The following is a 121,969-nucleotide window of genomic DNA, read 5'->3' on the forward strand; positions in this document are numbered from 1 at the left end:
CTCCCACTTTAACATAGCAACTGAACCACCGCTGGCACAACAAACAAGCTGGGACTTCTTGGTCTTATCTGCATGTCCTTTTACTCTGGACAGGTTCCAATCTAAACTTTTCTGTTCTCTAACCATACTCCACCATTCTTCAACTGGGTCTGAAAGCACGAGCTTGCAAACTTGTAGCTAATATAGTACTGGGGCAGAACAGAGTAAAAGTATCATGGGTAATTAATCTTTTCAATCCAACATTAAGTGGCCTGTTTGTTCCAGACTCGCTGCCTGTCCCCTCTCTATCACGCCATTCCTGTCTACCGCCACCCTCCATCAATCAGCATGGCAGAGTGCTTTGTTACTCAAGAAGGACATTTTCTTATGGTGGCCTAATTGCCACTAATAAAGCAGCAGTGCTCTTTGGATGTTCATTCCATTGTTCTCTGTGGCGGTGTGGAAAATATCTATTTACTTTGATGGAGCACTCTCAGTTGCTCCATCAAAGTCCCTGCTCTTTTTATGTTAGCAGTAGTACATTTATTGTGTATCTTCTTTGTGCTTAGCAACTTCTAGGTTGGAGTAAGTTGGAAAATTCATTAACACTGACATGGAAAAAGGTCAAATACAACTCAGGCTGAGTAATGGATTAGCTTAACTCAACATCCAAAAACTTAAAATGAGCCAAGAAAGTACACAGTGAAACAGCTACATCAGTGTTAAAACAGATTACTCCTCAGGTGTTCACTACACTTAGCATTTCAATGGAAAGTTGTTTCTCTCTATCTGGCTGCTACGATTTTTAAGAAGTATAAAAAGAAACTTTTAAGCAGAAGTCCAATTTCACTATGACATTTTGGAAAAGCAAGTAAAAGATGTTAGCTTAAAAAGGAAACAAAACACATTGTATTTTTTGTAATTTTGTTGCAAAAATCATTCCTGGATTAAGGAGGGCTGCAGAAATGACTCTTTCCTGGAGTTTTCTTGTTTTCTCAACACTGAGGTCAAATTTAGTTGCATAGCACATTTAGAAACAACCAAAACTGACCGAAATGCTTACACGTCTGTGTTTATATTTCCTCCTTGTAGTTAACCTTCCAATCTTAAAAAAACACTGGGTGTTTAATGGTTAATCTTTATTACATATTAACAGTTTACTGTCACTTTTACATGGTGACGGTAGTGATGTAAAAACAGAACAGAAACAACGTTGTGAAATGAGTTCCTGCAATTCACTTTGGCTTGGCCTACAGACGGTTAGAAACTTTGAATCAAAGGGAGGTTGGAACATATGAGGCTATGTATAAGCAATACTTTTTATGGAAAATATCTCTCTTGAGCAACCAACAACAACGTCTCCATCGAGTAGCTTCAACCCCCCTGAGCCACCCTCGGCTGTATTGAAAGGGGCGGTCTGGAAAGATTAAGCGGCTCCTGCGGTGTTGTGTGTGTGTGTGTGTGTGCGTGGGTGTGTGTGTGTGCGTAAGTGTACGAGAGAGGAAGAGAGAGAGAGAGCGCGCGCTTCTAAGTGCTTTCTGTTAGACCGTTAGCTTGTGAGTTTGTTCATCAGTGTGAGCATTTGACACGGACAAATACCAACATCCAGCCGACATGGGGAAGGTAGAAGGAGGAATGAAATGTGTGAAGTACCTTTTGTTCGTCTTCAACTTTATATTCTGGGTGAGTGCCTATCGCACATTTGCTGTACTGCGGGATGAAAGAGATGCGAGTTGAGCAAGTGCAACAGTGCAGAATAGTAGGTACTCCCCATAAGCATCCGACAGTCAAGAGTTTTGGCTTCGCCTAGCTTATGCGTTGTGAAATTGCCCTGCGCGGCGCAGAAAGGGTGACAGTCTAGAGTTTTTTTTTTTGGTTTTGGCTCACCGGGCACAAATCAGATTTTCCACAGAGGAAAAGAAAAAAAAAAAAAAACCGCCCTCCTTTTCCCCGGGAAGCGTGTTTTTGAAAGGAAGGCTGAATGAAAAGCCAGAGAGAGGGAGAGAGAGACTGACAGTGCATGGAAAACAAACTGCTGGGCTTCCGCGCCACGTTGCTTCATTAACAAACTCCGCGAAGCTCTGATGAAGTGACGGTGTAAACCGCAACACTTGCTCTTTTAAATGTTTTGGAAACAACAGTTCTGGGGCTCTCAGGTGGAGGGCGCACTTAATTACGTTATCAGAAACAGGTGTGTTTCTTAAATAAAGAGATATTACAATTTTCAGTCTGTCGTTAATAATGTCCTGCATTGAAGTGCATTCATATCACATTTCAGCATTAAAAAAAGTCAGTGTTTTAAATGTTGAAAACGTATAATAGACAAAATTTTACAAGTAAAAGACACAAAATTGGGAGCTGCAATACAGACTAGAATTAGTCTGTTTCTCTTTACATGAATCTAAGGCAACTCTGAACAAATAAATTGTGGCATTAATTTAAAGGTTTCAGCATTTTTCCGGAGGATGTTGGTAAGTTTGTTCCAGATTAGAGGAGCTTATAAACTGCTGCTTCTATACTTCACCTGTTTTGTTTTGACTCTGGGGATGCAGAGAAGACTCGAATCAGAAGAAATGAGTGGTGCTTCTACTTTACCTGAATCTACCAAAAGTAGATTCAGGTAAAGTAGTAATGTAAATAAAACATAATGTTTTATTTACATCAATGTGTTTCTTCTTAGTGGACTCAATATTATCTTTCAGAATTTGCTCGTCTAGAGTCCTGACTTGAATCTGAACTCATCACCAAACATAAATCGTCAAAACACCAGTGGAAAAATGCACGAAGGGTGTTGCTGCAAACACTTCCTTTTTTATGTTTAGTGATGTTTGTGTATACTGCTGTTTGCACATTTCTTCCTGATGAAGATATGTCTTTTTGTGTATGTTTGTGTGGAGAGGTCTTCTCGTGTGCATCTGCTGAGTGGTTGAAGGGCTGAATGCACTCTGAATGAATCCATTGTGACAAAAGGACAATAGCATAATTTCAATGGGATGATTCAGCGCTGCTAAGCTGCAGCAGCACCTGTCAGATTCATGAATTCAGCAGTCTTTAGGGTCCACTGACTTCTCTTATCGCCACGCAGAGCTATCTTTGGTTTATCATGTCCGAGTGTGGACGTAGGCATCAGTCTGGGAGAAATAGAAAATGAACTGCAGTCAGATGTAAAAAGTAGGATTCATAGCAATACAAATTCAAGGGGATAAGAACAGTGAAGGAGAGAGGGGGAAAAAGAAGGTCAATAGGAGATTGAGAGGGATATTCATGTGGGTGTTTGTGCGCTCACAGAGAAAACATGGACAGTTGGCCGGAATTTGACCCAGATACAAATAAAACAGATCAGTTTGATGAGAACAGTTACATTCCATAGCGGCGTGTTGTGTTTTATTTAATATTACTAGTGATTGACCATTGACATTAACTTTTTCAATATTGTTGGCAGAATATTCTTAAAAAAATAAAAAGACTGTTTTTCAACAAGATAATTTGTACTGTTGCCCAAAAATGGGCAAATTGTAATTTATAGCTTAATCCATGTTATCAGGACGTAAAAATTACTATGACATTAGCACCTCAATTAACACTTTTGAAGTTAGCTTCCTCAAAAAAATATAAAGAATTGTTTTTCTTTGCAGTGAATTTGACTACAAAGAGACAAAATAAAGCATAACTCTATTCTTAGATTAATTCAAACATGGATCTGGCGCATACTAAACATAGGTTTTATAGTATAAACAAGAATGCGGTCCGTGCACATGTTTCCAGCTTCAGCTCTGCACAACTTCTTTAATTGTAATTCTGCACAATATTCTGTTCTTTAGCTTATGTCGCCTGGAAAGTTCATTATTTTATACGGGAGCTCTGCAGACATTTTTATGTTGTTTTCAAACATCAATGTCCTACAGTTGTTACAGCTAGCATGTGGTATCGAATGGCATTTTAATTTTTTCATTCTGTACGCCTTGTAAGGAAAGTACCTCCAGACAACGGTTTTGTGTTTGCCTTGGAGGCTAACAAGGGTGGCAAATGTGTTTTTATTTGTTTGTTTTGTTTTGTTTTTCTGGCTGATGGTGTGATGGTGGTAAGTTAGCCACAACTGCCCGGGGGCAGTCTGGCAGAGGCGAGGCTGCCATGCACTGGTGCCATCAGGCCCTCTGACCATCACCAGCTGGCAAGGCAAGTGAAGTATCTTGCTCAAAACTGAGACAGACGGAGTTTGGAGTTTGAATGGATGGATAGGTTATTGATTTTTAGGGGGAAAAATAATTTACGTGTTCCACGAATATTTTGTGTTTCACACAAGATGACCCCTGGTGGAACATCATATCCTTCCTCCAATTTCTGTGTTAATCATCATCACCAAGGCAACAAAGTCAAATTTGGTATTGAGTCATCTCCTGTTAGCTTCAGCCTAGGAGGCCTAATAATCCCGGATTTGTGAAATCAAGAACAGTATCTGCTGCAAATAATATATGAACCTTTTGTAAAACTTTGTAAAAGAAACTCACATTAAAAATTTGCAACTACACCTTTAAAATCTTTATTGTGCAGAAAAGTCGCAGTTGGCATAATTTTTATGTTTATCATAAGGAGCTTGGATGACTGAAGAAAACTGGGAATACAATAAATATCTGCATTTATCTAAATCATCTAAAATAACCTTTTCTGTTTTCACTTACGGTAGTTTACATTTTCCCACCCACACATGATCGAAGCATGTACTGTGCCCCCATTTAGCTACAGCTATACTGTTTCTGTTTGTGGAGGTGATAAGATGTTTGTGATGGGAGTTGAAGGGAAATTATGTTTTTTTTCTCAAACTTCATTGCGAGAGCTCGTGTAAAGTGAAAGTCAGACAAGTTGTTATTCAGAAAGCTGTCAAACATTCAAAACAAGGGCAAATCCGAGGTGAAGGTCGACAGTGTATGGTTAATGATTACCTTCACAGAACCTCTAACATTGCTATTGTGACCTTTTAAAAATCACACTACTGTGTTGCTGTAAGATTTCTCTTAAGAGTGGCGATAAAAATTGCAAAACAAACCAGATCTGTTTTCTAGTTGGACTTCTTTGGTTTTACCCCCTTGCTATGAGTGCTAACCTTTTTATTGATTCCTTTAGTCAAACATTAAACCTGTGTGGTTAACAAGTCAAGGACAACATCTCATCTGTTCATTATGCTCAAAAGCTGTAGAAAAAGCTTTCTCTGAATTAACCCACAGTGAATCTTCCGTATGTTTTCTAATGTGAATGTCAACTGTTTTTTTATTATATATATATATATATATATATATATATATATATATAGTACAGACCAAAAGTTTGGACATACCTTTTAATTCAATGAGTTTCCTTTATTTTCATGACTATTGACATTGTAGATTCACACTGAAGGCATCAAAACTATGAATAACACATGTGGAAATATGCACTAAACAAAAAATGTAAAACAACTGAAAATACCCCTTGTATTCTAGTTTCTTCAAAGTAGCAACCTTTTGTTGTGATTACTGCTTTGCAAACACTCTGCATTTTCTTGATGAGCTTCAAGAGGTAGTCACTTGAAATGGTTTTCACTTCATAGGTGTGCCCTGTCAGGTTAATAAGTGGGATTTATTGCCTTATAAATAGTCAGGAAAATAAAGAAAACCCATTGAATTAGAAGGTGTGTCCAAACTTTTGGTCTGTACTATATTTATAAGCATATCTTCACAACAATGCTCCATTATGCCATTTACAACCATTCTTAGGAGACTTGAGCTTCCATGGTGTTTGCTAATTAGTGCTGCCACTAGTCTGATGGAGCTGAGTGGTGAATGGATTGAACTTATATAGTTTTTCCAGTCATTTTGACCACAAACGCTTTACACTAGAGTCACATTCACCCATTCGCTCTCACAAACGTGCATGAAAACAATCAAAGCAACACTCCTTGTTTGTTTTTGATGAGGGGATAACTTTATAGTATGATGTAAAGCTCAAAAAAGTTGATTTTACATCATTCTGGCCAGAATACCTTAAGGTCAAAGGAAGCATTGTACCTTTTGATTAAAATTCATTCCACCAAGGAAATCTGAGTAAAGGTTTACTCGAGGGGGATAAACATAAAATGACAGCAGGCTCAGATCTCCTGCTGTGGGGATGTTTCTCATTCTGTGGTCTCAGCATTTATGCTATACCAGCAATCACAACTCTGATATTGTTCTAATGTATAAATACATCTCAAGAGGATAAGTTGCCTAATGCTGAAGATGAAATGCAGTTGAAATGAGTATTTAAACAAGATAGCGACCCCAAATACACCAGGAAGTGTCTTGGTTCTTGACTAATAAAATTAACATTATGGAGAGGCCTGTCTGAACCCTGTATTCTATTTTAACAGAGGAATTGTGCTGCATAGTTACTGAGTAGGAATACCTGTTTACAGGTGTCGGAAGCAGTTTCTTCATTTGCTGTTAAATGATAGCAAAATAGATTTTTTTTTTATGTTTGCTTTTGGATAAATGTACACAGTGCGTTTGCATGTGTGGAAATAAAAGCTGCCTATTGTTTTTTTTAGTGTCACTTGCTTTTTTTTCAACACACTTATTTCGAACACAACTGAAGTCTCAATCATTGAAAAAAGTGAAATAGGACATTTTGAACTTATCCACTTCCCGTTTGATTCAGAACGGTACAAAGTTAAACCTGGCACCAAGTTAATAAACAGCTAAAATCTTTATGCTAGAACATTTGACTCTCCTGCTGTTTTTCATTCTGAAATTATGTTCTGTTTGCTGATTGCAGTTCATGCTGTCACAATAGTGACAGTGTGCTGTGCACTCACTGACGTTATAATTATTGCTGAAGACCAACGCAGGCCTCCAAACAGGCACGGCTACATGATGGAAACCAGTGTGAGCCTTTGCCCTGTGTCTGTCATCAGGTACAATTGGATTTACTCCCACCCCCATAATTATCTCCTCTATTTACATTCTCCATCTGCCCATCATTTTTTAATATGCCGCTGTGTTGGTTTCCCCAGACATGCGTGAGACATAGGACTATTTTTGACAAGCTTAAATTGCTCACTAATTACTGCTAGATTTCGAAAAGATGTTTACAGTCATGTTGCTTTAATATACAGTAAAGCTTGTTTCTTTTTTTTTTCCAGACTTTGTGCCACAGATTGTTTCTGACCAAGACCACAGTCCTGTCTCAACCCCCACCCATGTTCTCATGGAAATTCCCCTCACAACAAAACAATCTCTAGCTGCCACATTATAACCAGTTCTTTAAATCGTGAAGAAAACTTCAATAAAGCTTCGACAGAGACATTTCTATCTCCACCTTGTAATATTCCGACATACAATGGCGTTTTGGTACAGAAAGATGCTTGTGTCTGCAAGCAAAGAAAAAAAAAACAAAAAGGATGATGGGCTCTGTAATGATTCTGTTTTTTTTTATCTTCTCTTCCATTTTCATATATTCTCTTTCATTGTGTCTTTCTCTTTCACTCCCATTGTGCACTAAAGCGTGCAGTCAGAGAGCGAGACAGTGGGTCTTTGTCCTCTGGGGAGATAGGGAGGGAAGGGCTGAAGTGAGGTGGGGTAGACGAAGAGGGATCCGTGGTGTTGTCAGGGGTTGGAGGGAGGGGTACGCGAGGTCAAAGTGGGGTGGAGCAGGGAGGCCTGATGGCAGATCGGGTGTTAATGGGACCTCTGGGATCCTCGGGCTCCTGAGTGCCAGAGTTGGGGATGCTTTTAGTAAATCACTTCTCCGGCTGTTGGAAAAAGCTTTTAACAGTAATTGCAATTACATCAGCTTGTGTTCAGTGTTTTCACCAAGCATACACCAACCACTTCCCCTAAATTAAAACACAACAATCTACAATATCTTTGGAACACTTCATCAATATCAGGTATTATTGTGCAAACCAGAGTCTATCTGTAGACTAATCCAACATGCTCAGTAAATCTACAGATCCTCAGTCTTTGCTTCACTGTGCTTTATCACTTTGGACCTGATAATCCTGAAGCCCCAGGAGCTCAGCCTACTCATACATCACCCTGCATGACACTAAATCCTCAGTTTGGGAGGACCGGCTTCCCAACACCTGTCCTATTCTGATGCTTTACAACTAAGCTACTGGCTTTACTTCAGAAAAATGCTGTGATATATAACCTGTGGGTTTGGACTAGCAGCAGGGAAAGAATTGTAGACAGCAAAAGATGAAAGACAGGAGACAAAACAAAGACAACTTAAATTGCAGGACCCAACCAAGATAGATTACACTGAGTAAACAAGAGATTTCAAAGTAAAATAAATTTGGTAGAGTTTTTCTTGTCTTTGTTTATCCTAAATATATTAACAGAGCTGGAAGACTGCCAAGCAAGCCATCACACAAACAGTGGTTTACCTAAATTCTGTATCTGGGACACAGACTTATCATGTGAGGGCCACTTCTGAATACTCTCCATTTATACTAGTAATTTTCTAAGCAAGTTATCTCTCTGTGCACAAAAAAGGCAGCGTGTTGTTAGGACATTTCGCTTGAAGGCTTTTTTTAGACTGAATTATCCTCTGGGTACATTGGTTAAGTCGTTACTAAGACCTCACAATTTTGATCTGTCAGAAATGCTGCTGAAAAATTCCCAGATTGATGAAAACATTCTTTGACAATTGGATAATGTACTGCAAGTACATTTCCGATCAGTCACACTGTGGAGTGAACAGTATCCGATGGAGAATTTGATGAAAGAAAATATAAGATACATTTCTAGGTAAACTGGATGGTCTGCTCTTGGCTTCTGGTGAGACACCAAAGAGATCATCTTCTCTATACAGGAAACTGGAGATTACTGTTTTTGGAGTTTGGTGTCTCAGGATTCCACTTGGGCTGGTCCCTGTTTATTTAAAGGATCTTTCACTAAACACACTTCTTCAAAAAGGAATCAGGTCTATGATTCAGATGCTCTTGAACTCAACACAAAATAAGCATAACAAAATCAGGGCTGGAGTTTTGTAGTGTCTGAAGCCATTCTGTGATGCACATAAAAAATGCTTTAAAAAAGTATTTTTAAAAACTCTTACTAACTTGATTGTTAGTAAGAGTTTTTAAAAATACTTTTTAATTTTTAAAAGTTTGACAACCTGATTTAAATTTGTCTTTTTCCATGTTTAAAATATTCTTTTAATTTAGTAGTTCTATTTTTTTCATAATGCAATCTATGTAGTTGATTGTTTCATTGATATGACATGTTCTCGGTGTTCAAAGAATTGGTACATATCTTAAACATAAAAATGGTTGAGTGTTTTTGTTGCTGGATGTTTGTGGTCTTATTTATTATCAAATGCAAATAGCATGGCTAACAAAAGTTGAACAGTTTGTGCTTTACAGATTATGAACATCTTAATTTCGCTGTATTTTTATGAAGAACCTGGGGTCAGTGAAAAAAATACCCTTCTTATTTATTTATTTATTTACTTACTTTCTTTATGTATCTACATAAACCAGATTTACCCCATTCTCAATTATATTTCTACAAATTACAACTCTCACTTGGACATGAGCTCATAGAGTCTCACAGCAAGAATAAAATACCATAGTTTCAGAATAGCATAGAATTTACATAAATATGTATGCTAATATGAATAATGTAAGCTAATTGCTCTTTAAAACATGAAAACATGAATTATTGATGTGTGTATTCCTATTAGCACTTTAATAATAGAATTGAGACAAAATACAGAATAAAACAAAGCCTCCGTTTGGGCCAGCTGACGAGCAGTGTGCGGCAACAAGCAGTCAAGAGTGCACTGTTACTCTATGATTCTTTCGGTATAAACTCTGGTCACCTCGGGACTTTCCCTGGCATCTTAATTTAGAGTTTAAAATCTGGGAAAGGTGTGGTGGAAAATGTTGGAGGTTTTAAAACTGGCTTTTGGTATACCTTATTACCTGTAACCTGTGCTCGCCTACTCTCCATGCAGTCATAACTCTGTTCCTATAAAATATAATGACTAGACCAAGTGGACTAGTGAAAAAACAATTTTAAGAGAAGTAGGAAAAAAGGACTTTTCAGGTCTAATGATACAAAAATAACATGTATACTCATGGATGTGCTTTACATGAATACAAACCCGTTTATTTATGAATGGCAATTAGTTTTTAACATTAATTTCAAGTGTGCTACCAAAACACAATGTGTTAATATACAGGAAATGATTAAAGAACACTTGGAAAGCCAGTGTTTTTTTTAATGAGGATATATTTAAAATTGAATACAACACATTTAGATATTATCTTTAGCATGATTCTGTGTCAGTCTTTTTGTGCAGCTGCAATAGATGTCTTTGTGTCTCCTTTTGTCTTTCAGTTAATGGGATCATTTGTTCTGGCAGTGGGACTTTGGCTGCGTTTTGACCCAGAGACTGTTTCTCTTCTTAGTGGCAGTAGGGCTCCAGATACCTTTTTCCTTGGTGAGTGCTAGACTAAACCTTAGCTTATAGACACCTTGTATTATAGGGTAATGTATTAAAAAATATACAACAATTTTTTTTTTTTAGTGTCCCCCTAATGTTATAAATCACCTCTGGTACACTTTGACTCGTTCTCACTCGGTTTGCTGTGTTTATATTTTGTTTTTACCAAAAATTTAAAAATATTTTGGTATCTGCTAAATTAAAATATATTCAGTCTCCTGGAAAAATGTGCTGATACCCTTTCATTTTTGAGGCATATTTTCTTTCATTTCTTTTTTTTTTTTTTATCTGAAAATATCCCTCCCTGTATTCTGATCCCAGTAAATAAAGTCAAGTTCAATTAACACTAAAGAACATACCAGAGTTAGGTTATAATAGAATACCTCAAAGTGTGAGCATCTCACAGGGCACTGATAAATTAATCATCTAAAAAAAGAAAAAGTATCTCACAACTGAAACGTCCAAAATATGGTCCCTACATAAACTGAGACGCCAGACAACCAGAGCGTTAGTCAGAGAAATGGCCAGATGGCACTACAGAGATCAGTTGCTGAGGTGGGAGAATGTGTTTGCAGGACAACTATGTATTCTCATAGTTTCTACAGTTATCACTTTTGTTATAGATGGAGGTAAAGATAGGCTCTCTTGAAAGCAAGTCAGAAAAAGTTTTCTTCAAAATTTGCCACTTGCCATGTATGAAATACAGTAAAGTGTGGTCAGATGAGTCCAAAATGTAAACTTTTTGGCCTTTATGCAAACTTCAGCGTGACAGAAAGCTAAGATCACCCATGGCCCTTAACACACCATGTCCAAGATGAAACTTGGTAGTGGCAGTGTCATGCTGTGGGGAAGCTTATCAGAGGTGATGGGTAAAAAACTGCATTTAAATACAGGACAATTCTGGAAGAAAACTTGGTAGGGACTGCAAAAGAATTGAGAATGTGGTGGAAGTTACCCTTTCATCAAGACAATGTTCCTAAAGATATAGCCAGATAAAAAAATGGAATGGTTATGAAGCATATTCGTATGCTAAAACATCCCAGATCCAGAGTTCAGATGTAAGTCTTGTTGAAAATCTGGGATAACCGAACAGTTTAGATTTGATACTAAAAAAATCTGTAAAAATGTCACACTTTTGCAGCTATAACACTTTTGTTATAGCTGAAAAAGTACATTTAAACTTTTGCAGCTATAAGAAATTCTTCATATTTTTATTTGTAAATAAAAGAAAACCTAAGACAAAGGGGCAATAACTTTCCTCCGGCCTTGAATTTATTCATGTTCTTTTATCCACTGTTATGTGTTTCTGCCACATAAAATTCTTAAGGATTGACATTTGTGGTTGCAACATGTCAAAGTGTGGAGAGGCTAATTGGATAAATTCTTTCGCCAGGCTTTCTATTGCATCATTCCACACTCAACTCATCAAATCACACCTACAACTTTCCAAATAAGTTTTCTTTTTTTTGTTGGTCATCACTGTCTGTTTTTTCCATGCACCAACATGCTTTCCAAGATTTTAGAATATTAAACTTTTATGCAAAAGAAGAGTGTATAACCAAGGAGAGAGAGAGTGCTACACACACTGACTGAGAATCCATGAGGGAAACCACAGGCCTGCACACCACCTTTCAAGTTGTCTCTGCCCAGACGGAAAGAAGGAGACAGACGGCAGAACAGCCACTGTAAAATACCCATGGAAAAAAATCTTTGAAGCATAGCAAAGCTGGAGGAAGTAAGAAATGAAGACAGAAATGTAATAAAAGAAGTACAAAAAGTAATAGAGACGTATATGGCTTGTTTAGAGTAGTGCTAGATTAGAAAAAAGAACTCAACTGTAATTTACATTTTGCATAATCTCTCAGTAATTTCAGCAGTCTAAAAAAATAGGTTCTTCTTTTCCTGACTCATACTTTACATTTGTTAGTTGTAGACCACTCCAGCTTATTGAGAAATATGTTTGTACAAAACCCTATGATAATGTAAAGGTGCGCCCTAGAGAAAAGTCTAAGCAATTCAGTGTAAGATGCATGGCTGTGATTATGTTTTCCTAGATTGTAGTGCTTAACCCAGTTTGGACAGGGAGAGGGCTGTTCTCATCGGTACAGATGAGAGTGTGTAACTGTTGCCATTCCTCGTTGCATCACCGTTAACCTCCCCATGGACTCTTCTTTTTTTTCATGCCATAAAGTTACAATGAAAATTGATTTTTAAAAATGTGAAAATGCTAAATTACTTTTGTGTTTTTTTCTGTATGTGGAGAAAAAGGCTGAATCATTTCTGATTAGACAGAGGAAGTCCAAAAAGGACTCAGCCTATTTTCTGTTTGCCTCACAACAGACTCTAACTATAAACTAATCTTGTTAGGTTTCTCCATGCAGACATATCTATGATGTTTATACATATACTGTATATATACGTACACATATATTTTAAATAGTAGATCCTTCAAAATCATGGCATGAAAGGGAAACCTCCCAGGTTAAACTGTCAACAAATTATAATATATGTAAAGACACGGAAAGAGTGCTCCAATTGAACAAATCCTAAAAAGGCAACTTGGAGAGCAGCAACATTAATATTAAATGACAGCTTCAAAGTCTGGTTCGGATCTTGGAAATAGAAGTACTGACAGCATTTGCTCAGATCCTTAGCTGTATACTGCCATCTGCTGTTGATACTGGTAAATGCAGATTCTACATGAATGAGTGGAAGATTGTAGATAAAGTTTGTAGGTGATAAAAACCATTCTCTCAGAGAAATCCAAATATGAACGTTTTCAACGGGTTTTCATAAGACATTTACAAAAGTATACCTACAGCCATTTTTTTTAGTAGTGGTAGTGCCAGGTTGACTCCACTTTTGCCTTTAGATGCCTTTTATTTCTTAATGACATAGATTTAAAAAGGGGTTCAAATGGATTACAGTGAATTATTCACTATATTCTACTATAGCCCATTTGTATCAAAGTACAATATTTTTTGTGTTTGGATGGTGGCCACATACTTTGATTGTAACCAGATATTTAAGCTGCTCTTGCCTTTCTATGATCCTGAATCAGTTTCGCCACTCACACATGACCTTTGACATCAACAAGGCCCTTTTTACCACTGCACACTTGATATTTTCTCTTTTTCAAAACATTTTATGTAAACCTGGGAGGTGGGTGTGTATAGAAAACCCAGAAGATCACCAGTTTCTGAAATCCTCAGATTAATCATGCCACATTCAAAGTCACTGGAAGGCCTTAACTCAACACTTAGCACTTTTTTGTGTATTTCTGGCCTAAAAACAAGATGCTGGTTAACACAAATAGTTCACTGATGCATACTTATAAAAAAAGTAGCTGTAGCTGTGGTATTTACCCTATGCTCTTAATGTTGTCATTTAAGACTGAAAGTCTATTGACGATGAGCTGAAAATTATTTTTGATCTTAGTCATTTATTTTTTGGAGACTGAGTTAAATAAATGTAAACAATCCTACTGGATAACATAACCAGTAGGTTATGCAATTGGGGTTTTTTGCATTTAGCAAAAAAAACATTTTTTTTCCATATATTGTCAGATTATTTGTTCATATATATTTATGTTTAGTAAAAGAAAAAGCTTGAACACTTTAAATCTATTTTTTTCTTCCTCATTCTGATGCTTGGTTTGAGCTTCAGCAAGTCTTCTTCACCACATGTCTACAGGCATTGAGTTGATGCTATGTCATTGCTTGTTTGTGCCTAACTAAAATAGCCAGTGAGTGTATATTGATATATACCATTCATATAATAAAGTGGTGTTGAAATGGTTTTATTCGTCAAAACTAAGAGTCTTGTTTATGTGTTTCTAGCATTACTATTCCTTATTTTCCTCTCTTTGCAGGTGTCTACATCCTAATTGGTGCTGGCAGTCTGATAATGCTTGTTGGATTCTTTGGTTGTTGTGGGGCTGTTAGAGAGTCTCAGTGCCTGCTGGGTTCAGTGAGTGCAAATTCATAATTATTACTGTTTATCACAAGTTTGTGTTAGAAAAACTACATTTATTTAAGGATTTTTCTTTTCTTTCAGTTTTTTGCTTGCTTGCTGATCATTTTTGGAGCTGAGGTGGCAGCAGGGGTGTTTGGATTCTTGAATAAAGATAAGGTACAATTTTCTACAGCCTTGGTCATTTCTGTGAGGTTTTTAAACCTGCCAGATGTGTAACTCTTCTCTTCTCTCATATAGATAATTAAAGATGTGCAGAACTTCTACTCAGAAGCTTATCTTGAAAACAGCAACAGCACAATGATCTTGTCCTACCAGAAAGTGGTAAGTTTTCAAATAACCATGTGTCTAAGTTAAGTTGTCATTACTTGATTAGAAGTTTGAAAGCGTCTCTCTTGTGTTTTACGTCTTGTTTTTTTAGTTGAACTGTTGTGGAACCAAATCGACCCCCTGTGATGCTGAACCCGAGTCTGAAAACAAGGTGTGTCATCAGCTTCACAGTCACTAATGAATGATTGCTGATTAAGTGCATAGCATCCTAATAATGTCAAAACATAACACTACTTTAATGCCATTATCTGTACTCTGCAGGATTGTGAGACAAAAATCAAAGACTTTTTCGACAGTAAACTCTTCATCATTGGTTATGTGGGCATTGGCATCGCTGGTGTAATGGTGAGTCACAACACAACATATGTCAAAAATAGTTTTACAAGCTTCAGAAATGACCAGATTTTTGCTCTCTGCTCCACAGATCATTGGGATGATTTTCAGCATGGTGCTGTGCTGTGCCATTCGCAACAGCAGGGAGGTTATCTGAGATCCATGTTTAATCTACACTCGCCATTTCCATAAGTTTCAGAAATTTGTTTTCACCCTGGTGCTCTGCTTCCATCTTTTGATCTGTTTATATTTTATTGCTATTATTATTATTATTATCATTATTCGTAGTCACAGCCAAATAGAATAATAGCTTTTGTAACCATCTGTTAGGACAGTTTATTTTGACCTGACAATCTCTTAAACAGTTTTTTCTCTCAACCATTTGGGAATTTTAACCCACATACTGTCACAGCCGTGTCAGTGCTTTTTCACACAATCTTGACACTGACCCCTCGGCTGTGGGAAACTGGAGCCTTAGAGTGCAGTCTGAGGTTAAAACAGCTGAGTTTGCTTATGTGTGACACAGAAGCACACACATACTAACACACTAATGCCATGCTATGTGAGACCATAACCTTAGGAAAAAAAAAACAAAACAACTCTTAATATAATAATTGTAGAAATTGTAAATTTAATTCATTTGGTTTTTCAAAAAATCTTTATTGAAACCATTGATGCTCAAGCCAACCCTTTCCTCTGAATTTGAAACTTATAAACGGATCCAAACAAAGAAAACAAAAGTGGCGCTAGACATTTTCTGAAGAGATTTTAATGTCTTGCAAAATCAACACCAATTATTGCTAGTGCACTGATCTCTGTGAGAAAATAGTTGATCACATATTGTTAATTTATGCTAATTTCGGCAGGCTGACCTTGTGTTTAAGGTTGTTTGCACACCTGAAATGTTTAATTCATTTGAAACAACCTCCAGTTCTTTTCCCTCTTGTTGCAGTTCATTTCTATGGATATGAACACAACTATTGCACTAGGTTGCAGACCAAGGCAACCATACCGAGACCGGAGGAGGTGGTCTTGGTGTGGTGGCAAATAAACTCTAGGCTGAGTTATTTATGGTGTGAACGTCATCAGACCTCAATCCAACACAAGCACCAGGTTTACACCCCAAGATTGAGTCATACGCCCTCCTCTTGCCAGATCTGTACACAACCTAACACACAAAGACCGTGCATCTTTTTTATGAAAGCAAAAAAAAACTTGATATAACTTTCAAGATCTTGTCAATCAGTAATCTTCTCAGATATCTTTTTTATCCAGAAACAAAGTAATATAATTCAATTCTCAGTGTTTTCTATTAGCTCAGAAGACTAAATGGCCAAAATATTCTGGAGCTGCAGATACCCCTTATAACCATATGCATAGAGAAAATCCATAGACTGCGAAGACACAGTCTTGTTGTTTGTGTTGGAATAATCAGGAGGTTCAGTTTTGTCTTGATCCAGCCACAGTCTTGGTCCATTGTGAAGGAAACCTAACACTCAGAAAGACACTCAAGTTATTTTACCTTACGTCCAAAAATACAGGTAAAATACTCATGTGATCGTCCTCCCTAAATATACAGCAGAATAAAACTACTTTTTCTGAAATATATTTAGAACATAGAGCTTATGAATAGAGATGCTTAAAATGAATGAAAATGCTTTTTTTGTCTAAATGTTTTACGCAGAAAGTTGAACAAAGTGTCCCAGCTGATTAACTGAGAACTTTCATTGTCAGTTTAAAATCTATATCTCATTTCAATATAATCTCTTTTGTGCCTTAAAAACACCTCTCCCAAAACATCAAAAAAAATGTTTAGAAAGTCAATGTGTCCCTTCTAATTCATTAAACCAAGTACTGGATGGAATCATGACCAATGTGAAATTGTTTACATTTATGTGGGTTGAACTAAGTCGCTGAAACTGCTGTCGCAGTTATTTGAGTGTCAGGATTCCAACTTGTAAATATGTTTTTTTTTTGTTTTGTTTTTTTTATCAGTTGTAAATTATTTGTGGCAGATGTGGTAGTTATTATTTAACATGTTCTATGTCAAATTGTGTTTGGTGTAGATGTACAGTGACAAAGTAATGTCAGTTTTAACAATTCGGAAAGAGAATTAACTCATACAGAACTTATTAATGTGCCTTTGTTTGATGGCAAGCATCATGTGTTTAAAGAGCAAATAAATGTAGCAATGTGTGCATACGTTTGTAGAGATGGACTACTAATACAGTAGTACTAGGTTCTATTTGAGAAGTGGTTCATATGTTGTGCTCCTGAATCTTTCCTCATTTAAATTGGTTAAGGTTTCAAAATTAAGACCTTTCCATATAGCCATAATAAAACCTTTTTTATACCCACAAATAAGTCTTCTCACCCAGAATAATCTGCTTATAGTTGGTTGATTAAGGTCAAACACACCTGTTGTTGTTGGTCAATAGCACTGACCTACTGCGGGTTTTGCTTTTGTTATTTCAGTGAAGAATGAGTCAAATATAAGAACTAAAAGGCTTACGCACTACTGCAGGCTGCCAGTTGGCAGTGTTTACTCTTACGATTCAGGCAACACATAAGAGAGCCCCTAAAGTGCCATTTGGTTCAGCAGACTTTCAGTGTTTACTGCTATTCACTCCAAAAGCTGTCGCTGTGTAAATTTGGAGTTGTGACAAAATGTGAACCTTTAAAAATAAAACTATGCACAAGCTCATAGATGATTGTCTGGTAATCCATTTTAGTCAAATGTCAGGCTTCTCAGGAATGCAGTTGTCTGAGGTTTAATAAAAGTTTTACACAATCTCTTGTGTCTTCTCACTGTTAGTTTGTCTAATTTGTTTCACAATCTTTAAAACCTGGTTTTGTGTGACCCATACATCATTAAAGGTATCTACCTATTTTTCTGTAAAGGTCTGTTAAAAAATATTTATAATATAGTATATTTATTGTTTTTATCATTATACCCATCAAACCCGGGTATTAAGAAATCCAAATTATGCAGGAAACTCTTTAGTTGTTTTATTTGATAGAAAATGCATTGATAAAAATTTGACAAAAGTTAAATCTTCATTTAGTTAAACATAACTACTCCTTAAGTAGGCATATTTTCATGTATGTTTGCATTATGTTCATGTTTCTTTCCTTAAGTTAATCATTGAAATTTATTTACATGATTACTGTTTGTTAAATAATTGACTCTTAATATAAAAGAATTAGTCCAAATATAATACACTGAAATGTTACATTGTGATTACATTTTTATTAGATTCTGCCAATTTTTGTAAGTAAATACAATGAATTGCTAAAGACCAAACCAGAACCGTCTCCTGTAATAACATAGCTTGCCTCTTCATTTCGATGGCTCACCTCTCTGCACTTGAGTTTCGAGAACAGCTGAAAACTTGGTTGAAGGGATAGTTATGTGTGCAATGCATCCGTGGCTGTAGGATTACCCAAGATAGAATTTCCCGTCACTGCAACATGGGCACTTTCACTGCCAAAAACTAAACTACGCTTGTGCTGCATGCTTAGAGGGTTAGTGTAACACCTATCAGGCTTGCATCCGAAAAAAGGGAGTCTACATTTAGCCTCTTGTATATTATGCAATGCTTTACTGTAGAAAACAAACACTGGATTCATAACAATTTGTTGGCATGTAGACATTTTATTTATCTCCTGATTGACCTTGAAAAATGTGATTGACTTTCAGTTGCACAGATTTTGAATAGTAAAAATACAGGACACATGAGTCACTGCTCTTATCTTTGACATTTAATGATAAAACATTATATCTGCACATGAAATAAACATAACTTTTCAGGCGGAGGTCCTCAGTGCACAGTGAAAGTACTCTTCTTGAACTTAAGACAACAAAAAATGTTCCTGTGTGATTTAGTAAAGGAAAACATTTTGGAAAAACTTCTATTCGAAAGCCCCTTAGAGCCATTAAAAGTAATCTGGTGAACAGACAGCCCAAATGTTTATTTCTTTGCACGCCTTGACCCCTTAAACAGCCTGTTTTCCTCATCCTTCCTTGTCAGGTTACTGAAAGGACACTATCACAGACTTATCTTGTGGCACTTGTATGAAAAAGTTACTCATCTTTAAAAACAAATATACAATATATACAAAGACCGGTATCAAGCATCAGACCTTAGCTGCACATGTAATCATGTTTCAGTTTTATGCCTGCAGTCTTTCGAAGCACTGCTCCAAGACATCAAACTATGATTCCCAAGAGACTGAAGCTGATATAATATCCAGGTTAGGCTTACAGTAAGGGTCAAGTGGTGTGGAGGTATATTTAGGGGACAGGCTAAAATCTAAAACAGGGGGGAAGAGGTCTGTGCAAAATATTCATCAGACAACATAGTCCCTCAGTGAGGGAAACAGTAAGCTCCACTGAAGCACATAGACAAGGAAGTACCAACTTTAGACTTTTTAAGACTTAAGCTATAATAGTTAATCAAGCTAAAGGCATGTTGAATAGAATATTTGTGGTCCCTTTAGCATTGACCTCTAGAACTCTACGAATAAAGAGTCTAGACAGCTGTAGAGAGCTGGGTCTATTGCCCAGAGCATAGCACTGGCAGTTTAATAAACGTCCGTAAACATCCAGTGACAGATTGTTTATGCAGAGTAGATATTGTAGGGAGTGTACCCCAGCAGAAACTCTCCCACTCCGACACAGTACACCACCTGGACAATGCCAAAGAGTGGGGCAATGACCAACACCCGGCAACTGGCTCCTTTAAGGAAAGCTCTGGGACCCTCTTTTCTCAGGATCTTTCTGCAATCGGAAGAAAAAGCCAGGATTAAAATGTAACTCATCCCAATTTGGATGTGATATAGAATGCCCACTAATAAAGAAATAAGTGCCTGATGCAGTCCACAACTCCATTGTAGGTCTCCTCATTGGATCCTTTTTTGAGCGATTGCAACCTCGTCTTCACCACTGTGAAGCATCATCCAAAAATGTCTGTAAATCTAATCGTTGCTTGCTACTTTCCCAAAATATGTAGCCATTTTTTGCATGCATCTCACCGTCACAAGGGTTGACAGCTACAGCGGCAACAGATCCAGCCAAACATCCGGACATAAAGGACCAATAGAAAGGCACAGATGGATCTTCTGATGAATGCTGACCAAGCTGTTGCAGATGGGCAAAAAGAGGAAAATACACAACAGAGAATGGGATGTCCCTAAAAAAGAAAGCAATAAAATAAGTAAGTAATCCAATTAATTACTATAATAATGCATAAAAACAAAAGAAATGCACAGAAAACTCCAGTCACCTCATCAGTGTGGCCCCAAGGCCCCTGTATAAACCTGCGACCCCTTTAGTCCTCAGCAGCTCCCTAGTTATCTCTATGGCAGACATTCGAATAACCTGAGGTGTAGCGGTGTTGTAGGAACGACTGAGAACAGCACTGGTCCCCCCCATCTTCAGTGTAGTTACAACACTTGGCATTACCCTCTGCTGAGCCACTGGGAGAAATGGCAAGCAAAATATATTTGTCTTAAGAGAGTAACATTTTAAAGAGGTAATTCATAACTGATTGCACAAAGACACAGATTTATTTTTTACCTATCCTGCCTGCATCTTGCAGCTGGATCTTGAGCATCTCCATTGGTGTGGTAACGATGACTTGGCACATTCCTGCACAACATCCTGCCAGCATCTCTTTGAAAACGGTAAGCCTGCCACTGAGGATAATTGCATAGGGTTAAAACAACCCAAGAATGTACAATAATGAAAAAAAAGAAAAATTTGAAGTAGTTCTTATTATCTACTCACATGTCATTACTCAACTGGTGGCGAAAAAAGTCATTAGCAGCTAGTTTTATGGCCTTCTCCGGTGTTACCAAGGTAAGATTTACTGCAGCACCTGGGCAAGGAAAGGACTAATTACAAACTGAAATATATTTTTAAGATGCAGCTGTTCGTTCTCATTTTTTTCCTTCTACGTGACCCAGAAAACAGGAGAAAAAAAACCATTTTCTTAAGGCATCTGTAGATACTGGAAAGTTTTGGTTAAACTACAAGCCAATTAATTGGTTTTGAAACCTGTGTGAATTTGGAACACATTATTAATGTTAACACAAAACTCCTCAGCTAAGTAGCTGCAACAAGTCTCATTCAAAGTCTACTAATACTCACCTCTGTACATGCCAAAGTACCCTTCAGACTTAACAGTTTTAATGAGGCAGTCCATCCTGAATGAAACATGAGAACCCGATCAGTGAAGGTTGTCAGATGTTTTCTTTTTATGTCAGGTCAACACAAAGAGACGGCTGTCTTTCTCTTCAGTTACTTCTTACATGTTCTTATACATTTGCTGCCCACTGCGCTGGTTCTGCAGGCGGGTCTTGGCCAGGTCTATTGGAAACACACAGGTGACTCCTGCCATGCCTGCAATCCCTCCATTGATTAGTTTGGCAGGTAAGCTGTACAAAAACACAAAAGGTGTTTACAGTAATAAGACCTTGCATTGTTGTTCTACTGGTGATTCTACAAATGAATAAGGGAGGGTAATGACAAAAGTCTAAAACTGAACTGAACGATTTTTCAATAATAGAAAGATGGATAGTGGGGAGATTTTTCTTTACACTTCTTAAGTGGTATCAATGGGTTGTGTCAGGGTTTATTTTAACCATGCTTCTGGGAACCCGGTCATCCAAAAATAACTTGACATTCTACACATGGACAAAAGTCTTACATGTATCAAGGTCTGAACTTTTTATTTACATAAATTATTCATCTTAAATAATGAAGTCATATTTGTGTCTACATGCATATCATGCTGCTAAGGTTCATACCTAATCTGCTGTTGCTGGGCCATGGTTTCTTGTTTTTGGCAAGTGCAAAAATTGGTCAGGGGGACAAAGCAGGCCGCAGATGGAGACAAGGCTGAGAGTCCCTGAGAGACACGGAGCAAGGCAAGAGAGCAAAGATGAGCAGGGTTATATAAAGGGAAGGGAGACATAGCCCCACTGGATTTAGGATCAATTTCACATCTAGCTCCGCCCACATCCCCTTCAGCCAGGAAACTGAGCCAGAGTTGCTTGTAACCTCAGCAAAATTCCCTTCTGACGATACACCATCCAACTGTGTTAGAATTCACTTAATTTATAGTAACTGGTTTCCCTGATCCAGATTAAAACAAACCCACATAATAAACAACCAAAATACTACTCACAGTTGAAACTAGTGAAACTCACTCATTGAAACTAGATGTAGACATGAGTTTTATAAAGATACACATAACACGTACACATTTCTTTCTCACTGTATAGCAACAGATCACACTAAACTTTTCTTCTTTGAGGTCATTTAAAATGACTAGATATTATATTTTGGTTAAATGCCAGAAAAATGAGAAAGACAAGTACCCGAGGCCTGTCCACACACAGACACCCCTTCTTCCCTATCTGTCTGATTACAGGCTGGAACTCTCCACCTCTGCATATGTGTTTTCAGACTATAAGGATCATCAAATTGCCTCTTGAGACTTCTTTGGAGATGGCACACAAAATTGAGAAGAGCACAGAGTTCCTGTGCAAAAACATACTCAGGCATGAACTCAAGGTTGCTTCTACCAAGACAGAGAGTGCACCCTCCAACGCCAAAGCCGGACCTTCCAAGACCGGATGTTTAGAGTTCAAACAATATTGCAGGACGTTGTTTTTTTTTTTGTTGTTGTTGCAGTTTTTTTGTATTTTTGCTAAACATATTACCAAAAGTGCATGGAACAATCACTCAACCAAAACTACTTGTTGGTATTTAGCTAATATTTGTCACAATAGATTTAAGTTATTAAATCTATTCACATCTACAGACCATTTCTTCAAACGACACAAATTTCTTCTACTTTTTGTGACTCTTTGAATCAAGTGCAAAACAGTCACACCGAAATTAAACTGTGTAATTTAACTAGTATAATAATTAAGCGGAAACTATGACTATAAAATGAAACTGCGAGCAGTTATCATTGGTTCCAACCCTACCCAACAAGTCTGCCCTTGCCCCTCCATGAGTATGTTTGTGTACCTGGTTGTCTGTCCCATGTCTTTGTATTGCCCTGTGATGGACTGGCAAACGGTCCAGGATGTTCACTGCCCCTTGTCTAAGTACACTAATAAATGTGAATCTGTTGGCTTAACTTGAACTTCATTTTGGACTGGAAGGGTTAGTAACCTTTTTGGTTTATCTCAATAAACATGCATCTCACATTGTATCTAAATAGATCATGGGCAGTGAAACCCTTTGCTATAGTGCATATGAATTATGCTAATTTTTGTCCTCCTAAAGTTAACAATGTGTTAAATTTTTCTTGAGTGCAGTGAGCATGAAGTCCAACAGAAGCAAAATGATACAATAAAAATGTCCAGAAATTGGAATGTCCATTTAAAATGATTTATTAATGTGCATGCACAATGTAATTTATTGATGCAGCACATGTTCATTGATGTATCAGTTTCCAATCGAACTACAGAAAATGTTACAGCCATCTAGTACAAATACTACTCATTAAGCTGGTTAACTGCCATTTGACATGTAGGTGAATTGCTTTTACGAGCATGTTGTCAGGTTTCCAAAACATTTCAGATTCTGTTTCTCCATACCACCAAGTTCCACAGAGCACTGATCGTAAGAGTACGGTCTCGGTTTGACACAGTGGTGCGTGCGCGTGTCACAGCGCCTGCAGCTGCAGCAGCGGGCCGCGGGATAATACAACTGTGAGCTGACATCCTGAGGACAGCCAGGAATGAAAACAGCCCGGTACACAAGGGAGATGGGCACACAGCTCCGCTGAATCAGGAAAGCCCTGCCAAATCTGCCCTTCAGATTGGTATCCTGGAGGACAGGAAGAAAGGATAAGAGGAACAGAGCAGTTTTTGACCAGAACTTCAAAAATGTTTAAAAGACTAATATTTCAGAATCTATTCTTTGAATGTGCAACACCACTTTAATTATCCATCCATCCAACCATTATATATACTTGGTTAACCCTGAAGATCATAAGGGGGTTGGTGACTATCTAGTGCTCTCATTGTGAGAACCGGGGCAAGTCCTGGACAGGCTACTCGTCAAACACAGAGCAACACAGAGACACACAGATCAAAAACACACAAACTCACACCTAATAATTATTTTAGAGTAACTAAATAACCTAACTGATATTTGTATTATGGGTGGAATTGTGTGTGTGTGTGTGTGCAACCGCAGCGCACTGAAGAACACCTATGGGGAGAACCTTAATGGAGAATCACTCTACGCTGCCACCATACAGCCACACTTCAAATACACTTAAAAAATACTTTTGCAAAAAATAAAACCAAACAGAAACAGTCTGTTTGTGGCAATTCTCACTCTCGTGTAGCAGTAGCCACTGCATATGGTTGTGTTGACTGCCACACACTGGATACAGTTTTCCTTCTCAATCCATATGGTGTGATTCATCAGCGTACAGGTGTAGACAGCTCCAACCATTAATGCAAAAAGCAGAGTCCATCTCAAAATAAACAGAGACATGCTAGAAAATGCAGATACAGACATAAATGAGCAATCAAGAAGCAATCATTCGGAAAATATAAAGCACAAACATAAAGATAAAACATTTGAAAGACGCAGAGCACTTCATCTGAACAGATTTTGTTGAAATGTTTACAAACCTGTTTGTTTAATCTTGGTGAATTAAACTATTGTTGTTACCACATCAGACATGCAGTGGAAAAAAATGAGTCCTTCTGGATGTGCAATCTCTCACGTTTAGAAAAAGATATTCTTTGCACTGCTGTTTTTCTACTTAATGTCATCTAAGTTCTCCAACTCTTCTCTGCTTTTCTCCTCTGTTAAGATTTGAAAGTACTGTGTCTGTTCAGCGTCTTTTATGCAAACCTTAATCCATCTTGGCTGCCCCACTAAACTTCAGTCTATGATATCCTCCCAGACATTATGTCAGCTGACGGCAGGTGTGTGCGTGCGCACATGAATGTTCATTTTCACATGTCGTACTATTTGGTGCACAGACGGGAGGAGGTGTCATGCTTATCTAAATTTGAGTTTCAGCAGGTTCAGATGGTGGTCAGTAAACTAGTACATATGCCAACCAGAACTGATCAGTGAAACTGGTTCCTTGGGTTTCTGGAAACTGAACAAATCCAGATTTTAATAAAAATGATTTCTTTTCTAAACTTGTGACACATTTTAAGTCAACGTTGCTTAAAAAAAATTAAGCGATAGGACGGTTATAATGATTAAATAAAATAATATAAGTTTTTCATCAAGAAGTCAGTCGCAAATCAAGTCATTAATATTAAATCAGTTTGTGAAAATCAAGCATCTTTGCTGTTAATCCAGCTTATGTTGGGACAATACTCACATAAATAAGTCCCACCTGAGAAAAAGGATGTCGTTGCCTGTCAAACTAATCTAAATAGTTTTAGATAAACTCAAATTACAGCCTGAAAACATTGCTGATAAAACACATGGTTTTATTATATTACATTTCCTTCAAATAGCTTATTTTTATAGGTAAATGAGGAAAGAATGGACAAACAATGAGTAATTTCATGAATAATAAGCAGTGTTTTCTCCAGTATAGTTTTAAAGACTGCAGGTGCATGCATATAACATGAGGGCTCAATCTTAATTAACTACAATTTTATTGTCAATATGAAGAATGAGCTAATATGTACAAACACTACAGTGAGGAAGTTGATCATGCAAATCTTATGACTTTCACAATTTATCTGTTTTTTCTTTCTTTTTTTTTTGACCTGGTCTTATGGATGGTTTGTTTTTGCTCTACATTTCCGACGATGGGTCAGAACTATGTAACAAAGCTATCAGATGAAAACAATAAACTGGGTCATAAACAGTTCAACAATTATCTTCCTTGACACACATTTGAAGGGTTTTCATCATTTGGGTGACAAGAGGTTTATGAAAAAACAAAACCAACAATGATAAAAGTTATGTATGTCCTTAGGCAGCTAGAGTGCCTATGCACAATGCTTGAAGAAAATAAGACATCCATCCATCCATCCATCCATCCATCCATCCATGTTCTAACACCTTTAACCCTTGTGGGGTCAGGAGGGGTGCTGGTGCCTATCTCCAGCTAACGTTCTGGGCGACAGACGAGGCACACCCTGGACAGGTCACCAGTCTGTGAAAATAAGACATATTAATAACATTTGTTTTGTTATTTGTTTTACTGTTTTTGATTTTAAAATGATTGAGAAGCTATTCTATTCTTTCTGGATTAGTAAAGAAAAAAGAGAGAAGAAATCAGGTAAAATCTGTTTCCATACATATCATAAAAATCTTAGTGAGAGTGATATCAACAACAGGATATCACTCTTCAATTTTGTCCTCCATTCATTAAGAAATAATTTAAAATAACTGCCCACATCTAAATGGCTTCCCTATAACAGTTAGTTGTTTTTTCCACCATTAGCACATTTAGCAATGCATACATGAGATTGATTGACAGTGCTAAGACACTTCCCCTGGGTCTGATTGGTTGTTTTTGATCTGGACGACTTGGGTGTGATGCATTTCTTCAGATGGCAATAGTAGCTCAGGAGATGGAGAAGCTCGATTTTTTTCCACAAATTAGCTGTCTTATATTATACTGTCAAAACACAGTGACACTTTTAACAAATATGTAAAAAAAAAAGAAGGATATTTGAAAAGGGGAAAGCATGCATTAAATGTCCGTTGGCTGAGAATCAAACCCAGAGGACTGTGGCCAAGGGCGTAGGTTTGGTCTAAGTTTTGGTGGGACCTTACAACTTACTCACCAACTCACCAGCATTTAAAATGAATGCTACCACTGCGTAGTATATTGAAATATTAAACTAATCAATGTAGATTTTCGTTTATTTATTTTGTTTTTGTTAAAAAATACATTTTTTTTTTTTTTTATTTATATGGCAAAAATTGGTCGGGACTATTTTATGTCCCTTGAATATTGGTCGTGACATGTCACGACCGTCCATACCCAAACCTACGCCCATGACTGTGGCCTCTGTGTGTGGTGCACGTGTGCTACCACTGAGCCACGTGGAGTCAGTGCAACTGTGCTGTGAAGAGGACAGGTTATCTGATTGCCCCCCTGCCCACTCCTTTTGTTTTCTCTTTGTTACATCAGTGACACCTGCAATGGGATGTCTGAGGCTCCAGTTGTTTGGCTGTTGCAGATCACATGAGTAACTCTGCACGCTAAGATAATGCCCTGAAACTGGGTCAGACAGATAGAGGGACACTTTCTGTTTGGTGGAGGCATGCCCTGACCATGCCCTAAAGTCCACAAGTTTTCAGGGTAAGGTACATATGAGTTTTACTTATTGTTCAGATAATTTTGGTCTCTGGTCTCTGATCAAGCCGTCTTCTTTCATATATTTGCTGTGTGTAGGGATAGGTGGCATCAAAAGTAGCACTATGAAGACTAACAATAGAAGGCATATTAATATAAATAACTACCTAAATAAGTAAATAACTTTCGTAGTTCATAAACTCCCATCAACTCATTTTCTAACCCAATGTATAAGAAATCTGATGCACGTTATAATTAAGACTGTTGCTTTGTCTTTTTTGTTTTTTGTTTTTTTAAGTTTTAACGAGCTTTTACAAGCCAGCTGCTTAATCTGACCACTAGATGGCAGACAAAACCAATCTCCTGTTTCCTCCTCAACCAGGATGAAAATATAGAAAAGATTGATCTTTATGAGTTTAACAAATCAGTACAAGCTTCCTCCTTGGGAAGATGTGAAATGTGAACCTGTTATGTACTGTAACTATTATTATTTTTTAACCTTTATTTATTTACCTTTTAATGATGAGTGCCTTAGAGGATTATTTGCTAAATATTCTGACCACGACTTAGAACCGGTTCTGAAGACAGATTGAAGTATTTGTGATATTTTCAAATGATGGCAATCAGACTGTTACACTTAAACAGTAGAGATTTTTGAACATGTCATTCTGCTTCCTTGATCTTACAGGTAATAGGTGCTTCAAAGTCCTCTTTGCATAATTTAAAATAGCTTTGAAATGGATGATGCATTTGACAGTGTGTGCTTAACGCAAAAAGCTTAGTTCAGTGACAGTGTTTATTTGCTTTGGAATATTTCTAGTTTCAACAATTTGCCTCCCTGATAGACCTTCTTACATCTGTTTTCGATTACATTAAATTCAATAGGCAGCATCTCACAAATCACATCAATCAAAAGCACTGTAGAAAATCAAACAGTTGATTGTTTTGAGTATTCCCTTGTTTTTTGCTCACTGAAAACACAAGGAGAATCCTTTAAAGGTTGGGAGTGGGAGATATTTCTGGTGCCATTTTTAGGGGACTTTGACACATCGCAGGAGGAAGAGGGAATAGTTTGACCCAAATCATCACAGATGTCCTTGAAGATAGTCACTTATTAATAACATCAGGAATCTGGAGGCCACCTCTAGTCCTCGTTCCAACTCTCCTCCCTTGCCTGCAAGGCTCCAATCCAGTATGATGTCCTACGTTTTATCCTTTTTTGGTCTGTGTGCACCTTCACTTGCACTCGCACGTAACCACAAGGCCCCCACAGGGCCTCAAAATCAATCTTGCAGTGCTTAAAATAATCAACCTAGTTGAGGGAGAGGGCTTACCAGTGACATGTACAGTAGAGGAGTATTCCTTCTCTACTTTGACTTTAATCTTATTCTCAAATTTTAATATCTGAAAGGCCAGCCTCTTTTTTTTTGGCTTTGTTTGATTTGCACAATCCTAAAAACACATTTCAGAGTCATTGATTTACCTCAAATTAACCAGACCTGCTGGAGACATTTTATGTTGTACTCATGGAAGTACAAGTTGAATCAAATACAGCTCCATGCAAAATATTTACGGCAATCCATTTACACATTTCGTTATATTACAAGCACAAACATTTGTGCATTTTATTTATACGTTATGCAATATGCAGAGCTGGTACACAATTGTGGAGCAGAAAGAATAGGATGAATTGTTTTCTAATGTTCTTCACAACAAAAACGGGAAAATGTAGTGTGCATTTGTCAATAACTACCTTTTGGTTCAATTACAGTGGTCAGTGGTCAAAGTTTGTTCTTTATTTGGAAAAATGCGAGACATAAATATGTTTCCACTTGTCATCGTTTGAAGCACTTTGGAGTGATCTGTTGCTGAAATGTGCACAAATAAACTTGACTTGACTTGATCTAGATCACTTCATTAGTCATGTACTGCTTTGCTTGTCTATCACACAAGATTGCAAAGAATTACACTGATTTGTGGTGATAAAACTTCTAAATGTTAATTGGATAATAATACCTCTGCAAGTGAATTTAAACATGGCTGTAAAATTGCTTATTTACTAAAAAATAAATAAATAAGAATGGAAATAAAAGGTGTACTTTGAACATAATTGGTGACCTCTGTCTCACTGAGATGTGAACCTAAGGAAGCTGGAAAAATGTGATCGATCTCCCAAGACAAGAATAGCATCTTGATGCTGGCCTGTGGTCATCGGTGAGACTGTCTCCTCCTTCCTGGATTGGGTAATTAACTACACCATTCTCTGAGATGCATCAGGCTGACGATCTTCAAACAATCCCTATTTCTGTCTGTTACAACCTTTAGCTAATGAGCTCTCCTGCCATTTAGGGAGGACACAGAGAAGAGAGGACTGGGGAAAAAAAAACAAAAAAAAAAAAAACAACTCCTACAAAACAAGCCAGGTTAAATCTAAAAGGCAAGTGAGCTCAAAGAAATGCCTGAAATCACAATTTTTGATATTATTTCAACTTATTCTAATGTATGCTGATTTTTAGACAGCGACGGGTTTTAAAAGGTTTGCAAATTTGTCCCAAACCAATACAGAAGTCAAGGAGGCTGTGCCCGCCCTACATTGAAACTCAAATATAGCTGCACGAATTGAGGGCAGCACTGAAATGTTGCATTAAGCATGTGGGAGAAATCCTTCTGTTTTATTCATTGCAAGATGTTGGACTGTGTAAACTGTTCTCAGATAGAACAGACAGTAACTGTGCGAGTGGTTAGTTACTTTGCATAAATCTAATTTTTATTAGTATTGAAAAGAAATGTTTATATTAATCTGTCAGATGGAATAAACCATCATCTAGATCGCTGTTTTTTGGGGGGTTTTTTGCTTGTTTTCTTTTGCCATGGCTGTCAGAGGAGGAGTAAAGTAATTACAACCCGTCTCTGACTCACACTGGCCGAAAGCCCAACATGAAGGGTTTGCAGAGAACTACAAATAGAGAAGAAGAAGCAGGAAAACACAACAAACAAAAAATAGACAAATGTTAGAGATGGTAACAAAGGCGCAACATAATTAAAAAAATAAATCCTAAGCTGGAACGGTGGAGTGGGATTGTGGTGTGTGACAGATAGATGGAGAGGAAAGGCTGGATGAAAGGGTGAGGAGCGAGCAGGAATGGCAGAGGGAGAGGAGGAGGGTGAGCTTCCGATGAAAGGAAGTGGGAGACATTCCAATAAAACACATAGGGAGTGAGTGCATCTGTGTATGGGTGTGCTTTCAGTCCCTCCTTTGTGAGCAACAGTGTGGCAAGGGAGTGCAATAATCACAACCCCAGTAGCATTGTATTACTGAGTACCAAGATTAAAGTTGCTCAGTGTATAAATCTAAGTTAAGTCTGCAGTGAGTTAGCTATGCTGTCATTATTACGACAGCATAGCTAAATTAAGGCCAATAAACTAGAAACGTATGAGATGGGAATTCATATACATGGGAGTGTGCTCTAGTTAGAAGGTAAATATTAAGATAAATCAGTTACTTTTTGAAGTTTGGAATACAATTTTGATTTCCATCTCGCAGGTTAGGGTGAAATGTGCACCAGAAGGAGAGGAAAATAAAAGCAAAAGGAATGAAGCTAAAACTGACAGAGTCTGGAGAGAAAGGAGGAAAAAAAACAAAGTGACACTGTGACTGAAGGACAGCCAGAGCTCTGAGCTCTCTGTCTAGATGGCTCCCGGCCTTGAAGGCTGCCAGCGTCGAATGGCACATTTGGCAGCTGTACGTTTGCTTGGATTTCTCAGAGCTATAATGCATCTTGCTTTAAACCCATCCACTTTACTACCTTTTTGTTATTTAGCTGCCTAATTTGGCTGACCTTCTCGTTTTTGTCTGACCATCAGTCCATAATGTAACTCTGGAGTCTCCCTCAGATTTGCTGCACTCATTGAGGTGAAGGTGAGTGTTTAATGCAGCAAATACGATGACTCACAGTGATGATTTAACTCTCCCCTGATATACCTTTTACTTTAACGGTTCTTAGGAACCAGTGAGATCTCCAGTGGACAGTGAGTTGCTTGGTGGTGGTTTGGCTGATATTTATGGCCAACGCTGATTAAGCTTCCCTTCTCTCCTCAGTTCTGGACAGGCATTAGTATCTTCTCCCTCTGGAAGAATGTCAGCAACAGTGGGTTTTGCAACGACAATCAGAGACACCTCTCTTTTTAGGGAATCTGTAATTCAAAGAATTCTTCTGCAGAATTACGAATAAGCCAGGGCAATGCCTTATTCCTACAGCTGGAAATAGACATTGGGTGTGCAGGCAGTAGATTATTTTGGATCCAGGATTTATGATAAGAACTAGGATTCCTTTTGCCAGCAATGAACGTATCACTCATGGGCGACAGGTTGCAAGGCAGGACGATTTCCTTCAATGGCTCCTCTTTGTTCTCATGATGTAAAACTCTTCCTCTTCCTACCAAAAGCAAGTGGGATAAGCAATTCAAACAACAGCCTCCTTGCTCCCTGTAGTTAAATCTTTCATGGCTGGAGGCCCAGTAACGTAGTTTATTAAAGTGTTTTTTGATTTTCATTTTTGATTTTTGGGTGGGGCAGTAAATTTATGAGGGTGACCTTTGTCCCTCCTGGGCCCCTTTCTGGTGGCACCATTCTATTAAGACTTGCTTTGGTCTAAAATGTTCTGTTGTCTAGCTGAATTTTCTCTGCTTAGACAACCTGCAGTAAAGAGAGCTTTTTCAATCTTACTGCAACACTTTGCTCACAGGAATGTTTGTTCACAATGACCTCGAATCCCTAACTAAACAAAAAGCCAACCACATTTCTTTTGTCAACCCAAGGTTTCTTGCAGCTTTTCAGGTGATATTTTCCTCATCCCTCCTCATCTGACCCTATCTGTCAAACCACACAGCCGTCTCCGTGCAGCTGTATTTTCAGCAAATACAAGTGGCCACATATTTGAAGGTCTCTGGTGAATATCTGCGGAGAATGGCTGCGAGCACCTGGACAAAAAGGCAAAACTGTAAAGTGTGACAGAATGTGCACGATTGTGTGCCAGTCTGAGTGCGCACCTGAAGGCTACTAAAACAGAAAAGTAATATAAATTGGTAGCTTCTGCATGAAACTGAGCAAGGAAACCAACTTTCCCACTCACATGCACACAGACAGACACACACAGAGAGAACAGCACAGAGGCAAATAGAAACCCAGTATCTAGTTCCTGCGTCACCACAGTGGCCATCTGTCAGCATGAAGGCCTTGCGTATGGATCGACTGAATTAAAACTCACACACGGAGATGCCACGCTGCGTCTAGATACAATAATTGTTCAATTCACCGAAGAAGTCTCTCACCCCGCTGACCTTTTCTGTGTTGCAACTTGGTTGGATTAACTTAAAACATAAAGCACCGGATAATCTGGCGGTCTGAACAGTTCTTTGTCGTATCCCTTCATCTATTTCTCTCTTCTTCCTGTCTTTTTGTCCCTCTCTCCATCTCCATCTCCATCTCTATCTCTACCCACGTGAAACTGTCTGTTTGTCTGAATCTGCCAAAGGCTGATGTCATTGTCCACCAGTGTTCTACCATGTGTGGGATGAAATGAATGCCGAGGTATAATCCCACAGTTTAATCCCGACCACTCCTGCACCAACCGGACAGCCCAAGAAACAATCATGACAGGGAGAGGCAGGTTTTTATTTTTTGGGGGAGGGGGTTGGTAAAATATTGTAAAAAGAATGAAGCATGGAAGGTTTCTGTGGAGAATATTTCTTGTTGCCTTTATGAGACTTTTTTTTTTTTTTTAAAAAAGGCTCATTTTACTCAAAAATGCCCCCTCCTGCTGGGAAGAGAGTGAGATGGAGGGAAAGAGACGGAGAGATTAAAGATTATTTATTTCTCATGGGTGGGAGACAGTGAGGGAGAGAGAGTGAGTGAGTGAGTGGGAGGGAGGGCGGCAGTCAGAAGCACGCAAACTAATTTTCACCGATGAGCAGACAGTCGTGCCAGAGTGGGAGCTGCGCTCAGTTCACCTCTCCAGCGCTGCAGGTCTATTAACAAAGAGACCTTATTAGTAACATCTTTTTTTTATTTTGCGAGCACTAGTTACCACGGCGGACCGGAGTTTCCTTTTGGGGATAAAGAGACTGCACACCTGCACTTCTCCTAAGCAACGACAACTTTAGGTAAGCCAATGCAGCGAAGTTGAAATCTGTTTAATTATTTTTTGCAAAAACAATAAGGAGTCAAAACAAAACAAAACATTAAATTAACAAAAATTTCATAAAGCAAACAATCCAGGATCAAGAGATTTTCTGAAGAGCTGCTCAGCCAGCACGCGTAAAATAGCTGCAGTGTAAATCTCCAAATGAAAACAACTGGAAAGTGCCAATAGTTTGATATTTCTATTATTAACCCAATGTGAAATCAAAGCCAGTACAGCATGACAGTTGCTTCAGCTGTTGTTTTTCTTTTTTTTTTTTTTTGGCTGTTGCAAAGTGTTAAAAGCCTGACAGATGACTGTCCATATTTGGCATTTTACTGTTAGGAATCCTGCTGCTCTTACATTTTACTCTTAAGGAATCTCAACAATTGTCTCTTTCTCTGACCAGATTGAACATTTGTTTTGGTACTTACACTCATTCACTTATTCATTCTTTGTTCTTCAAATGTTCTTCACTTTCAAAAGCACTTAAAGTTATAGTAGATCCATTTGTAGTCTTATGTAATGATTCCACTTCAAGGCGTCTTTAAGAAAAAGCAAAAGAAGGTTCTTATTCTTTCTGGAAAAGTTTATTTATTTAATTCAGTTCAAATGAGAAACACATAAGTTACAAATTTATGTCATAAAATGATTTATTTCCAATTTTTATTCTGTTGTAGATAACTATGGCTTACAATTAACAAAAACCAGAAAATCTACTTTTTTTTAAAAAAATACTTGATTACATGATAGATTAAAATTATATTTCTACTTGAGATATTTTATGGTTTACAGACAGTTACCTTCCAAAAGGTGTGCAAGTCTCTTGACTCAAACATAATTTGGATACAGCAAATTATTTTTGCTGCAATGAACTTATTCTACTACTTCAAATGAATTACTGAAAAAAGAAAATCTTTCAGTGTTTTAATACATTGAAATGCATCTGGTGTATTGAAGCTGTTTCCATCTTAAGCTGCAGTTAATTATTTATTAACTTCCCATTAACAGAACAGATGCAATGCAATGTGTTTTTTGTTCCATTCTGGTCCATCTTCTGCTTCAAGTTCTTTGTGAAATCAAGGTCAATGTCAAAGGGATTAAGAAACATTATATATATTACATTCTGAGAAACAGGCGGCAGAAATTATTGAGATTAACTCCCTGGTGCTTAATGCAGCTTTACTAGAAGAGGTGCCAGAGAGGTATCAATTGAATAATTGAACTTACCAGAACTGATAAACTGCTTCTATTAAAGCTATAATGGTGATATTACATCATATTTTATTTTTGCAATGAAAGCAGAATACAGCCCCTTTTGGCCTCATTAAACTTGCTTTTATATGAAAGAGGAGAAAAAGAGAAAGCATCAGAGTAAATCTGGTTGAAGCTACAAAAGAACTACACCTTTGAGACAATGTAAGGGGTTGCTGAGCAAGAAAATCAAATAAAGGTGCATGACGAAAACATGGTTAGCATGTTTTGTAAATTCATATGTGTGTTTCTATTCTATCTCTAGTCAGTTTATCTGTTGAATCCAATGTAACAAGATGCAAATAACCTCCTATCAAACCTTGACGTTGAAAACTTATTCTGTGCCTCTGCTTTTCTATATATGTATCTATCATCCATTCATCCATCTTTCAAAAACACCAGTATTTAAGATGCAACTTAAAATTAGACATTCTTCTTGGTGCTTTGCTTCTCAAACACAGAATATCTACATTTCCTGAATCAACTGTTAGACATAACGTTAACTACAATAAGGTAAATTTGCATTAAAGAATTAGAAATATCTGTAGTCACAGATGTAGTCACTTCATGCCGGTGCACACATTAAGGAAAGAGACTGAGTTGGGAGATTATAATGGAAAATTACAACTGAGTAACCTACTAGTCAGATGCATTTAGAGTAATATTAAAAAGTCAAATCACCTTACATTGGGATAAAAACTATGACATAATATTATTGTAAGATGTTTAGGATTGGTCATGTGCAATTTATGTAATATCTATCAGTCTATCAGTTTGCCTGCCAGTCGGTCTGTTTACGTTTAAAGCCTTTTTTTAGCCACTGCTTATAGAAGACCAGGCATCTAAAGGACAAAAAGATTACTCTTTTATACCTTATGATCGAATCTCCATTTTTAGTTTCACCAGTTTCATAACTAAGAAAGTAAAACACAGTGCACATAACCTAAAGTTTATATAATATTTTATTTTAAATATGTGTCAGGCATTATGCAGTAACCAGATTGATATTATTAGAATACTAAAGATGGAGATTCTGTCATATCATGCTGATTTTCAGGTGACACTTAAATATTATAAAAGGTTTTGCAGGTACTAATGTTGAAACAGATCTTTCAGTTTGCAGATTTATTACAAAAGGCAATGGACACATGGACCATTTTAAAATATTATTCTAAGTGAGTTCCTTACCTAGTCCTGATTTTAAGCAAATGTTAATTTAATGACTAAACACAAAGCTTATTTGGAGTTAAACGCAAATTTAATAGGTTTACTTGATAAGCTCCTATGACATTGTCCAGTTGCCAATATAAAAATATGCAAGATACAGTATAAGATCAAATTTTTCAATTTTTACAGTGTAAAATTATGAAAATGCCATAGAGAGTGCACATCCTGCAAAATGGAAATACTTCACATTGTGAAAAAGATGGGCAGTCATGGTGCGGAAACTAAAGGAGCGCCACCTATCGCTAACACTCGGTAACACTAGTTGAACTTTGTAGTCAAGCCACAAAAAGTGTTACCGCAGCACGAAGGGCAACTAATGAACCAGCAAATGTTGATGTTATTTCGGCCAAAGTCTATGTATTAATTAATAAAGTAATAAATACATTATATGGATGACAACATAACTGTAATAATAAGTATTTTTTTACCTTCAAAATTATTAACTGTTGACCTCTACTTTGAATTAAATCATGTTATGCATTTTTGTTTTACATTTAAATCAATAATCATGACAATGTGGTGTTTTTACTAAAGGTTGTCATACCGTGAAGATCTCATTCCACCCCATGTCCTTGTGCTACTACATCCAGCCGTTCAGATTTTGTTGTCTCTTTGATATATTACATGTTTCATCACAAAATAAGTTTCAAATCATCTGTGTGCAAACAGGTGTAACGTGTTTAAATGGCATGGCAAGGCATGGTATGATAAATGGAAATAATAGAGTCAATAATCCTCGTTTTATTCTTGTGTAAATGTTTTCTAATGTCATTGCGCTGCCGAGACGCGGGCCTGCTACAGCCTGCAACCAACACGTTCGCAGTTAAAGTGATTTACCATCACAGCAGCCAGCACAGGTTACAAATGGTTGTAGCAGATTAGGAGGTGCCTCTATCCATCAGCATGACTTTTTGAAACATCTGTGTAATGTGACGCAGTGTTTGCTCATTGTCCCCACATTTGGTGGCCTACAATGATCTTAATGTAGAACAGATAGCACAGAGGAAACTTTTATCTTCTTCTTTTTTTAAAACAATTTGTCAGTGTGTGAGGCAAAACCGGTTTAGCTGGACAAGAAATGCCAACACATAACAGCCAGAATATGCCTTTTTTTCACACACACACACACACACACACACACCCCCGCACACATGCCACAGTTATATAACAACAAGCTTCTGGACAAAGTGCACACACAGCATATGTTTTTGTTTTCTTTTTTCCTCATAACTGAGCTTGGTGCCAGAGGTATCTCATGTCCTGCCCTCCTTGCTCATCTGCTGCCTTCCTGCACCCAGCCACACTCGAGTCAGCTGCTCCCTCAATCCTCCAGCTGAGCCCCGTGTCATTTACAGTCCTCCTAATGTTATTCTCTTTTTCTATCCATCCATTTTTCTGTTTGCCCATGTATCTATTTCTTTACCTGGGTAAAGAAGGTAGTGTGGTGTACTCAAGATACTGATGTGGTGATGCTTCAGCACTAAAACCCCTGCAGGCTGGACTTTGGTTGAACAGTGAAGATATTATTGCAGACTGCAGCCTAAGTCAGCACAACTGAATCATGAGGAAATCTTGGCTCGACCATAGAGAAGTCCGACCAATCTCCGGACAGTGCCCCCTTTCTAGGGCTCTGACCAATATATTTCCCAACGTAAACGTATTGACACATACATATGTTTTATATTTACATCTTCATCAAGTCTTGACCTGTATTCCACACATCCCAAAAAGTGCTCTTGTGTGTTCAGACATCACAGTAGCCAGTTAACTGGCTGGCCAGCAGGCTACTATCAAGCTAATGAGGTAAATGTATAACTGATTTTCTAAAAGTTGTATTTAGGAAATCATCCTATTTCACCATACTTCATTATTGATGATTGGACTATGTATTCGGATTTCTTTTCTCATTTTTTACTTTATATTTGTATAGAAAACCATGCTCTCCATGTCTGGCTCTGACTCAGATTTTGTTTGTCTCTCCCTCTACCATGTGTTATGTGGTCACTGGCATTCTAAGGTCCAGTTTATGCTTCCAAGTGTTTTGAATGTTTGAATGACCGTGCACTCTTTGTGTTAAACCGCTTTGTCCAGTCTGCTGTAGACTGAACAGACCCATGATTAGGTACCAGCACTTTGCTTGTTTCATGTTGGAGCCAATTTTACGTTGAGAACTGCTTTAATTAGCTATAGCACAGAGTCAACCAAGCGATGGGAACATTCCTCAGAGACCCATGAATGATTTTTTTCTACTATGTTCTTGTCCAGTTTTGATGAGGTTCTGTTACTCGCCTTGGTTTTTGTGTGGTGTTCTGCTGCTGTAGCTCGTCTATTATAAGGTTTGATGTGTTCTGCAATGAAACCTCCAATCCGGTACACAGTGGTTGTAATGAGTGTTTTTTGAGTTTCTGTTAGCTTTTTATCATGCTAAGCCGATACTTTGACACAGGATTTTCATTCACACTGTGGCTGTGGCTCAATGGACATTCTCTCTTTTTTGACCTTTTTGAGATGGGTGTGCAGGATAATTCCAGAAGATCAGCAGATTATGAAATACTTAGTCCAGTTTGCCAGAAACATTGATGACATGTTCATAGTCACTTGTATCCTTGTTCTTTCCCATGCTGATGCTTGGATTGAACTTAAGAAACTCCCGTTGCTGGTGCCATATGATTCGTTGATTATCTATTCATGTTAAAACATGCAATTAAACAGGTGAACCTAATAACTTTGGGTGTGAGTGTATGTAGAAGTTAGTGGAGGATTGCCAAGTCTTTCTGTGGAAAACCATGTGAGGCACCAGATGCCGGAAAATGTTTCACTCAAGGACCCTCTGGTCCCAAAAACACCAAGTTGCTTCCTTGATGAGCAGTTGCGTGGACCGTTCCACCTTTTCTATTTTAAATAGACAGTTGACAAATCAGTTCATTATAGCTGTTTGATTTGGCTGAAGTGTAAACAAGAGAAAGTATCTAAGTAGGACACTATGATGCAGTTGACCTAAAAATAGTATGAATGTGAGCACAAGGATGTCAACAAATCTCCCTGGCTTCCACATACAAACATGCATCCTTTACACATTTTACACCTTTACATCTTTATCTCCTGCCAGCATTGAGATTGTTTCAATTTACTTTCCCAATTCTCACACATGCCCTTCGTGTTATTAATATTTATAGAATGCACATGAATATCAGACAGAATTTGATAATAGCTGGTATCATTTTGTGTGTGTGATGGCTCAGAAAATAATAAGGAATGTCACATTTTTACTGAGATTCAAATCATCAGTATCAGCATTGCAAATGAAAGTGGTTATGCTGGGGACTGCTAATGGTCTGCATTTCTAAAGGAAAACATCCATGAAGCTCACTTTTAGACTTGTTGACCACTCAGAGCACTTTACATTACACGCCACATCCAGACATTCAGACATCACGTCCTGGTCTATTAAATTAGTTTTTCTCAGAAGCGTACTTAAATGTTGTCAGTTAGCTTCCCATAGAAGCTCGATGATGGAGTTGAATTGTAAATAATAAAAAAACAGTAATTATACAGTACTTTGAGCATAACAATAGATTGTGCTGGTGTATGTCTTTGCCCTTTTAGCCATTATCCTTCCCTCTTTGTAAAAACAGTTATTTTGTGTTCTGAATAATCAGCATGTAGTTATTTTCCATTAAAGTTAGGTATTCATGAATTAGAGACAAATATAATTCTAAAAAAATCTAATCTCCCATGATTGAATTTAGTTGTAAATGTTTCCATATTTCAAATAATTCTGGTCCCAGTAACTCTTTAGGTCTGTTGACTCTTATGATGTTTGACTCATAATTAAAACTAAATATGTATGAGGGTCATCTTGGATGTAAATATTTTTATTAGTTGCAGAAATATAATACTATCACCTCATATTGGTTGCAGTAGTGGATATGACATATCTGTGAAATGGACATAGATGCCCTTACAAAATGTTCAGCAGTAAGGGGCTCTGTTTTGTTTCAAAGACATTGGGTACTGTAAAAGTATGAACAGTACAAGACTGGGTGGACACTCATTTGAACCAAGCTCTCTTGCTCTAGGATTTCTAGGTTTATTTTCTGCTTGATGGACTACCATATCAATTTTATTTTTATTCTTCTTTTTGATGGGCATAAAGATGGGCCTCGGTGACAGTAGATAACTTGCTGAGATGAAAATGCAAGGGGCTTGAAGATTAAAGCTGTTCAGCAAAATCTTTAACTGGCTGTTTTATTGCATATGTTGAAGGACAAATTACTAGAGCTGCACGACCAGAAACCAGAATCTGTTCTTATGTATGATGCTCACAATTTTTCCTCTTACTTAATTATACATACATACATACAGTACATACTTGCATACATACTTACATGACAAAATGTTCCATACCTTGTATGTGAACTCTGGAGCTCTTGCAGCTGCATGACAGTGTCCCAAGTGGAAACCTATCTCCACTTGTCGTATTTACAGGGAAAGTAGTGGATTTTCTCCACGTAAGCGTTTTTGTCTTCTTCAAACGTTGTAGTGTTGACAGCTTCTGATATGTTACAGCTCTTTTGGCACAAGTCCAAAGCATTCTTCATCTTCAGCTAACTTTAACTGAAAACTTGAAATGTTTTCTAATGTATTCGCTATTGTCAATTCTTTCCACTTCATCTTGTTCTGATTCAGAATTTGAATGATTGGTGTCACCTTCAGCCTCTGTGGAGAAGTTCTGCTATGGCGATGCTCTATGACAGCCACTGTTCAATACTTGAGTAACAATTTCAGCTTTGTTCAATAACAGAAACCTAATCAGGAAGTAAATGTTTATGTAGACATGCTTTACAGAGATTATTGGCTGAAGCTAACAAAAACAGTGATGTGAGTAGCTATTCAAAGAGGGAATGTTAACCACCTTTGCATTTCCCCACCCTTCACTTCAAACTATATTTTCACTATTTTTTAAGACATTGGTGTTTTTTTCTTTGTTGTCTCTGTTCCCTAATGACCTGTTCCTATTTTTCCCATGGCACATTACATACATTACACAACTCTGGGCTATAATCACATATAAAGGTTAAGGACATAATATAATTGTGCATAGTTGTTTATTTCCTTTATTTTTTGATGTAATAAAAACTGTTACATCTATATTAACAAAGGCCTAGCACATAGGAAAGCTTGAAAAGTGCATCTCTATAATTCATTATCAGTTATTAGTTTTTGAACTAATGACAAAGTGCTTAGATGACTATCAACCATTACATCAATCTGCAAGTCATTTCGTTATTAAGAGCTGCAGAAGTACAAGTTGCGGTTACTTCTGGATTCCTTAGGAAATATTCCACACTTTCTAATTTTATTTTTACTACACATGAACCAAATCAATCACAGCAACACTGCCAAAACACAAACAGCTGAACTTTTATTTATTTTGCTACTGTAGTGCAAGAAATTGTTGACAAACTATGAAACTATAGAACTGAAAACACTCAAACTGGCATGTAAACCAATACAAGCAGTAACACAGCAGGAAGAGAAATTAAACTCATGAAATCTTCATAAAGTCACTGGCCCACGGTGAAATGGTTCTGCACAAATCATTACATGCTCATTGGTGTGAGCCAGGATAAATTCAACAATTTACGGCAATTTAAAGTGAGCTGTGGTGGGCATTGTTGTGGCAAAAAGCTATTCTTCCTCCAGCATTTCCATGCAAACAAATGTTTTATTTAGAAGAGAAAATAATTACGGAAAAGAAAGGTCACAATGTGTTGTTTATAAAAAATTTTAAAAACCCACTAACAATGCAAGGATATTTCTGAACAGAAATAATGCTAATGCCTCTGAACAGTTTGAACAAAATCTAAATGCAGAAGAGGCAGAAGGATATTGGTTCAAAAAATGTTATTATTTACTTAACAAGCTTACAAAACTTAGAGAAAAATACACCAAGAACCCAAAGATTAGGAGACACACTGGAGCTGAAAATAAAGAATAATAAATAATAAATAACTGTGAAAAACAAAAGTTAAGACAAAGGAATTTTAGAAATAAGGAAAACCAAAATCATAAAAGACTATGACAATTTCCACTTTGTATAAAGTGGAACAAAGACTGTGTTCCACAGTCTGCAAACGTTTCAATAACACGGTCAGTTTTGGGCTGTATGCTCAAAGGCATTCTTATCTCACATATTCATTTTGTATTCATTTCACTTTTGGTAATGGCTCCTTATCTCATCTACAAACAAGAGAGCGTAGCCATTGTCTGCTCTCTTTGACTCAATGAGGTTTGACCTGAGCTCAAAAGTCTGAAAAAGTGGAATACTGACAAAAAGGCAAAAGACTCTTCCAAAGCAAGGATCTCAGAGTCCTCTTTATCATTCATGTATAAGAAATTTGTTTTATGCACTTTGCTGTACGATGCTTAATTAAGCAGCATTCAAGACATTGAGAATACATCTGTGGGGAGAGGGCGTAAATTACTAATGAGCTATCCCATCCCCAGGGTCTCCCTGTGTTATAGAAAAGAGAGGGAAGACACAAAAGAAAAAGAAGAGATAGAAAGAAAAGACAGATCAGAGGCAGAGGAGGAAGGAGGGAGAAAGAGTTCTTCGTTAAAATGGCATTCATCACCACTCCTTGTGTCTTTGCCCACATCTACGAATTATTTTCTCCTTTTTGATACCTTCCTAAAAAAATTCTTCCTTTTTACAACTCTTGGTTCCATCTCCTCCTTTCGTCTTTGGGTATCTCTCACCTCCTTGTGTCTCAGTTGTGCCCTTCTCTCCCACTTCTTATTTATCTCTGTCATTAGACAGCTGCAGTGGCCTTTTGAAGCAGACAGGGAAGAGAATGAAGCAAGAATGGCTGTTTTTTCTTCTTCTTCTTCTTCTTCCTTCAAACAGCCCTCTGGAGGCCAAACAGCCCAGTCCTGACATACACAGCCTGGCCTAATTTTATACGCAAGTCTCCTCACCTGTTAGTTGGGGCATTTCCTCATAGCTACGCAGACACAACAGAGCCAAATTGTGGTACAGTTAGCTTGAAGTTTCATTGAGTTCAGCAGAAAAGTGCCTTAAGTGGGCTAGAATCTGGGCCAGCACACAAAAGCTAGGTTACAGATCAGGAAAATGACATAAAGGGCACAACTGAAACTGACAAAAATCCTCACACGTTACTGCACGTAATAGTTCTACTGACGAAAGATGAGATGAAGAAAGAAAAAAAAAAAAACAGGAGCAAAAATATAATTAGGCATAAACTCCATGGCAAGAATCTGCCACTTATTGCTTCCCTGTTATATATATCATCAGGACTCATCGGTTGTTCTTTCTCCACCAGCCCCAGTTGCATTGCTCCTTATATAACACCCCAAGCTGTTGTTAAAGATGGAGCCCACAAGCTACTGCTTCATCACTCCTTCAACTGTGGCTCTCCTTTCCATCATAACCATGGCTGCCAAAGGTTCCACCTATCAACTACTGCTAGCCTTTACCCCTGAACAGCCATACCTAGACAGCTGCAGCGCGAAACTTTTTAATTGAAAACAATTATGACAGAGCCATTCTGCTAGAGGAAATGGTTTGTGTAAAGGCACACAGATACAAGCAATTACATATCCTGGGAAAGTGCCATTATCAGTATTCCAGATGGAGAATATCTAGCGTCTCCTGTTTGTACTGGTGTTGCAGAATGCACGGATGGTTTTGAGATGGGAATACTTGAGGGCGTGCATACTATCAGGGGCAGTTTAGCATCTGGTTGCAGTTCAGAAATGGTACAGGTGGGAGTGTCCGATTCTGAGTGTGAACACAAGACACAAGCAGCTCATTTAAAACTAATGACCACTACTGTGTTCTCGGAGCAGCACGAATTTATGTGGCTGCTAACAAAGAAACGTTTTGCTAATGAAGTAGCTACGTTTTCCCGGCTTATGCTAATAGTCATCAGATTTAATTTGATAAAATCTAAATGTGCTCTTCTTTTTTTTCTAACCACATGGGCATCAAGGTTAACATGGATTAACAGCTATTAATGTTAGCGTTTAATTAACAGGTATAATTGTTAAACAGGGTGCTACCGTAAATTCATTATTTAATATATGCAGGACATATACCTACACTTAAAGTCGCTTTATAACCTAACATCTATATTTTTGGATTGTGGAGGAAAACCAGAGAACCAAAATAAATCGCACACTTCCACAAGGAGAATATCTTTACATTGATATTTAAACCAGACACTGGGAGATCTAAGTGCAAACCTCAACACTGCCTTGCAACTAAATTTCAGAGGACCTGATTGATGGACATTATTTGCAGTGTCTCCTCCCTCACAAGTTGGGTGTCATGGTGAGGAGACTTCCCAAAGCAGTAATCAGAGGCAAACTTTATGAGACATAAGAGATGTGTGATGTGAGTCATATCACATTTGTCAACCAAGAACATATTGGACTGAACAGCTTTGTTTTATTTTTAAATATCTTGACAAATGGTGACTTCTCTATATTCCAGAAATATCACTATGCTGTCACTCTAGTCATAATAGCTATTTCCTGACTTGGGTCTGGCAACATTAAATATTGAGCAAAAGCTGCAACACAACAGCGTAGTCCAAAGTATTTTCACATGTTAAAATGGTTTAGTAAATTTTTCTACCCAAATCTAATTGAGGTTCTTAGGCAAAATTTGAAGATTGTTGTTCGCAGACATTATCTGTTCAATGTTATCCATTCAAACCTACTGAAGTGAGCCAATTTGGGGAAAAAAAAGTGGTTTCTTCAATGTTCAGCAGAGACACAACACAAAAAAACTTGCTGCTTTAATTGCAGAGAGGAGATACTAGTATTGGCTTAGAGAGGACTCCGCTTTTCAGTATTAACACTTTTAAAAACAATATATAATTTTCCTTCTACTTCACAAGAATTGGTCAAATAAAATCCCAGTAAAACACATTGAAATTTGTGTCACATGGCAAAATGTGGAAAAATCCAAGGGGCATGAATTCTTATGCAAGGTACTTAAGCTGGTCTAAGATTTCATAAACCACTAAACCCACTCAACCTTGGCTTAGTGACTTTTTCTGGAATTCCAACTAAATTTATTTGAATACAAACATTTTTACTTCACAAATTCTCTTCTCTTTTTATTGTTGGGAACATCTGTGCATCTCCCTCAAAGCATCACATTAGACACAATAGCTAAAACATGGTTTTTGGCAGTAAATAATGGCACAGTTGGCAATGTGCAAGGCGCAAAGCCTAGTAAACAAGTTGGCGTGATTCATTTAAATATTCTCCTTCCCATATTTTACACTCTCAAAGGGAAACTCCTATAAATAATCATGCAACACTGAAAGTGCAAGGAGCACTGTGTCCACACCTTTCAGGCACAGATTTAGCTCCGCACTTGATAAGTAAATACAGACAGTTGCAAATTTATGCCAAATCTGCCTTGGCAACAGCTGCTAAACCTCACAAAACCGGTTTCCATAAGCAAAGACAGAATCAATCTGTTCCAGGGATGTGGAGATTTCAGTCATTTGTTGCTTGCTCCAGCAAAGTTGACAACAGGAGTGAGGAAGCACTGAGAGGTCAGAACTGATCAGGATTTATTGGCTCAGCTAGTCATAAATGAGGCTTTATGTTCCCATTACATTATGCAAGTCAGGGTCCATGTTGGCTACAGGTGAAATATGACCACTCTGCAGATGCACAAACTCCAGGTCTGCTTCGTACTCCTCCTTCCTTTGGTCTCTCTGCATTCCCCTCTCAAAGGATGGATGAGTTTAATACCGAGAAAGTAAAAAGTCGGTTCCCTTATATTTTGTAATTCAAGAGATAATAATCGATCTCAGCATTTTTGCATCCTCTGCTTGTTGAGCCACAGCTTGCATTTCCTTCCCTTTGGGCAGTGCCCATTTCTTAGGTTTTTTTTTCTTTTTCAAATTCTCTCTTATTCTTTGAAACAATTTGTCATGTTACTTGATGAAAAGAAACCCTATTCTTTAATTAATTTAGCAGGGCTGGAGTTTTTTCATTTTATTTTATTTATTAAAAGAAGGACTGGCAATAAAAAATATTCATCATCATGAAATCTTCCTACAGCTTTTTCAAAAAAATGTGCTTATTTAAAGAGAGATCACTTCACACAATTTAACAACATTGGCTCTCAAAAACTGTCTTTGCGGCACATTTTATTCTAAGAAAAGACAAAAATAGATCTATTATTGAATGCAACATGGCCAACATTTTTATCTTAGTCACAATTTCATTCATCATAAGACACAGAACTAAACATTTATTTGAAGACAACCAGAATATCTAGTCATTATATCTTTTTTCAGCATTTTCTTACAGTTAGTTTAGTTTATCACTTTATTTTGGTAAATTGTTCACTTTTCTTACAGAATTAATGTTTTTGTTATCTTAATACAGAAGAACTTTAAATTTCACATATATCTTGCTCTATGTCAACAAAACTGAAAACTTCTTAAAATTTTTTACATAAAAAAAACTTACGGACTGATAACATTATCAAGTTATTATGTTTTTAACTTTCAGCAGTAACATTGGATTTTCAGATCGATATGTAACCCAGGGTAAAAACTGCCCTTAATCCCGCCTTTGCTGCTCCATTGATTAGAGTGACAGTCAGTCACATAGTGCATTCAGCCAATCACTGCGTCTGAAGTGGTTATTCAGGCCTGCTCCAGCTTTCCCAGTCAGGTGTGACGGGGAAGAGCTGGAGACAAAGGAGCTACAGGTTTGTGCTTCCAAACAATTAGTTCATCTCTTTTAAAACTCACAATATAAAAATCATGTAGATCTGATTACTAGTGATGGGTAAATGAGGCGTCATGAAGCTTTTCGTCATGAAGCGTTTCGACCCATAGCAAAACTGTATTGATACTGTGTCGATACTGTGTCACTGAATACTGACACCTGCTGGACATTAAAAATCCCTACAGGCAACGTAGTTGACAGACTGATTTGATGACCTAGTCTATACAATACGATTTAAGTCATTGTATTTTATTGTATATTATATATTGTATTATGTCATATCTTCAGTTACATTCAAAATATATTCAATATTATTTGATACAGTCAATAAATAATGTGAACATGTACCAAGTGATGAAAATTTAAGTGAACGTGTTTGGAATGAGGATGCTTGTGGACTGGGGTTTTTTTTCACAAATTTTCATTTAAAAAAAATCCATTTTTTCCAACATTTTGAAATTTAGTCTGTTACGCTTTTTTGACACAACTTCTCCTGCTGTAGACAAAAATTAAGTAAACAATACATTAATACAAAATAATTTATAAAAATTTGTAGTAATTTGTAGAAAGGCTGTATACCTGAGTTTATCAGAGGGATATCTGGGACTTCATTCTGATGCCTGGCCCTGTAATGCCTCAGCATTGAGGAGGTGGGTTTATTATTATAAGACAGTTCTGTCAAACATATGCAACACTTAACCTGCAGAACATAATATGAAAGTAAACTGAGTCAATTTCAGCTGAATTTGGATTCAGATAGATCAAGTAAAAACTGAAAAGAACCGAATGAAACAATAACGAAGTGATAACCAATACCTTATTTTGTGATCCATCCATCCATCCATCCATTTTCTGTTCACCCTTGTCCCTAATGGGGTCGGGAGGGTTGCTGGTGCCTATCTCCAGCTACGTTCCAGGCGGGAGGCGGGGTTCACCCTGGACAGGTCGCCAGTCTGTCGCAGGGCCCTTCATCTCACCAATCCATTATTCACTTCTTCTCCATTGGAAACTAATTGTGCATGGACATTTTCACCTCAAATACCTGGACAATTAAACCATTGACTTTTCAAATGTGTGTCAGTCAGACACTATGCTGACCGGTGGGGAAATTTAGGACTTTTGTGCACATTCGTATGGAAGATTTACTGCAGTACTGTGTATATATATATTTTGTATTTATTATTTGGGTTCTATGTATGTTTTGTGTCTTGTGGTGTTCACTTTAATTGTCCCTTCTTTAAAATACATGGTATTGAAAGCAGTTATTCTTTTGTATTGTTTTTATTGATTACTGACAACAGCTCCAGTAGATGAATTTAGTCTTCTGATATCATATGCCATCTAATCCCTTAGTACATTAAGTACCAATGAGAAACCTTTGTCTTCTAACTTCAAGGGTCTTTCTGTTTACTTTGTAATGCCAAACACATCTGGAAGAAAAAGTCATTTTGTAGAGAAATGTTCCGACAGCGTACTGTCAGAACTGGGGGTGGGGAGTGGAGAAGATATTTGGGAATGAGGAAGGTGCAATAAAATTATAGTCAACCACTGCCGTATCTAATTGTAAAACTTCAACAACGAGAAAAAAAAACAAACACACAGATCAGCTCGATAAAAGTTTTAAATCTTCCCAGTGTCACCAATATGAGCTCAGACCCTATGAGACGTAGATGCAGAACCTCTGAGGGGTTCTCAGGTTAGATTATTTTGTCCAACACATCCTATAGCATACTTTACAGTTTGGCAGGATGCATTATCCTGCTGAAAGAGGCTGCTTCCATCAGTGGATGTCATTACCGGTGCTCCAGTTCATGGGATAAGTCAGAGTGCAGCATTAGCCAGTTCTGCACTATGTTGTGCTTCCTGATGACATAAAGGATGGATATACTTCTAAATTCATGGCATGCCTTTGTCCACATAACAGATGTGTTACGTTCCTCTCTCTTTCTGTAATCTCAGAAATAGCAACAAGCGAAGCCTGGATTTAGAGAGAGCAGGGTATGAGTCAGCCATGCCTCTCACCCTTTAAGTCACCAGGAGAATTTTCACTTTGCTATTACAAACTAAGAGTTTAGGAATTAGACTTTGTCAGTGGCAAACAACTAAAACCATCTATCCCATATACTGTGCTGCCTCCGTTACTGATCTGACTTACAAATTATGCGCTTTACAAAATCCAAAATGTGTTTTTTAACAGCTGCAGTCTGGGTTCTTCTTTGTTGGCAAGGTATCTAAGGAGAAATACCCACATAAGTGCACCTCCAATAGGCTCCACAGGTATCTTCAATGCTATAAGGTGTGAGCAGTTTACCCACACACTGTTTAAAAATAGAGAGAGACCTCACAGTCCTACACAAAGCCTCACAGCAGACCTCTCTGTTAAAATGGTCTCCAGCCTTATGACTCTTATCCAAAACTTCAATCGCAGATCCCTTTTCCTCCTCTTCTCAGCTCCTCCTCTCTTTTCCATCTCTCCAGGGAAGGGATTTTGCTTCTCTAAGTCTTCTATCACACTGAATATTTCACAAAAGTACCTCTTTTTTTCCCTCCCTGCTCACACACACACAGACTCCTGGCTTTCTCACGGAAATATTCTCACTTACTTTTTTTTTTCTCTCAGTCTCCACATCTTCAGTCTTTCATGCTTTGTCTTAGTTCCTTGCTCTTCTATTTCTTTTTTGAATTTTGCGTCATCATCATCTCTATTCAAGTTTTTTTTTAATGTTTCTTTTTGTTTGGCACACGTGTTCTCTCTCTCTCTTTCTCTCTCTCTCAAATTTTTACTCCAAACCAGAGAACTTTGCGTGTTCCTCTCTCACCTTTAACACACATTTAAATGCTTTCATGGCTCGCCCAGGAGTTTCTTTTAGGGTTTAATTCCTCCGTAATAAATACTCTTTCTCCTTTTGTTTCCTGCTGCTTTCTTGCTTTACATTTTTAAAGCACTTTGTAGAATCTGTTCAGCAACTATGCATACATTTTACTTTTTCAGCATGAAGGATGACTTGAAGCCTTATAGGACAACGTAAAACACCAGAAAAGAAGCTTTTTCACAAGGCAGACTGCCAAATTCTTTCAAATCTATGTGATAATTCCTTAGCTAATGCTAATATTTCTACATAAAGAACTACCTTCAACATGTTTGATGAGGGAGATGTGTGACATATTGAATTAGAATGTAAGATAAGCTTTCCCTTTTTTAATAATCTTTGTGTTTGCCCCATATCTACATACCCTAGAGCCTTAAGAATTTGCTTTTGGTCTCGAAAATTAGATTCTTCATCTTGATTTTTGTCAAAGCTTGCTGATTGCCTGTGTGCATCTGAGACTCTGGTGCAATAATTGCTCAAAATTCTCCAAAATGCTCTTGGAAACATCTCACACAGAAAAACTGGCGTGACTCTCATCAAAATAATTTGCCTTTCACTTCCCCTTTTGCCTTTCCTTACATCATCTCCGTCTGATTGTGAAGGCTGTGGTGCAAGTCACATAGTATTGGGAATAAGATGAAGAACAGGATATTTCAGGTAAAGTCCAATTATAGGATTTTGTAAATAATTAAAAGGTTGCCATTTAGTACACAAGAGTGTGAAGACAACCGGCGAAGCCTGAACTAATCAGAACAGGTTGTACTCTCATCACACTGGGCAAAATAAAAACAGTGAAACTCAAACAAATTATTGAGTAAGGGAGATATACATAGCAGTTACTTTACCTTTGAGATGGGTAAATTATTTTTTCATTTATTTACTTTTTTGGCACATATTCTCTTTTGTAAACATGCTTTTTGGAACACAGGTTCCAAAAAGTGCATAAAAGGCCAAATTTTGTGATACAAAAACAAAATGATCATGACAAATCATCACAGGCTACATTCACACAGCAGGAATATGCAAATCTAATTTATTTGCTGCATATTCATCATATATACGACTTTTTCATCTGAATGGCCCAAATCAGATCTTTTCACGCCCCCTAAAAAATCATATTTGTGCCACTTCCACCTGGTACTAAATCAGATTTTATCCAATAGTTTTCAAAGCGCCTGCAGTCAAAACGGTCATCTCACATGTCAACAACTTTTATTTCATTGAAGTGAGACATGCATCATAACTGCACCAGACCGAAGAAGCCATACTCTGTAAATCTGGACACAAACAATGGCTGAAGTTGTGCTTTCTTTTATCCTGGCTTTCTTTGTCTTGTTATGATCTTGTGACAATGCTGTTGGTTCCCATTACTCTACAACTTCAAAATTGATCCATAGAAAGCGACATCCATTATTACTTCTGTTATACAGCTTGCTGCTGTGTGACATCTACATTTTCTCGTGGTTTGCTTTGGGGTGGTAAACTGTTCACACAGAAGTTTGATTTCAGTCACATTTAAAGAGTAATATGAACTGCCACACAAAAAATAACCATATTTTATCACAGTCTCATTTTTTACATCACAAAAATCTAATATTAACAGATGTATGTGCAGCTTTGAGAGCCACTGTACATTATCCATTTATATGTGCTAAAAGACACCTTTATGTACTGGTATGTTGCATGTTTCTACTGGTACTGTCCAGACTCAATCCCGTCCTGCAGCCTCATTTCCATCTCCCTCATCATTTTTTCTCCGTAATTATTTATATGCCTTACTCTCCTTTTAGCATTTATTAAAGAGTAAATTGTATTTCTACTTTCTAAAAGAAAAAAAAAAACTTTACAAAAAAAAAAGATACATTTTTGTTTGTGAAATGTTGGTGACTTGAGTGTGTTGCTATATCTGGCAGCAATTCTCTATATTTTTTTTTTATTTAATTGTGAATATGCTGGTCAGTGTTTTTCTGCAGGTAAAACAATGTCAACACTGGGAAAAAATGACAAACTTGCCTTTTTAGTCTTCTCAATGTGTTTATTAACCAGTCTTTCTAAATTAAAGGATATTGTGTTTTTAACAACCTAAAGGCAGGTAAGCCTTTATTGAAAGAGCAAAAATATCTCAACCGCTGCTGCTAATTTTCATTTTTCCTTGGCCTTTTCTCCCACAATGCCACCACATGATTTAACGTAGTACATGCACACGGTATTAAGAGGTTCATGTGCCTGAGGTCATGCTCGTTATTGTATTTATCTGAGATTGAGTTAGGTCTTACTGCACTTACACTAATGAGAATGGTTGCTATCTTAAAAAAAATATGATCTTTGACTTCACACCGGAATCATTATGTATGTGCGAGACAGCTGCAGGAAATAGAAGAAAATTATAATTAATTTATTGAATTAATGTTTTTAGAGTGCCTTGCAGAAACATTCTCACCTGTTGACTCTATCCACATTTTGCTACATTACAATCACAAACCTAAATGCATCTTATTGGAATTATAAAAGACACATAAAAGCAAACTGGTGCAGATTTGGGAAGCAGGAACAAAATGATACGATTAATCAGCATTATTGCAATGTTGTATTTTTTGTTTGCTGGTCTTGTTTGCTAGTTTTCTTGGGAGCATCAAAGTGATGAATATATTTATATTCAGTCTCCTTTATTCTGATACCTGATCCAGTTATGCTTGCAAGTCATATTGTCTCTTAATGTGTAAGCCTGGCAGAGACATGCACTAAAAGACAGCTGGTATTACAGGGAAGAGTGCTTCTACCAAGTATTGACTCACAGGACACAAAATGAAAACATCTGAAAACATCATAAAATGTGAAAATGTCTAAGCGATGACAATTTTAAAGGTTTGTGGCCACCAGATTTGCAGAAATACGTCTGAAGTCTTGAAATTTTAATTTTTAGTGGAAGCTGATGCTGCAAAGCATTCACTCATATGGGTTGAGTATGAATGCACATTATTTATTTTGTTTATAAAATATTGCAACCATTTGTTTGACCCTTATTTTGTGTTGCCTTGTTGAATAAAATCCAAATAAAGCACATAAAAGGTTTGTGATTGTAACATGACAAAATCTGCAAAAGCTCCAGGGATTTGATGATTTTATGGTTTTCCACATCTCCTTATTGTCTTTTTGAGCCCCTGTGTAGTAAAGTTTACAGGACACACACTCAGCCCGTCTGGAGGATTTGGTTCAATTAGGGATCTTTCGCACCTTCATTGGGTTGAGTTAACTTTTGAACGACACTTCTAAAAGCTGAATGGTGCAGTATGAGATTCTTACTGTATATTCATCTTTGTGAAGATATAGTGATTTAAACTTACCGAAAGCAGAACCACCATAATCATCTGTTTTAACATTTTAAAACATGTTGACTATTGCTGTCTTTTTGTTATCTATAAAAAGTATTTATTATTGTTATTTTTGTTAAATACCAGCTAAATTTAGCATTAGTTTACAAGTTATCAAGTTCACAATGTAAATCACCTTTTATAGTAAGCAAAGGGAAAGTACAGGAGCCTCATTTCAGCCAGCTGACCAGCAATTTGCTACTGGAGGGGAATGGAGTGTGTGTGTGTGGGCGTGTGCGGGTGTGTGCATGCGTGTGTGTGTGTGTGTGTGTGCATGGCAGGGGCCATGGGGAGTGCTATAATACTCATGGTGTACTACAGCATTGTGTAAACTCAAGTCTTTCTATTAAATGAGTCACACAGAAATCACACATTTACAGGGATTTTGAAGCCACGTAGTGTCTAAAAAGCTCTCAAGCACCTGATCTATACTTTTGTTAACAACAAAGTTAAACTTAGAAAAAGGTCTTACAGTGAAGCTCTGTCTAAGTTGTTTAAGTTTTTCTTTCTTTGGCTGATGGCGCGGTTATTCCTCAACATAATGGATCCTTATTCCCCAAATGAATCTTTTATTGACCCTTGTTATCATGAATAGAAATCAAAGTTAATTTAGGGAATCCCTGTCATTCAGGTGCATTACGTTTGAGCTGTGAGTAATGTGTGCCATCTCAGTCTCATGTTTCTTACATTTAACATGCAAGAAAAAGGAAAACAAGGTCTGGTTTTGAAGAGAGAGTGAAGGAATGGTGCAAAAGTGAGGAGATGAACAAGTTTGCTTTGTTTCTTAAGAAAGGGGTTTGGGTTGCAATGATTCAGAAGCAAGGAATTAGAGAGCTGTTTCACTTTGTCTTACTTGGTTTATGTAAGTGTGTGTGTGCATACAAAGTGAGGTGTGGATTGAGCCTCTCCATTGAAGTCTGGGATTTCTGGAGAGGCACTCTGTGCGGTGTGTCTGAAGGCCATGTTCGTCCACAAAAGGAATTAATTAATGGAGTCGTGATCAATGGAGATGGTCACAAATGCATTTGCTTGTGCACACACACACATATGCAAATGAACATTCGGAAATAAGGTTTAATTCATTCCACTGAGAATAAAAAGATTTGTCATGTGTCCGAAAAATGTGCACATGCGTTTTTGTGTTTGTGTGGAGCGCAAACAGTAATACAGAAATAAAGTTGGCTCGTGAGCTGGTACAGAACTGGCTCTGGATGTGTTGACAGAGAATTAAACAGGAAAATGTGTGTGTGTCTGATGTGCGTGTGTGTGTTTTTATAACAGAAACCAAAAGCTTTCATCACAAGTGGATTAAGTGGAAACAAAAGTGTTCCTAAACACATAGAGAAATTGAGTTGGCTGGTAAAAGTAGCATCCACTCCTGGTCCCTGAAGGAACTTGAATTTCAAGTCATTGATACATTATGGAGCAGTAAGTGGTTTTACTCTGCCTCCATGCAATAGATATAAAAGGTCTTTATGCCTCAGTAAAGTGGGAGGTCTCAGTAAAGTACAAAAATGATCTCAAGATTAAATTATTTCAGAACTTTTTGCACCTTTGATTTATATTTACATATATATGGTATGTAGATTCTTTATGTAGATGGTTTCATATGTACTTCCTCCTCGACTGGGGATGTGACTGTGAACATAAACATCAGGTTAGATTTTCCAAAAAGCATATAGCAAACTGTGCCTTGATGAAACAAAGATTAAACCTTTCTCCATAATTCTAATAATTGTGTTTTGAGCACAACACTGCAGATTACCAGAGGAGCACCAAACTCACAGTGAGACAAAGGAGGTTTCAGTGTCTTGTTTTGAAGCCTCTTTTTTTTCTTTTTTTTTTTTGATAGATGTAGGACCTTTATCAAGATGGAAGGAGTTATGAAATGCTCATAATACCAGAGAAGAACCTGGTCTGCACAACAACAACCCAAAGCATGCATCCAAATCGACATAAGAACATCTTCCACAGAATGATATTAAAATTCACAAAATCTCTAGCCAGAGCCCAGGCATGAATCAGACCGAAAATCTGTGGGGTGATCTAAAAAGGACTGTCCTACCGGAAGATGCTGCCACAATTGGACAGATTTAGAGCATTTTGTGCAAACAAGACTGGACAAATATGGGCAAGTCGAGATGTACTCTACTCAAAGAGACTGAGTGCTATTGTAAAATCAAAGGGTGCCCAAACTAGCTGTTACTGAAAGTATATGCATGTTTATGCAACTGCAAAGGAGTTATCACACACACCCCCACCCCCACTCGCTCTAGAAATTTATGTTTATCAATTAAGTTGTGCAAATTTGTGCAAGGAGGGGAAAGATTCATCATGGCATCATTTTTTTTACACCCAGAAATCAGGCTTTTTTACAGTGATATGTAGATTCTGCTGTATTCAAGCGCTCCACCATCTATACTCTAATTCAGCCACTTCTATTGCATGATAGCAGACTTATGCATCATTAACAAAAAGTCAGAAAGTTCTTTGTTCTTTTCAGCTAATCTGGCACATCTGCAGAAAACCCCTCTGTAAGCCAAGCATGTGACCTAGCAGAAAACGACCATTTAATGCAGTGATTTCATGTTTAAATTGAGATCTACTGTATGTGTAGGCATTTTTGTATCTGCTTGGCATGGCAATTGTTTTCTGCACCACAGACCTTCCACATAAAGTCTGCCTCCCTTACCTGGTATGCATGAGTGAAGCCACAGATACAGTTTGTATTTGTGGTCGTTGATCTTTGACTTGCGAGTGTGTTGCTAAATAAAATCATTATGAAGGGCCCTGAAAGCAGCATTGTTCTGGTCACACTGAAAGATGCTGCTGAGACAAAAAAAAAAAAAAAAGTGCGGATAGAAAGAGGCTGCTTTAAGGCATGTCTGCAGAGTTGCATAGCAACAACTAACAAAAGATTTTAGCATGTGTCAAACACTTTTATTATTACATCATAACTCCTCCTCAAAGCTGCCATAAAACAGAAGGCCAGCACTCTACTTGGTCATAGGACGGCAACACTCTATTGTACTGAATGTGAACTAAATTTGAAGTGTTGATGATTAGTTATTATGTATGGCTTTACAAAAGCAACAAGTAATTCCTGAAACAGTTTGTTGAAGGGTGATCATAAATTCATTCAAGTTGCAGTATGTTAAATAAAATAACTATGAGAAAAAAGGTAAAATGAGTAACACAATTGGATATTTTAGTAATTGAGTAAGTTTTATAATATTTTCTTGATTATTTGAGTAATCAGATTTACATGTGCTATGCCAATCATTTCCATCCTGTATTAACCAGATGTTATAATACATACATACATATAATTATACATGTATATGTTTGTTGCTGTTCTCTCTTTTTTTTTTCCTCTTTCTGTATGAGTAGAGGCAGACCTCTATGGCATTGACTTTTCTCTGTATGCTTCTTTCTGTCCTCTGCTATCTTATTTACATTTAAAACTTTTCCCCACCTTTCTCCCTTTTTATACATTTTTTTGGCTGTCTTCACACATACAGTATATGCTGTGCATTTATGCATGCGTGTGTGCCTGTATGTGCGCAAAAGATGAGGAGTGCATGATACATCAAGATTCAGTAGACGTTCTCTGCTTTTTGCCCAAAAACATCTGACTAAATATGTCCATGGATATTGCTGTCTGGTGCCAAATAAGGATGGCCTGTCATTTCAAGAATCAGATGCTTTGATTCTTGATATGTGATGTCACTCCTGAACAAAGCTAATTCAGTTTGTTGTAGAGTATGTCTGCTTCTCTTTTACCAGATAGAGTTAGACATTTCTGTGATCGCAGATCTCAGATTGTCTTTTCGTTGTCCCTCAGGAGTCTATCATTCTTAATGTGATGATCACAGTACCTGCCCCCTGTCAAACAACTCAATTGCTAAACAGTACATAGGTGTTTCTCACTAAAACCAGGAAGATAGAGCACATAATATCAGTTTTAAAGTCCCTACATTGGCTCCCTGTAGCTCAAAGAATAGACTTTAAAATACTGTTAGTTTATACAGTAAATCACTGAACAGCTTAGCACCACAATACATTAAAATCTGCTGTTGTTGTATCAACTTTCCAGACCTCTCAGGTCTTCTGGTTCTGGTCTGTTGTGCATCCCCAGAACCAGAACCAAACGAGGAGACGCAGCATTCAACTTCTATGCACCACAAATCTGGAACAAACTTCCAGAAAACTGTAAGACAGCTGAAACACTGACTGCATTTTATGAGACAAGCTGATTTAATTTATACCTAATTATATGCGATCAAAGTTCACTGAATTTTGTTTAACATAAATCCAATTAATTCCACTATAATCCACACATTGAATTGCAAATACTGCAATGTATTGTTCTCTTATTTAGAAAACAATAGTCAAATTCTGTAGATTACTTGATACCAGTAGGTGAAAATCTACTTAAAGAAGCACTGTTGAGTCCATCAATATTCACCAACAGTGAAAGTAAGTTTCCTCTTTTTTAAACAGAGGAAACCTACAGCAGAACCAGCCTCATTTAGACGGGAAGTAGAAACTACACAAGTCAACCAAGAAAATCACAGGTTTGTTTTATGGAAAGGAAAAGCAACAATAATAGCTCATGGTTATTAGCAACAAGCCTCTTTCACAGGCGCCCAAGAAAGAAACAGTAAAACACTAAATCACAAATAAATTAATAAATTGTATTATAAGTATTATAAGGTTGCACAGAACATAATTCCTTTTGGTACATTAAAAATATATTTTATTGCAAGTCATGAAGTCAAACAAATCTACTAAGGGAGAGATTGCTATTGTATTTCCATTGTAACATGTATCTATTACACATTTTACACGCTATTACCCTCCAAACTCCCACTTCCACTGGATCATATTGACAATATGAATATGACAATATCCAAGTACATTAGAAAAAAGTCAGGGTTGCTTCATCGACCAGGGATAATTCTGGTAGATGATTATATGTTATTATTGACTGGTATACATAAATGACTGTGATATGCCTAATGTATGTATGATCACAAGAATTCTTGCTTTTACCTTGTTTCTACTGTAGTAATGTGCCCTTCCAGTTGCTTTTGCTTCTACTGAATTCTGCACAGTTTCTTATGTATGAACGCTGACAACGAAATACAACAAAGCATCAGAAACACAACAAAACATCATGCAATCAGATGTATGAAGAGAGGAAAGGGCCTCTGCTTGTCTCCATAAAAATATTTTACAGTTCTTCTCTAATGAGATAGAAATGCAGTAAACCTGTGTCAATGACTTCATGTTTTATTCAATATTTCTTTGTAATGTATTCATGATTGCTGCACTTTTTCTCCTTACTATCTTCTTACCTCCCAATGGTTCACTTTCCGTCTGTTGCTAGGTGCAGTTGGACCAAGCCGTTGTAAGGGCTCCCAAGGGCCATATGAACTGGGCAAAGAAAAATATTTAACTTACTTTTTCTCTGCTTGCATTCACACCGCAAAGACAAATGCTGAGGTGAAGGGTTGTTGTTGTTGTTGTTGCTGTTAGATTTTGTTGAAAAATCAGCTCAACAGAGAGTTGAAAAAAGTATGCATACCCCTTAAAGGTTTTCACACTACAACCATAAATCTCAGTGTAATTAAAATGCAGGAAATTATCTAAATTCTGTGGTGGGATAAACTTGATTACAGTCCAGCAAGACACAATTGACTGCCTCTAAGTTATATTTATTATCAAGTATTTGTGCACCCCTCACTTTGTAATGCCACTTTAGGCAACTACCCACACGGCACATAAAAAAAATGCTACAGGCAGCAGAGCTCCACAACTCAGGTGAGAGAATCTGATCTGTCAACAGGACAACAATCAGTGGCGCAGGCCATAAATCTAGAAGTTTTGCAAGAGAGGCAGAAATAAAGCTATTAAAAAGCTGTTCAAATATATTTTTAAGTTCAATTTTATAAATGCCACCAAAAAATGTAGATTTTGTTATCTTTATTCAGAAAAGTTATTCAAAAATAATAAGAGTATGATTTCCTCTTTGAATATGACTCTTGTAGGTTATCAACCCCTTATAATAACTAACCAGCATTTCCAATGTTTCCCCTTAAGGTTGGAAGTTTTATTTGTTAGACTGGCCATTGCATTTCTGCACTATTGACTGCCTCTTCACACCTCACATACAGCAAAGTCAGGGCTTTCTCTTGTTCACTTGGATTCCTACTTTAGCAACGCTTGTAAGTTCACTATTTATTAAAGAAAATTGAGAAACAAGTTTGTGGATGTGCAAAACCAGTGAAAATGTATCTCACAGGATGGGTAGCTGACAGCAGCATAAGCTGATTTTATGAAGTATTGATTCAGGAAGGTATTTTTTAACCAATATCATCCATGTTAATTTTAATTTGAAAAAGATTTTAAAACCATGTAAAATCTTAATATCACCTTATAAAAAAAAATACACTGCTTTGTATCCACATACATTTCTGGTTGTAATGTGACAAAAAAAATGAAGGTCATCAGTTTAATTCTTCATTTTTCTGTGTCCCTGTCAGTAGCAGGGACACGTGATCAGACTGGCCAAGGTGTGCTAAGGGTTTAGCCCTGTATGCTTGTCTGATGTTTGTGTACAGCTTGTCCAGAGTTTTATCACCCCTGGTTGTGCACTTTACGTGTTGATGGAATTTGGGGAGGACTGATTTCAGATCAGCATGATTAAAGTCCCCAGAGACGATGTGAACAGCCTCGTTGTACTTGTTCTGGTTGTTGCTGATAGTATCATGCAGGAGTCCCACGACCGAGCTAGCGTTAGCATCCGGTGCTCTGTAAACCGCAGTGAGTAGAATGGCGTTAAACTCACGTTTAACTTTTGTGATGAATTGTGATGAACTCCACGCCTGGAGAACAGTGGCTAACAACTACTGTGGAGTTCGTACACCAGCTGTTATTTACATAACCGCACAGTCCACCTCCTCTTTTCTTACCGGAGCTCGCTGATCGGTCCTGTCGGTGTGCTGTGTAGCCTGCTAACTCGATCTCCGGGTCCGGTATGGTTGGATTTAACCACGTCTCCGTGATCAACAGGATGCAGCATTCCCGGATGAGGTTGTCAGTTGCAATCCACAGCTTCCATTCGTCCAGTTTGTTAGCGAGAGACCTCACGTTGGAGAGAAAGATGCTTGGTAGCGGTGGTTTGTGTGGCTGTTTCCCGAGCCTCGCTAACTAACACGCCGCTGCGACACCCCGTCTTTTGTTTACGATCTCTGCGCCGTCGCCCTGTAGTAGATACTGGGATTGTAATCCAGGGAGAGCCCGGTGTCCGCGCAATATCGACCGGAATGTTGTTGTGGACACGGAAAAGCTCATGTGACAGACTTCCCCCGATTGATTGACCAATGGCCAGTAAATTTTGTCGGTTGTAGGTGTTTTTAACCGCGCAAAGTGGAAAAAACAAACTTGGAGTCGGTGAGCACAAAGCCGCTGCGTCTACGCGCGCGGCCATCTTGAAAAAAAATCATCTTATCTTATCTTATCTTATCTTACAAATTGTTCCTCTTGTGCCAGAATAGCTTCAACCCTTAGGTAGGGCCTTAAAAAAGGCACAAAAAACTGTTACAAGAAGAGCTTTCCAAAATATGCATAAACTATATATGTGTTATTTAATGTCATTTAATTTCGCCTTGAGTTTCAATGTGTGTGATTTCTTTTTTATTATTATTATTTTAATTTTGACGTGTGTGTAGAATCTACCTCTTGTTTCCCATTGAGTAGGAAAAGTTAGTTATTCTTCCAAAAACAAAAAGGTAGAATATCACTTTCCATCCCTGAGTCAGTGTGAGCATCCAGTAAGTGTGTCTTTGCCTGGAAGTCCTGCCTCAGGCATTTATAGTGTCTGAAAGAGCAGCCCCAGCAGACAGAAACTGCATCGTCCAAGTAAGCTACAGGCAAACACGTCATCACTGTCTCTCTCTCTCTGTCTTACACACACGCACATGCAGTGTGTCTTTCCACGCACACGCACATACACAGAGTTTTAAGTGAAAATGTACTCTGTGGCCCTTTTCCCTACGGATGCACTTACTGTGTTAGACCTGCACATGTTCACCCTCTAATGAGGGGACTGGGGGACAGAGCAAGAAAGTTGGGAGTAAAAGGTGAGCAGGGAGAGATTCTTATATTTCCACAGTGTTTAGAGACAGGTGAATCCCATTGTTCAGAGTCAGCCACTCTGCTTTTATAGGAGAACTGTAACTACCACATGAATTTGGAGGATTTCACTTGTCGAAATGGGTTTCAGTTTCTCTTCCTCTCTCATGGGCAGATGTGATGAATTTTTATTAGACGGTTTCCTTTTCAAGCCTGTTTCTGACCATGTGTATGCCCTGCAGTCACACACACAAACACATGCCCACGAACACACACTATACACACACACACGCATGCATGCAGGCCTTAGATGAGAGCCACTCTGAGAGCAATGAGGGAATTAGTGTTGATACTGAGCTTGAAGAAGACCCCGTGCTGTTAACACTACTGAAGAAGGATTCTTTAATAGAAGCAACACACACAAGCTTTTAATATCGATTTTTTTTCCAGCTTTCATCACATACTCATTGCATATGTATGTTTCCAATGATCATCTGTTCACTCATATCTTTTGGTGCTCTCGATTTTAATCAAGTGCAATAATGCTGTTAATTGGTCCTTCATCTGTTGTGCTTTCATCTCCTTAATTTCTTTCCCTCTTGTGTTGCCTGCCATGTCCTCACACCTCTTTTATTTGTCCCACTTTCATGCTGCAGCATCCTGATAAGGCCTGGGACCAACCTCAAGCTGCCACTTGCTGCATGCACTCAGTGTGAGGCGCGACACTTTAACCTGCTGAGACAATGAGCTCAGTGAGAATAAGTGACTTTTTTTTTTTTTTTTTTTTTGTTTAATGCCATTACATTGTCACCGGAGATTTGATTTAGGGGCCAAATTGAAAATAATGACAACATGGAAGTGCTTTCAGCGTTGTCTAGGAAATTCATTGTGTTATTATTTTCTAATTATGCATGATGCATTTCTTATGTAATGCTGTGAATCTAATAAAACAAAATCTCCTCAGAGAGATTTCAAACCCGAGGCATCCTGGTCTCGGAAACAGAAACCCTTTCAGTCATGTGTGAAGAAAGTCATGGGGGGTCTTTAGTGATCGATAAGGAACAGGCAGCAACTGTCACACCTCGTTTTACACAGCTGAAGGGGCACACACTGATTCACACGCAACCAACACCAAGGTGAAGGCATCTTGAAAATCTTATTAAAAGTGTGAAACTGGATAGTAATGGTGTGCTTAATTACCGTTTTGAGGGCTTTTGGGACGCAGACAATTTCCTTCTATAACGTGGCAGATGTGTGAACATTTCGTTATTTAATTATTTTTCTCACATACAAACACACTAAAATTAGAAATGGGTTAGTACAGAGAAGGGTAAAATTAAAGAGGTGATCAGAGGTTTGCGTACAATCATCGTATCCATGAGTTGGATCAATTCTGGGCTTTCAGTGAGTTAGTTTATTATTTCTGTTTTGTGATGGATTGATTGTACAATATACTACTTTAATATATTTTTTTTAAAACTCAGATGCACGCCTTTCAATTGTTGTGGATGCTTTCTTCAAGCTACTTGTCCCTGAGCAAGCTTTCACTTTGGCAATACCTTTTTTACAGCCATCAAAAATGGGCAGTTTCTTTGTCAGAGATCTGACTTTCAGGTACAGTCCATGCACTTCAGTAGAGTTCAGGATGGGATTTTAGGGCTTTTTCAAAATCTGTTTGGTTATTTTGTGCTTTGTTTTGTTTTGTTTTTCATTAAACAAAACACCCAACAGTGCCCAGATTTTAGCAATCAAGCTGTTGATTTGTTGTAAAGTAAAAAAAGAAAAAAGTTGAAGGTAACACAGCTTCATTAGAGATTATTGCATCCACTTTGTGAAATGCATTAGAACGATCACCAGTCCAACAGTCCCACAGCATGATGCTACCACCACCATTTCAACTGAGCTTAAAAAAGTTCATTATTGAGCAGAAGCTATTTTTCTTGTAGTTTTTTTTTTAAACTCCTTTCACTGTGAATGATGATGCAGGTTTTAGCAGTTTACAGTTAACAGGCTTGTGCTACAGGGTTTTTGTTGTTTTGTGTTACCCTAAGCAATGTTGTTGTATTTAAAGGCCTTCTTGCAGTTCATGGAAAATGGATGTGCAGTTCCGTGGGATAATTCCAATGAAATAAAAATTGTTTTTAAAAAAATGATTCCAAAATACTTCCCCAAACCTTTTGAAAATTTTCAGTTTACATTTTTAAAACACATTTGTGTTGTGAATTCAGAAATGGCGTCTTGAATACTTTGGTTGTAACAAAAAGTTATTTGCGTTAGCGTGGCCTTTTTATGATCTCATGCCAGTCTCCTCATTCTTCTTTGGTGTCTGACGTCAACAAAGCCTTTTTGCCCACATAACTGTTGCTCAGTGGATATTTTCCCTTTTTTGGACAATTTTCTGTAAACCTAAGATGTTACTGCTTTTGAAAATCCCACAAGTTGAGTAGTGTGTGAAATTATCGTGCCAGGTTGTTTGTGCAACAACAAACATGTCATGTGCAAAGTCACTTAAATCCCTTTTCTTTTGCTGATGCTTGTCTTGAACACAAGCAAGTTGTCTTCACCACATCTCAAAGACCAACAGAATTGAGAGACAGCTATGTGATTAGCCAATTATTTCTTTGTCTTAACAAGCAATCCAACAGGTGAGCCAAGTAAATTGGTAAAGGAATATCATTTAATACTTTGTGCATTAACGTTAGAACATACTGCTGGGTTCTCAAATCCACAGAGCGCCCTGAAGCTCCTCTCCTTATCCTCAGTCAGGAGGTTCCATGATTAATTCGTAAAAGTCTGCTAAGGCAGGGTTTTACTTTGAGCAAAACATGAAGATGAAAGAGGTGCTGGGGCAGGGAAAGGTGAATGAGTAAGAAAAGACAGTAAGTGAGGCAGGTACGGACAGAGAGCTTTTGTATAAAAATGGTCCTGCCATCTGGCTGCAGAGTGACACACCTGATACAGACAGAGTGGCAGGTGAAACACTAATGAGGGGTAGATATAGTCAGTTTCTAAAGGACTGAGGAAGCGAGATTCAGTGAGTTGTATGTGTGTGTGTGTGTGTGTGTGTGTGTGGATGCACAACAGTTGTTAGCGCTGACACAAAGCCTGACGTGCCAGGCCTGTCATCTCCTGTACTCTCATGGGGGAGAAAGGGCAGAATAGCTTTTCACTCATATCCTAAAACAAACGTTGACGTACATGACAATTAATTGTATTGACACATGCTCAGGCATTGCCCCAAAAGAACCAGTGTGTCCTCGAAACTAATGCACTACGAGGTCTAGTAATCGTATTGTGGCGAGATCAGGGTTTTTAATTGTTGTGATGTAGGTAATGTTAATGTTCATCTACAAGACTTGATGTGGAGCGTCTGTCTGAGAGCACCAAGGACACGCTGCTGCAACTAAGCACTTGCCTGACAACATGAATAGACTCTGCAAAAGCAATTTCATGTGACAGTAAGTGAAATATTTACATAACACATATTTGCAATTACTTACAGCTTGCCAAAGTTGGAAGCACGTTACAAGCTAAAGTGAATATAAAATCATCATACAAAACAAGCTACTATTTAACATACTGTATATATATGTGCAAAACTCTGGAGCACAGGTAAGATAGAAAATCTTCTTCATCTTTCAAAAGTGTGTGTAGTGAGAGCTGTTTTAATAGGATAAGACATATAAAGAGCGCACACCAATAAATAGACAATTTTTGATTGACCTTGACGCCAAGACTCTCAGAAGAAGAAACATTTCACTTCTTAGCTGATGAAAAGATTCCTCATTCTATTTGATTCATTTTTGAGCCCTGCTGCAGTCTATACATAACACCTGCGAACAAGCACGCAGACACCCACAGATGTAGAAACATGCACAACCTTATTTCACTTAAGGTGCTGAAGATAAAGTGTGATTTTGCGAATGGCTCGAGGCAGCGTAGAGTCTTAGCTTATTTGTGGCTGCATGTGTTAATGAGGTTTGTGTTCGAACAGCATAATCAGGATGCAACCTATTCCCATGTCACTGTTTTTGCATATCAGTGCTTTGCGGGATTGTTATATTCCTGCTTATTGCAATGTAAGCAGATTGTTTTGTAAAATATATAACAGAAAGTAAAACAATAACAAGTACACTGCTTTGTTGAGGCAGGTTATACTTTTTTGATACAATGTTGGTAACATCCCTCCTTGTTTAGCCATGCTTTTCCATTCTGCAGTTGTCTATTAAGATCCATTTTGTCATAAAGGAAAGGGTAAAGGTTTTTTATTATATAGTAGAATTTCTTTTCAAACTGTATAACTTGGGTCAAACATTTTTGAGTCATTTTCCACAAGGTTTTCACAATAGTTTAGAGGACCAGTTATGTCACCAGACATAACTGGTAGGCTCCCTTGCTCATATGCACTTTTTCAGCTTTGCTCTCAAATCTTCAGTGGCTATGACAAATGTCCATTTGTCACATTAAAAGGGATGTTGCTTCAATATTTTGACTTAATGTTCTTCCTCAGCACAATATCTAGTCTGCACTTCCTTACTTCATAGTAGGAATAGTGTTCTCAGGCTTCCAAGCTTCACCAGTTTTTATAAGATTCATAACAACAACAGAAAAAAAAAAACATTTCAGCTTCAATAAACTACAAACATGTCTCCAAAAATAACATGCTTTTGAGCTTGTGTGAAAATTCATGTGGTTTTTTATTTTGGTTTTATAGAAACAACTTTTTCTTTGCCTCATGGTGTTTTAGACCATATCAGTACAGTTGTTGTTTCACTATGGGTTTTGGCACTTTCTTATCAGCTTTCGTTAGTATCTTCACAAAATCTCGTGCTTTGGTTCTGGGGTTGATTCGCACCAAAACATATAAAAATATAAAAGTACTTTTATTCTTGAACCGCATAAGAATTTGACACTCACCATGGTATTTATACAAGCATATAACTTTTGAACAGATAACTTTTCACCTTTAGACATCTGGAAATTGTTTCTTGGTATGTCGCCTTATTAAATAAATAGATAATAGGATGAGGACATAGAATAAAATATGTTGACATTGCTTGTCAGAAGACACCTGCTCCTTCTAGTATTTGCTTCTCATCTTCCACCAGTGCTGGTTAAAGACAACATGTTTAATTCCTGGGATCTGCTTTCCCAGAAGAAGTGAAGTAGGCTATCCTTGAAAATGTCTTGCCCTTTGTCCAACTTATTTTCTACCTTTAGCCACTCTCCATTTATGCTAACGTTTAACATTTCACCTGTTTTGTTTTTCAGTTGCCTTAGAATACCATTGAAAGGTTAATTTAGTTCAGTAATTCTTTCCAGCATGTGAAAGCCATATAGGATGTAATTAAATCCACACATAGCAATGTAATTCAAGGGTTTACTTGTGTTAAAAAGTAACAATTAGGACTTGCAACTAACAAAATCTAAAATTTTAGTTTATATCAAAAAATGAAATATAACATATGTGCAATAAAAATGGAATGATATGCAGAAATGTTATGGCTGAAATCGAAAGACTAGACCATTGTACATTAGACAGTAACTTGCACCGTCTGCTAGGAGGGTATGTTATAAAAGATCAATGCTTAACAAGCTGGCCTTTCTGAGACTTGATTCCAAGCACATTAATAGAAAGCTGAGTGGAAGGAAAAAGTGAAATAGTATATCTCTGTTCTTTATGAGTTACAAAATACTCATAAAGAGTGGAGTGCTGCTCAAGTAGGCTTCAAAAGCCACCGCACACCTACATAGAGATGTACAGAAATATCTAAGAAATGATCCCCAGCTCTTACATTCATTGTGTTAGCTACCTTCTGATCCACTTGGAATGTGGGAAGTGCTTTAGCTAAGCTATGAGGAAAAGGGACTGGACTTTAAATCGGTAGTCCGACATTCTTGATTTAAATACATTAATATTTTGCATTTCATTCAGAAAAAAATGTCCCAATTTCTAGATCACATCCATCCATGCTATGCTAAGAAATTTATGCAGAAGGAGTTCATGTGAGTTTAGTGAGTTCATGGACTCCCACAACGCATAAAGATATAGTTCAGTTCGGCCCATATTTCTGCATTAAAGCTTTTTTTTTTTGTCTGAAATCATCTTAGAAACTGTACGCTGTAGCCCATGATCACACAAAATAAGTTCTTCAAACATTTGGCCCTGCGGGAATTGAATCAAAATAACTTCAAAAGTTCAGGAGTTTTGCTTCTTGAACTGAACTGGTCTTTGTGAAGGATGACTGCAGTGTCTTCGTGTGCTTTCCAACTTCAGGGACAGCCTTTCATGTCATCATAAAGAAGCATGTTTTGTGTCATACATGAAATTATCACATAAAGCTTGTTAGCACATATTCACAAGAAACCAACATGTGCATATGCAAGCTCACCTTTGCAGAAATTCTCACAGCCATGTGCAAGCTGCGAGGTTGCTGTTATCTTCTTTAACTCCTCCAAACACCTTTCCACTCAGGCACAGTCCACATTTCTTCCAGTTTTTCTGTTTCTGTAATTCTCTTCTTACCTCGTAGTTCATTATTTTCATTCCCTCTCTCTTTGCTCCCCTTCTTATTTTTTTTCCAAATTACTATTGTGCTTAATGCAATAGAAAGATGGGCTTATTGGGGACATGTAAACACCTCAGATCACATTTACTAAATAAGCATTTTTATTTTGACCAAAAAATGCAGATAAAATAAAAGTCTTTATTGATTTTTCCACGTGTAGAAAACTTGTGTAGATATTACATCAGAACAATAAAAATCTATTTTTACAGAAACAGAAACACAAGATTGCTGAAAAGTATGTTTAATATCTGCTTAAAGGTTGTTATTTTCATTAAAAGGTACTTTTAATCTGACAAACTAGACTCATTCAGACTTCTATTCTAATTTATCTAATATGTCTGTACATGCAGTTGGAATTTATTAAATGTTTTCTGTTTCCAAGCAAAAGAAATCTAATATTTTCAAGCAAAAAAAGCCTTGATTAAGCCTGAAATTATTAGACTCTTTGAAACAGATTTTGCTGTTTCTTAAATCTTTATTCTATGTGTACGAACCAAAAAAAAAGTAGGGACACTTGTAATTCAAGACCCGTCCGAAAATGGAGATTTAAGACAATTTCAGACAACCATACTCTGTTGTTCATAACATCCGATATAAACATCTGTTTCAAACAACAGTTGTTTTAATTTTACCATAATACGTCCGTTTTTACCAAATACTTTGTTGGAAACAATTACCTCATGCAATCCCTCATTGTGAAGCAAATTTCTTTATTAGGCTCATGTGGGATTAGGAGCTCTTTATGATATTGTGGGAACTAATTATTGAAGGCTTTGTGAGTGAGAAGAAGACTTTTGATGGTTGGGCTTGATTTATGTAATACCATCTTCACTTTTACTGTCCTGGTCCTTGTTGTGGAAATGTTGTAGTGTTTAGGTAATCTTCAAAAAAAAAAAAGAAAAAAACACAAGGTCTATTCAGTCTGCCATTCAATTCGCCTGCTGTCATTTCCTTCCCTTAGAGACACACATAAGGATGCACAAGTCCACAATCTTGTGCACCTTTCTGCTCTGCCTTACCATGTGCACATGCGCCATATTCAAATAACCTTTGCTCTTGTTTAGTCACTCACTTTCACTTGTGCACACATATGCACAGACACAGCATATTCCAGCACACTGGATTAGGGGTACAGATTAGAGATTAGGGCCAGCAGTTGGATTACATAGAACTCTTCCAGCCCCTCCTCCACCAAAGGCCCAAAGCACCTCTGGCTTGATCATCTCCAGTGGTGACGTTTCATAGAACATCAGCCAGAATTTTGCATCAGTGATATATATATATATATATATATTTTTTTTTTTTTAAAATATTCAGTCTTAAAAAGTGCTACTTCCCCTGTTTATTTCTCCTTTATCTGCCTGTCAGATTCATTGTTTTTGTATCGCCCTTTTTCTCCCCCTCCCCCAAATTATGTCCAATTAAACATTCTCTCTAATGCAAGTATACTCTTGAAGTTTACATTTGATACTATCATGTTCATATCTTAAGTCGGCCAAATACAGAGCTGGGTACCACACAGGGAGAAGGTAAACTGTGCTATTTTAAAGACAGAACTGAAATGAAGCATTTAACAGAGATGGATGAAGTCAGGTATTTAGAGGAGGAGATGGACCATGGGGATGGATGACTGAACCTTCCAAGAAATATGTTTTCTACACTAGATGGAGTGTATAAAGTATGTGGGTGAGGACTGCCGGAGGACGGAGATGGTATATTGATTGCTGATTCACTGTCTTGATCCCTGTTGTTTTACCTGGGTGTTCAAGGCCTCATATTATGTTCTGGGTACTATTTATCCATCAAAGTACTACACACACACACACACACACACACATACGCACACATGCGCATACACAAACTTATATATATATATATATATATATATATATATATATATATACAGTATATATATATATATGATGACATGTGCAATATTGCTAGAGGGAGTTACTGTAAGATGGAAGACAAGTTTCAACTTGTGTGTTGCTGCAAGCTTTAGATGCTGTAGTAGTGATATAACTCAAGACACAAAAGAAGGTTCAAATATGGATGCTATGTTTTTTTGTTTTGTTTTTTTCCCAGTAAAACTAAATGCATGTAGTGCTATGCAAATGAATCACACTTAAATAACTCAGCTGCTTGCATCTCGTTTTGTTTTATTTTCGGGCATTGCCCTTGATTATTAAAGTTTAATGTGAAAACTTAACAGGCGCTGCATGCAATCTGCAGACATTAGTAGTGCACAGAGGAGCTTAGCAGGAAGCTTAGTATCTGTTGACAAGGCTGGCACGCAACCAGGCTGCCAGAGGCATTAGTTTCCAGATTTGATGGGAAACTGATTTGGTTGTATCTACAAGTCACTAACACTGAAAACCACATCAAGAATCTTTGTATCGACAGTTGCCTGGTGCCTTTGACTAATGCGGATCTTTTTTTTTTTTCTATAAAGCCGTAATTATTTAACTCGCCTGATAATTATAATAATAATACAATCTTAATTCATTTCTTTATTTACTAGGTGAATGCCGTGATGCCATTTGGATGCCTTGCCCTGAGAGATGGGCGGATTTATGACAGCATATCTGATGTCACGGACAAATATGAGTTTGGTCAAGTCCTTCGAGCGTAAGTACCATAAAGTTTTACGGATAGACCTTTGGAAACTATTAAACTTTTCTAAATGCCTTAGGATAGTTCTTATTTTTTGAATAAGATTCATTATTAGTTTCTGTACTTGTAGCAGATGGAGGCCATGTTGTAGTAAGTTTGTAGAAATGCACACAAATCCTCAGAGGCTGCTTGAATGGAGTAAACTCAGATTTTGTGATAGGCTTCCATGTGTGCACTGTTAAGAAAAATGATTTGTTTGTGTGCTTTTTCAGGTTTTGTAGTTATTTAGAAAGTATCTAGTGAGACACATTATCAGCTGATCAGGCAGACCGATACAGCTGTCAGACTGATTGAAAACAAAACTTAATGTAGCTTAGTGAGTTAACTTAATATTAATTATAAGCTAGTTATCTTATAATTAATTGAATTAATGTGCCTTGTAGATGGAAGTATATTGATAATATCTTGTTATATAGTGTTTTACTTGTTTTAAAAGCGAAAAATATAAGCTACAAATTGATCTTTCATATGATTAGTGATAGTTTTTTACTGCTTCCGGAATTTATTTACCTCTGTGGACATTTGTGCACAACTGGTACTTATTACCGAAGAGTTCACTGAGGGATGGGGAGTCAACATAATGAGATTAAAAAATTTCTCTTACAGTAGCATGTAAGAAAAGTTTTGCATTTGTTTTATTCCCATGTAGCTAATAGGGAGTTGAAGCCCCCCGCTTAATGAAAATAGAGTACTGTCCTGTGCATTTTTTCTACCCAAGAATTTAAGATGACTTTATTGTATTTTGGTAGAAGACGAGGCTCACCAACAATACCTTTCATGCAAGAACCACCACTTCTTTTTTTTAGTGCATAAATTGTTTAGCTTTAGTCTGAACAAGTTTAACGAAGGGTTTAACTTTAGTAAAGCATAAATCTAGAGTTTGGTGGATCTTAGAAGAACTGTCATCTGATTATTCCTAAGCTCTTTATATCACTATTCTACATTTAGCTCGTTCTGTGGCACATTTTACATCCCCAGGCCTACAAAAATGACCCTGCTGCTCAAGAACCTTTCATTTTCTTCTTCGGCACACTCGACACATATGAGCACTCTAACCATATGCATGAATACCAATTGGTGAAAGAGGCCATATGGCGACATCAGCATCTGGCCTCAGAAATTTCTCCTCAGATTTTGCATAACACACGCGTACAGATACACACAATTATATTAGCAGTGAGAAAGCAGACTGAATGACACAATTGTTTGTTTTACATGTGCATTTCCTTGTTAAAATTGGGTAGATTAATGCTCATAAAGGTAGTAAAACTAATAAAACTGCACTCAAAAATAACATTGTGTGTGCATTTTTAAAAAGCTTTTTTTGTTAATTTATATTTTGAATCCACCTCTAATCAGAGGGAAATGAGCAAAGAAGACAATATTCTAAAAAAAAAGATAATTAAACAGAACCACAGATTAAAACCTAATATTAAAGCTTCATTATGCACTTTTTATAGTTTTACTTTTCATCATATCGCTTCTTAAAATTCATTTGCATGAAGCCCTACAAGCCCTCAAAGGATAAAAACCTAATGATTCCCAGACAATGGCAGCAATGGATCCTTTGCAAATCTCTTATTTATAGCCCCTTTTTTTTTAAGCCAGTGGCTCACCTCCCAACTAAATTATTTCTGGGTATTTCACAACACAGCAAAGTTTGTTTTATTCCAATTTGAATATCACATCTCATTTACACTGGAAACTTGTAGCTAAACGAGACTCTTAAATTTTTTTTACAGATGCTTCATTTTGTCTTTTCTTTTACATTGTATTTACAATTGCTTCCTTTCTGTCTTTCTATTTTTTCTCATTGTGTAGGAAGGAGTTTTGTGAGCTGTGCCTGGCAAAGGACAGACAAACAGAAAAGGTGTTTGTCTGCAAGAAATTCTTCAAGAAGGACGGAAGGAAAGTCCGCAAGGCCGCCAAAAATGAGATCATGATCTTGAAATTGTATGTAATCAGTTCACAAATAGAAATAGCAGCGTATGTGCTAGTGAGAAAGAGCAATTAACTTATGAGATGTTTTAATTAAACTTGACCCATAATGAAACCTGAATTAAGTTTGCAACAGGGAAGATACGTTTCAAACCTGTCAATGTTTATCTGAGTAAATTTAATGATGGGTTTAACAACCATAAATTTAGCGCAGTGGTCGATGACCCAAGTAAGCCACACATACACAAACAATCAATAAATTAACCTATTAATTAAGTCCTCTGTAATACAGTGAAAGAATGTGAAAATCTCATCTTCTTTAAAATACAATATTGGTCTATATTAGTGGAAAGAAGTCTCAGCTGGTTGGTTGGAGCAGAAAACACAATTCCAACACAAGTTTGGAGGTGAGAACATCTTGGTGTGTTATATGATTATTAACATATGACACTAGCAGACTTAAAGGAATAAAAAGATGACGATGTGTACTTTGGTAATAATATGAAGATGCTTTTTAAGAAAAAAAACAATAATCCAAAAATAGTAATCCCAAACCTGGAGTCAAGATAACTCTCAACTACTTATAAAAAGAAAGTAAATCTGTTTGAGTGGCCCAGCCAATAATCTGACTCGAATATCAAATTATAATCAAACTAAAGATCAGAAGGCAAGAGACCTCCATGCAGAACATTTAAGATTTTGATAGTAGTTTGTGTGTAAAAGAATGGCCAAATGGAGCAACACATACAAATAGTTTCTTCATTCAAAAATCTTTCCAGGTATTCAGTAAATTTCAGTTATCAGTTATTCACTTTTTGGCATAAAAGTGAATGTTTTTTTAACATCTAGAGTTGATTTCAGACGATTATTAGAAAGTTATATGCAATATCATTTTAGTCAAAACTAATATGTGTCCATAAAGAACGAGTAGCCAGCTTTAAACTCATGTCAAAAAACATAAAAGAGAGAAAAGACCCAGCTCCAAGTCATGACCCTGTGATTTCAAGGAATATGCTTTTTCAGCTGAGCTGTTTTGTCAGAAATATTACATTCATGCATATAAAAAGTTCAGGACCTTTCATCGTGTATTATTCATGCTTTTATTAATATTGAGATACCATTCATTTTTTTAATGCTCCATTACTCATATGACTTGGCAGCACTATGCGCTGCATCCTCTCTGTCTTCTGAAGAACTTGGTCACAGTCCAGCTGTATGTAAAAGTTCTGCTTAGAAATAATGATTCTTGCTGTACAGCTGATATTTTCCCTATGGAACAAACTAAACATTTTCTCTAATGAGAAAGTGTCTTGCCCATCATGTGCAATTTGCTTGTTAAATAAAACTTTAAATTAAAATACATATATTTAGCACAAATATGTAAACATCTGTAATATCTACTGCTGTAGACATTTTCTGCGCTATTATAACATTGCAATATCAGAGTTATAAAAGGGATTTCAATTATTTATATAATACAAAATCAAATTAAGCTGTCTTTGAGTTTCAGCTTATGCTATTACAACACTTTTGTATTGCTTACTGACTTTTTAATTTTATTTCTGAGCCTAAACCAATTTCTGACCAACAGGTAAAATCACAAATATGAAAAAAAAAAATATATATATATATATATATCTAAATGAGGTCTCTATACATTTTTGAAGCTGGAATCGGGTTTACAGTATTGTTCACTGAGTCATTTTCTCTGCTATATGTGTTTGTGGCTCAAGATTTTGTATCAGTTTTCAGATTTATACCAGTGCAGGCAAGTAAATGAACAGACTGAAACAATTTTTTGTCAATCTGTGAAAACGAGACCCCTGCAACCTCTAAGATATTTTTGGGTTTTCCAGGGTCAATCACCCAAACATCCTTCAGCTGATAGATACATTTGAAACTCGAAAAGAATACTTCATCATCCAGGAACTGTAAGTACTTCTTTCAATTTACATTTCCTGTCCACGCTCCCTGTATTTGATGTGTTAATTGCATCTTAGCACAGAGAAGCTTTTCAGTTGAGCGGTAGATGTTTAATATTTCCCTTTATTACTGTGTACTCCAACTCCCCTATGCAACAGAGGAAGATGTTAGATTTGATGAGATGTTAACAATCATTACTCAGTGGGCCTGAAGCATTGCTTTGGAACAAACAAGTCTGTACAGGGAGAGCAGAGTCGATTAATCCGGGACACAACCAAATATGCCTAAATTGCGTCTTGTGCAATTCAACATTTGTAACTTGGTTTAAGTGTGATAACATATATTAAAACACACAGGACAAAGTTTTTGTCACTAATAAAACACAGAGACGTGAACTACTTTAAGTGACTGCATTTGTCACTATGTTCATTAAGCTACTTTGGAGCTCACTTTTCAGTCTGGACTATAGTTGTACTGCTGAGAGCAATATGTGATAATCACTCTCATCATTTATCTCCAAAGGTAACTTAAGTCCTTTAGAGTAATAACCAGGAGCCTTGCTTTAATTGCTCAGTAGCGGTAGCTCGAGGCCAGCTAATGCAAAGCACTTTGTAAAAACACATTAACAGCAATACAAGGATTAATCTGCAGTGTTAAAAAAATCAGCAGGTGTATTAGCCAATATATTTGGCACTGTGCAAAGTGACAAATGTTTTTTTTGTGTCTAACTCTCTGCAGTGCCACAGGGGGGGATGTATTTGACTGGATTCTGGACCAAGGGAATTACACAGAGAGAGATGCTTCGAATGTTATCAAACAAGTCCTGGAGGCTGTGGCATACCTACACTCCCTCAACATTGTTCATAGGAACTTGAAGGTACAGTCACTTTGTTTCTGAGCTTTTATTTTGTGCTATCTAACAAAATCAAAATATAGCATGCTGAAGTGTGTTCTTTCAATTTAAAAAATAAATGTTATAATAAAAACAAGAGGTATGAATAGTTTTACAACTAGTCTATAGATAGTTGATACACATTAACTATCTATAGACTAACTGATGTGCCTGTGGATGTAAAACGATAATAACTTTATAGCATAAGCTGACCTCTTCACCATTACATCCCATAATGCAACATTCTGCATTTGTCAGATTCCCTGAAGAGACAGATAAAAGCATTTATCTGTCTTCTCAGTTCATGACATACTTAACATTTCATTTTCACTGTGGGAGTAAACAATTTCTTTATGGCTCAAACGACTGTCTGGTGACACTCACAGTGCATACAGATCCATGTCTCTAATTCTTAATAGGACCCCATTAAAATGAAACAACAGAGTTGTCTTTCTCCAGTCTCCACCTACTGGTAGAAAGTGGGTATCGCTTCAATCCAGTAGGTTTGGATTCCTACATTTTGTCATCAAGTTAAATCACAGTGACATATTCAAATTAAAATAGGTCATGCTTACAGCCTCTGCTTGGCTTGATATCGTTGTTAAATCATGCTTGACCTATAAAATCAGAAGTCATTTCATCTCCCCTCTCTGTCAAGATTTAAATGCAAATAAAATACAAATATGCTGATCGTGATTACTCTCTTTGCAATAGGATTGTTAACAAACACAGACTTGAGCATGAATTGTATAAACATGTAAATGTCATTTTAGCAGTTTTCACTTTTCCCTATTCGTTTAACTAGAACAGGAGTCTTCAACTTGTGGATGTGGAGCCACTTGCTTTTGTAGAAATAACCTTTCACAAGCATTTTGCATAATTGTGCTCCATCTTTTTACATCAGTGCTCCAAAAACTGGCTCTTTATTCAATTCAAAATGTCTAAGTGGATCATTCTGGGAAGCTTATGAATGTAACATTTCTTAAGCAAAAACGAACATTAATTGAGCATTTGAAGGTGTGAGCAATATGGTTCTTTTTCATTGTTTGGTTAAGAAAAGCTGAAATTTACATTTACCAAGTTAATTTAAAAGAAATAAGACATATCAGGTAATTTACTATAAATCAAGTGAAGTCAAATGTATTTATATGAACATTTTTAGTAACAAGCCAGTTCAAAGTGCTTTACATCATAAAAACATCATAGTCACCATTTTTGAAACAAGCATTTAACATTACATTTTGTCAAACGTATAAGTTGTCGTTGCTGCTTAAGTGATTCTTCTCTAATCTGTTATTTAATTTACAGCTGGAAAACCTAATGTACTACACAGAAAACAACCACAAGAAAGTAGTTCTGCGAGATTTTTACCTCTCCAGATTTGAGAATGGACCAATTACAGAGCCATGCGGAACACCTGAATACCTCGGTGGGTCACTCTGTTGTTTGTGTTGCTTCATTTATGATTATCCTTATTGCCTATCTTTTCATATATATACATATATATATATACAGTATATACCTTTTTTGAGATAAAGTACCATACCATAGCAGAAGATTGATGTTGTCCTTCACCTTGTTGAATTCTCTGTGAACCTTTAGCGCTTTGAAAGAAAAAAAATCTATTGAGGATAAGCACTGCCTCTGAAACATTACATCCCAGAAAAATATAAATGAGATTGAAAGTGTGCAGCCCTTGCTCTCCTCCTCCCATTTAGCTTCTCTTTTATCTGCTTTTTGATTCTGTGTGCGGTCTCACTCCTCTCCATCTTGCTGATGTTTATGTGAGGGCGACCTGAAAGTACTAAGCTGTGCTTTGGTCTTCTCTGCAGTTAAAGGCCAGGGCAGTTATTCATATTGATAAGTCAAGTAATGAAATCAGTAAATAAGAAAAGAGAATGTCGGTGCCAGTGGGAAGAAGGATGTGAAAAACTGAATAGTGGGAGACAGGCTTGGAGAAAAGCTGTTTGTGCATCTGGAGAATCTGATGAGGTGGAGGAGTATAAATTAAACCCCAGAAATCTATTTGCCTCACACACACAAACTCTGCATTTGCTCTTATGCTTTCAGCTCCTGAAGTGGTCGCTCGTCATCGATATGGCCGTCCTGTGGACTGCTGGGCGGTGGGGGTGATAATGTTCATTCTGTGAGTCTCTATTGCTAACTCAAAACTGTGCAACTGTGCAAACCAAAATGTTAACAGAGTTTTGTTTTAACCAAAAATGTTATTTACTATCTAACGAAACCAGAGGTTTGCATACATTGTACAAAAGACGCCAAATAGTTTTCTTTCTCTGTCCAAAACTAATTCAGACTAAATGCTTCTTCCAACTCAGAAATTGACACACACTAAGATTATTATGACTTTAATCAATCAATCAAGCAAATCTCAGCAGCAAGGCATTTCAAAGTGCTTTACACCATAACAAACACAAAAACACAAAGTCATGCAACATAGACTCAACAGTTAAAACATTACATTAAGTCAAGTGCCGTCATGAAAATCGTAATTGATTATGTTTCAAATTCAACTCTAAACAGGTGGGTTTTTAGTCGAGAATTAAAGAATTTAGAAAAGCCCAGATAATGTTAACAAGACTTTGTAATCTTTTGATGGGTTCATTCACAACAATTGAGTTAGTTAGAGAGATACTGGCAACACTTTAAAGACAATGCATCATTGTCTGACATCATGGGAAAATCAAAAGAAATGGCCTGACAGGCACCATGTTTTGAGGTCTGATCAACTACATAATGCTAATTTTTAACAACATTGGAATATCAATCCATTGCACTGTTCAGGAACAAAACCATCTCTGTGTGCATAAAACTGTCTGGGCAGCACTAAAAACGTGTCTGACCAAGGTGGCTAAGAAACGTATCTCTGTTACACCAGTTCTCTCAAGAGAAATGAGAAAACAATCCAGAAAACCATTGTGAAAAGGTTGCTGTATAGTTCTAACCCATCAGGACAATCATAACATTTGAGTTAAGTCATGCAGGTTAAAAGGAAACATAGGTAGATTGTTATATTTGAAGAAGGTTATGAAAACATGCTTTAAAAATATATATTGGTCATTATTCTGTTATTTAGCAAATGTAATCTTCGTAATTTTAATTCACCATAAAAAAAAATGCAGTTTGATTTGTTTCTTGATAGTGATAAAAAAAAATATCTACATTCTTATACTGTGTATTCAAACATCTGGTTTTACTTAAAATATTATTTGTTCCATTTTTAATGTAACTACTTTTCCGGCAGCTTATCGGGCAATCCTCCTTTCTATGATGAAACAGAGGAAGAAAACACAGATCTACATAATCGCATCATCTTCTGTCGCATCGTTGCTGGGGACTTTGAGTTTGATTCTCCTTACTGGGATGACATTTCACCTGCAGGTGTTTTCCTCAACCACACGATGGCACTAAACACCCACTCTCTCTAAGCATTGGCCTACAGTTCTGAGCTCAGTTTCAAACTACGAGTGACAGCACAGTGTAAAAATATTCATTCTTCTCATATATTTTAACATTTTGTCACACTATTGTAACAAATCTGAATGTATTTTGTTTGAATGTCAGTGATATAGATCAACATCAAGAGGTACACAATCACAAAGAAAGGAGTTTGCGAGATTTTGTTTTATAAATAATGATGTAAACTTTTTTGCAAGGCATTGTCTGCATTTAAGTTGTCATTACTGATGATGTATACTATATTTCTGCTGCTTTTCCTACTTCAGCAAAGGGGCTTGTGTGTAGACTTATGGAAGTGGACCAGATGCTGAGAATCACAGCAGAGGATGCGCTCCAGCACGAATGGTAAGTGTAATGGTGAAAGCACTGAGATTTTTTTCTTTTGCATCTATGGTGCAATTATGTAACTGTTGTACTGCATGTGTTTTGTATCAGGATTGCAGGAAATGGTGCTTCAGAGAAGAACTTGAAGGATGGTGTATGTGCCCAGTTTGAGAAGAACTTCGCAAAGGCCAAATGGCGGGTATGAGCACACTCTATTGTTCTGCTTGTAGCATCTACAATGTAGATAATATTACAAAATGACCAGCAGAGTAAATGGAAGAATAGGCTGAATCCTGTGGCCTAACATAATTTGAGCTCACTACACAGGGATGTATTTTAAATTTGTAAAAATATAAGGCGGGATTACTGAGGAGAAAGAAGGAAGAAGATGGCGGTGCTGACCTAACAGCATAAGTAACAGGTATAAATTTCTTTTTTCTTTCACCATGTGTTCCCAGGAGATAAAGGTATCGTTTTCCACTATGATTGAGAGTAGAAGGACAGAGTGTGAGGAGAAACTTATATGAAATGATTCAATAAAACGTCATTTGACAATGGAATATTGTTTTGTTTTTTAATTTTAATGAGTGTTAGCTTGCAAAGATATACATTGGAGTCAACCTTTGTAAAATCTCTGGATAATGCTTTAATTATGTTTAGGGTGTCAAAGTTTTTCTCAAGCTCTGCTCCTTCCTACTGTCACTCTGCCTGTCCCAAATGAGATCCATCCACTCTGCTCCACTTTTCTTCACTGGAGAAGATTCAAATGTTCAAAGTGGCTCACTCTGTACCTTTCCTACTCCTCATCTGCGCTAGTTTATCTAAACAAAGGGGTTAAACAGGTACTGATTGTCAAAGGGAACAGAGTTTGGTTCTTTTTTGTATGTTTTTTTTTTATTATGTAGATAAGGAGTTGGAAAAATGGAAAGGAAAAAAAAAAGGATGTGGGCCACTGTTGACAACTGAACTACAGTGATTTGAACTGTAAGGCCCTCTGGTGTTCCTCTTACACAAATCCTGGCTCATTGCCCCATACTGTTGGTACATCCAAAACATACACCAGTCATGCATAACATCGTGACCACTAACAGGTGAGGCAAATAACACTGGTTATATGTTAATTATCACACCTGTGAGTGGGTGGGATGTATTAGGCAGAAAAGTAAATATTGTATCCTCTAAAGATAGAACCAGATAAAGATGTGAATCATAATGACCTGGATGAGTTTAACAAGGGCTCAGTTGTGATATATAGAAGAGTAAGTCAGACCACGTAAAAAGTAAGAAAAGTGATGAACCGGTGACAGGGTCACGGTAAGCAAAAGTTTCATTTATGCACAGGAGGAGGAAACACTGACTTGTGATTCAAATGACAAGAACCTGAAGCTGAAATTGCTCAAGAGGCTAATGCTAACTTGTCTGAATGCATTGTCATTTGGTGTATAGGTCTTTGAAGGGGAACATAACAATGTTAAGTTGGTGGTCATAATGTAATGCCTGATCAGTGTACATACAGATGCTGTTTAGGTAAGTCACATTTGATTCAGCGGCTTTTCATTTTCAGTGAATTCAAGGGAATTCTGCTTCCTGGTTTACAAACAACTACTAAACTCACACATTGTCCCAAACACCTTTAGTGTTTGTGGGTCAAAAGATATCAGATGAGTAAACACTTCAATTATAAAGTTGAGGTGTACACAAATATCTTACTTTCAGCAAACAGTGAAGGAGTTTCTCGGAAAGTGTGAGTGGTCAGATTGATTTAAACCAGGTTATAATGTGTCACAGCTTCTTGGAGGTAAAAGAACTGACACTAATATTTCTTCACTCCACAGAAATGACATCATTGGGGATGTTGACGCTAAATCATTCTGTTTTAACAGACATTCTGTCAAAAACTTGTATGTGACAAATTGTGTGATGGTAATCTTGTTTAACAAAGTCCTCTTTACCCTGTTTTTCTTTACCTCCTATTTGCAGAAAGCAATTCGTGTGACAACCTTCATGCAACGGCTGAAGAACTCTGAAGCACTGAATGACAGTTCACTTGAGGTTCAAAGTAGGGAACAGATAGGAGATGGCGAAGGGGGTGTTTCCCAGGGGACAAGTGATGAGGGAGATAAAGGGACAACAGATGAAGGGATTACATCGAGCAGTGTTTCTTTAGAGGTTACTGTTGTAAATACACAAGCTGGTATGGAACAAGATGAGGGTTCCTTTAAGATAGAAGAAATCCCAGATAAAATAAACACCTCAAGGGGTCCATCAGTTGGAAAGACACCATCAGATGGGAAGGACCCTCTTGGACAATCAAGTTTAGGTCCGAAACTAACACAGGAGGAGCTTAATATGACTGGGGTGAAGAAGGGAGCTACAAATGGAACCAGAAAAATTGCTGCCAATTTGGGTCAAACTAATGTTGTTCCAGACGTTAAGCAGACTTCGGCAGGGATTCCTGAACCATCAAAGCTGTTAGAAAGTTCTCCAGGTGCAAATCTGGACAAGCAGCACACATCTGCCTCCCCTGAGCTAACTGGTAAACGTAAAATGGCTGCAACACTTCACTGCTCTACCACTGCTCCCACTGTGTCAGCTTCACCAGAGAAGCAACCAGCCACCCAAAGCACACACAAGGATGAGACTGACAGAAGCTGGTGTCAGACACAAGTACCTGAAGCAGTTGCAGAGAGATCAGTGGTAGCACCAGTTACATCTTCAGTGGGGATGGTAAGTGGGGTTGATGCAACACTAGGTGTTAGGTTGAGAGGTGATGGCAGTCCTGTAGGAGGACGGGATAGAAATACCAGAAAAACAGACCGACACAGTGCAGAGTTTAGCATAGCCAGGACCCCTGCTGCAGCCTCACAAAGTTATTATGTAGCCGGCAGCTCAGCTAGTTTGGGTCGACATGCTGCACCATACAACCCAGAGGGCATCTCTGTAGGGATGGGAATGGCTGGGAGCTTTGGGAGTCCTTACAGTTCCCTCTATACAAGCAGAGGAGGAGGAGTAGGCATGTACGGGACTGGTCTTCACCATGGAGGAGGTGGGAGTAGTACCACAACTGATTGGCAAATGGACAGTGTCATTGAACAGATAGAAAAGCAAATGGTCGCCGTACTTGAGAAGATTGAGGGAGACATGCCATCGCTACTTGAGCAAATCAGTGACTGTCCTAGTGAGCCAGCACGGGTCAGGAGCACACATGCTTCGCCTTCTGTTTCTCGTTCTCGTCCAACTCAACACTCCTCAACTTCAACCTCAACTACTCCTCCACCGCTTCCCACCTCTCCAAGACCAGCACTACCTACACTCCCCCACCTCGGTATTCCTCCTCCGACATATCCTCCACCATCTCCACCCACGCAAACCTCACCCCAGGCTGTCAGGGAGCAGGAAGACAAGGATGGACAGAGAGGCGCAGCTCAGTCCAGCCAATCGCCCAGGGCTGGGATGGGTAGAGGACTATGAGGCAGGAGTGAATAAAGCAATGCACACTGCAAAATATTTGAAATTTTGAACTGATTATTTGGTGGTGAGAGTTTGAAGACTGTAAAGAAGAATGATTAACAGGAGTTTGAAAAGTTACTATATATTGCTGATTTTTATGATTCATATAAAATGTCTGTTTGAGAAAAATGCTAGTTAAAATTGAGCTCAATATCCAATATTTCCAAAGCTTGTTTAATTCTAAAATCTTTACTGTGTGCCTGAACATCTACCACACAACAAATGTATTACTAGCATATACAAGCAGCACCTGCAATGTTTAAAGGTATAAAAAATACAATAAACTACCAATAACAAATGACAGGCACATTTGTATTATTCTATATACTGTAAATAAATAGAAAATTAGATTCCTGATTATTACTTTGCTCCCAGAATGTAAACCAATTCCCTTCATAGCTAGCATAGCTTTTTACAAAGCAGCTTTTCCCATTTATTCTTTTATTCCCTTTATTTTTGTAGCTCTTCAGCTTTTGTTGGGGCTTAGAGTCACATTGTGACACACAGATATGAAAGGCTGATCTGATCACACAATTTCTTGATTTGTGCAACATAGATAAACTTGAACTGTGACCAAAGTCTTGTGAGTTTCTAACCAACTGACATTATCCAGATGCAACACACTGTATAAAGGCTTTGCAATCACGCATAAAACAATTTCTTTCATTAAAGTTTTTCAAAAATCGTGTCCACCAAAATTTTATCTTTTTTCTTGTTTGGTCATCATGGATACTTTGTTATTGTCACTTACACAGTCCTTCCTATTTTCACTCCTCTGTCGTGTGAACTATATTTCATTATGCTTTTGGCTGTATGTGCTATTTTCAGGTTCTGTGGTATTTTCCCCACTCTTAGTATCATTATTCATAACCAATGTAAACTGTAAAATGTGCTCTGTTTGCAAGTCTTTCAATAAAACTGATGAAAACATCTGTTAGGATGCGTAATTATTGTGTTTCATGCATGAATATAAGTATTCAAAACAGTTTTTAAATCATGTGTTCCCATAAGATAGTGTTCCTCTTGTCAACGCTGTTAACATACACACTACAAATCCCATATGACATTGCGTACGGTTTGGGACGGTCCACAATAACGAAAGCTTAGGGGTGGCAAATAGTATTGGCCGCTTATTGCTAAAAAATATTGTACAAACTCTCGGTAGTGTAAGATAAATACAAGTAGCAATCTTAAGTGTGGTGCGATTCACTTAGAAATCGAGTAAGTTTTATGCCAGGAATAAAATCTACGGCCGCCACATTTCGTTGAGTCCTTTAGGTCAGAGTGTTGGTCCCGCCTGTAACGTGCACATGTTGCTGCTTTGCTTTGCTTTCAACTGAAATAGAGTGAGGGGAAACGGCTCGGGAACAGCCGGCCAGGGAGACGTCCAGTGGAAAAAACTCACACAGAGCCCGCCAGCCTGACACACTTTTCAGTTGGCCGTCAGCGGCTGTGTTGACTTGTCACATTGTTTGTTTGGTTTCTCGCTCAAATAGAAGCCGCATTTTTTTAATATTCCAAATCAGGCCGAGTAATATCGGATGTGGTAAGTTCTGCACACTTGTGTAATCTCTCGCCTCGGTAACGTTAGCCCCAGCTACTTGGCTAACGTTAGCTGGGCAGCTAACATAGCGGCACAAGAAGGGAAAAAGTCGTTGGGTGGCTAGATAGCCGAAGTGCTAGCTTCACACAAGCTAACAACTACGCAGTCTTTTGATCTGCGTTACTGATAGTTGTTAACGTTACTTACCGTTAGCTAATTGAACCTTTTCGTCTACTTACTCTGCCACCCGATGCTAATAAGGCAGTGTCAAGGAACAGATGACGTTAAACTAGCATTTGCACGTTTTTTGTGGACAGCACAATTGTCTAGGATCATAATGTGTCAAATAGTAGCTGGAGAGCTATAGTTGCTGCAAACATTAGATGCAGGCTATTTCGGGAGCCAAAGTCAGAGAAACTTGCCTCGAGGAGTATGAAACCTCATGAAGATAATTATTTTTAGCCATATGTGCTCTTTCGGGATAATGTTAAGATGCTCGGTTCTCGGTGTTACCACAGTAACGTGATAGTGGTCAGTTCAGCGTGTCATGTTGGGCAGGCTGTTGTTCTGACCTTATTGTTTCGAGTGCAAAAGAACGACGGGGACAGTGTTGATCATTTCGAAATGGGAGCATGAAAACTAAGGGATCCCCTCCGACACGTGTACCCTAGAATACGCGGCCCAGTCTTTTTCATGGGCCTTTGTCATTTGCTTGGGCACCCCCTCCCCCAATACTCATCTCCAAGGAATGCTCACCCACTAACCTCATCTTAGGTGTCCAGCCGATCAGCATCACTTTGCATGCAAGTAGCGTACCTTATGTACCTGTTTCATTCATTGCTGCACTGAGCATCGTCAGACTTGGTAATAATGGCTTAAGTCGGACTAAGAAGGATGCATTGCCTTTTCTAGCATTGATGCAGCAAAAGATGTAATAATAATAACACGAATTTCGTTTTATTTGTATGCTAATATTTTCCTTTTACAGTTGATTAGGTCACGTCCAGTGAAAGCATTGAGCGCATCCAGTTTTACAATAAATTGACCTCTCATTAGAGAGCAACTGAAACAAAAGGTGTTGCTAGATGTTCATCAGCATTGATCAGCTGCATTATTTTAGAAATATCTTAAAATATATGGTTTTTTTTGCATGTCCGTCTGTTTGACATAGTGGCATGTTTTCGTATTTCTTACATGGCTTGACGTTTAGCAGTTCATTGTATACTGTTATACATGGCATGCATCCTCTAATAACAAGGGCGGGCTAAACTGCATCAGCAGCCAATCGGATGAGAGCCTGACGGAGCCGTGCGCTAACAGCTACCCTTTCAGTCACAGCTCCTCCGCCCCTTTCTCCCCATCTGCCATTTTGGTTTTGTTCCCGTCTGCAGTCGCAAAGCCAGCAACGCAATTGCATAGGAAGAGACTTTCGGCTCAACGACATAGTGACTCGACAGTATAGCGCCGACCATCCATTTCCCATACCACCCTTTCTGTTTTTGGTACCGACCGTCGACTTTGCATTCATCGTTATCGCTGACATCTACACATTGCGGGAGAGGAGCGGGTTCGCGTAGGGAAGGGAACGGGAAGAAATATTGGTAAGAGCAGATAAATCAATGAAGCACGAGTCTAGTGGCTTGTTTTTCCGTTTGTGTGGTTTCTCTCTTTAATTGAGCGCTGTAAAGAGAATGTCTATTTGCATTACCCCTCAACAGAGAATTAACTTTGATAGTTGGCTGTCAAATAAACCCGTTCGTTGCTTTTGTGAGCAGGTTAGTATCGTAGCCGCAGCTGCTAGCTGGCAAAGTTGTGTTCCGCACTGTGGATAGTGCAGGCCTAGGCCGAGCGGCTAATGGATGGGCAGGGAGGCTGGTGTTTTCTTGCTTCTAAGTTATTAATGTTACGTCGTTGTCCACCTGCCAAACCACTTAACCGATTAGTGACTCTGAACTTACCTAATCACTCGTCTTTTGGTAGTGTCGACTCACACTCGATTATATATTTTTTGGAGCTTTGAATCGATCGCTAGTAGCTAAGCTCTTTTCTTGTATGAGGGTCTGAAACTACTGTATTAGCCGGGTGGTTCTGCTGTATCATGCCAGTAGCTTTCACTTTTAGGTTACAAAATAAATATTTTCGTACTGTTTGGTGATTTTTGGCCGCCTGATTATTCCAAAGTTTGATAGAAGTAACCAAGGCGTTTAGTCTGACTCGGGGGGCGAAGGTAAGTCGGCAGCATTTAATGCGGAAATAGTGGCTGATAATGTTGAGTGTGAGGTCACTGTGTTAGACATTGCGGCCCTTTTTATGTCCCATGTGACAGATTTGTTTCTTGATTATTTCATTTATCAAAACAGCTTTACTATGTTTTTAAAGGTTATAGATGTGAGATCTGTCATCTGAAGGCAGTTGGTGCAGCACATTACTGGTGAATCAGTGTGGATTGCTCTTTTTTTTTTTTTTACTGCAGTGAACTTTTAATGATTCAGCTGTTTTTGTTGTGGTGATGCTAGCAGTCCTTAAAAAAGCCACATAATGAACAATAGAGGCACATAAACAAATCGGTGTTCTTTCCCTGCATGAAAGAACACATAATGCTGCTATTCATGTGTCTTCTCTGGCTCAGTTCGTTTTTTCCATCAGATTGTTGCTTGGCCTGCAGCCAGCCCAGCTGCTCTTGAGGCTAAATTTCCTCTTTCCTCAACTTAGACACACAACAAAGAAACCATCATTATGAATATTGTGTGTGTGTATATATATATATTCATATATATATATATATATATATATAGCTTTGCTTTTATTGTGTTTTGATAGCAGCATTGCAACTTGAGTATAACAGGTTTAATGTTAAGGTTTCAAATGAAGTTTTATTCACTTTAAAAATGAAAAAAAAGTTGTTACATCTTATCAGATGTTAATGTTATAAGTTACAATTTCAGCTGCCCTTACTGTAAGAGATTTTTGGGAATGAATAGTATTTGCACTTTGACACAGATGTCCAGCTCGCCGCTGTCCAAGAAGCGTCGCTTGTCAGGAACAGAGACGAAGACGGGATCCCACTGCTCCTCCTCTAACTCTGTCAGAACTGATCTGTCCCATACACCTGCAAACGTAAGTGCAAATAAATAAATCTTTCAATCTACTCATTTTCAGATATACTGAATTTGCTCGCTGCTGTCTCTTCCCAGGGCATGGCTAAGAATGGCAATGATGCTGAGATTGATGAAGGCCTGTACTCCAGACAACTGTAAGTCATCCTGCTATACATGCATTTTTTTTTTTGGTCTGATTTTGTTCTGATTTACTAAATGTCGTCGGACTCCTCCTCCAGATATGTGCTGGGCCATGAAGCGATGAAGCGCATGCAGAACTCCAATGTCCTCATTTCTGGAATGAGAGGACTTGGAGTAGAGATTGCAAAGAATGTCATCTTGGGAGGAGTTCGAAGTGTCACTGTGCATGACCAAGGAGTTGCAGAATGGCGAGATCTCTCTTCCCAGGTATTTGGAGAATACACAGATATTTTTGTACTTTTGTTTAATTTCACTAATGTATGAAATCACTAGTTACTTTTTAAATTGGTATATTTGCATTTTATTCAGATTTATTTAATGTCCAAGCTCTGGAGGACAGTTTGTGTGTTTTTGAGTCAGCTGTTTTGTTGCCTCTTCCAAGGCAACCTTGGAAGAGGTTGCCTTCCAACTATAACAGCCTCCACTTTAGCAACCCATTTGCTGACGCAGATTTATTATGGTCTCTGTCCCGGTTATAACCAGTGTACAGGCAAAGCCTCTAATTGTATTGATCCAGCAACTGTTAGCTGGCTAATTGAACAGGCTGTAGACATGCATTCAGCAATATGAGATGTGTTTCTTGTGTCAATGACGTGAACTTGCTTGTATTTAGGTTCTATATATTTGAATGGTTTATATGTTAATATTTGATTAGGACATGAATTTAAAAAACATTCTTTTCTACATTGAAGTAAATTTAAAAGCAGTCCCCCTTCTCATACTTCCTTCCTTAAGGTTATGAGTTTACAATAATAAACTCATAACCTTTTATTTTAATCAGAAACCATTTAACTTGAAAATGAATGTGCATATATTTTTTTTAATTTTCTTAAAGCTTTTAATTTCACTGTATTTTTTTGTTTAGAACATTTCAGTTCACCTCCAACTTAAACTGTTTCCTGTGTGAACTTAGAATCGGATGTGCTTTTAAAACAAACTTTATAGTTTGCAGAAGATATCCTGTTGTCACAATTTGACAAAATAACACATTTCTAAAATGAAACTGACAAGTTTATGAAATGATGTCTGTTTATCAGACAACTGAAGCTACAGCTGGTTTTACCAGGCATTTCCTGCAGAAAGTTTTGTTTATACGTCGCTGCATTCTTCCTCACTCTTAAATATTTTCTTGCCAGACTGTTCATTTTTAATGGGTTGTACAAAAATATTAGTACAGTTTCAGTTGAGACAAATTATGCTTTCAAACGTCTTAACCCAATTGATGGGTGAAAAAATTAGACTGCAGCAATTAAACATATTTTTATTTCTGTAGTATGGTTCTAGGGATTTTTGTCACCATAATCAACCTAGATCCAGTGCATGCTATCTTTCCTCTGCTACCTGATATGTACATTAATCTCTTTTGGTTGAATTTTGTTACTGCTTTGATTTATAAACCAACCACTCAGATTTATCAATTTGTCAATGTAGTTTATCTTTCTTTTGTCATGTTGGACTTGGGTTTACAGGAACTCTCCCAAAAGGAGGATTCTGTTTCTCTGTCTGTGGAGACTCAGTATTTTACAGGACATTTTATTTTTAGTTGGAAGTGTTTTGGGCAAAGCTATGTTCAGCTAATTTGACGGTGGTTTTCCATAATTTTCAGAATTATGGCCAAAATGTGAGAGCAATGTGAACTTTATGATGATGGATTAGACAGGAGATGCTTTATATATTAGTGGGATCATCAATAACATTAATATCTGTCTCTACAGTTACAAATGTTTAATTTTGTAAACATTTTGCATACAGGAACCATATCTACTCTTGCTGAACTTACTCTTAATATGTGCTTTGTTGAGCATTTTTGAGTTGTAATCTTCTATTGATTGGGGAAAATGTGTCCAAGAGTTTAAAAGTTGTAAACTGCTTTAGGTTCACCAGCTGTCTCCGAGTTGTTTTTATCTAATATTTTGTTGTTATGGTTAGTTTTACCTTCGTGAAGAGGACCTGGGAAAGAACAGAGCAGAGGTGAGTCAGCCTCGTTTGGCTGAACTCAACAGCTATGTTCCTGTGACGGCGTATACTGGAGTGCTCACCGAGGACTACCTTACCAAGTTCCAGGTATGAGCAGCCTTAGAACCCAGCCTTTTTGTCACCTGTTTTGCACCAAGAGAAAAGTTTGTAGCAAGTCGTGTTTGAATCCAGGTGGTGGTGCTTACTAACGCCAGCCTAGATGAGCAGAAGCATTTGGGGGACTTGTGCCACAACAAAGGAATCAAGCTGGTTGTTGCAGACACGCGTGGTCTGTTTGGGTAAGATTGACATACATTTTAGGGGTCACTCCCAAGTGAACAACTTGACCTTTTTAATCTTTCAACGTATGAACACTTGGTTTTAATTTTGTAGCCAACTTTTCTGTGACTTTGGAGAGGAGATGATAGTGTATGACACCAACGGAGAGCAGCCACTGAGTGCAATGATTTCCATGATCACCAAGGTTAGTTTACTTGTAACACTGAGGTATGTTCTCAATGTTTAAAATATACTGAAATGTATTGGGGGGTTTTCTCCACTTCAGGACAGTCCAGGTGTGGTAACTTGTCTTGACGAGGCTCGCCATGGCTTTGAAAGTGGAGATTATGTGACCTTCACTGAGATTCAGGGCATGACCGATCTAAATGGCTGTCAGCCCGTGGAGATTAAAGTTCTTGGTGAGAGTTTTTAATGTTCATTTATCGTGATGTTCTGTTTGACTTTTCCAAAGTTGACTGGATTTTGCTTTTCTCCTAGGCCCGTACACTTTCAGTATCTGCGACACAACCAGCTTTTCAGATTATGTCAGAGGAGGAATTGTCTCTCAGGTTAAGATGCCTAAGAAGATCAGTTTTGTAAGTTATTCTTCCCCTTAAATAATGACTTAATGGAAACTATGTAAAAATATTTTAGGTCCTATGGTTGTCTTGTTTTATTATGCCAAGTGATCAACAGAACTACTTAAAACAGATTTCTACAGTTACTATCCCCCCCCCACTGGGAAAATCATAATAAATTAAGTTTGTATCACTAATATTCACGTCCTTCTCTTACAGAAATCCATCTCGTCCTCCATGGCGGAACCAGAGTTCATATGGACAGATTTTGCCAAATTCGATCGTCCCGGACAACTACACTTAGGCTTTCAGGCCATCCATGCTTTCAAGCAGAAGCACAGTCGCCTCCCTACACCTTGGAGCCAGGTGTGTATCATTCAGCGCACCATTTCTTGTTGGACCTGTTTGTTAGTGTTTTCTACTTCAACGTTATGTTCATACTTGCCCTTATTCTTAGTCTGAAGGCTTGAATCTTAATTGCTAAGTCTAAAATTTGTATGTATTAATGTCATTCAAAGACATAATGGATGCCATGTAAAGGCAATAAGAAAAGAAAAACATACCTAATTTATTTTGAATTTCAGATGCACAAAATGCAGGTTTTTCCAGTACAATTCAGTCAGATTAGTTTCAGTGACACATAGGCTAATCTGATCCCAAATGTAGACAGTGTGAATCTAAATATTTAGATAGGGCAGATTTACACATAAAATGGCATAGCAAAGCAGAACACGTTTTAGGCAATTTATTGAAAGTGCCAAGTTTTGTGTTTTCACCAGGCTGATGGTGATGAGCTGTTGACTCTGGCCAAAGAGCTGAACTCTGCCCAGACAGGGTCTGCCAAAGCGGAGCAGCTTGATGAGGCTCTTATCAAAAAGATGTCTTATCTTGCTGCTGGTGATCTTTCCCCTGTTAATGCCTTCATTGGTGGAGTGGCTGCACAGGAAGTGATGAAGGTCAGTGGAATGTGTCATGTAAACTGAAGCCATTTGTCTGCAATGTTTGATGGTTTTTATTTATTTTTGTTTTGGTTTGGTTTTGGTTTTATTTTTAAGATTAACAGTTAACCGTTTTGAGCTAATATAAACGTTTGGATTTATTTATTTATTTTCTCTCATCAGGCATCCACAGGGAAATTTATGCCTGTAATGCAGTGGCTATACTTTGATGCGCTGGAGTGCCTTTCTGAAGGAGAAGAGGTTATGCTCACAGAGGAAGAGTGCAGCCCTGTAGGTTTCCAGAGCAGATCAAACACGAACGTCATCTTTGTAAAGAAAACACATATGAATAAATAATATTCTTTTGTGCGTCTCCCAGAGGAATTGTCGGTATGACGGGCAGATTGCAGTGTTTGGCAGTAAACTGCAGAAAATCCTTGCCGACCAGCGCTACTTCCTGGTGAGTAAATGAGTGACAGAACTCCTAACTTCTCCTTTCCAAATCACCATGTTTTTAAGAGTTTATGTTTTTAGGATTTAAATTTGTTCACATTTTATTTTATGTATGTTTAAAAGGATTGTATAGAATGATTAGAAATAACTGATGGTGTTAAAAAAATGACGAATCTAAAAATATTTTTCTGTGCTGTTCCAAACCAGCATTTAATTGGCAACAATTTAACATTTTTTGATTGTTTTTACAAAGTAAAATTGTTCACATTACTGTCGCAGTCTCTAAAAATATTGGTACCAAACATTGTCAACAATTTCTGGCTTGACTGTTACTTTGTCAGACGGGGCTTGTATGTGGGAAGTGTCCATTTTAAAACCAGATCCAGTCCTTAAGCTTCATTCTATGTACAACATGAATTCCTTCCAGGTTGGAGCTGGAGCCATCGGCTGCGAATTGTTGAAAAATTTTGCCATGATTGGTTTGGCCAGTGAGGAGGGCGAGGTTATCGTGACTGACATGGACACCATAGAGAAATCCAACCTCAACAGACAGTTCCTCTTCAGACCCTCTGATGTCACGGTCAGTCTCATCCGCTTTGATTATTGGAAGAAACAAACACATGTTGTACATTTGTTTTGGATATACTTCTGAATAGTGCTTGAGTAAAGTTCTGTATGATAAAGAGGAGTTATAAGTACTGTGCAGGTGTTTCCGCTGCTTTATACCAATCTTGTATTTTTGTTTAAAAGCATTGATTGATTATTAGACACTCTGAGAAAATCATGGCCTCCTCCACTTACTCAAAACTCACCATTACAGAAAATGAAGAGTGACACAGCTGCTGCTGCAGTGAAGCAGATGAACCCCTCCTTCAAGATCACAGCTCACCAGAACAGAGTTGGTCCAGAGACAGAGAGGGTCTACGATGACGACTTCTTCGAAAGTCTAAATGGGGTTGCTAATGCACTGGACAATGTCGATGCACGTAAGTTGGTGACATTTAAATGTTGGGTGGCGAGTTTGCACATCCTGGTGAGAACATCTAATTGAGCCTTAGAGATTTCTGCCCAGCAAGTTGTCTTGTTTTCCCAATGCTTAGGTATGTACATGGATCGGCGGTGTGTTTACTATCGGAAACCCCTGCTGGAGTCGGGTACTTTGGGCACAAAAGGCAACATCCAGGTCGTGATCCCCTTTCTCACAGAGTCGTACAGCTCCAGCCAAGACCCGCCTGAGAAGTCCATCCCCATCTGTACCCTGAAGAACTTTCCAAATGCAATTGAACACACACTGCAGGTATGTACACCTACTAATACGTTCAGGTTGGACAGAAACACAACGGGATGAAAAGTCTGTTGCTGTATTTCAGAATATTTGCCAGTTTCAATGGATATAATAGTATTGCTTTTGTTTTGCTGCGAGATTGCTGCTGTGCATCAACGTGGCTTAATGTTAAGATTTCCTTCAGATTGTTTTTGAACTGGTTGATTAGAGGGCTTCTGCAGGTGTTTATTAATAAGAAGTCTTAGTTTGCTTTAATTTTAGGCCTTAAATATGTCCAGGTCTTGCATCCATTCACCTTTTTGTCATCTTATATTTGTCCATTTTTGTAACGTGAAAGAAATATGATTTTTGGTTCACATGCCAGAGATAAAGTTACCTTTTAACTACCCAAGTTCCCGAGTGAATGGAGTGTAAATGTGTTTATGTTGAATTTAATTTACAACTCTTAAATTTTAAATTGAACACACTGAAACTTCACACACTGAAAAGTTTAGATTGCTTTTGTTTCTCAGAGCAAAACACAGTCCACTTTCAATTTTATGCCAAATGTTTTCACCTGTGACCTTATGTCACCATTACTATTTTGCTTTTTGTCGAGTTCAGTCTGCCAAGATGTCACAAACCTCTTACGGTGGGAAACTAGCTCACCCTTTGCCTCTGGTTGAATTCAGATTGGCGTTCCCCTATGTACTGAAGGCTTTGTCAGTTTAGCTCACTGCTCCAAGGATTACACAGATGTTTCCTGGCTAACTTTGCCACAGTACGGAAATTCACTGTAGCATTTACACAACCAATGCTCTGTATCCAGCGATTAGTCACATACGTTCTTGGTACTCTGACTCACCCCTGTCATTTGACCTGGCATAATTAGCGGTTTAGGTAAACTGAAGGCACAAGGGCAGAGTCTTTTCCAGGTTTGTGTTTTTACCCAGTTCCAGTGTCATGGCAAACCAAAAACATAAATCTCCTTGGTCAAAAGTTTGCCTGGTGAGTCTTGGGTGTTTTTCTTTTTCTCTTATAATTCTACATCTCCATATTGTTTTCAGTTTTCTGGTTGCCCTCATAGTAGTTAAACCATTTTGTCGCTACAGTATAACTAATTGTAGTATCGCTAAATTTTCTGCCGCAGTGTTCACATATAAAATAAGCAACACGCATGACAGCCTTTCCTTCAGATGTGCTATGATATTAGGAGATGGGTCATTTATTAACTTTTTGGGAAGAAAGGTAACCCTGGTTACCAGTTGCTGTCCTACTACTACTTATTTGGAAAACTACAAATAAGTAGTCCTGGTAATAGTTTTTTTTTTTTATTTAGTAATGTACAGCAGAACACAAATGTGTCTTAATATTTGCTTTAATTTAGAACATTTAATTTATTTATTAGAAATCAAGATTTTTGGGGAACTAATATGTCAAAAAAGTCTTAAATTGTATTGGTTGCTTTAGAATCAAATGCAAAATCTGGAGTATTTACCAAAGTACCCTCAGAACCTACTTTTAGCTATGTACTCATTAAAATATATTTTATTTCAAAACTATTACTGTGTATATTGGACGTTTTGCTTTGAACCAACTTCAACTGTTTCAGCATTTTAAACTAAAATTGTTCTTATGTTGGATCAGACCATATAATTTGGGTCTTAAACCTGTCCTTCCAGCATGTCAGCCTTGAGGCAAATGTTCACTTGCTGCCTGAACTTTCTCACCCTCTAACGGCTGCAATGACTGTGAGGTAGTTGGTGTTTACCATCAGTGGTCATGGTGTTATTCAAAAGTACATGCTGCTTTACTTCCACGCATTTCTAAAAACTGCGCACTTGTTTTATTGAACTCAGTTTATTTCTGATCTCCCTGTTAGTGGGCCCGAGACGAGTTTGAGGGGCTCTTCAAACAGGCACCAGAAAATGCCATGCAGTACCTCACGTGAGTTGCACACACTTCCACTATCAGCAAATGTCGACGCTAAACAATCAAACTGTAACCAATTTTTGACATGTTTTTTTGATCTCTCCAATCTCGCAGAGATACTAAGTTCATGGAGCGAACTCTGAAGCTTCCAGGAGCTCAGCCTGTGGAGGTGCTGGACGCCGTGTACAAGAGTGTTGTTACAGACTGCCCGCACAGCTGGGCTGACTGCGTCGCCTGGGCTCGCAATCACTGGCAGTGCCAGTACAGCAACAACATCCGTCAGCTATTGCACAACTTCCCCCCAGATCAGGTAAAAATAAGTTTGTCTACACTGGATAAAAAAAAACTCTGTTGCTTGCACAACATGGTGGAAGTTACACATCAGTCAACTACTGTAACACAACAGGTCGCATATTTATACTCATTTACTGATTATACTCTGGTACTCGGTTTTAATTAACTTCGGATTAGTTTCCGACATATTTTATCTCTAGAAAATCATGACAGAATGACACTTTAGGAAGTTTCAGGTCAGTGGAGTTTTTCTGTTGTCAGAATGTCATTTTTTTGTATTAATACATCTTCAAAAATGTGGACGATGTGGCACATTTACTATATTTTTACTCTTGTTACAAAGTGAAACAAATCACAAATGATTCATTAGTTCGTGTGAAATACTTCAAGCCTTCATTTTGCTAACTATGGCGTATGGATAATAAAAACATTTACAAAATAGATTTTGTGTTCTCATTTCTACATGCTCATTATTTGGTCGGTCTTCTGTTTGCATGATTTACTGCATCAGTGCAGCGTGACAGAGGCGATCAGTCTGTGGTTCTGTTGAATTGTACCAAGAAGCCCAGATTGTTTTGATAGTGGCTTTCATGTCATCTTCATTTTTGTTTCTAGTGTCTCTTGACATGCCAGGTCAATCTTCTAAAGGTTATTGCTTTAGTCGTTTCTTCTACTACACTTTTTTCCTTCCATTTTGTGATTATATTTGTGTACCTCTCTGGGTGAGCCTCCAGATTCTTCAGTAATGAAGAACCCTCCTCTCCGATTCTGTTGAAAGCAGTCTTCCCAGTGATTGTGTAGCCTTGTGACAGACTGAGACCCTTTAGAGCAGGGGTCCCCAAAGTCGGTCCTGGAGGGCCGGCCTCCTGCATGTTTTAGTTCTCTTCCTGGTTTAATGCACCTGGATCAAATGATGGCTCGTTAGAGGCCTAAGAAGAACATTGACATGCTGAGAAGGTTGTTGGTGCCACAAGGGAGAGAACTAAAACATGCAGGATGCCGGCCCTCGAGGACCGACTGTGGTGACCCCTGCTTTAGAGGCTCAGAAAACCTTTGCAGGTGTTTTGAGTTAATTTGCTGATTAGGGTGCGACTCCATGAGTTTCCAGTGTTTTGACTTTTTCACAGTGTTCCCATTATTTTCTGAGACAGAATTTCAGGTTTTTCTTATCCATAAGCCAGAGCCATCAAACTTGCAATAAATACTTGAATCTGTTTAATAAAGTTTAACTTTCTGAAATAAGTGACACAAATATTTAACTTTTCCAGAATACAACAATTCATAGAGATGTACCTGTAAATGAGTGTTCTGTTAGTATTCATTCTGTTCCTCATGTGTTTCAGCTCACCAGCTCAGGCGCCCCCTTCTGGTCTGGTCCAAAGAGATGTCCTCACCCCTTAGATTTCAGCACTAGCAACGTAAGGAGGATTTTCAGGACCTCTACTTCTTAGATTATAAGATTAAATTTTTTCTTTGCAAAGAAGGTACTAATTTTTTCCTTTCTTTTTTTTTTTTTTTTGTTTGTTTTTTAAAGGACCTCCACGTGGATTATGTATTGGCAGGTGCAAACCTGTTCGCCCAGACGTATGGCCTGCAAGGCAGCACTGACCGAGCAGGTGTGGTCAAGATCTTGCAGGACGTCAAAGTGCCAACTTTTACCCCTCGCTCCGGGGTTAAAATCCACGTCTCTGATCAGGAGCTGCAAAATAGCAATTCCTCTGTTGGTAAGATGTGCAAATTTAAATAAAGACCGACTTATTTAAAGCTAATGTAGTTTCAAATAAAATGTTGGGGTTTTTTTAAACAATAATTTAAAGACATTGTCATGCATCTCTGAATGCTTTTGGAGTTCTGAGTGAAATCTCTTGACACAGATGACTCCAAACTGGAAGAACTGAAGTCTCAGCTGCCTACGCCGGAGTCGTTCCAGTTCAAACTCAGCCCCATCGACTTTGAAAAGGTACTTCATCCTGGGATCTGTTCTGTCCGAATAAACTGCCTGTGACGAAATCTGCAACTTAACAATTTCATGTTTAATATCTTATATGTCACAGGCTAGTTTAATAGGAGGAGCTATGGGACAAAAGGAAAATGCTCTTTTTAAATATGGAAATTAAGAATGGTTTATTGGCAGCTGTGACAGATTGAGTGCACAAGTTGTCCATATTATAATTTCTGAGATTATAGTTTTAGTCTATGGAAATATTTATAAATAAGATGAGTTAATTTGTTTTCTCTTTTAAGCTTTTTGGAATACTACAGAAAGTGTCCCAGTTTTTATCTTGGTTCCATTAACTCAGTGGTTCCCAAAGATTTTCTGGGCCCCCCTATGGATTAGAATAACTCCCCCTCCCCAAATCAACTGTGCACACACATAGTTCAACCAGACATAAACCTATACACATATTTTGTTTTCAAACTCCACTGAATTTTATTTCACACTTCAGGTTGCAGCAAAACACACTACAAACCATCGTTACAGTGAAACGCTTTTGTGTAACTGTTGTTGTTTTGTGTTTTTCATTCATCCATACCGCTGGCGCGCCCCATACTTTGGGAACCACTGTATTAACTGAAAGGATGTAAAGTGGAAAAATATCTCTCATTGTTAGTATTGCAGAGCACAACAAGTTTTAATGAATATGAACCACTAGGCCTGTCACAACGACAAACTTTACTGGAGGATAAATTGTCCCATAAATTATTCCGATAAACTGTAATATTTTGTGACCATTTAAGTTGTATATTGATAATAGTTCAATAATGCAAGTTTGCCTCTCAAACTCAATTTGAATGCAAATTGTGTTTCGCTTCACTGGAATTGGTGGACATTTTAAATATCCAAAACACAATAACATAAACTATAAATAAAAAGGAAGTTAAAAAAACACACACACAACAGAAACCATAAATGATTATGAAGTCTGTGTAAACAAAATCGCCCTTCAAAAAATAAGATGGAAATTATCACTGTCATTTTAAGTTATCATGGGACTAATCATTTATTGTGACAAGTTAACAAATCGGTACCATTTACCTTCGGTAACCAGATTTGTTTTTGACTGTCTGTCCACAGGATGACGATGCAAACTTTCACATGGATTTCATCGTGGCAGCCTCCAATCTGAGAGCAGAGAACTACGACATTCCACCTGCTGACAGGCACAAGGTGGGAAACATTGGTCCTTGGATTATTATTGTTTTGATTACCTCCTCATCTCTTAGATTAAAACGTACTTGCTTGTGTTGATGATGGATCAGTGTTTCACACTTTTGTCAACTGTTTTCTTTTGTGGGTTAGTTAAACATTCCTGGGTTTCTGTGTAATTGTATAAGACTTATCTCTTGTTCTCTCGCTCTTTTTTTTATGTGTGCATTTGTTTCTGTCTAATCTAGAGCAAGCTGATTGCTGGCAAGATCATTCCTGCTATCGCCACGACTACAGCTGCAGTGGTTGGCTTAGTGTGCTTGGAGCTCTTCAAGATTATCCAAGGGCATAAAAAACTGGATTCGTTCAAAAATGGCTTCATGAACTTAGCCCTACCTTTCTTTGCCTTCTCTGAGCCCATCGCTGCTCCCAAACACAAGGTAAGCACGTGTGTCTTCTGTCTGAGTCTTAACACGCACAAAATGCATTGTAAGCCTAGTGATTACCTGCCATCGCATTGTGAAGCTCCAATGATGATCCAGCCATGCTAATACTGATACATTAGGCAGTCTGCTTGGATGTAAGTGAGTTCAACTTACCTTCTCACGCTGATGGTATCAGTGTGTGCTGAGGAGAAATGTTTTTTTTTTTTTATCTGGACAAACTTGTTCACACATTCCAGGTAGAGATGTATGCTGTAGATAACTTTTACTCTTGCTGGTTCATTTGCAGTACTATGAGATTGACTGGACTCTCTGGGATCGCTTCGAGGTCAAAGGGCTGCAGTCCAACGGGGAAGAAATGACACTCCGACAATTCCTTGACTACTTTAAAGTAGGTTCAGCTCCTTTTCTCTGTTTGTTTTTTTGCCTACAATTAATTCCCGATTTATTTTTCCCCTTTTTGTCTGTCAGAATGAGCATAAGTTGGAGATCACCATGCTATCTCAGGGAGTGTCCATGCTGTATTCATTTTTCATGCCTGCTGCCAAACTTAAAGAAAGACTGGACCTACCGTGAGTATATAATTTAAGTGTACAAATACAATAACAAGAACAAATACTTACCACAGTGATTATCTTATTCTAAGGGTTGTTCTGCTTCGGAACGCTATATATGACAATTGGTCTAGGACAGTGGTCCCCAACCACCGGGCCGGGCCGCGGACCAATTGGTACCGGGCTGCGCAAGAAATAATGGAACTACTTCTGGAGCTTTTATTTTGAAAATCCTAAACCGGATTTTACCGGTTACGTCTTGCGAGTCAAAATTGAGCCAACTTGCAGCAGAATGAGTAACAAAGCACAAAACATCCCCCCCCCGTTCTGCAGCACAATTGCGAAGGGCTGACCGGTCCGCGCGACTAAAAAGGTTGGGGACCGCTGGTCTAGGATATCTAATACTAAAATGTTGTGGTATGCACAATCATAAGGATAATACCAACCTGAGGCTTAGAATAGAGTAGAAATTCACTTGTTGCAGCAGCACAGTAACAAAATAATACACCATAATAATGGTTGTTCAGAGTGCTGTACACATAGTAATGCACTGATATTTAATAGTGGTTTTCTTTTTAATTTATTGGCTCAGTTTCATTTCTCCTTTGTGTTTTGCAGAATGACTGAGATTGTGACTAAGGTGTCCAAAAAGAAGCTGGGCAAACACGTGAAGGCCCTGGTGTTTGAGCTGTGCTGTAACGACCTGTCTGATGAAGACGTGGAAGTGCCCTATGTCAGATACACCATCCGCTGAGCTCCACACCAAGCCCACCCACCGGAGGGTGGGAGATGCGGGGGGGAGGGGAGCAAAAAGGGGACTATTCTGAAGTGGGTAGCTTGATCCAAGTCCGCGCTACTGGATCAATCAGGGTTTTTTTTCTGTTTTCTCTTCGTTTTCTTTTTTGTGGGCCTGGGGTTTTTGCGTAAACCTGTGCCTGACTGTACATAGCCCCAGTAAGTTGACTAAAGGAGACCAGTGTGGGTTAGGGATCCAGTTGGCGCTCTATGGCGGGTGTAATTGAAGGAAGGGAGCATGTATACTGGACATCCTGATGCTCCTCAGTTTGTAGTACCTCTACAGATCAATAAGCCCAACGTGAGTCCCTGCGTAAACGATCATCCTCACAGTAACTGAGGGCCATTTTAATCCAACCCAGCTACCTTCTCTCTACTTGCTCTCTTTAGTCATCAAAACCCTCGTCTCGTCTTACCTTGTACACATCACAAGTTAAATTTCAAAGTATCCTTTTTTTATGATTTCCATTTCATTAATTATAACCAAGCTACCCGAGAAAACAAAGAACGACCATGTAGATATTTTCTGACTGGAAACCCAATGGTATCACACTGGCAGAATGCTCTTCCCAGTCTGAAGCACCCCTACCTCCCTCACCACAGCACTCTCCGAGGGGCTCTTGCACATGACATAATATTTTTTTTTTTTTTTCCCTTATTTCTCATTATTTCTTGTGTTTTTGTTGTATTTTATTTTGGAGGAGGGAGATACAAGAAAGAAAAAAAAAAAAAGATTTGGCACACATCTGGTAGTTCATAACACTTGTTTCTATTTTGTTAACTCCAAATAATAAAAACCGAAATAAGAGCAAGGCATTGAGATGTATCTTGATATGGGAGCACTTAGTGTGATAGTGAATAAACATGTAAAACATGTATTGGAGTGAGTGGTTTTTATTTTTGTGTGACAAGCTTGTGCTTGTTGGTGTTTGAGGATTTCGAAGCACAGATTCAGATTCATGCGTTTTCCTGTCTGACCTAGTTTGGGGTGATCTGGTTTCATTACAGAGCAGCATTTCTGTGAAAACTGCCTCCATCAGCTTATCACCGACCTCTAAATTCAGAGGAAAATCCCAAAACAGATTGTATTTTATCAAATGTAAAAAAAAAAAAAAAAACCCTTCCTGTTATTTTTTTCCTATATGTAAATAAACTAGTCAATTTGGAGTAGAAAAAAAATTTAATCTCACTTCCCATTTTGGCTCAGTTTCTAAAGAAGTATTTTAGTCTACCGCAAAGCAGCTTTTAAATAAAATCTAAAACAGTCCAACGTTCAGGTTGCACCGAGAAGTTTAACGTGAAGTTCTGAACGCTCCTCCCTGAGAAGAGCGGATACGTGATTATGCGTAACTGTAAAGGATGTGGTCTGCTGCGACATGAGGAAGAAGGTGAGGAGGAAGGAGTACGCCGAACTTTAAACCAGCTCGACGCAAACTGCTCGGTGGCTGGCCGAACGGAGGAAACCTTCACAGCCGGATTATTTCTCACTTTGAGAGCGGAGCCCTTCGTTTCTGTGAAGATGCACTGAGAAAGAAGAAGATGGAAGTGGAGGAGACTGGTGAAATGAGGACTTCCTGGTACTGTAGTTTTAGAAATGCACTATTCTGACTTTGCTTTGGTTGTTTTTTGTTTTAAATGTGTTAGTGATGAGACTGATCATCAAATTTGTTGGGGGATTTAAAAGAAAAAGTTATCTTTCTTTTTTTGAACAACGACTACAGTTATGCTTGATGTTTCCGTTCACCACACCGACAACTGAAATCCCTCCATGTCATGATGCAGTGGTGCATAACCTGCAGCTGAAATTCTGTAAAGCAATAAGCACTGTGTTTAAATTGCATTAAAATCCATCTGATTTGTGAATAAGATTTTATTTTTCCTCTTTTTAGGTCGGTGTCAGGAGACACTCACTCTGTCCTCTGTGACCATGCTGGGGTAAGCAGCCCTATCCCCTCAATAAAGCATGTATTTATCACCCAAAGTCTGAAATGCAGTGCATAAATTTTCTGCAAAATGTCTGCCTTTAGAAGAAGCGAAAACAAGACCTGATTCCTGAAAGAGTCATCAGAATCACAGAGGTGAGTAATAATCTGAAATGCTGCGCACTGTCATATCTCTGGCTTTTCTCAGCAACTGGCGGAAGCCTGTCAACCTTACCTTTGTGACCACAATGCTGAGTGCAGAACTGACAAAAGAGGTGAACATTATGTGAGACGCTGCTTTAAAGGGTAGTTTCTTGTTTTTCTTTCCCGTAAGACCATTTATTGAGTCTACTGAGATTTCAGAAAGTTGCTGGTGTGCTTGCTTTCATTTAATGAATGTCATGTATTTGCATTTTGTTTTCATTTCAACTTTAATTCAATTATTGCCACAGTGAATTTGCAGCGGCTGTGGTTAGTGGGGTAAAAAGAAAAAAAAGGCAGACATGTTGTGCTTCACTATTGAGGCACAGTTTCAACTTTCTTCCTCTTTGAAAACCTTGCACAGGAAGTGAGAGATGTGCACCATGCAACATCTCAGCACTCTTTAACGTCTTTCTCTCTTTCATGTCGCCTTCACCGCTATATTTTTTTATCTGTCCATCAGGATGAGGAGGAAGAGGAAGAAGGGGAAATGATGTCTGATCACAAGGATTCAGAGGTTTGCTTGAAGTTTTTTTTTTTGAACTGTTTCTTGACTAACCCTATAAGTTTTTGAAATGTGTGTGTATTTTGTCCAAGGCTCTTTAACTTCTAGCATTGATCTGTTTCAGGAGCCCAGTAACAAAAAGGTCAAACCTGTGGCAAAGTCCAACAGCCTGACAGGTGTCATAACACCAATGAAGACTGCTGCTCTTAAACGCATCGGGCAGTCTATTTCGGTAACACACACACGTCCCCGTGTATATTTTTGTACCTTGTCATGAGCTAAATGGGATTTTTGTATTCATATACCTAATGTTTTCCCTTTTCGCAGCGCTCCATCAGCTTTCGCACCGATGCCCGACCTTTGCCCCCGGGACCCCTGCGTCCTCGCTCCAAAGCCTCGTCGTTTCCACGTAGGCGCAACAGCCAGTGTTGGAGTGACACTGTGGAGAGCCATGACCTGACTGCAAAGGAGATCAAACGCCAAGAGGTGCGGATTTTATGATTTTATTACAGGACTGTTCTTTTTTTTTTTGTCATCATTAACATGTTTTTTTTTTTTCTACTCGGGGAGGCGGGGTTTCTGTGGACGAGCTGTGAGGCTGCGGTTGCAGTGTGGGTGGGATGACTAGCTTGCACTGTTTCTCTGAAGCTGCCCTACAGGGGTATTAGGAAAGAGGATGTGAGCTGGCACTAAGCGGCTCTACTTCCGTTATTAAACAATCAGCTGTGAGAGCTCATGCAGGGTTTCCGCTTAGTTTACATTCCATGCAGCAATGTGCGGAAATTGTCTTTATTTCCACTGACATGTCTAAAGTTGCTGTGTGCAACGTTTTGTCCTCTGCAGGTGATCTATGAGCTGACCCAGGGAGAGAGGCAACTCATAGAAGACCTCAGTTTGGTCAAGAAGGTACTTGTTGGCACGGAACACAGTGCAGGAAAATATATACTTGCTCGCTTTTTCTTAGTTTCCATGCATTTTTATGTTTTTAGGTGTACTACGAGCCCATGTTGAAGTTGGATATATTGACAGAAAGTGAACTCGGACAAATCTTCGGGACTTTAGACTCTCTGATTCCACTGCATGAGGGTAAATGATATGAACTCTAAGCCTACTTGTAGCTTAATCTCAGTGACTAATAATATTTCAGAATGCATCATTTCCTGATCATCTACACGCAGTAAAAGTCTCTGGTTCCAAGTAAATAAGAGGCATCAAATGTGCTTCTTTTAGCCTATTATTTCCGTGTAATACTGATGAATGTATTGATTTCTTTATCATGGCAGATAACATTTTCCATTTTGGCCTTCAGGATGTGTTTTCTTTTCTTTTTTTAAAGTTGTGTCCTTTTGTCTGTTTCGTACCAGATCTTTTGGCTCGTCTTGAGCGACTGAGGGGCTCAGAGAAGACGGTGGGCGAAGTGGGGCCGACTCTGCTGAACTGGGTGAGTGTTTTCATGGCAACCGACTGCTGCAGGAGAAGAAAGACGAAGGGGGCACAACAGCCGGATTCTGTGCACATTCATTTTCTTGCTTCACACTTCGTCTCATTCCCCTTGCAGTTCCCCTGCCTGGAAGCCTACGTCACATACTGCTGCAACCAGGTGGGAGCCAAAGCTCTGCTGGACCAGAAGAAGCAGGAGAAAAGAGTCGATCAATTCCTGCGCCTGTGTCAGGAGTCTTCGTTCAGTAGGAAATTGGACTTGTGGAACTTTCTGGACCTTCCTAGAAGCCGCCTGGTCAAATACCCGCTGCTGTTGAAGGAGATACAGAAGTGCACGCCTCCAGACCACCCAGATGAGGACACGCTGCCTGATGCTGTGAGTTGCTATGACCTGTGGCCTTAGAGTGCTGAACTGAGTGGACTTAGAAAATCTGGAATGCTGGGTTGAGATCTGTCTGTACGTCCTTCGTTCTTAGCAAAACGCTACGATACTCTCACTAGTTGTTTAATGTCTTACACCAAAACAAGCTCCTACTTTGCTTTTTGAGGGGGTTTTTTCAACCTGTATGAGGTTTTACTTTTTTTTCTATCTTAAAGCAGTTACAGCATTTGAATTTAGAAAAAAATGAGGAAAAAAAACACATTTGGGTGGAAAAAATGTCTAAAACTTGATCTCATCGGGCTCTATTACTGTTTTTTTTCTAAAGTAGTCCAATTAAGAATTATATGGATTTATGTATTAATGATTTATTTGTTATTGAGAGAGCATATAAATGAATTGTAGTTCCATCAAGAATAAACAAACAAAAAAAGAATAATGCAGAGGAAGTTATCTTATCTTTTCTTTTCTAACCATTTTCAGTTCCGTTATGTATGTCAGGAAGAGATGTAGGTGTTTTGGTTGTCAGCAGTATTTAAAATGTAGATAAACTTACTGGTTGAAATATATTTTTATATAGATAATTAAATGAGCAGCTTATATTGTTAAGAATAACGCTGTGTGGCCTCATTTGAGGTTTGAAAGTAAATTCTTAGTGAGTCTATTGGTAAGTGAAATTAAAAAAAAAGACTGAAAATTGGGATATGAACAACACTGTTATTTATCCAAATGATATCTTTAGGCTTTTTCTTACGTTTTGTTTTAAAATGTACCTGACGAGAAACTTTGCTGATGACACAAATGGCCCCAGCAAAAACATTTACTCTGTGCAATGCTTTGTTGACCACAGCTGGAGATGATTCAGAGCATCGTGGCCGAGGTGAACGAAAAGACCGGGGAGGCTGAGTGTCAGTTCTACCGGCGGGGGCTGGTCTACCTCGAAGAGAGCCAGAGAATACCTGAGATCCACCAGTCCCGCTTCCTCTACTGCCACGGAGAGCTCAAGACAAACAAGGGGCAGGTGTGTGCAGCGTCCCCGATACTAGCTCACACGAAGGTGCCTTTATTTCTAAATTGTAATATCTATTTACAAACACTTAATTTCTTCTGTCTTCCGTGCAACAGAAGCTGCATGTATTCCTGTTTGAACTGGCGTTGGTGCTGACCAGACCAGGGGATGACAGAGACATTAGAGGACAAATGTTTAATGTGTACCGGCAGCCTCTGCCCAACATGTTGATCAATTTAGAGGAGATCCCAGACAGTGAGGCTGGAGGGGGAGGAACCTTCAGAGGAGCATTCACCGGAGGAAACGACAAAGGTAATTTGCTTTTTTATATTGGATTAGAAATAAAATTACAGAATTTTTTTTTTTTTAGTTGTGATCATTGGCAGTAATCAAATGAAACAAATAAAAAAATCGTGGAATCTCAGAATCTAGAACAAACTGGCATATGAGGCCAAACTATTCTGAATAAGTCACTTTAGTTCTGAGCATAAATATGCATTTGTTATCTTTTCTCCTTAAATCTAAACTTCTTTGTTTAAAATTCCATTTTCATAAAAATGGTAATTAAATACCATAAAGGTTACCAAGCTGTTGGCATTTCATGTTTCTGAAATAATTAAAACATAAAAAAATATGCATCAAATAATCAGAATTTAACACAGATTTTCAGTTTCTAATTAAATTCTTTTTTTTTTTTTATTTCAAACAGGTTTTCAAAAACAATAAGACAAGCAATCAGTAGGACAGAGAAAACATGTGCATACATAACCGAGATCGAAATATTTTTTTTACCACTACTCTTCTGTATGAAAAGGAGTAAGAGGAGGTGACACTTATTTATTTCAATTTAATTGAACTTACCAACTCAATAATTACCAAAAATGTGTCATTAAAATCATGCAATATTCATGTGCCTGTATTTTTATTTAAAAAAAAAAAAAGAAGAATCCAAGGCTGTAGTTCTAGCTCTCTGTTAGTTGAACTGAAACCTACAACTGTTTTCACTCAATTTCCTTCCTTCCTCTTTCCGTCACCTTCTAGTGAAGAACTGTTTCCGTGTGAGCAGCAGAGGGCGCTCCAAAGTCAACCCTTACTGCTTGCAGGCCAACGACTCGTTCAGCAAGCAGCAGTGGATCACCTGCCTGCGCCAGGCCATCGTCCAGTCAAGGGACAGGACCGCTCACACCAGCCAGTCGCCGCTCTCACTCTCCCCTGACCCCGCGCTGTGTCACATAGCGGATCTCAGCCTCAGCTCGGACACGGACATGGCAGACCACACCTGTCGCTGACTCGTGGATCGTTCACCCGGTTGCCCTTCTGGCGGGCAGAAAGGGCGTTTCTGGAGAGTGAAAGAAACCAGATGGACTATTTTATGAACAGTTTTAATTAAAGACTCGGAGAATTGCAACAAACAAAAAAAAAGTTTCTCTTTATTTTTTTCCTTATTTTTGTGATTGTCATAAAGTGTGCTGACTGTGAACAGTGTTACTGTTACTTAATGTGAATGTAAAATGGCAACAAAATGTTTAACCTGCTGTATTTTAATAAAAACTGACAGTAAAAAAAGCTCGCTGAGGTGTTCATGGGTGGACACATTGACACGTCTATGTATAGCCAACACGATCTGCAGTGAAAAGATTAGAGATGATTATCCTCCCTCCCTGTGTCTGTTTTTTCACTCTCTCTTTGGCTCTCGCTCTTTCTTTTTCTCTCTCGCTTTCTCTCTGACACTCGTGGCAGGACAGGACAGAGAGGTAGACTTTCAGTTCTATCCCACAAACACACGGTGAAACCGTAGACGTCCCCTTTATGCATTTTTAACAGCTCAGCAGATGATGGGAACAGTTTGGTTGGGACTCTTTGTTCAAAGATACAGACCAAAGTGATCAGGTGAGTCCAAAGTGCTCTCTCTTTTTACATACGTTATATTTCTGTAGAAATAACTGTTTGCTGTAGAGGCTATCTTTATCTGCATAAAACAGTAAGTGGTGCGCATTGATTGGCTGTTAAGTTGATGCGTACCGTACTGCTGGATCCCGGTTACATAACCAAATCTTTGTATGTATTTTAACTTTGGGAATCGGCTGAATTTAGAAATTCTTGGTTTTACTTGTCCAAAAACAATCTTTTACGAAATGATTTCACTTCAATGCGTTTAATGCAGAATTGCACTCTAAAGGATTATCAAAGCAAACTTGAGGTTTTTTTTTTTCTTTCTGTCTTTCTTTTCAGCTGTAAATGTTACTTGTCATTCTCAAGGTAAGGCAGGGGGTGTACTCCTCTGTGCTTTGCTACCTGAGAAGAAGGGTCGCCCCTCAACATCTTGCTGACTTTTAATCAGACGCGCATCAGGGATAAGATACCCTGGCACATCTTCGAACAGAGACTGACTGGTAGAACAGGATGCCTGGGTCCAGCGGCGTTAACGTGGAGGGCTCTTGTGGGGCCCTGTGTCGAACCCTGGTTTCTCAGAACGGTCTGCAGAGAGACACAGCAGACATCTCCCAGTCTGTCCTCTACACATCCCTGATGGGCCTGCTGCTGGTTGCTGACAATGAGGTGGGGAGAAAACACTGCATTAAACCTTTAGTTTCTCCTCTAATAGCACTGAACATGTTATTAATGTGGATTTCTATCAAATTTGTTAGAATATAAGCATAGGAAAAGATCTTTTGAAAACATGAAAGTGTAATGCTAATCAACTAATCAACACACGTGTTTACGCACCTGTCAGCAGTCCTTGCACTCTCTAATAGGATAAAGCCTCAGACTGACCCCCTTTTTTTTTTAGCCTTGCTTGTTATGCTAATGAGATAAGAAGGCTAAATCTGTCCTGCCAAAGTTACACACAGGCCAACATGGCAGGGTCAACGCAGACAGCTAGTCACATACAGCATAGAACATGGCATACCAGTAACCACATAACAATAATCTGTCTGCAGATACAGCATCACTTTAGATTTAGGTATAAACTTCTATCATGCCTTCTTATTCGTAGAAAGAGGCGCTTACTGTTGGAAGTGGAAGAGTTGGCCTTAGAAACATTGGGAATACAGTAAGTGTCAAAGAGATGGCATGCAAATCTCCCATACGTTTTGCAGCAACAGGCTCACGTTTCTTTTCCTTCTGTTTGGACAACAGTGCTTCCTGAACGCAGTGGTCCAGTGTTTGTCTCACACTTGTGTCCTGCGCAACTATTGTCTTCTGAAGTCTTACAAGCACGAGAAGTTTTCAAAAGAGGAGGCAAAGCTCATGGAAAGTGGGTTTCCTAATTTTCTACCTTTTTTATGTTCTCCATACTTTTTTAAAAAAAAAAATCATACCTTCTTTTTTCCGTTGTTCTTTTGCCAGGTTTCTCTCAGGTGCTCTCAGGCCTTTGGGATGTTAGGGAAGGAGACACTGTTGTAAATCCTCGACAGTTTTACAGCGTTTTTAAAGCAGCAGTGCCTTACTTCAACGGTTACAGGTAAGAAAAACAGTTAGATTTTTCCATTACAATTTAGTGGAGTTGGGCTATTTGATGTTCATAAATCTATCTGAAGGAGTTAAACCTTTTATCTTTTTCCAGGGAAGGAAAAAAAAATTCTATGTATTTCTCTTAAAATCAATTAATAGATTTTAACTTCATGTAAGCTGGAAAGATTGAAAAAATATCACTATGAAAATGAAGAATAAAATTTTATTTTAATTTTATTAGCATTTGTCTGTTCACAGTTGATTCAAAATTCATACCTGACAGTGGTTGGCTTTCACAAAAATAATACATTTTTACACATCAGGATACAAATTTACATGTACATTAATACAGTGATTAAAAATGTGTAGGTTCTACTTAATTAGCTCCTTTCAAGGTAAAAACTTCCAAGATTATTCACAGCAGAACAATAAAAAAAAAGACAACGATGAATGTTTCAAGTTAAAAGAAAAGTGGGAAAAAGCTAAAATACCATCAAGTAAAATCAGCTACCCACATCTCGTCTTTACTTGCCTTTTAGCAAGGCTGTTGAGTTGATAAATTTAAATAAGAAAAGAGGCTTCAACGCGGGCAGCAACAACAAAAGCTTTGTTGTTTTTCTCTGTATCTTAAGAACATAAGGCAAATTCAGCTGCCAGGTTTCTGGTGGTGATTTGTGGCTGGAGAATATTAAACATGTATGAGTGTTTGTCAAAAAATACATGGTTAAAGTGTCATTATTTACAAAATAATGCAAAGTAGGCACTTTTAATGGACTTTTAATGGACTTTTAATGGACTTTTCAAGCAACTTTGCATTAAAAGTGTCATTATTTACTGAATGACACTTCATGACAACAATCACAAACATTCATAAAGACTCCTTCATGTTCATGACAGGTGTTATGTCATGTTTATGACAGTGTCATGTCAGTCTGATGTACACCCCATTCATATAAAGTGTTACCAAATACATAGCACAAATGAGAAACCTCAATTTCATGCCCTGCAACTTTAGAAAATTATTAGATAGCTAAATGTTAAACATTTATTTGCATTAAACTTTTGAGATAACATAAGAGTTCAAAGTGAATTAAGTTGAATTAATTCTGCATAGCAGAGATGGGCAACTTCATGGAAAAATCCTTAAAAGTTATTAAATGGAAGAAAATGAAAAAATTGGGCCAGGAACATAGCTCTGTTGAACTCCAGCCTTAACAGGAATTGAGCATGAACTGAAGTTTAATTTGGCAACAGAAATCCTAAATGAAAAACGAGACACCAAACCAATTCAAAGCTTTGTCAGACATGCCTGCCCAACATCAGCTATTAGGACTGTGATCGTTATTTGTGATCCTGCAAATAACGTTTAATAATCACCGCATTTGACACTTTTATTATGAAAGAATCTCTAGAGTTGTCCTTGAGATTTAAAAATGTTTCTATGTTTGAATTTAACCCAGCCAGCAAGATGCTCAGGAGTTTCTCAGGTTCCTACTGGACAAGCTGCATACCGAAATAAATCGCAGGCCTTATGTTAAAAGGACAGGGAAGGAGCCTCAGCAACAATACGTCAGATTTAGGTACGAACAGAACAAGACAAATCTGTGCTTGAATCCTGGATCTATCCCATGTGAATGCACAACCTATGTTTCCTATTTCTGATCTGATGTAGAATTTCAGAAGAGGCGAATGCCATGTGGAAGAAGCACTTGGAAAGAGATGACAGCATAATAGTAGGTGAGGAGGTCAATCTTGTCTTTGTCTTCAGCTGGATTCAGAAGCTGAAACTGACATCACATTTTTTCCCCGCTCTTGACAGATCTTTTCTCAGGTCAGCTGCGGAGTTCACTGCACTGCTCGGTTTGTTCGCACTACTCCAACACGTTTGATGTGTTCTGTGATCTGTCGCTGCCCATCCCTAAAAGGAGCTCTGCAGGGGAAGTCACCCTGCAGGAGTGTCTGGACCTCTTCTCTCAGGAGGAGAAACTTGACAAGGAAAACTCACCAGTAAGACAAAAATTTCACAGGATTTGAACTGAACATAGTTCAGTTTAAACAACCAGATTTACTTGAAAACAACAGATCTGGTCATTATTGTTATTATTTACATTTTTTTTAATGTTGATTTCTGCGTCTTCCAGATGTGTGAGAGATGTAACAGACGTACAGAGTGCACCAAGCGGCTTTCCATCCAGAGGTTTCCTCAGGTTATTGTAATCCGTATCCTTGGCAACAACTTCTGCTCTAATTAGTTTGAAAATGAGGAATTGTGTTGGTGTGCAAAAACACATTGTGCTCTCATACTTAACAGTCTCCGACAGATTTGAACCGTTTCACAACATCCAGGTGGTCTATCAGTAAAAGCACCGTGTACGTGTCTTTTCCCCTCAAAAACCTGGACCTCGCACCTTACGGACCCGTTGACTGTGGTAACAAAGAGTTTTTATTACCTTACCTTTGTACATGTTTCAGTAACCATGGGCAGCTGCTTGACCATTTTTTAAAAAAATAGCCTATGAGAAAAATGGGAGATAAATTGAATAAATCGATGTAAATTGAAACATATGCACCAGGAAAAACTACTTAAAATGTGAAGAAAAAGCCTACAGTTGAAAAATGGATTGCTATTGAAATCATAATCAAATTTTACTCAAGTAATGGGGGGAAAAAACTTATTAAGAAAATGAAAACTGACATGGTTTACTACTGAACTTGGAGACTATGTAAAACAAGAAAACATGTTGCTATATTAGCATAGATTCAAAAGCTTGTCCACAGCTGTTTATAGATTGTAATTGGATTTAAATATAAAAGATTACATTTGGTTGTAGTATAAACCTTATTCCATCACGTGCAAATCCAAGAAAATTCTCACAAACAAAAAGGTTTTTTTCTTGTAAGATTATTTTTAACTCAAAAGCTGCTGAATTTGGAACATGAGGTCAGAGGATGAAGCACAAGCGAATCAAGCATCCTTATGCTGAAATCTGTTCAGATTCAGCCAAAGTTGACTGAGTTCTGTTCTGCTGTACTGAAGATCACTTACGCCAACCCTTAACTCACTCAGATCGCAAAGATTTTTGAAGGTATATAATTATGTGTTTATAAAAGCTAAGTAAGTGGCTTGATATTAGCTCTGGTTGTTTGGTTTTGCTTGTTGATGACAAAAATAAACAAATTCTAGAAAATAAGACAACATTTTTGCCAAACTAAAGGAACTTTACATTTTTAATGCCTAATATGTTTTTTTTCTAAATTTTGAATATATTTTTATAATAAAGAAAAGTCTGTGTGCTTCAGTCTTGTCTTTGAATACTACAAAAAATATTTCAGAGACAAGCCTTCGTTCTGAGAAATCTCTGTTTCTGTTTCCATAGGCCCAGTTTTATATGATTTATATGCAATTTGTAACCACGCTGGGACTGTGAATATGGGCCACTATACGGCCTGCTGTCTAGACCAAAGTGGATGGTGCTTCTACAATGACTCCAGGTGAGACTTGAGAGATTCTAACACCTGATTACCAGACGGCGTTTTGTGTCAGAATGTCTCCTGTATAGACGTAGTCTTCCTTCTCAGAGCTTCCCTCCTTTTTCTCTATGTGCAGCGCGACCTCGATCACGGAGAGCCAGCTTCAGACAAATCAAGCCTACGTCCTGTTCTACCAACGCAGCAGCAGCACAGCCACAGTCAGGAAATAGCCTACAAGATGCAGCCAATCAGTCACCTCACCTCCGGTGTCCATAGAAACAAATAGAAGCAGCAGCAGTTTTAACCCTGACATCAGCAGCAAAAAAAACATCTTGATCTCAGTGTGCCTTCTCTGGAACTAAAAGCACAGGGAGAGAGAAGGCATGCTTGTTGTAACAGGTTTTAATGTCAGTCGTGCTTGAGAAGCATCTCAGTAGCCATTTCAGTGTCTGCATGGCTACTCTCAGGGAGGTGAGAGCCTGATGAATATGATGCTCTTATTCATTATGAACAGCTCTTACTCTGCGATTATATGTATGACGTAAGCACTATATACGTGTACATCATCATCAATCACGCTTACTGATATGAGCCCTTACAACCAAATGAAGAAAACATAATAGAAATAGGTCATGACTTTGACGTGTATGTAAGACATAAAATGGCATCTTGATAATTTTTGTAAATAAATTCTTATAAATATTCAAGTGGTCACACATTAAAATAAAACTTTCTGAAAAACGTTTTGTTTTCCTTTTTTCAAGAGATTTCATTCAAGATTTATGGTTTCTGAGGAAAAGAAAGTAAAGCGGTGGACTGATAGCCATTATGTCAGAAAGAATATCTAGATGAAGTGTCCGAATGTAAATCTTTACCGACTTAAAGTTGAACACATCCATAAAAAAGATGAAAGTAAAAAATGAGGGAAACAGAGATCTACATTTTTAGACTTCTTCCAAATTGGTCAAAATCCACTGGCAAGAAGAGAGAATTGATTGAATTTATCTTGGAAACCCAGTAAAAAAAAAAACAACCGAAGAATTAGGAAACCAAGGCAATTATGGAAATGTAAGTTAAAAATTAAATAGATTACCGTATTTTCAAAAAGATTATCGTAAAATTATAATCCATATCCTTATTGAATTAAGTGTTTCAATAATTTATTTAGTTGACAATTTGTTAAATATGCAATTTAACCATTAAATTACAAGCTTATATAGCAGATGCAGATAATTCAATGCGTTTTCAGTAGTTTCATGGTTCCTATTCCCGCAGCGTCACCATAAAATAAATTTATCTGTCAAATTTCGATAGGCAGGACTGAAACTGATCTGTTCAACTCCACTGGTTTAGCTTCATTCTTACCAGCCTTTTGAATACCAGCTTTTTGCTTCCCTACTCTACGAAACTGGCATTCAATCAATTCTTCGACTTTATCTGCTCTGGACGACAGCCTCCTGCTTCTGTTTTGTCTGCTAATTGTAAAATCTCACCAACGAGCTCACAGGAAGGTCAAGTAAAATCGTCTATGAAAGTGGCCACGACTTTCATAGAATGAGGCTAAACTAGTAGAGTTCAACAGACCCGTGTTAGCTCCACCTCTTGACTTTGAAGGGTGAGTTTGACACATAAAATGATGAAAGTTTCAGCAAGAAAATTCAAAGACCACAGGTGCATGATCAGATATTGTAATGTCATAAACTCTGCAGGAGAGAACGTTTTGTGAAGGGGCCATGTGCCTTTCTGTTATCTTGAACCAGTTTACCCATTCTCCTATATTTGTTTCTTTTTCTAACCCAAATGATGGCTGAGTGTGAAAATGCACAACTCCCTCTAGATGAGTTGTGTGTGAGATACACTGAGCAGGATGTTTGCAACCAGCATCTTTGCCATGCCACATTCAACGTCACTTAAATCTCCTCTCTTTCCCATTGCGTTGCTTGATTTGAGCTACAGAAAATTATTTTCATTGCATCTAAATGTACCATGATGCTCCAATGTGACTGACTGACATTGAATTGCTGACAGGCAATTTGTAGATACTAAGTAGAACTGTGAGTATATGAGTAAGTGAGACTCAATCCTGTCAGAACCCATTCCATGCTGGTGAAATCATGCAACAATCTCCACACGCCACTTAACTTCCATAGTTTGGTATGCAAATTGCTAAGTTCTTTATAAAATATAAACAAAACCTTAAATAATTTTCCGTTAGTAGTTTGTACATTATGTAATGAATTAGAAAACTATTTCAGGCACTGGGTTGTTTCACTGTGAACATTTTGGATGTTAATGCTGTCAGACGGATAAAGAGACAGCTGCAGTTTACAGAAAGTTAAAAACATTTTGCTACGTGTAAGGTGCGGCATCCTTCTGACAAATGACACAAGGAGGCAAACTGAGATTTCCAGTCTGTCTGGTAGGACAATTAACACACTGAGCTCTTCTACCCCTACTTGGAAGCGTGTTCCTTCAGTTTTACAGATAGTACAAGGCTGGCATGTTAGGATCAGTCAAGCAAACGTTGAATTTCAGAGTTTAAACGGCTTTAGATAGCCTAGCCTGAAAGAGATGACTGGTTTGACAAGTCCGCATTTCCCTACTCAACTGGATTGGTAACATAACAAGGGAATCTTTGTGGCGTCTGAATATAACCAGTCAGCTCATTCCGGCTGAGATCTTGTAAAAGCAGCTGTGACAAGGCCAAGGCAATCTGTTCTGAAAGCGTCAAAAGCAGTGTAAGTCTTCTGTATTTTAATAGCAAGAAAGACTTGTTCTTCATACCTGTGGCGTGGTTTGGCTATTTTTTCCTCTATTTTAATTTAGTTTTGTTTGTGTTTCCCAGAAATGGGCTCTATCAAGAAGAAGTTGGTGATCGTTGGGGACGGTGCTTGTGGGAAGACATGTCTGCTCACGGTTTTCACCAAAGACCTCTTCCCTGACGTCTATGTGCCTACTGTATTTGAGAACTATGTGGCAGACATTGAAGTGGATCAGAAAGAGGTAAGGGATGATGTCACCTGGTTGGAAGTCTGACTGCTGGCTTACTTAGTGAGCAAACAGACAAAAAGACGTCTTTCTTGGAAGGTGGGCCCTAATATTTTACAATTACTTTTTGAAGTTTTAAAATTATGATACTTGTCGTGACTAATTATGAATACCATTATTAGTAAATTGCAATGTCTTAAAATTGCAATGTCTAAAAATAAAATATTCTAATGATTTTTATTTTCTATAAAATCGTGAATAATTTTATTCTCCCATTAGACCAAAGAAAAAAAAAAATCAAAGCACTTTTGTATTCTTTTTCAGTATTTATTGCTGAGAATAAAATCCAAAGTTTACCATTCTACTTTCATTTTGTTCTACTTTCTAACTCACGCACTTTACCATGTAGTCTGTTGTTGCTGCGTCTTCTTTTCACTTTTCAATTAGAAACCACATACACTTTAGAACATAACAGAGAACTGGAATGAAAGGGGTGCGCTGTTTTAATTTTCTTCAGAAATAAAAATGTAAAGAGGGAGACATGCATTTGTACTCAGCCCTTCAGAAGCAATTATTTTGTACAACCACAGTTTGAAGCAATTATAACTTTCGTCTTTGAGGTACATATCTATCAAATGAAAAATGACTGCTTGCATTGTTTTTTGTCAGCAAAAAACAATTTGTTTTTAGTGAGTCAAAGGCTCTAGAACAGATTATATACTTGAGAAAAAGAAACCATTATAAAATTATGTGAAATCAACATTTATCTAATATTATTACATTTTAAGTTTTATTTCATGCAGCATAGTTTTGTCACGTTATAAAATGCAAACAAAAAAAACTTAAAGTATTGTTAAAGGATTTATATAAAAGACGCTAAAAAATATATTTTTTTTTGTTTAAAATAATATTAAAACAGACAACATAATTTCCATGATCATCAAAATACTGTGTAGACCTAACTTTCTGTAACGATTACAGAAATTTTCTAAACTTATACATTTGCTCTTTTATCAGATACAGTTGGCACTTTGGGACACAGCAGGTCAGGAAGACTATGACCGACTGAGGCCGCTTTCCTATCCAGACACTGATGTAATCCTTCTGTGCTTCTCTGTGGTCAGCCGGGACAGTTTAGGTATTGTTTGTGGCCTGGGTTGAAAGTAATATCTATCTATCCATCTGCTGACCCAAGATCGGGTCATGTGGTGATGTACACTGTCAAAAAAAAAAAAAAGACTCTAATTTATGGTAAAATACCGGCAGTTGTGGTTACCAGAATTTTGCTGTATTTATACAGTAAATCCTTATTTATCGGCATTTATAAATAATATGGTAAAATTTTGGTTCTGTGGTTCTGACAGTCGTGGTATCTTACCCTAAAGCAGGCACACAAAGAAGATGGTACTTTCAATGCAGCTGGTCCCTGTGTGAGCATGTACCACTTGCCTTGATTACTTAAAGTAAAAGCTTGGAACCAGACTTCTCGCATATCCTTAGAACAAAAGCAGAAGTTTTTTTATAACTTAACAGAAGGAAAACCCAGACATCTTCTCCCTGGTCACTCTCTCCAGCTCATTCTGGGGGATCCCAAGGCATTCCCATGCCAGAAGGTTATACATATAATATAATCCCCTCAGCTAGTGCAGTCATACATGAGGTCTCCTACCAGTGGGACATGTAAAATCTGAAGAGATTAGCACACAGGATGCATGCTGATATCTGAACTAGAGTTCAGATATCAGTGAAGAAGCATCCCCTCTACGCCTAACCCTATTACTAAGTTTGAGTCCAACCACCCTATGGATAAAGTTCATACCCAGATGGCACCCCTTTTATGACAGTATCCAAGAATTGAAACCTGAAGATGTGAAGAGCAGACTCTGTTGCTCAGTTACCATCCCTGAAGGTGGTGATCCCTCATTTGTCGTGTAAAGCCCAGCTGTGGTTAAGCTCCTGAGGCCAAGGTTTAACCACAAGACACTTGTCTGGTTCCCCACCTGCCTGACTTTGGGAAAAGGCTCCAAAACCCGGGCAATCTCATCTCTTGTGATCTGCCAAATAATCCAAATCCTTGAATTACTTCTTGTCTGACCCAGCTCCTGAAGTCAATTTGCCAATTTAAGTGACCCTACCAGGATCCTAATCAATGGACAACATAGCCTTCATGATGATAGGGTCCCACCACATTAAGGTGGCGATTCAAAAGAGGAGCTAATAATGATATAATTAGGTTTTATTTAGCATATTATAGATTAGGAAAGTGATTTATGTTGCTAATTCATACAATTTTTTCTTTACTTTTTGCAGTAAATGTTAAAGAAAAGTGGACTCCTGAAGCGAAACACTTCTGTCCTCATGTTCCCATAGTCCTGGTGGGGAACAAAACGGATCTTCGCGACGATGAGAGTGTCAGAAAAATGCTTGCCAAACAGAACGAGGCATGTTGAGTTGTTTATATTTTTTGTGGAGCTCAAAATAACTATGTATTTTTGTCTACTTAAAAATCACGAAAAGTGTAAATCTATGAAATTTGTTTTCAGGAGCCAATTAAATATGAAGAGGGCAAAGACATGTCTACACAAATTGCCGCCTACAGCTACCAGGAGTGTTCTGCTAAAAACAATGATGGCGTGAGGCAAGTCTTTGACACTGCAGCTAAGGCAGCGTTGACGTACAAGAGACATCAGAAGAAGAGTCACTGTGCGCTTTTATAAGTAGCGCTATTTTGAAGCTCTCATGATGGGCAGATCCTAAATCTTTAGAATTTAAAGGGAGGAATTTAAAGCCAAAACGTTTCAAACCAAGGCTGATTTGTACATCACGAAGAACAAAGACAAAAACAGCTACGCTACAGAAAAACTGCAATGAGAGCCATTACCTTGTACAAAATCAATTTGGTTTAAAAATAATAATTGCTAATAGTAACATAAATCTTTCTTGACACCATAACACCACAATTTTAAATGCCAAGACATTTTTGTACCACACTGTGAAATTCATTAACCAGGGGATCAATTCACAAACAGATGAGCTGAATTAGCCTTCATATTTTGTCATTGAGTCTAATATATACTGTATTGTCTTCACAAGGCATTGTATATTTTTAGTCTCCCTTTTAAGCCATCATATCTCCATTATACTGTCCTGTATACCTATGATCTTTTCAGCCATATTTTAACTTTATAGCTCAATTATCATGAGATTCTGAATATAGAAAATAAACTAATATTCTGTTACTGGTGAAATATTTCTTGTTAGTTACAAGTTTTGGTTGTGGTATCTTCCTTTTAATGATTTTTTTTGTGAGTACTTTTTGTTGCATTCAGTTATCATTTACTGCAACAATTTGATGTTTATTTTAATACCTTTCATGCTTTCATATTCGGTCAAACGTTTTACAAAATAGCCTAGGATCATATCCAATTTCAGATTTACTTGCCATATTGTCAAGAGATTACACTCATAAAATTTGTAAAACACAGTGGTCTTTTTCTTTAATGTAAGGATATTGTGTTGTTCAAATACTTTATTGAACAGCAGCTTCAACAGAAACTGTAATATAAGAATATGTATTGTACTTACAGGGAAATGCAAGCAGTAATGCATGTTATAATGTTTTTGTAAAGATATTTCATTCAATGAAGTGAATGAAAAAGAAATAAGGCAGACTGTACTGGATGTCCAGATCTGATTCTTTTTTTGCTAAAAAAAAAAAAAACCACAAAAATCAGGAGGTCTCAGATTTTAGTGGATATATTATCAAAGTTTTTTTTTGGAGGATGGTAAAGCAGTAGATTGCACTGTTGCCTGACAGCAAGGAAGTCCTGGGTTTGATTCCTGGCTATGTTTCTGGGTTCTGGGTTGGAATCTTAGCCACAAAGAAAGAGCCCTGTACAAATCTGCATGCAAAGAGAATGGATTATCTCCAGAACTCCGTAGCATTCAATAGTCCAAAAATGTGACTGCTAAGTTAACTGTTTTCTCTGAAATGCCCTTAACCCTGTGATGCATGACATATTGACTATACAGTCTTCCATGAGTGGGTCTTTTTGGACCCGTGTTTAAATCAATGTGTTTTTTTATGCTACTTTTGTCATTTTGATTAAAAACAATGTTTAGTACACTTCCTGTTGTGTTCATTTCACACAAGTATTATTTTATGTTTGAAATATTTTCATTTTTAAGCATTTTTAGAAGAAATTATAGAACATTTGTGATGATTTGTAGAACATTTTTAAAACAAAATGACAACAACAACAGCAGTTTTACAACAGCAATGTTGGAACAATGTCAGCGTTCATTATGTGTGTATGGGTGTGTGTGTGGGGGGAGGAAGGAGGGGATAGAAAGAGCACATTTCTTGAAAGTAGCTAGCTAACCAAGCTAGCTAACATTGCCGTCTGTATTCTATTGTGCTGTGTGTATCATGCATGTGAGGGTGTGTATGTATGTGCATTTATTTATCCATCCATCCATCCATCCATCCATCCATCCATCTTCTTCCGTTTATCCGGGGTCAGGTTGCAGGGTAGGAGCCTAAGAAGGGAAGCCCACAGTTCGCTCTCCCCAGCCACTTGTTCCAGTTCCTCCAGGGAAATCCCAAGGCGTTTCCAGGCCAGCCGAGAAACATAGTCCCTCCAGAATGTCCTGGGTCTTCCTCTTCCCGGTGGGTCATGCCCAGAAGACCTCACCAGAGAGGCGACCAGGAGGCATCCTAATCAGATTCCCAAGCCACCTCAACTGGCTCCTCTCGACATGAAGGAGCAGCAGCTCTACTCTGATTCCCTCCCAGATGACTGAGCTTCTCTCTCTAATGGACAGCCCAGACACCCTAAAAAACTAACACTCATTTCGGCCACTTGTATCCGTGACCTCGTTCTTTCGGACATGACCCAAAGCGCAGGATCATAGATGAGGGTAGGAACTTAGACCGGTAAATCAAGAGCTTTGCTTTTTGGCTCAGCTCTCTCTTCACCTCGACAGACTGGTACCACACCCGCTTTACTGCAGACACTGCGCCAGTCTGTTGATCTCCTGCTGCACTTGGGGCAGGACATCCTCCCCGACCAGGAGAAGACACTCTATTCTTTTTCAGCTAATTTATTTATGTATTTATTTATATATCTATGAATTTTTATTTTATTTATTGAGATAATAAAATAAAGAACCTTGAACACATTGATCAACAGGTTTTGCATGTAATTCAACACATTTTCTCTTTTGGTTTTCTCATCCAGGGTGTCAGATACACACAGAGACACACCGACACACACACACACAAATAACACACATGCACAATAAAGTATAGGCAGTAATGTTAGCTAGCTTGGTTAGATAACTATTGTTAGCTAACTTCAAAGAAGGCTAATTGGCTAATAAGGCTAATAAGGTTGATTTGTGACAATAACACTGTCACAGCACTGATGATCGACACACACACACACAAACACATTTGTGAGGTAACAATAAAGATAATTATATATAAAGGTTCTTGCAGTGTAAAATATTATTATTCAGGGTTGAGACTTAGGACTCAGTGTGTATGGTTCACAAAAAAATGTGTTCCTGACAGTCACAGTTGGTAAGAAACAAAGATTCCCATTAAATTCCATAGATTAAGATTCCCACTAAATTCCACTTCCATAAGTGGGTCCTTTTGGACCCACTTATGGAAGAATGGGATAGTAATAGAAAACATGCTATTTCTTAAAATGTGTGAAAGGTAAATTAAAAATTTTAATTGCATGATATCAATAACATGTTTGTTGAGGAATACCTGGAATATGAAGTGATGAAAACTTTTCATTACAAAGATATTGCAAAAAAGATGACCTCACCGGGTCCAAAAGGACCCACATATTCTTCAGAGGGTTTACAGGTCTGTGTTTTTCAGTGTTGTCCTATTATAGTCTTGCAACCTCTCGCCCAATGACAACCGGAAATAGACACCACAGGGCAACAGGCCTCGATACCTCCTAGAATGCAACCCTGCAAGGACAAGGAAGTATAAAAAATAGGTGGCTGGGTTTTTGCAAACACTAGAAGAAAATATACTCTAAAAATTATGCATTGTGATTAAATGGAAATAAATTATTATTTATGTGAAGCCGGGAGTAATGCAGCACACGGAGCTTCAAATAAAATGGGTCCTTTATTGTTTTGTTTTTTTTATGAAAAAAGAACACTTTTCTCTCTTTCTGGGTTGCAAAGAAACAGATGTAAATGACCCGTGTTCTGTCAACATAAAGCCTCAGCTTCTTGAAAATGGCGGGCTCACATGTAGCAACGTAGCTTCACATACAAGGCTAAACTATTACAAAGAGTGCATTAAACGGCAGTGGCACTTCTAGAGGACAAACAAAAAAACATAACATTAACATCCTCTCCTTAACTTTGTTCATAGAAGATAATTCAGCTTCGACATTACCGAACACTTGGATTCTCGGCTTGGTGGCCATGTAGTCATCTTTTCACCAGGTCTCGGCACACAAAAATGTCTTTCTCTTCCGCTTTTCTCAGAATGCCACAATACATACACAAGAGGTTTTTTCTACTTCCTGAAATCTTTTGACCTCTCTGTAAAGCAGCAC

General features: G+C 38.0%; 8 protein-coding genes and 1 non-coding gene across 13 annotated transcripts; 7 read left to right on the forward strand and 2 right to left on the reverse strand.

Annotated features, from left to right (window-relative positions):
• Nucleotides 1-1,461: 1,461 nt before the first annotated feature.
• On the forward strand, nt 1,462-17,871 carry LOC114152991 (tetraspanin-2-like). Its single transcript, XM_028031238.1, has 8 exons — nt 1,462-1,662; nt 10,338-10,440; nt 14,315-14,412; nt 14,500-14,574; nt 14,656-14,739; nt 14,837-14,896; nt 15,007-15,090; nt 15,170-17,871. The coding sequence occupies exons 1-8, from the start codon at nt 1,594-1,596 to the stop codon at nt 15,233-15,235; spliced, it is 639 nt and encodes a 212-aa protein (XP_027887039.1). The 5' UTR covers nt 1,462-1,593; the 3' UTR covers nt 15,236-17,871.
• An 842-nt stretch (nt 17,872-18,713) lies between these two features.
• LOC114152137 (mitochondrial glutamate carrier 1-like) lies at nt 18,714-22,016 on the reverse strand. Its single transcript, XM_028029928.1, has 9 exons — nt 21,889-22,016; nt 21,391-21,516; nt 21,230-21,285; nt 20,867-20,957; nt 20,657-20,775; nt 20,364-20,556; nt 20,113-20,270; nt 19,948-20,023; nt 18,714-19,858 (listed from the first exon to the last, which is right to left on the reverse strand). Exons 1-9 carry the CDS (start codon nt 21,909-21,911, stop codon nt 19,699-19,701), a joined length of 1,002 nt encoding a protein of 333 aa, XP_027885729.1. The 5' UTR covers nt 21,912-22,016; the 3' UTR covers nt 18,714-19,698.
• Nucleotides 22,017-23,481: 1,465 nt separating this feature from the next.
• LOC114153699 (follitropin subunit beta-like) lies at nt 23,482-24,628 on the reverse strand. Its single transcript, XM_028032440.1, has 2 exons — nt 24,443-24,628; nt 23,482-23,926 (listed from the first exon to the last, which is right to left on the reverse strand). Exons 1-2 carry the CDS (start codon nt 24,626-24,628, stop codon nt 23,642-23,644), a joined length of 471 nt encoding a protein of 156 aa, XP_027888241.1. The 3' UTR covers nt 23,482-23,641.
• Nucleotides 24,629-33,329: 8,701 nt separating this feature from the next.
• camkvl (CaM kinase-like vesicle-associated, like) lies at nt 33,330-83,461 on the forward strand. 2 transcript variants are annotated; one of them, XM_028026897.1, is made up of 12 exons: nt 33,330-33,557; nt 70,314-70,420; nt 72,287-72,418; nt 74,260-74,334; nt 75,065-75,203; nt 76,527-76,647; nt 77,289-77,364; nt 78,481-78,617; nt 78,962-79,040; nt 79,131-79,218; nt 79,478-79,486; nt 81,000-83,461. In XM_028026897.1, the coding sequence occupies exons 2-12, from the start codon at nt 70,326-70,328 to the stop codon at nt 82,488-82,490; spliced, it is 2,442 nt and encodes an 813-aa protein (XP_027882698.1). In that variant the 5' UTR covers nt 33,330-33,557; nt 70,314-70,325; the 3' UTR covers nt 82,491-83,461. The 2 variants fall into 2 exon arrangements, with proteins under 2 accessions (XP_027882698.1, XP_027882777.1); XM_028026976.1 differs by lacking the exon at nt 79,478-79,486 and having other exon boundaries at nt 33,333-33,557.
• A 398-nt stretch (nt 83,462-83,859) lies between these two features.
• Nucleotides 83,860-100,881, forward strand: uba1 (ubiquitin-like modifier activating enzyme 1). Of its 2 annotated transcripts, none has more exons than XM_028026575.1 (26): nt 83,860-84,075; nt 87,073-87,189; nt 87,267-87,325; nt 87,410-87,578; nt 89,301-89,435; nt 89,520-89,626; nt 89,721-89,811; nt 89,893-90,025; nt 90,105-90,202; nt 90,404-90,550; nt 90,964-91,140; nt 91,306-91,413; nt 91,502-91,582; nt 92,003-92,155; nt 92,396-92,561; nt 92,676-92,872; nt 94,722-94,786; nt 94,886-95,081; nt 96,409-96,483; nt 96,600-96,789; nt 96,940-97,025; nt 98,142-98,234; nt 98,462-98,653; nt 98,946-99,047; nt 99,128-99,228; nt 99,829-100,881. In XM_028026575.1, exons 2-26 carry the CDS (start codon nt 87,073-87,075, stop codon nt 99,962-99,964), a joined length of 3,174 nt encoding a protein of 1,057 aa, XP_027882376.1. In that variant the 5' UTR covers nt 83,860-84,075; the 3' UTR covers nt 99,965-100,881. The 2 variants fall into 2 exon arrangements, with proteins under 2 accessions (XP_027882376.1, XP_027882291.1); XM_028026490.1 differs by lacking the exon at nt 83,860-84,075 and adding an exon at nt 85,435-85,673.
• Nucleotides 98,739-98,849, forward strand: LOC114149541 (small nucleolar RNA U6-53/MBII-28). Its single transcript, XR_003596532.1, has one exon. It is a non-coding gene; the product is annotated as a small nucleolar RNA U6-53/MBII-28 (small nucleolar RNA).
• A 398-nt stretch (nt 100,882-101,279) lies between the features above and the next one.
• On the forward strand, nt 101,280-107,031 carry arhgef3l (Rho guanine nucleotide exchange factor (GEF) 3, like). 3 transcript variants are annotated; one of them, XM_028028263.1, is made up of 13 exons: nt 101,280-101,582; nt 101,895-101,940; nt 102,036-102,083; nt 102,592-102,645; nt 102,758-102,865; nt 102,961-103,119; nt 103,477-103,539; nt 103,623-103,719; nt 103,998-104,074; nt 104,192-104,449; nt 105,303-105,473; nt 105,578-105,773; nt 106,503-107,031. In XM_028028263.1, exons 1-13 carry the CDS (start codon nt 101,545-101,547, stop codon nt 106,748-106,750), a joined length of 1,563 nt encoding a protein of 520 aa, XP_027884064.1. In that variant the 5' UTR covers nt 101,280-101,544; the 3' UTR covers nt 106,751-107,031. The 3 variants fall into 3 exon arrangements, with proteins under 3 accessions (XP_027884064.1, XP_027883978.1, XP_027884146.1); XM_028028177.1 differs by having other exon boundaries at nt 101,283-101,582; nt 102,033-102,083; XM_028028345.1 differs by lacking the exons at nt 101,280-101,582; nt 101,895-101,940; nt 102,036-102,083 and adding an exon at nt 102,090-102,202.
• A 61-nt stretch (nt 107,032-107,092) lies between these two features.
• Nucleotides 107,093-113,418, forward strand: usp21 (ubiquitin specific peptidase 21). Its single transcript, XM_028029540.1, has 12 exons — nt 107,093-107,351; nt 107,694-108,020; nt 108,460-108,516; nt 108,603-108,720; nt 108,813-108,927; nt 110,378-110,497; nt 110,590-110,654; nt 110,737-110,924; nt 111,059-111,137; nt 111,239-111,346; nt 112,295-112,409; nt 112,525-113,418. The coding sequence occupies exons 2-12, from the start codon at nt 107,865-107,867 to the stop codon at nt 112,616-112,618; spliced, it is 1,215 nt and encodes a 404-aa protein (XP_027885341.1). The 5' UTR covers nt 107,093-107,351; nt 107,694-107,864; the 3' UTR covers nt 112,619-113,418.
• A 1,414-nt stretch (nt 113,419-114,832) lies between these two features.
• Nucleotides 114,833-119,502, forward strand: LOC114153549 (transforming protein RhoA-like). Its single transcript, XM_028032210.1, has 5 exons — nt 114,833-115,126; nt 115,234-115,391; nt 116,394-116,514; nt 117,687-117,817; nt 117,920-119,502. Exons 2-5 carry the CDS (start codon nt 115,236-115,238, stop codon nt 118,091-118,093), a joined length of 582 nt encoding a protein of 193 aa, XP_027888011.1. The 5' UTR covers nt 114,833-115,126; nt 115,234-115,235; the 3' UTR covers nt 118,094-119,502.
• Nucleotides 119,503-121,969: the final 2,467 nt, after the last annotated feature.

This window comes from Xiphophorus couchianus, chromosome 1 (assembly GCF_001444195.1).
Source record: "Xiphophorus couchianus chromosome 1, X_couchianus-1.0, whole genome shotgun sequence".
In the NCBI taxonomy this organism is placed as follows: Eukaryota; Metazoa; Chordata; class Actinopteri; order Cyprinodontiformes; family Poeciliidae; genus Xiphophorus; species Xiphophorus couchianus.

Coding starts and splice junctions, on each gene's coding strand:
- LOC114152991 (XM_028031238.1), top strand. CDS start 1,594: ATGGGGAAGGTAGAAGGAGGAATGAAATGTGTGAAGTACCTTTTGTTC. Junction 1,663..10,337: donor TCTTCAACTTTATATTCTGG/GTGAGTGCCTAT, acceptor TTTGTCTTTCAG/TTAATGGGATCATTTGTTCT. Junction 10,441..14,314: donor TCCAGATACCTTTTTCCTTG/GTGAGTGCTAGA, acceptor CTCTCTTTGCAG/GTGTCTACATCCTAATTGGT.
- LOC114152137 (XM_028029928.1), bottom strand. CDS start 21,911: ATGGCCCAGCAACAGCAGATTAG. Junction 21,286..21,390: donor CAGCAAATGTATAAGAACAT/GTAAGAAGTAAC, acceptor TGTTTCATTCAG/GATGGACTGCCTCATTAAAA. Junction 19,859..19,947: donor GGAGTTGTGGACTGCATCAG/GCACTTATTTCT, acceptor TTCCGATTGCAG/AAAGATCCTGAGAAAAGAGG.
- LOC114153699 (XM_028032440.1), bottom strand. CDS start 24,628: ATGTCTGTATCTGCATTTTCTAGCATGTCTCTGTTTATTTTGAGATGG. Junction 23,927..24,442: donor GTGGCTACTGCTACACGAGA/GTGAGAATTGCC, acceptor CCTGTCCTCCAG/GATACCAATCTGAAGGGCAG.
- camkvl (XM_028026897.1), top strand. CDS start 70,326: ATGCCATTTGGATGCCTTGCCCTGAGAGATGGGCGGATTTATGACAGC. Junction 74,335..75,064: donor TACTTCATCATCCAGGAACT/GTAAGTACTTCT, acceptor AACTCTCTGCAG/TGCCACAGGGGGGGATGTAT. Junction 78,618..78,961: donor GGATGACATTTCACCTGCAG/GTGTTTTCCTCA, acceptor TTCCTACTTCAG/CAAAGGGGCTTGTGTGTAGA.
- uba1 (XM_028026575.1), top strand. CDS start 87,073: ATGTCCAGCTCGCCGCTGTCCAAGAAGCGTCGCTTGTCAGGAACAGAG. Junction 87,326..87,409: donor GGCCTGTACTCCAGACAACT/GTAAGTCATCCT, acceptor CTCCTCCTCCAG/ATATGTGCTGGGCCATGAAG. Junction 91,414..91,501: donor CAGAGGAAGAGTGCAGCCCT/GTAGGTTTCCAG, acceptor TGCGTCTCCCAG/AGGAATTGTCGGTATGACGG.
- arhgef3l (XM_028028177.1), top strand. CDS start 101,545: ATGGAAGTGGAGGAGACTGGTGAAATGAGGACTTCCTG. Junction 103,540..103,622: donor ACCTCAGTTTGGTCAAGAAG/GTACTTGTTGGC, acceptor TTATGTTTTTAG/GTGTACTACGAGCCCATGTT. Junction 104,075..104,191: donor GGCCGACTCTGCTGAACTGG/GTGAGTGTTTTC, acceptor TTCCCCTTGCAG/TTCCCCTGCCTGGAAGCCTA.
- usp21 (XM_028029540.1), top strand. CDS start 107,865: ATGCCTGGGTCCAGCGGCGTTAACGTGGAGGGCTCTTGTGGGGCCCTG. Junction 110,925..111,058: donor TTGACAAGGAAAACTCACCA/GTAAGACAAAAA, acceptor TGCGTCTTCCAG/ATGTGTGAGAGATGTAACAG. Junction 112,410..112,524: donor TGCTTCTACAATGACTCCAG/GTGAGACTTGAG, acceptor CTCTATGTGCAG/CGCGACCTCGATCACGGAGA.
- LOC114153549 (XM_028032210.1), top strand. CDS start 115,236: ATGGGCTCTATCAAGAAGAAGTTGGTGATCGTTGGGGACGGTGCTTGT. Junction 116,515..117,686: donor GGTCAGCCGGGACAGTTTAG/GTATTGTTTGTG, acceptor TACTTTTTGCAG/TAAATGTTAAAGAAAAGTGG. Junction 117,818..117,919: donor TGCTTGCCAAACAGAACGAG/GCATGTTGAGTT, acceptor ATTTGTTTTCAG/GAGCCAATTAAATATGAAGA.